At 41.8% G+C, this 144,179-nt stretch overlaps 1 protein-coding gene across 33 annotated transcripts; it reads right to left on the reverse strand.

The window, feature by feature from the left end:
* Positions 1–18,956: 18,956 nt before the first annotated feature.
* Positions 18,957–99,988, reverse strand: VRK1 (VRK serine/threonine kinase 1). Of its 33 annotated transcripts, none has more exons than XM_086363032.1 (16): positions 99,923–99,988; positions 96,358–96,481; positions 93,122–93,225; positions 72,893–72,999; positions 65,705–65,869; positions 60,959–61,014; positions 52,904–52,973; positions 51,932–52,019; positions 47,808–47,916; positions 47,596–47,688; positions 45,114–45,246; positions 44,205–44,325; positions 43,849–43,907; positions 40,028–40,206; positions 23,813–23,900; positions 18,957–19,176 (listed from the first exon to the last, which is right to left on the reverse strand). In XM_086363032.1, exons 5-16 carry the CDS (start codon positions 65,862–65,864, stop codon positions 19,145–19,147), a joined length of 1,188 nt encoding a protein of 395 aa, XP_086219158.1. In that variant the 5' UTR covers positions 65,865–65,869; positions 72,893–72,999; positions 93,122–93,225; positions 96,358–96,481; positions 99,923–99,988; the 3' UTR covers positions 18,957–19,144. The 33 variants fall into 33 exon arrangements, with proteins under 33 accessions (XP_086219158.1, XP_086219141.1, XP_086219154.1 ...); XM_086363015.1 differs by having other exon boundaries at positions 23,813–23,903; XM_086363028.1 differs by lacking the exon at positions 72,893–72,999 and adding an exon at positions 92,078–92,150.
* Between the last annotated feature and the right edge of the window lie 44,191 nt (positions 99,989–144,179).

Below are 144,179 nucleotides of genomic sequence, written 5' to 3' on the forward strand. Positions count from 1 at the left end.
TCTTTACCATTCAAACACAGTCTCTTCTGCAGCAATACCATTCTGTTTTTTTTAAAAAAACTTCCTAATTCAATTATCCCACCCAAAATCATTTATTAAATGTCTCTTATGTTGTAGACCTTGGGCATTGCTCCCGTATTTCTGTGAACTTTTTGGGAAAAAACCACATAGCAGATATGTAATTATAAAACTAGCTGTTCATAAATGTAAAACAGGGAGCAAATAGGAGATTGATGGGATCTAAGCCAGGATGATGGGATCAGGGAGGGTTTCCTGGAGGAAGTGAAGCCAGACCTTTAAAGAATTAGTAAGAATTAGTTCATTGCAAAAGAGAAGAAAGGGCTTTGGGGGCAGCGAGAGTGTCCTGAGCAAAGACACGGAGGCTGACAGAGCAGCTCATTTGAATAACTGCCAGCCATTTAAGATGCATGACACTGTCAAGAATTGTGAGTGGCAAACCCTTTATTTCCAATTAGTTTTTCTGTGCAGTAAATAGAGCTCCTTCTTGAGTCTTCCTTCTTCTTCCCTTCAGGGTATGATGGTGACATCAGTGTTAAAGTCGATACCATTTTTTCTAGGAAACAGCCACTATTAGAATACAGAAGCCAGGATAACAGAGATTTCTAGCGAGATGGACAGGAGTTGGAAGAAAGAGCAAACAGCGAAGCTTTTGGAAGAACCAGTGAGGGGCTTCTCTGGTGGTCCAATGGTTAGGAGTCTGTCTTCCAATGTGAGGGACACAGGTTCGATCCCTGGTCAGGGAACTGGGATCCCATATGCTCTGGGCAGCTAAGCCTGCATGCTGCAACTAAGACCCTCAGATCAGATCAGATCAGATCAGTTGCTCAGTCGTGTCCGACTCTTTGCGATCCCATGAATCGCAGCACGCCAGGCCTCCCTGTCCATCACCAACTCCCGGAGTTCACTCAGACTCACATCCATCGAGTCAGTGATGCCATCCAGACATCTCAGCCTCTGTCGTCCCCTTCTCCCCTTGCCCCCAATCCCTCCCAGCATCAGAGTCTTTTCTAATGGGTCAACTCTTCGCATGAGGAGGCCAAAGTACTAGAGTTTCAGCTTTAGCATCATTCCTTCCAAAGAAATCCCAGGGCTGATCTCCTTCAGAATGGACTGGTTGGATCTCCTTGCAGTCCAAGGGACTCTCAAGAGTCTTCTCCAACACCACACTTCAAAAGCATCAATTCTTTGGCACTCAGCCTTCTTCACAGTCCAACTCTCACATCCATACATGACCACAGGAAAAATCATAGCCTTGACTAGACGAACCTTTGTTGGCAAATGTCTCTGCTTTTGAATATGCTATCTAGGTTGGTCATAACTTTCCTTCCAAGGAGTAAGCATCTTTTAATTTCATGGCTGCAATCACCATCTGCAGTGACTTTGGAGCCCCCCAAAATAAAGTCTGACACTGTTTCCCCATCTATTTCCCATGAAGTGATGGGACCGGATGCCATGATCTTCGTTTTCTGAGTGTTGAGCTTGAAGCCAACTTTTTCACTCTCCTCTTTCACTTTCATCAAGAGGCTTTTTAGTTCCTCTTCCCTTTCTGCCATAAGGGTGGTGTCATCTGCATTATCTGAGGTTATTGATATGTCTCCTGGCAATCTTGATTCCAGCTTGTGCTTCTTCCAGTCCAGCATTTCTCATGATGTACTCTGCATACAAGTCAAATAAACAGGGTGACAATATACAGCCTTGACGTACTCCTTTTCCTATTTGGAACCAGTCTGTTGTTCCATGTCCAGTTCCAACTGTTGCTTCCTGACCTGCATACAAATTTCTCAAGAGGCAGATCAGGTGTTCTGGGATTCCCATCTCTTTCAGAATTTTCCACAGTTTATTGTGATCCACACAGTCAAAGGCTTTGGCATAGTCAATAAAGCAGAAATAGATGTTTTTCTGGAACTCTCTTGCTTTTTTGATGATCCAGCGGATGTTGGCAATTTGATCTCTGGTTCCTCTGCCTTTTCTAAAACCAGCTTGCACATCAGGAAGTTCACGGTTCACATATTGCTGAAGCCTGGCTTGGAGAATTTTGAGCATTACTTTACTAGCATGTGAGATGAGTGCAATTGTGCAGTAGTTTGAGCATTCTTTGGCATTGCCTTTCTTTGGGATTGGAATGAAAACTGACATTTTCCAGTCCTGTGGCCACTGCTGAGTTTTCCAAATTTGCTGGCATATTGAGTGCAGCACTTTCACAGCATCATCTTTCAGGATTTGGAATAGCTCAACTGGAATTCTATCACCTCCACCAGCTTTGTTCATAGTGATGCTTTCAGTGGCCGACTTGACTTCACATTTCCAGGATGTCTGGCTCTAGGTCAGTGGTCACACCATCGTGATTATCTGGGTCGTGAAGATCTTTTTTGTACAGTTCTTCTGTGTATTCTTGCCATCTCTTCTTAATATCTTCTGCTTCTGTTAGGTCCATACCATTTCTGTCCTTTATCGAGCCCATCTTTGCAAAAAATGTTCCTTTGGTATCTCTGATTTTCTTGAAGAGATCTCTAGTCTTTCCCATTCTGTTGTTTTCCTCTATTTCTTTGTATTGATCGCTGAAGAAGGCTTTCTTATCTCCTTCTTGCTATTCTTTGGAACTCTGCATTCAGATGTTTATATCTTTCCTTTTCTCCTTTGCTTTTCACTTCTCTTCTTTTCACAGCTATTTGTAAGGCCTCCCCAGACAGCCATTTTGCTTTTTTGCATTTCTTTTCCATGGGGATTGTCTTGATCTCTGTCTCCTGTACAATGTCACGAACCTCATTCCATAGTTCATCAGGCACTCTATCTATCCTAGATGGCCAAATAATTTTTTTTTTTTTAAAGAAGGGCTGATGAAACAATCCAGGGGCCATGGGAAGCAACTCTCTGACCATCACAGGAGAAATGGCAGGTGCTAGTTTCTGCAATTCCATTCCCATTTCCGCATGTGTGAACACACACACCTAAGGGTCATCTGGGGTGACTCTTGGGTCATTTAGGTGAAGGGTTGAATAGATTCATACAATAGATGAAGAGAAGGTCCCTCATGTCAGACAAGGAACAAGACATGGCTCAAAGCTCCTTCCTCTGTAGTTAGCAGGACACACAGTCAGAGTAGATTCTTCTTGGGGAGTCCTGCCCTGGACCAGCTGTCCTCTGTGGACGGGGCACATAGGAGCAGGATAAAATATCTGAGGAAGGAGTTCATGATCTTGATATTTCTAAGACTCTTCAGATAGCTACTTTCCATTAGTGATGTAGCATGGTGTAGTGGTAAAGAATCCACCTGCTGGTGCAGGGGACACAAGAGATGTGGGTTTGATCCCTGAGTCAGGGAGATCCCTTGGAGGAAGAAATGGCAACCCACTCCAGTATTCTTGCCTGGAGAATCCCATGGACAGAGGAGCCTGGCGGCCTGCAGTCCGTGGGGTTGCAAAGAGTTGGACACAACTGAGCGTACACACATATTAATGATGCGCATTGGGCAGCTGATACTTCCTGTCTTTCTAAAGTGGATCTTTCTAAAGGACTAAATTAATTTAAAAACTGAAAGAAAAAAAATGCAGCCAAGAGCCTGAAATGTGAGCTGGACTGGGGCTGTGGTCCCCAGACCTTTACTGAACACACATTCCATTACTGGTTCATCCACCGCTTCATGGTCTGATGTTTGTCAAGCACCTTCTAGATGCCAAGAGTCATGGGAGACGCAAGGGCGAACCAAGAAGTGCTTCCTGCCGGTGAGGAGCAGACAGTGAGAAGACATGACCACGCTGTAGGAAGGGGGCTTGGGAGGGCCGCACCCCCACGCTGTGGAAGCAGAGGGAAGGCAGCCCCCGTCCAAAGACAGGGTGATCCAGGGAAGGGCACACAGGGGAGCACAAAGGTTTGGGCCCCCTCCTCCTGGGGGAGGAGCCGGGGCCTGCCTGTGACCACAGCGTGGTCTAACCTCGCCCTCTGTCTCATCTGGCTTTTCCTTCACTTCCCACGGGTGCTGACATACGACCCTGGGCACCTCTTCCCAAGTCTGCCTCCTGTCACATCAGCAGCTAGAAATCAGCCATGGGGGGACTTTTACCCCAGGGAAACTGTCAAACTATAGATCAAGACTCCTCCCCGCCAGGAAGTGGTTGTTAAAGCAATACCTACATGCATGCCCCACTGTCGGTCTCGACACTCAGCGAGCTTCCTGCCTCAAGACCCTGTCCCTGCTCAGGGTCCCTTTCCTGGAGATCCGGTTAAAGACACCAGGTGACTCAGGTAGGTACACACTAGCCCCACCTTGACACGGGGACTTTGGCCACTTCACCTGATCACAGTGAGCCTTCTGTTTCTCAAATGCTTTCTGGGTTGTGTTACATGGAATGTGGGATGCCCAGGGCATCTGCAAGGTGGTGGAGAGGACACCTCATCCATGTGCAGCCTGGGACCTAAGCCCCAGGGTCCCCATCTAGTAAATGGGGATGTGTCCCTCAGGTTCTTATAAGGAATGGAGACCAGTCCCAGCCCAGTGCATCTCTCTGTATGAGTGAAAGGCTCTCAGACAGTGGTCCCTGAGAACGGGATTCTTTACTCCCCCAGAACCCAGTGGCTCAAAAACATGCCAAGTGATTAGACAGAGTAGACCACAGCAAAGAAAGAAACAGGTAACCAGCCAATCCAAACACAAGACTTTCACTCCCATTTTTTTGTTGCCACCGTAAACAGAAGACAGAGAATTCTAGGAGAAGTATTCAGTGGCCACAGAGTTCAAATCAACCAACCACCTCTTTAGGACCGCTCCGCTTTGCTTCCACTGTCAGACTACCGGCTGGTAGGTGGAAAGGTCTGCCTTGGCTTTCGGCATCACGCTCTTGTCGCAGAGAGCGGATTAGATTTACCCTCGCCTATCTGCATCCAGCTACAGTTGAGGGTTAACTGTTACCCCGGAGTGGGCACACAGCTGTAGGTCTCTCCTTGTGGAGCCTAATCAAGAGGATTCCTAGTAACCCAAGATCGGTATCAGGCCTTTCTTGGAAGCAGATGAAAGCCATTTGTCTTTAGCATTCCATCGTGCACCTCACTGATCCCCAAATGATGTGTTCGGGAAGACAGTCTGAGACACTGCTTCCGCATGGCTGTTTGGCAGGGTGCTTTCCCAAGCTCTGTCTCACATCATTTGAAAATTAGCAGCAGGTACAGTTCAGGCGGGGTTTAGCAAGTAGAAACACAGGACACCCAGTTACATGGGTGTAACTTCAAATAAATAATGAATCGTTGTTTTTAGAAAAAGTATGTCCCAGGCAATACTGGGGAGACATTTATACGAAAAAGTTACATGTTCATCTGAAATTCAAAAATAACTAGGTATCCTATATTTGGGGGCTTCCCTGGTAGCTCAGCTGGTAAAGAATCCAACTGCAACGCAGGAGACCTGGGTTCGATCCCTGGGTTAGGAAGATCCCCTGGAGGAGGGCATGGCAACCCACTCCAGTATTCTTGTCTGAAGAATCCCCATGGACAGAGAAGCCTGGCCGGCTGCAGTCCACGGGGGTCACAGAGTCGGACTCAACTCAGTGACAAACACTTTCTTAGCCACCTGGAACGTCTTCTAAGTGATCTCAGCTACTGCCCCGTGACAAGTCCTGCCGCTTTGTCCATCATGTCCATGTTCTTCTGGAAACAGAGGGGAGCTTTGAGTTAAGAACCTCTGCCTTTTCTAAGTTGGTTTATTTCTGGTTTGGTGCTTGATTTCCAAACAGGGGAGAGTACCACATTCTATCTGAAAAGTTGGTGGAGGGTGGGGAGAGGAGAGAGTAGAGGGTAGAGGAGACTGAGAGCCAGAGCTAGAAAGACACAGAGAGACAGGGAGAGATATCTGAAACTGTGTGTAGCACAGGGCTTGCCCTCAGCCAGAGAAAATGCTTGGATTCTCACCTGCATTCCTGGACCAAATAAAATAAAGAGGTGGGGTGGGGGCGGGGGCAGGAGTCTAAAAGCTTCTGCACTTCCATTGACTACATGATCAGTGCTATCATGGCTCACCTTTGGCCACCAAGACTTGCACTCAAGGGAGTTAACGACTGAGGCTGTCCTCGCAGTCTATTGGTAATTATAAAACAAGATTGTCTTCCATAAGCTACAAGGAAACTCAGCTCTCATTACTTAATACTGCTACATCATGATCTGATTCAAGTAACTTGTTATTTCAACCCCTTCCTGCTTAGGAATGAACTCCACTCAAGTTGCTGGCCAAGTATTCCCAGTTCTTCTTCCCCGGGCAGGCTGGGTCGTGGAGTCTCCAAGGACTCATATTGTTCGTTCACAAGACAGATTTTCAGCTCTTTGCCGACACTGACTTTCTCCACCACACTCCCTGAGACCACTTCTGTCCTCTTCTCCAAACGAAATTATCCATTTTTTCCACTGTTTCCTGGTGTAGCATGGTTTCTTAACCATCCTCTATCCTTCCCACCCTCTTTGGAAGCACGTCCCTTCGTCTGGGTCCATGCGAATGGGGCACCAAGATGTGGTCTGTTGGCTGCAGAGCATATCAGTCAAGCAGCCTCTGGCTGGTCACCACCCTTCCACTGACCTGGCCCAGGGGACGGTCAGCAGCTTACGTCTCCTTCCCTTTCCTATGATTTGCTGCTGGGCCATGCCTTCTTCATCCCGCTCTTGGTAAGTAAATGTTAGTCCCTCAGTCGTGTCCGACTCTTTGTGACTCCAGAGGTAGCCCGCCAGGCTCCTCTGTCCATGGGATTCTCCAGGCAAGAATACTGGAGTGGGTTGCCATTTCCTTCTCCAGAGGATCTTCCCAACCCAGGGACTGAACCAAGGTCTCCTGCATCACAGGCAGATTCTTTTCCACTAGCGCCACCCGGGAGGCTGATACTCTTGGGTAACCAAAACTTTTTCCCTGAACATTAATGCTTGGCAGATTAATTTCATTTCCCAGTTTTCCTCAACTTCCAGCCAGTCATTCATTCATTCAGCAAATAGTTATCCCCCGTCAATGATGTGCCAGATGCTGTGCTGAGAACCGAGGCTACAAAGACCAAGACAAGAGGCTCAAGGACTGCTGAGGGAGAAGAACTGATAATCAGAAAGACTGTCCAGACTCTTCTGACTCCTGATATCATCCAAAGTATAAGCTGCTGTTGCTAGTAACTTTTTCATCTGTAGACATGACGTTTTTTGGGGCTCCAAAAAAAAAAAAAAAAAGTGTCATGTCTACAGAAAAATGACAGCAAGGAGATCAAACCAATCCATCCTAAAGGAAATCAACCCTGAATTTTCATTAGGACTGATACTGAAGGTGAAGCTCTAGTACTTTGACCACCTGATGCAAAGCGCCAACTCACTGGATAAGACTCTGATGCTGGGAAAGACTTAGGGCAAAATGAGAAGGGGGTGGCAGAGAATGAGATGCTTGGATGGCATGACCAACTTAATTGGTATGAGTTTGCACAAACTCTGAGAGATAGTGAAGGACAGGGAAGCCTGGTGTGCTGCAGTTCATGGGGTCACAAAGTCTGACACGACTGAGCTACTCAACACCAGCATGACACGCAGGTTCTTATGTCTTTACGGAAAAGACAAAGGAAATGTGGGGAGGACTGAGCGTGACAGCAGGACAGTGAGGCCTTGTCTGGGGGAGCTCTGCCCTCCAGCTACGACTCCACCTGACGATACGATGCCCATATTTCTGCACTGTTCCCAGGACCCTTTGTTTTGCTGAAATAAAGTTTCACTCTTTTTATTCCTCATAACTAGTGGCAAAGGAAATACACAAGAGAGGAAGGGAGGAAGGGGGAAGGAAGGAAAAAGGGAAGGGAGAGAGGGAGGGCGGGAGGAAAGAGGAAGGCTTAAAATGAAAAAGATTTACATCAGCATCATGTTTAAATAAATCCAGAATATGATGTGATGATGACATTTGAAGATTTTCCCATTCTGTTATTTTTTCACTTTTTTCGGGGTTACTCAAAAATCACCAACCGTGTTTCAATCATCACATACCAGCATGTCCTGGCTGTCCCCTAGGGTGCAGGAGGTCAGTGCTTGGACAGCTTGGTTCACACGACGTGTAGTCCTGACTCCACTTCTCTTGAGCTTTGAGCATCCCTTAGAGAAATATTTTCCTTTGACATATCAGCATATCACTGCTCGCCCTTTCATCTGCCAACATTTACACAGCACCTGGCAGACAATGGGCACCCTCTGATGTAGCAGCACAGAAGCAGCCCCTGGAGGGCTCCCCTGGGCAGCACAGGACCCCAGGTTTCCCAGGGAGCTGGGGAGAGATGCAGGGCTGGAAAGGAGGCAGCTCACTCGGACCCTAGTCTTCCTTCCCCACTCATTGTGGCCTTAAACATTTAACATTGTCTCTAAAAATGTTTAAGGATAAACTGAAGGAAACCTCCCCAAAACTGGGATGAAAAAAATTAGAGAAAAAACAAGAAAGAGGTCCAAAAAGTAACTGCTAAGACATAAAACAGAGGAATTGGAAAGAAGGACATAAAGACTAGAATAACACTTCTCAGAACTGAGAAACAAAGTCTCCTCTGGTCAGAAAGGCCGTGGATTCCAAGCCACATCATGTAAGTCTGAGACGGCCTCCGCAGGGGTCACTGCCAGCGTCTACTCCGGGTCCTCTGCGTCCTGTTCTCCCAGAGTGCCTCAGGTGGTCTTTTAAAGGGGTAAGCAGCGCCTACCACTCCTCTCGTGTCTGTGTGTAATGTTCCAAGGACTTTCCATTTCAAGGAGACTAAAACCCAGACTCACTCCTACAGCCCTGCGTGGTGTGGCATCGGCTGAGCTGCCCAACCTCATTTCTGCCAGTCTTTCGTCCACCCCTCCCCCCACTCTATTCCCTGCCCATCAAAAACGCTCGGCTCAGGACCTTCACTCTTCCTTTTGCCTCCAATAGAGAACCCTCCTCTCCAGATTGCTTCCTCCTCCTCCTCACTCCCCAGGTCTCCGCTCTGACATCATCTCATCAAAGGGAGAGGGGTCTTCGCTGACGCTGTCCCACAGACGTCCTCCAAATCCATTTTTCTATGTTCTTCACTGTCCTGTCACTATGTGAAATTATTATAGCTATCTGTGTATTTCTTAGTTTCCCCTACCCGATTATAAGCTCTATTGAGAGTGAAAACCTCATCTGTTTTATTCACACATCATCTCCAGTGTTCTGAACAGTGCCTGGGACAAAGTAAATTCTCAGTAACTGACAAATAATTGATTTCCTAATACAGCAAATGACAAGATGCCTCGCTGAGTCATGAACTATTATAACAGCAAAGTTAAAGAGAAGATCCTAAGCGTTTCAGAGAGAAAAGGTAACCAATGCATTGGACGTCCCTTTGGCAACATTAAATGCCAGAAGGCAGTGGTGCAAAATTCTACAAAATCTGAACGAAAAGACTTTTCAACCTAGGCTTCTATACCTAGCTAAATATCTACTACATATAAAGACAGATTAAAGATACAGTTTTTCAGACATGAAAAGATTTTTAAAAAATTAATAACAACCTCCCACACGTTTTTAAAGCAGCTTCAGGAGGATTACTAGTGCAAAGTGAGAGTAAGGATCAGAGAGGAACTGTAGAAACCAGAAGAGGAGATACACTACAGCGAGTGACATGGAGTTCAGTATTACAACCAGGAGATGCCCTGGGTGCAGAGCTCTGTGGGAACCCAGGGACTAACTGGCATTCAACAGAGCAAGAAGGCAGGCTCCAGCTAATTTTTAGCATATACATGTAATATACTATAGGTTCCCAAATGTTATATGGTATGCTATTTTAAAATTTCTGCCAATCACTTTTTTCCATCATCCTCTCTATACAGTTTTTTTAAAGTATAGTAGACATACAATATTAGTTGTTACAGAAGGTGCTATATAATTACTACTTTTATTCCTACTGATTTTAGTATCATGTACCATTACACGTACTACCTATTCAAAATGAGTATTTCCTAAAGGTTAGTTCAAAATGATGTATGGGTAAGGTAAGTCTAACATATATTGCAGACATCCACTTAAATAGCCCACAAAGGCCATCCATCAACAGCTAGAGGGTCCCCTGAAAAACCACAGGAGGGCTGTTTCTGCCTTCAGTTGCCACAGGAGAAACCATCAAGCCCTGACCTCTAAAGAGTTTGACCTGATTTTCAAAGCCAGTTCTATTTTTATCAAAGGCCAATTAGTTACATACACATTTTTAATAGTATATTAATTAGACAGACTTAAGAGTTGAACCATAAAGGACGCTGAGTGCTGAAGAATGGATGCTTTTGAATTGTGGCACTGGAGAAGACTCTTGAGAATCCCTTGGACAGCAACAAGATCAAACCAGTCAATCCTAAAGGAAGTCAACCCTATTTTGGACGGACTGATGTTGAAGCTGAAGCTCCAGTTCTTTGGCTACCTAATGTGAAGAGCTGACTCATTAGAAAAGACCCTGATGCTGGGAAAGATTAAGGGCAAAAGGAGAAGGGGGCAACAGAGGCTGAAATGGTTGGATGGCATCACCGACTCAACAGACATCAGTTTGCACAAACCCTGTGAGACAGTGAAGGACAGGGGAGCCTGGTGTGCTGCAGTCCATGGGTTGAAGTTGTACATGACTGAGTGACTCAACAATACAATTTGCACATAATCTAACACGGGATAAAATGACCTTGCCCTCTTCTGTCAGATTCTAGCAGAGGACAGAAACCACCAGAGAGGCCCTCCAGCATTTCTGGTCCTCTGCTAAGACAGGTGAAGCTCTTCACCCTTGTCAAGGAGGACCACTCTCTCACTGATGGCAACCCAGTCATCTAGCCAAAGGCTACAGGAGCAAATCCCGATGAAAGATCGTGTGTGAATGTGGACTACTGAACACACGTACAGTTGAAACGTAACTATAATGAAAGCTTGGGTTTCACTAGAATTTGTCTGCCAGGTGGCCTGCGGTAGGGAGGATAGCACCAGCAAAGCTACAGCTTCACAGTTCTGAGACTGAACGCTAATCCAAGGAACAGCCAGACACTGGGGAGTGGAAAATATTCAAACATGCTTACTGCTTTAAAATTTAAGATTAAACTACAATTCCTAATATCTTCTGAATGGGGAAATTAAAAAAGCCACCATTTGGAGTAAAAAAAACACAAATAAACCTGTACGTTTTTGATGGGGATCAACTATTCATTTCAAAACAGGGCATGGGCAAGAGGGGCAGCCAGAGGTGGGGATGAGCTTCGGACGCACTCGTCTGAGTCAGGGCGACAGGACCTATTTGCCGGCTAGTTTTTCCCCACATCTTCATTCCCAGGGTCCCGACAACTCAGAGAGGAAATGTCAACTGAACATGCCCGTGCTAGTCTAATTTCTTTTGACAGCCTGTTTCACAAATTAAAAAAAAATTCTGAAATTAAGGATCTTTGAAAATGGAAAACAGACGAACTGTCCCAGGATGGAGGGAGGGGGCACGCCATGGATAAAGTAAAACTGCGGCAAACCAATTCGCAAAGGGTTGGGGGTGTCAGTGTTAGAAATGGTCTGAATTAAAAAACACGAACAATAGAGACTATCAATTAAGCATGAGGGCTCTGAGCCTATGTGCTGGCTCGTCTACAATTTTTTTTTTTTTTTTTTAATGTCTGGCAGAATGTTTTACAAACTAAAACCCAGCAAGACTACAATTCTACCAGAAGGTGCCTCAGATGGTTTTGCTAATAATTTTGATCAGCTGAAATGGAGAAAAGCATCATTTCAATTATTCACTTTTCAAAACCTGTCAATTTTAAGTTGGAATATTAAATGCCCCTTTTCTTTCTCCACCACCAACCAAATAAAACCAAATCCCAAAAGAACACTCACAGAAAGGAAAAGGGGGTCGACAGTGACATTTTCTAGTATGTTAACATACTAAAAATCTGGATGTTGATTTCTTGCCACTCAGAAGGAAGTGGGAGTCCAGCTTACGTGTAACTTTGAGGGACAGAAAGTTCCTTGAGAGCGAGCGAGCTAGGGAGGAGGCTGGCATTGCTCCTGACGCAGAGATACAAGTGCGAACCACCATATATTGGCTTTTGTTTTAATAGCCTTTTAACCAACTTTGTTAATGGACTGAATGCAATTTAGATATGGAACTTGGCTAAAACGTAGCTTCAATTGGCTATTAAAATTTAAGAGCCAACTAAGATAGCTAATTACAAAAAAAAAAAAAAAAAAGCTCCAGTGATAATGCTAAGCAGAATTAGTAATAGCAAATGACAGTCTGTCTGGTCTTATTCCCATAGGGAAAGCAACTCTTAACTGAAGTCAACCAGAGACTGTGCAGCCAACCTAATTGCATTACTGGGATTATGGCACACCAACCTGGCAGCTTGCTGGGACACAACAGAAAAGGCAGTCTATCCAACCCGAGGCAGAAAGTAACTGACCCTCTTCTCCATACCAGTTACAACAGGTTCCGGGAAATTTTATTTTTATTCGGTTGATGGGGAGGTGGTCTTTCCTGAGGAATCTCCCGGTAAAACCCTGTGAGGAGTGAGAATGAAAGCAGAGAAGACTCCAGAAAGCAGTTCAAAAGGAAAAGAGCCTTCATGACACGGAATGAGATTCTCCTGTTAGATATTTAGGTCTGAAAGAGACAACAATAAATATCTGACAGCTAAAAGTTGAGCTTGGGGCGTGGGGGGTGGGGGGCGCGTGGGGCTGGGGCGGGGGCGGGGACAGTGGTGGTGGTGGTGAATGTTCCACTTCTTTGCTTCATTACAGAACCCTCATTATGGCATCGGGGAAGTGCAGACTAGCTCTCCTGTGAAGATTTATCGTGTGTGGTGGCCACTTTGAATCGGAGGTGCCGGAGTCTTTAACATTCCCTAGTCAAGTGTCTCCCTGCTGCGTCTGTAAATGTCAGTCCAGTTTTTTCACGGCTGTGCGCACAGATTAGAAACAGCAGGAGAGCCGGGGAGTATGACTACAATACCAGTCAGGACACTTGTCTTCGTGACACTGCTCAAGTGATTCTTGGAATGCAGGACCCCGCTGTTTTCTAATATTTACACACAACTGGAGTCATCAAGAGCAGTAAATGCAGTCTAAAGGCAGTCTGCTTCTTTTGTTAGGGACTTTACATTCAAATAGGGACATCAACAATAACACCAGGAAAAAAAACAAAACCAAACACCACAACCACCATTTTAAAAAGTTTCATATTCCACTCCACCTCCAACTCCCCTCCAACTCCCCCCCACCCCCGATTTTGCTGCTAAAAGACCAACCAGGTATTATCGGGACTGTTCCCTTAGCGCAACCCTCTCTTCCGAACATCTTCTGTGAGCATCACACAGTTCATTGGGAACAGCAGGGGTTCTGGATTCTTGACCCTGAATTGTGATTCTGCAGGCTGCAGTTCCTCTGACCTCCACACGAATAGACGGGGCCTTGGAAACCATTTTGATGTAATTTCAGCCACCTTTGCTTGCTGAACACTTTGCATGACATATCAAAGACTTATTTGGGGCCTTGTAGCACCTGGAATAGACTTCTTTTTCAAAAGCATGGTTAGGAGCTTTAAGAAAGGGCGGTGTGTGTGTGTGTGTGCGTGTGTGTGTGTGGGGAGCCCACTGTAACTGTGTGTGTATCTTAAGAAATGTCTAAACGATCCTATTTTAAATGATAAATTATAGGGTAAGTTATGTATTTGATCTTAAGTTTTTAAACATCTGCCAAGAATTTCTGGAAGAGAAACCTGAGAGGTGCTTTTCACCTTATGAAACCTACACAGTGTTTGTCAATTATTTCTCAGTGAAACTGGGACAAAAAACAAAACAACTTCCGTGGCTGGTAGAAGGTGATGGAGTGCTTACATATGGACCACACATCACACACTTGGTAACAAGTGCTAAACAGGTAAGGACGTGCATAGCACCCCTCCAGGTAGCCTGACTCATGGGTCAGCACCAAAATATTCTACAAGAGGTAAAAAAACATGAAGATTTAAAAAAAAAAAAAAAAAAAAGCTCTTTTTTTTTTTCCAAGGGCAGTGTGGTGCGGAATCTAAAGTGCCTAGAACATGAATGTCTTCTTAAGGATCTTAAAGGCACAGGTCTCTCCCTTGAAAAGTTCAGGAAATAAACCACTTCTCTCTCGGCCAGGCAATCCAACAGAACAATATGTACTTCCAGTTGTAATCTTCCGAGATATACAGCCCTAGAACGTCACAGTGTTCAGGGTTAGCAGACCCTTCAGTTGCTTCACTATGAATTTTAAGTACATATCCAACCCGTATGAGGAAAGCTTGAGACATCTCTCACATCTGAGAATACCGAGAAGGTGCGCCATGAACTTCTGTATTATGATTTTTGTGTTAAGGTTAGAAAAAATGTAAAATGCAGCAATTTTTTAGTTATTAAACAAACTGAGGCCCAAGTGTTATAACGTGCTCATTTACATAACTGCAATCACATCTCTAAATCGTGACCACTTGCTTGTAAGACACCAGAAGCAGAAAAACCTACAGAAACATGGAAAGATTTCAGACTACTGTCCCACCTCCTCCCCGCCCCCACCCAAGGCTGGATTCGAGCCTTTAAAATTCCTTCCTGCCTCTGTACTCCAACCACAAAGATTATCTATTTCCACTGATAACTCAGACCCCTGACAAATGGTGGACCTAACCAAGACAACAAGAGGGTTTTTCTAAAGAGGCTTTTGCAATTCACAAATAAATGTGTACTTTGCTCAATGGAGAAATTTTACAGGTAATTTCATGACAAGTCAAGACTACAGAAATTCAGGACTACTACTCATCAGCTGCAAAATGCTACTGCTATAATAAGAAACAGCTCACCAATATATGAATAACACAGCCTTAGTACAGTGGAAACAATATTTTATTTGTAAAATAACAACCAAGTGGTATGAGTTGCCTAAACCATCTGGGCAACAATATATTACACAGAATCGCTAATACAGTGAGTGTGGCTGTATTTACCTAAAGAACCCCTTTCCAATGTTAATTCTTCAGTGTGTCTTGCATTTTTTATATCTGTAGAGCTTAATGAGTGATGGGTATATAGAATAAACTGTGGAACTTTAGAAGACACATATGCAAAACTTTAACAGTGCAACTAGTACAACTGGAAAAATTACATGAAACAGAAAAATAATACAACCAAAGGATAAGAGTTAGATTGTTGTGGCAGTGGTGAGATCATAAATGAATTTTTTTCTCATTTTGATTTCTGTTAATGTGGTTTGGGCAGTAAATAAGAATTAATAAGTAAAACGGCACTAATTAAATCAGTGTGGTGCTGGCATAAGAACAGACAAGACAGATCAATGAAATTGAACTGACAGTCAGATCCTGGTATAAGAACTTAACATGTAATAAAACAGGCAAAACAGACCAGAGTGGGAAGCGGGTGGGGAAGAGAATTTAACAAATGGTAGTGAAACTACTGGTTAGCTATTTGGAAAAAAATCCATTGTGATCCTTATCTCACGGTATACATAGCAAAATGAAAGTGAAGTCGCTCAGTCGTGTCCGACTCTGCGACCCCATGGACTGTAGCCTACCAGGCTCCTCCATCCATGGGATTTTCCAGGCAAGAATACTGGAGTGGATTGCCATTTCCTTCTCCCAGGGTATACATATACCACACTAAATTTCATATGGATTAAAAATTCTGAAGCATTAAAAAAAAAAAAGCCCTGGTAAACATTTGATATCAGGATGTGAAATATTTTAAAACAGTGGCAGAAATTACGATGAAAAAGATCAATAGATAAAAGCCACAAAAATTAAGTCTTCAAAAAAAAAAGGGAAGAGTCAGCAACAAACACGACAAAAGATCATTACTATACAAACAGTGCAAACACACACATTCAAAAAGTAAATAGAGTGATTAGTTTACAAATAAAAAATTGCTCAGGTTCACTAGCAATTAAAAAAAATCACCTTAAAGTGTAAAAATTAGTAGTAAAGTATAAAAAATTAGTATTAGGATGACAAAAATGTTAAGCTGAGCACTGATTTATTGGGTACAGTGTTAACTGGTGTCCTTTTGCAAAGCAAGTTGATAACATGCACCAATAACCTTCCATTTTCATAGTCTTTTACCCAAAAGTTCCCTTTTGAAAATCTAAGGAAATACTTGCAAACCAGCCAGAGTCTGAAATGTGTGTTAGTACTTCAGGGCTTCCCTGGTGGCTCAACTGGGAAAGAATCTGCCTGCAGTGCAGGAGACCCAACTTCAGTTCCTGGGTGGGGAAGATCCCCTGGAGAAGGTAATGGCAACCCACTCCAGTATTCTTGCCAGGAGAATCCCCTGGATAGAGAAGCCTGGTGGGCTACAGTCCGTGGGGTCACAAGAGTCAGACACGACTTAGCAACTAAACCACCACCACCACCACAGAAACACTTGTACATGTGGACAAAGACTTCTGCCCAATTTTATCCAAGAATATTGTTTATAATATCCTAATATTGAAAACAACGTCCAATATGAGGGAAATGGTTATAACAAATTCATAAGAAAAAAGTATTATTGAAGCACAAAAACTATATTTACAAAGTATCTGTAATAACATTAACTATTTAATGTTCACTTTACAAAGCAGAATATAAAGACATGTAAAGTATGATGTTTAAAGATAAAAATGCATAGAAAAGATGTCAAAATATTAACAGCGGGTTGCCTGTGTGTGGTAGTAATATGGCTAGACAGTTTTCTGTATATTCTACATTTTCTACAGTGATCATGTATTACTAACGCACTATGATGATGAGAAGAAAATAGAGCACTAAAAATAGAATTTTAAAGGATAAATAAGCATACCACACACAAATACAATGAGGTGTTTATATTTCCACCAATTATTTACTGCTATGCAACTTAAGCTCTTGATATGCACATTTAAGTTAGAAATTAAAGAAGTAACTGGGGCGGGGGAGGGGGTGGGGCGGGGCTAGGGGGGAGTTGCTGCCCTGGCCTATTAGCGTTTGATTTGTCTTAAAGATCATTATTGAAGAACACCTAGGAGCTACTTTACACCAGGGCTTCGATGGTTATCTAAGATTTATCAGTTGTTTTCTAGAAAATACAGAGCACCTGTAGCTCCTATTGTCTGAAGGCAAGTGCCTGGCACAGGTGTGGGTCCTCAACAGAGCTGCAACCCTTGCTCATCACTAAGGACCAAAGAACACAGAGCGGAAGGCAGGTCACGGTGGGGACAGGAACGTCCCACGTGGACGCTGCATGGTAAAGGGAGAAGGAAGAAAGGCAAACCCACTGGATGCAGGGACTGGAAAGCAACACAAGACTGAAAACAACAAGTATGGAATTGAAAAAGTCAAGGATCAAAAGCCTAACTCCGAATGACAAGGAGGTTATTTGACCACTTTTTAGAAAAATATATGGGGTAAGAAAATTCAGAGAGAGGTAGGGAACAGAAGAACAGCAGAACGAGGGGATGCAGCTGAGGAATCAAACTGGCTACTGCGGCTACTGGGTTTTCATTTCTGCAGCCCTGCCAATAGAGTAACATTCGAGAAAATGCCAGCACTTGTTAAAAACAATATGTGAGGAAATATTTGTTTTCTTAATATTTAACCAACAGGTTTTTGCTATGTTTTTGTGTTTTGAAAAATAAAAAGGCTAAGGCATATACACAAAAACACGCCACACACATTTTATCCTATTTTAAGCGTCAATGTGTTTGAAACAGAACTCGAGAGTCGATTTTAGGTGTTACAAATAAACTTGAGTCCATAGCACTGATGAGTACTAAAATCCAGCAATCTACAGAAAACTGGAGGAGGTTCTGCCCCAAATCTAGTTCTCTATTCTGTAAAGACACAGAGCCCAAGAACTTCAGGAGGCGTTTAAAAGATTAACCTTCAAAAGAAAGTTGCAGATCTGCTTTGCATATTTCAATATCCAACCACCACAGTGATAAATGCTTTGTGTGACAACTAAATACCCACACTGGAGAGCAAAGGGTAAAGTCTGTGTGTTGGTTCGGAGTGGCTCAAACCTGGTACAACCCTGACAATTTCTGGTATGTCTACATCCACCTGTACTATTATTTAGTTAATATTTTCTTCAAATCAACTTGCTTTTTGAAAAAACTCTAATACCTACTTTAGCCTTGTCCTAAGCAAGAGAAATTGCCAGTTTAATGCTATTTATATTCTGAATACATATTAAATAAATGCTTAAATATTTAAATAAAAGACCATCTAAAAACACTGTATAGGTTACAAGTTGTGAGGCATACCACCCTTAGAAAATCCAATCTGATTCCAATTTCTCTAATGAAGCAAATCTTGAAATTGTTTAAATTCCAAGCTTTATTCCTAATGCAACTACAAAAAGTCCTCATTTTAAAATTTCTAATCACTTACACTCTGAAGTGTTTGGTTTTCTGTACAAGTATATGCTATAAAAAATAAAAAACTTGTAAGAAAAATAATCTCCTGTAAATGAACAATAAGTCACATGTATATATTTGACAGTATTTCCTTAAAGGAAGCCAGTCTATAAAATCTTTGATCATGCCACCTTGTGATAACTGTTTTATCATACAGCTTGCACACTTAACTAATTCTCATGTAATCTTTCAAATACATATTTCATTTCTCACGGATATACTTACTATTCTATGTTTTCTTCCATAATCCTTTCCCTTCTTTTTGTACCTCTCATTTCATACAGCAGGTGATTAATAAATGCTTGTGAAACTGAACAAAATCAATACAAACTAAAATCTTATGGTCACAACAAATTGTGTATTTGTATCACGCAAAAAAGGACCTTTATTTTAAGTTGTGTACTTCCTTAAAAGTAAGGCTTTTGTCAGACATTTATACTCTGGAAAACATACAACAATTAAAAAGTGCAAACACACTGTGTGGGACAGCTTAAAGGGTATATAACCTTAAAGTTGGTACATTTTATAAATTAGGCTTTGATAAATTGTATAAAGTATTTATTTAATTTAAAAAAGTCTGCTTTTCAAACACATAGGTACTTCATTGTTACCCCCACTTCCACAAGACTCACATGAAAATAAAACACTTAATACAGAAAAGGAGGAAAAGGTCAACTGGAAAGGAGGAAAGCCAAATGAAAGGAAGAAAAGAAAACCAGTTCACAATATTTACTTCTGCACTCTCTTTCTGGTTTTTGAACCTTGAAGAGAAAACAAAGAGATTTAAATCATTAATCATTACTTTACAAAAGCAAAATAACAGATACATAAGCTTTTCCATATACAGTTACTAATATTCAAAATCTAACTGCGATTTTGTGGAGTAGTCAGTGGAGATGAAATTCAGACACCAATTTATAACTGTTAATACCCTGAAAATCTTAGGAAATTGTGTCATTTTTTTTAGTGTGTCAAAAGACATGCTAACAAAGTCTACCTTCTACTTGGAGGTTATATGAGAATGCATCCACTGGTAAAATATACCCCATTTACACTGGTCATGAACTATTTCTCCCCTAAATTTTTATTGTGCAATTTAAAACATTAACTTCTAATATAAATCATAGCCAACGAGGTAGGTGTTCCTTGGGGGAAAGCACTGAGTTACGCTATTATGAAAAGCCAGGAATTGTGCCTAGAAGCGTTGCTTTTTAAAGCCTGCTCCCTCTACTCTTCAGGCAGGAGAGCAGTGGGCTATTCCGAAATGCTAAGTCTTGTCCACTAGGAATTAAGTAGATCCCAACCAAGTTGCCTTCTAGAAAAGCGTCACATCTGACATTGGCCTACGTGTCTTCGGACAGCTCCTGGGCTGGGAGAAACCAGCGCTTCTTTATCTGGGGCACGCGGATCCGCCTCCCCAAGGAGACTCTGTCCCCCCACACCCCAGGCCACCTCCACCTCGAGCATAGCAGAGGCAGAAGGACGAGCCCGGCCCAATCACAGCCGCCTGTGCTGGCAAGTGGAATGTGCCTTCCAGGCCTCGGGCTTCCTTCCGCCAGGAGAGAGCAGCGGAACCAGGGTGAGGGCAGCGAGGAGCCCGCAAGTGATCAATGAGCGCACTGAACAACAAAGAGATCAATACTTCTTTTCTGAAGTGAACAAAACATCCTTTGAATCTAGGACAAAATATCTACCACACATGTCTAATCACACACAGTTTCTAAAGGCTTTCTGATTATAGGTTTATTTAGGTACTTAATCGGAAGATCAGTGTTTTGTTTTTTTTATTTCTCCAGGTTCTAGTTTCTATTCAGGTGCCATACATTTCAATTCATGCAAACTTTAATCTTATATAAATGCCTTTTTTTCACCACCACTCATAGTGCTCAGCCTAATACTATGGTGGGCTTAAGAGTTTTTCTTCAATTTTTGTGATATGGCCTTCTTTTAAAAATACCCCATAGCAGACTTTTAGGTTTTTACTATAATAACTTTGAAATTAATTTTGCATAGAAAACTGAGACCGCTGTGATGGTCTGAAACTGGCATAAGAGAATAACACAAAATCAAAGTCAAAGGGAATACATCTCCCTTTCAATAAAATCTGAATCTACTACCACGTTACCACGTTACAAAGGACACTAAAGTTAACAGTTATAACTACTTTCTCATTAATGTCCTAATTTGACATTCTACTCTTAGATTAAATACCACACTGCTACTTATCCCCATTCAATCTAGATTTAAAGTTTTCCACTGCAACTAAAAATGCCATCCCCACCTAGAATTTATTATATTCTAAGTATTATGCAACGTAGACACCTTGTTACAGGTATCAATTCAAAATGGCTTCTAATAATCAATTCTGACTGTTTCAAGAAAAAACCTATTTCTCCTCCAATCCCTTTAAAATATATACTCATTTTCTTAATATTTTACTATGGGTAAAAGGCCCAATCATAAGACTAATGTGTAAAATTTAATATTTGAAAACTAAAATATACAAGATTGGGATATTCTTCTATGATGCAGAAGGAAAAAAAAAAAAGTGGGAAATTTCTTTGCAGGGTGCCTTAGAAATATCTCTTCCTTTACTAGACCATAGGTCTTCAAGGGGTAAACATGTCATGCTTTCCTCAAAGAACCCTCAGGAATAGTCCAAAATCCAAGGTACTTCAAAAATACCATCACCAAGAGTAGGCTGTTGAGTACTGTCTATTGTATGAACAGCAGGGACAAAGTACACTAGCCATAAATATCATGGCTATATTAACTAATTTTTAGTGCAATTCTGAAATATTGGCACGGTTTTGAAATGCCAGAATACATGTGGTTTTTTTTTAAAGGTTTATCATTTTGTGGGGGGAAAAAATTACTTGCAGCAAATTACCAAATTTCCTCAATTGGTAAAAATTATGCCTTGCATAAAAATAAAAGGATTAGAGGCCTCTCTTCTTCCTGAAAACCACCCTGTCACCCCCTCTCTTTCTTCAAGAAAACCTACACAATACACATTTTGAAAGCTTTCAGAAAGTGTTCTTACACAATAGACCCCCAGCTAGTCAAAATGAGTTTAGGTGTATCAAGAAAATTATACACATTTTTTAAATGGTCTAAATAGATATTAAAGGGAAGTTGCTCCCATTTTGCTAGGCACAGCATTCTGAAAGATCACACAGTGAGAAAAATCTCTTACCATATTGTAAACCATAAATTGTGTTTGAAAATAAAATTGTTAATGAAGAAACTGACATTTCTAAAGCAGCTGTTAGAGGTAACCATTCTTGAAACATGTTTCTGACACAAAATCTTAAAGCTCTAGAAACACAGAATTCACTGAATCGTATTATGCATTTCTTTAAAAAATTCAAATGTAATAATGTGCCTTCTCCTTCAAGTTACTTTAAATTGATGAATACAAATACATACATTTTCATGAACCCCTGGATGGTTTTTTTCTTTGCAAGAAGCAGTAACATTTTACTATCTCAGGTAAAATTTCTGTCATTTATGAATATTTAGATAGCAAAATACCTTAACCAGCCTTATATTTTAATGGAGAAAAAGAATTACAATGGGAAAATAACAGCATTTAATTAAAGCAATTCAGAGTTTATATGAATAAAAGAGAATCTATTATCTTCATTTTTTTAACATCAAAAAAATCTGGATTGTTAAATTAGTGATGGAGTCTATTCTCTTCTTTTGTCATTAATAAATAAAACAAAGGTACTAATATATTTTCTTACAGTAAAAAACCATCAGTATAAGGATCTTAAATTAAAATTTTAGGCATAAAAAACACTTTTCATAATTATAGTCAAACTGAAAATCAGCACCAAAACAAATATCTCAGATGCTCATTAAGCAAAGTTCAGGGAACAAACGACCCTCAGGCATGAAGGGAGGCAGGAGGCTTCCCCAGGCACAGCTGGGAACTGGCTTCGGTCTACATGGGTATCAACCTTACTATAACAACGTAGGCCCTCTCCTAAACTAAAATTGCATGTTTTAAATGTAAGGGGTTTCTTTAGGTAAAAATATTGTTCGACCATTATAAATACTCCTTAATTTGGCTCCCAGTCACCATCATAGCTGTTGCCACTAGCCTCTGGCTGAGACATACTTCCATGTATTGCTCCCCGGGACTCCTCACTTTCTAATGACAAAATGAACAAGACAGGGGAGGAGGTGCAGGGGAAACAAAAACAGGAGGGAATGGAAGGTGGCAGCAGAAAAGTGAGAGGCACTGTTTCAAAGCCTTTAGCTTCCAGAGTGATGTTATACACTCCCTCTTCAGATGTCCCAAGGATTCTCTTGGGTAAATTCAGATAAACCTAAGGACGAACTATCCATAATATACAATGAAGGAAATGATCGTAAAATCAGGGTGAAGGTGATTCTCTCTCAAAAGTCAATTTTTGCTTTCCAAAAACATGCACCAGTGCTGCTTGTCAAAGGGAAGGAAAAATACAGCACGGGCCTGGTCTACAGGGCACTGACAGTGTGATGAAATTTTTCCCCCAAATTAGCCTTTTCTTTCAGAAATCAGAAACATTTCAGGGCCAACAAACTAATAAATAAAAGGCAGACAGAGAGGAGAGAGATTTGGGTGGGGGGCGGGGGGGGTTGGGGGGTGAATAATGGTACTGTAGCCAGCTCTGAATCTCTCCTCACCGAGGCAAGTAAGCCATCTCTCATGAACCCTGGAACACTCCGCCCATTTTCTAAGCCCCACAGGTGTGCCTACACACCACAGGCTGGCCATTCACTAACCAGACCAAAGTCCAACCTCGTCTTGCCCTTTGCAGGTGCTGCCTTGCTAAGGTCACTTCTGGAAGCCACGCTTGAAGTGTTCTCAGAACCAGTGTAGGAGTCACTGAAGAAATGACTTTATACTTTGCTTCCTGTTTCAAGAGCTTGGGAAAGTGATGATTCGAGGCTTTAATTTCTTGCAGCCCAACTTGTTGACAGAAGAGTAGGCAGACCCTGTGGTAGGCCATGTACTAACCACCTGACCTGACATGCTCCTTCAAGCCCAGAGTTCTGTGGCTAAGTGTGGGAAGTTGGCCAGAGAGCAGCCAGAGAAGTGTGTATTCTGGTCTGCACATCTAACCCTTTCACAACATTCTGTCATGTAAATGCTCTGTGTCTTGGGTTCCATATCTGCAAAAAGAGACCAACTCCTGGTCCCAACTTCAGATTCCTGGAAACATGATGAGAGTATGTAACACAATGCGTGAACAAGAACAACGTGATGGATGGTGTCTAAGACATTCTCTTACTTTTTTAATTACACAATGAGAATGTTACGACCCAAACAGTTAACCCTTAATTCACTGGGAAGAAATGAAATTTGTGTTTATTATATAAGAACCAATAGACCATTCAACTTACGGGTTTGTGTGGCCTCTTCTGTCTGTTTATCCGAGCATTCCATGTCTTCAACACTAGATTCTACGCTTTCCTCAGCTTCTTTCTTTCTCTTCTTACATATAAAAATTAAAAGAAAGAAAAAGAAATGTGGCACGATGGTTGAGTAAATATACAAGCTTACCAGATATTAGCACGAATCTATCTATACAGGATTGAGTGTGTCAAAACATACAGAATACACACAGCTTCAAGGTTGGGAGTCACCTAAGGAAGGGGTCAGGGATGAGAGAAAATCCGGTTAAGAGAAACTCTACCTATATAGTTAGCCTAGCAGTGGGTACATTTGCTATATCCACCTTTTTATGCTTCATATAATTTATCATTGAAAGTCATGTTTTAGCACCCGGACTGACTATACAGAAACCCTTTTTGAAAGCAAAGTGTTTTACAAATTTAACACCACGGCTTGCTCAAGCCAGTGATACTTACTTTTGCCATTTACACAACGTGGGAGGGGTGGTAGTAAATCCATTTAATAGGAAAATATATACCTGGCCCATGCATTGCGTCAATGGTTATACCCTAAGTTGGTTGGAAAATTGCATTCATTAATCAGCAATGGCAAACTTCCAATAAATGGGTTTGTTTGTTTTTTTTTTTTAAGTTTAAGAAGGCCATAAACCTTACTGTAAAGGAAGAGTCTTAAAAGTATACAGTGCTCCTAAAATCTCAGAAACAGAATGGATTTTCTAATACTCTCTCAGGCCTTTCCTGTTTTCTATGTACTTTTCTAGTCAAGTGTTATTAATACTTAGGAGCTAATGCCTACATTCTATCACAACCAATTCTTTCCAAATGTTCATATAACTTATTTTTCTTACTTTCTATCACAACTATAGTTTCTAACTAGTTCAATACTGTGTAAAACATTTTAAAATTCTTTTTTTCTTGTTACTTTCTTAATTTTATTTTTTATTGAAATACAGTTAAGTTACAATATTGTGTTAGTTTCAAGTATACAGAAAGTGATTCGGTTATTTTTTTTTAATGGAGGAAAATTACAATGTTGTGGTCTCTGTTGTACATCAACACGAATCAGTCATAATTATATACATTTGTTATTATTTAGTCGCGAAGTTGTGTCTGACTCTTTTGTGACTTCAGGAACTGTAGCCCACAGGCTCCTCTGCCCATGGGATTTTCCAGGCAAGAATACTGGGGTGGGTTGTCATTTCCTTCTCCAATCTCCTTCTACATATATATATATGTGTGTTTGTGTGTGTGTGTGTATATATATATATATATATATATATATATATCTCCTCCCTAAAATTCGTAACATCTCTCTATGTGGGTATACCTATAGAAGGACATTAGTAATGAACCGAAAACTGTGTATTTTTCATACAGCTTTATCCCATGTAGTCTCAAATTTAAATGCGTTGAAATCCACATCAGAACTCAGAGCTTCTCTCGGCTTCCTAAAGTAAGTTTGTAGCATTTAGGAAATCATCTGATACCTCCCAAATCTCAGAGATTACAGTACATCAGAAGGTCCTTGTTTATATTTTCCTAACAATTAGTTTTAAGTTAAACTTTGTTGAAAAAATAATTTTCCCAGCTTCAGACCGTACTGTGTACAGCTATGAAAGAGTATAAGAATGCCTGCTGACAGGACACGGTTCTTTTTCCTAATGGCAAGCATGGGTTCTGTTCCATAGACAACTACAGGGAAAGCACAACTCTATTCAAATGACATCATCTTAAAACCACCAAGTGGTCAGAACTGGTGTTATCTATATACCACAATTAATCCCACTGTTCCAAAACACGCTGAGGGTGGCTATGGAAAGATGAGAACTCAGACATACACACCATGGTCCTGAAGAAAATGCACTGCAAATATAAAAATAATATCCTGACTAAACCTTATGAAACTTTCAAAGGCATTCATTTAGCAGATTTGTATATGGAGGTATTGCTTCTCAAAAATAGCTGAAGAGTGGCTGTAACTTCATGTAAGTGATGAGAGAAGGGGATAGTGCCTCACATCTTTCTTTTCCAAAGTGTTGCTTCATGATTACCATCTAAACCCTGCTGGGCTGAACAGATTGGTTCGATAATTACATACAATAACTGCAGTGGGCAGGTAACCCTCAGCTGGCACAGGGCAGCTCCCCTGTGAGAACTTCCATATGCAAACTGCACTGATGGAGCGCATTAGGTGCCTCTCTCCTGCCGGTGCACAGGCCTGATTAACGCCAGCCAAGACTCCAAGGTTAGCATGTCAGCAGATTTGTGATGCATTAGGCAGGAATAAACACAGACACTTTTGTTCGTTCGGACCAAAATTAAGGAGGAATACTTCAGTACTACGTTGCTTTCCATACGGGAGAGAATGCATTTTCCAGTTTTAGGACAGCAGATTTTTAACTGCTCATTATAAAGGGAGCTATCCAATACGTTCTACCCAAGAACCCAATGCATTCATCTTGTTTTCAGGCTTATTTAATAAGTAGGAGCTTTCTTTATCCCCATGCAGGTAAATTACAGAGGAATGAAAATCAGACAGTATTCAACCAACAAAAGAAGCACCTGTGTTTGAGCAGGCCGCACCGAGGAAAGCACTGGATCTCCGGAGCCCATGCTCCAGGCGGGCGTCTCTCGCCCGACTCTTCTGACAATGCCTACAGTAAGGATGCAAAGGACCAAAGGTCTACAGACTAAGACCAACGAACAACAACAACCACCTTCCTGTTAAAGAATATCATTTTACAAGGCAATGAGTAAACTTCCTAACCATGTGCTGCCAGCTTCTTTCTCCTGGTATCACCAAATGCTTCACTTTGTTACCTGACGGCATCCTGGGCTTCAGACAGTACATTATTTTGGTTATCTGTGAACAGAAAACAACTTCACAAAGTGTGCTGAGCTCTGACTCTGACATATTCCATATCAGGTCTCACAAGTCTCTTTCTTTACATTTATAAACAAAACCAAAATATTACAGGACATACAAGAGTAATTCATAAGCTTAGGATAAGGCTTTCTTTTAATTCAGCATGGCTAAAATATCTTTTAAAAATTAGGTTTACTTCAAAGGGCATGAGTGCATACATTACACATTATATTTCTGAAGTGCCTAGATATGCTAGGCTACAACTTCTCACCTCTAATTTAAAAACAGGAAGACAAATCAGCTAGATGCATTGAACTGATAACTTACTAAAAGTCTAACTGAATGGAGGCCAGTTATAGACTTAAAGCTGTTTTAAGGGAAAAGAGAAGAAAAGTCTTCAGAGACAAAAACCAAGGACCAATTCTTTGCACCCCAACTCAAACATCCAAAGATAACCTCTAAATGCTTTCAGCAGCATCTAAGAGAAGCCAATTAAATTCATGGTTACAGCAAAGGAGACACATGCTCAAGGACTGCTGTTGGGTTTTTCCCCCCTTATTACAAAAGTCATAAATGTTTATTATATGGGACTTCCCTGGTGGTACAGTGGCTAAGAATCCACCTGCCAATGCAGGGGACACAGGTTTGATCCCTGGTTGGGGAAGATCCCACATGCTGCAGAGCAACTAAGCCCCTGTGCCACAACTGCCGAGTCCGTGCTCTAGGGCCCACAGGCCACAACTGCCGAGTCCGTGCTCTAGGGCCCACAGGCCACAACTGCCGAGTCCGTGCTCTAGGGCCCACAGGCCACAACTGCCGAGTCCGTGCTCTAGGGCCCACAGGCCACAACTGCCGAGTCCGTGCTCTAGGGCCCACAGGCCACAACTGCCGAGTCCGTGCTCTAGGGCCCACAGGCCACAACTGCCGAGTCCGTGCTCTAGGGCCCACAGGCCACAACTGCCGAGTCCGTGCTCTAGGGCCCACAGGCCACAACTGCCGAGTCCGTGCTCTAGGGCCCACAGGCCACAACTGCCGAGTCCGTGCTCTAGGGCCCACAGGCCACAACTGCCGAGTCCGTGCTCTAGGGCCCACAGGCCACAACTGCCGAGTCCGTGCTCTAGGGCCCACAGGCCACAACTGCCGAGTCCGTGCTCTAGGGCCCACAGGCCACAACTGCCGAGTCCGTGCTCTAGGGCCCACAGGCCACAACTGCCGAGTCCGTGCTCTAGGGCCCACAGGCCACAACTGCCGAGTCCGTGCTCTAGGGCCCACAGGCCACAACTGCCGAGTCCGTGCTCTAGGGCCCACAGGCCACAACTGCCGAGTCCGTGCTCTAGGGCCCACAGGCCACAACTGCCGAGTCCGTGCTCTAGGGCCCACAGGCCACAACTGCCGAGTCCGTGCTCTAGGGCCCACAGGCCACAACTGCTGAGTCCGTGCTCTAGGGCCCACAGGCCACAACTGCTGAGTCCGTCCGCTGCAACCACTAAAGCCCGCGTGCCTACAGCCTGTGCTCTGCAACGAGCAGCCATGACCATGAGAAGCCAGTGCATGACAACTACAGATAGCCCTGCTCGCTGCAACTGGAAAAGGTCCATGCACCGCAATGAAGGCACAGTGCAATCAAATATAAACAATTTTTAAAAAATTACTGTTCCCTCTCTTCTGTTCCCTCCCTTCCTCATAGGAAACCATATTTCAAAAAAGTATTTATTATAGAAACTTAGAATGCACCGCTTAAAAAGTTTAAATGTTTGGTACTGCACATGCGTCAAACAAAGAACTGTACACACAAACATGACACTGCAACACACGGTTAATCTTACTGAACTTCTTTGATTAAGGCCACTGAAATCATCAGGCAAATGTCGACACTTACAAATTACTATTATATTCCTTAATAGTAGCCAGAAATAGAGTATTTGTTACTAGTGGTAACTAAAAGGAAAAAGACAGAATGTATCTTCTATGACCCTAAAGAAACCTATGTGCTACACCACAATATTTATAAAACCAGAGGATCTTAGTTAAATTTCACTATCTAGGCAGAAAAAACTGAGGCTGGGACAGAAGAAAAGCTGGGAGAACCCGTTCAGTATTTCAATCTGGTGGGGGTGAGGCCAAGAGGACTCAGAGCTCGTGGTTCTTCTCAGAACTTCCTTCCACAGGACCATACTTCCTCCCACAAGACTTTTCAGAGTGACATGGTGGTTACCAATAGCAGTGCTTTCACTGTAACAGACCCCTTCCTGGAGAGCCAGTGAGCACTTACATTCATGTGTTCCTGGCCAGCCACTGCCCACGCCCTCGTTACCTGCCCTCCCACCCTGGACCCTCCTGGGGGCAAGGGCACCTGCCACTATGCATGTTACACACGCACACATATCTGGGGTCTGCACCTGTTGAGCAAGGAGTCCACTACTACAGTAAAAACAGAGAGCTACGAGGCAAGCCCCTCAAAAACCATGTAAATGGACGAGTGATTATAGAAATGTTTTGAGAAAAAGTAGGAAAAGATCAGACATAACGGAAAAGAGATGAGATGAAAAGATGGGAGGTGGGTTAGGAAATGAGTCAGTGACCTAAGTGAAGGGCAGATGAATTTAAAGAATGGTCTAAATGTTACCATACATCAAAGTGATTTATTATTTTAAATGAGTTTGTGTGATAAAGGTTGTGATAAGAGTAACACATGCTGTAATTTCCTACCACAGTAACCTTGATTCTACTGGAAAAGAGGCAGGAACCCCATCGTGTATTTTCTAAGCACCTACTGCTTCCCTGGTAGCTGACCTGCTAAGAATCCGCCTACAATGCAAGAGATCCCGGTCTGATTCCTGGGTTGGGAAGACCCCCTGGAGAAGGGACAGGTTACCCATTCCAGTACTCTTGGGCTTCCCTGATGGCTCAGATGGTAAAGAATCTGCCTGCAATGTGAGAGACCTGGGTTTGATCTCTGGGTTGGGAAGATCCCCGGGAGGAGGGCATGGCAACCCATTCCAGTATTCTTGCCTAGAGAATCCCCAGACAGAGGAGCCTGCGGGCTGCAGTTCATAGGGTCACAAAGAGTCAGACACAACTAAGCGACTAACACTATCACTGATAAGAAGTCATTCAGAGTTCCATAAATGAGTCCAATGTAATCCCACATATATAGAATTTCACTCTGTGAAGTATTAATTCATTTGTAAAGTGACACAGGCAACACGACATGGTCAAACCCTGATTTTCCTTACATGGCTGACAAAATGTGGAATATCTACGTCCTTCACCAGTTCAAGCTACCACACTCTTATGCCATGAAGAATGAAGCACTGCCTGTAATTAGATGAAAATGGTGCAGCAAAGATCATTGCTAACTCATGAGTGAGCAAATAAAACCAATGCATCTGTAAACTGTCAGAATAAACAAACAAGTGGAAACATTGCAACTAGGTGGCAAGCACACGTGATTGCCTGCTCTATGGGCAACACATTTTTTAGCAAAAATTGCTTTCACCAAGTAGGCATAAACGTCCACTTGCTTATCTGGAGTAAACGTGTGTTACTTCTGAGGACCTAGAAACGAGCTGCTTTAGGCACCTACTGTCACCCACACTCCTAGAAAAATACAGCCACTGAGCAGATAAGGAGCTGAAAAACAAGCTGGATCTGGGCACGTGACCTTCAGGAATACTACATGACTGAGAACTTATTCTCATCAAGTAATAAGGGCAATCAAAGCCTGGCAAGATCTCCCAATATAAGCACTTCGGGAAACAGTAAATCCATCCTCCACAGTGTTGGCAACAATGGCTTTTTGAGACTATCATCACTCACATCACAAGCACCACAAATATGATCAAACTCGTGATCACTGAACAACTGAGAGCTGTATCCAGACATTCACATTCAACAAGCAAATGTCTAAAGACGCACACATGACAGTACTCTCTTCTGTGCTGGAATTAATATGACCTGAGGCTTCCATCACCTGTACCATTAATGTCAAAACTCCAGCAAAGTCACAGTGCTTCAAGGGCAACTTACAGGGAGAGGCAAATGCATAGCTAGTGATGCTTTAATTGTCTTTAATATTTTATATCTAAAACCACTAGGAGATTTTCAAGTGCCTTGAGTTCCTATGAAGGAAAAAACTATATAAATGCATAATAATAATTATTAATGGTTGTATGGCCCTGAACAATTCATCTAACTTCTGATTTTCACTTTCATCATTTGTAAGCAGATATATCTCATATTAGTGCTGTAAAGTATATGCAAAATAACGTAAAAGTACTGACAGACCGCAGAGTACTACATACATGCTCAAAGGAGACCGAAGGCTGATATAACCAGCGCTGAGCACTATCAAGTCCCCTGGGTAAACTTCAAACTAAGAATTAAAAGCACAAGACTCTGAAGCTGTAATGCTGCAAACTAAAGAGGCCAGTATTTATAAAAATACATATTTCAATGAAAACCAAACCCTCTGTATGTACTGGTGGGGAATTAAACGCTCTACAGGCATTCATGAACAAGTTTCTTAAAACTAAACCAGGCTGCATTAGCGTTCCTATTAAAAACAGACTGTCTGACCTCCCCCCACAATGTATCTATGCCACAACATTTCTAATCCTTAAACAACATGGGTGAATGGTGAACGCAGAATCCTCTGGCATCAGAAGTCCTCTGCTTTACATCAACTGCCTAGGTCCCTTAGTATCAATCAACAGCTTGAGGGAAGAAAGTTAACTTCAAACTCATTAATTTAACCATTTTTAATATGAGTGAGTTATGGAGCTCTATTTTGTAACCTTTATTTCACAGCAATTATCATCTTGTTTTTGTTGCAAAATCAACTTTTACCCATTCCCCATCATTTACTCTTCCAAACCATCAACTTGAACACACACACTCACCAAGTCAATGTAAGCAAGTCTTCATTCACATCCGCCCGATATACTTCATCGCATAAACTGAACTTTAATAATATATGATCTTAGTTGAAGGTGTTGAAAGATTCAAATAAAAATTATTTCATTTGAATCTTTATTTTCCTGACATCAAGACACCAGAAAGACTTGAGAAAATGTACTCAGTGAAACAACAGCATTCATGTTGCAGTTAACATTTACTGATTAATTTATCATGTGTTCAGCACTGGTCTAAGTACTTTCTAAATCTCATTTAATCCACACAACAATCTTACGAGCAAGATAGGCAATATTATTATTTCCACGGAAAGATAACTTTTAAAAAACTCATTATTAAAAATAAATTCACACAAATGTTTAATATAATTCCTAAAAACTAGTCATGATATCACAGAAAAATGGAATCTTGGTCTAATACTGTCTTTTGAGATCCAAGTTTTGAACATATCTTATAAGCATATCTGTTTATTATGTCCAAAAATAAATCTCCCTACATACCGTTCAAAGCACTTATATGATGCCAAATTTCCTTTTCTATCTCTTCCAATAAAAATTAAAACACGGCATGTATGAATAACTGTCTATGAATACAAACTGGTCATGAGGCTGATAAGTGCTATTATTTAAAGTCTTTTAGACTTAAATGCCCAATATCTGCTTTGTCTATTTGCAAAAGGAATGCTTTCCACATGGAAGCTAGAATTCTAAGATACTCAAATTTTGGTTGGCAGTGGTTCTCAGCTATGCCTGCACAACATAATCACCTCAAAATCCTGAGGCCTAGGTCTACTCCCATAGCTTTTGGTTTAATTGGTCTAGGGTGTAAGCCAGGCAATGGAATTTTTAAAAAGCTCCCAGGCGATTTTAATATGCAGTCAAAGAGGCCACCCCCTGCCTTTCATTTGCACCAGAATCATCTGAGGCACCTGTGGTATGGTGCCCTCCCAGATCATAGCATGCAATACACAGCTGGAGACCCCACTGTGAAAGAAAACGCAGTCCTCCCCTCAAAAAGAAAACTTATAAAGTAAACTTGAGGCTTAAAAAAAGTTTTTAACGATTAAAGAAATGAGAATTTTTAAAAAAGAAATAACAAGGCAACCAGATAGCTAATAAGCAGAAAAATAATCATTATAGAATTTGTAACTATACTAGAAATTTCAAAAACCACAGACAGAGCTGACAACTAAATGACATGAAGGAAAGGTCTGGGATGATTACAGATGAGGCAAAAGAAACAGACCAAGAATTAAGTAAGCAGTTAGACATGGAAGATGTGTATATTCTCTACATAGTCAGATGCAACCACAAACATCACTGAGGTAAGTGGAAGAATACCTAAATAAATAAAGAGGTATACCATATTCATGGAACAGAAAAGAATATTGTGAAAATATCAGTTTCCCAAAAGTCAATGCAATCAAAATCCCAGAAGTATTTTTGTGGAAATTAGTAAAATTTATAGGTACAAAGGGCCAAAAACAGAAAGAATCTCATAGAAGAACAAAGCTGGAGAACTCAACTATCAAATATTACCACAAAGAAGTAGTTCAAGCAGTGTGGCACTGATACAAACACAGAAGAGCAGGCCGACGGCAGAGAACAGGGCATCTGGAAACACATTCAAGCACGGGTGGCCACCTGAAAACCAGCTTCCTGCTCTAGGGACACCATGATCTTTTCAGTAAATGGTTCAGATCAGCTAGATAACCAGAGGGTAAACAAACACCAATTCACACCATTCACAAAATCAAATTATGTTAAATTACAGACCTAACTGAAAAAGACAAAATAAAATTTCTTGACACAAGAATGATTGTGAACAAAATCTTTCTAGACTAGAATACACAAAGCACTAGCCCTTAACAAACACACACACACCAAAAACCCCTGATTAATTAGGCTTCATTAAAGTTAAGAACTTCTCTTCATCAAAGATGTCATATTAAGAGTGAAAAGAAAAACCAGACTGTATATAAAAAATGTGCAACACATATATTGTGTATATACAAAGTACTTAACTCAGCCAATCAAAGAAAAGCAGACAACTCAGACATATTTTAATGGACCTGAAATGCACTTCACAAAAAAAAGGTTATCAAGACTGATGTGCACATGAAAAGGTGTTCAAAATCAATATTCCCAGGGTATGAAACTAAAACCATCCAGAAATACTAGTGAGCACCTACCGAAGTAGGTAGAATTAACATAATGCAATAAGTAGTGTCAAGAGCAACTGAGACTCTCCTAAGCTGCTGGTCAAAGAGCAGAGCGGACAGAGCCTTGGCAGGATCTGCTGAAGCTATTAAGCATACTACGCCCTGCTAACTCTACTATATACACACCCAACTTGAATTAATTATATGTGTTTCCTAAAAGAATTTATAAGCGTGTTTTTAACAGTGTAATTGCAATCACCGAAAACTGGAAACAGTGCATATATCCATGAACAGCAGAAGAAACAAACGAATCATGATACAGTCATACAGCAGAGTACTGCATGCGTGCTCAGTCACTTCAGTCGTGTCCGACTCCGCGACCCCATCGACCGTGGTCTGCCAGGCGCCTCCGTCCATGGCATTCTCCAGGCAAGGGTTCTGGAGTGGCTTGCCACTGCCTTCTCCATAACAGAGTACTATACAGGAACAAAAACCAAAAAGACTTCTGCTACTTGCAACAGCACAGAAATTCGAAATACAAATGAATCAAAGACTCAAAAGTATACAAAACACACGGTGGTACTGCTAAGTTTTTTAGAACAGCAAAATGAACTCACGATGTTAGAAGTCATACTGTTGGTTATTCTTAATGAAGGGTAATGGCCGAGAGAGGTTTCAATGAATGATCCACATCTTGATTTAGGAGACATTTAAATGCATGTGTTCACTTCTGTGAAGTTCAAATTTCTCACTTATTTGTGCACTGTGCTGCACAGGTAGAGCTTCCCTTGTGGCTCAGCTATAAAAGAATCCACCCGCAATGCGGGAGACAAACCTGGGTTCGATCCCTGAGTTGCAAAGCTCCCCTGAAGAAGGGAAAGGCTACCCACTCCAGTATTCTGGTCTGGAGAATTCCATGGACTGTATAGTCCATGAGGTCACAAAGAGTCAGATACAACTAACTGACTTTCACTGCACAGATATCATAATTTCACTTATTTTAATGGACTTTAAAAAATTAGGGGCAAAAGATACTTGACAAAATCCAAATAAGACAATATTCAAAGTAAAGAAATCAATAATGGGATTTATTGATATAATGGGATTTATTGATTTATTAAGGACAGAAATGGTATGGATCTAAGAGAAGCAAAAGATATTAAGAAGAGGTGGCAAGAATACACAGAAGAACTATACAAAAAAGATCTTAATGACCCAGATAACCATGACAGTGTGATCACTCACCTAGAGCCAGAGAGACATCTTGGAGTGCAGAGTCAAGTGGGCCTTAGGAAACATCACTATGAACAAAGCTAGGGGAGGTGATAGAATTCCAGCTGAGCTATTTCAAATTCTAAAAGATGATGCTGTGAAAGTGCTGCACACAAAATCCCAGCAAATTTGGACAACTCAGCAGGGGCCACAGGACTGGAAAAGGTCAGTTTTCATTTCAATCCCAAAGAAGGGCAATACCAATAAATGTTCAAACTACTGCACAAATGCACTCATTTCACATGCCAGCAAAGTAATGCTCAAAATTCTCCAAGCTAGGCTTCAACAGTACATGAACTGAGAACTTTCAGATGTGAAAGCTAGATTTAGAAAAGGCAGAGGAAACAGAGATCAAACTGCCAACATCCGTTGGATCATCGAAAAAGCAAGAGAATTCCAGCAGAATATCTACTTCTGCTTCACTGACTATGCTAAAGCCTTTGACTGTGTGGATCACAAGAAACTATGGAAAATTCTTAAAGAGATGGGAATACCAGACTACCTGACCTGCCTCCTGAGAAATCTGTATGCAGGTCAAGAAACAACAGTTAGAACTGGACATGGAACAACAGACTGGTTCCAAATCAGGAAAGGAGTACGTCAAGGCTGTATACTGTCACCCTGTTTATTTAACTTATATGCAGAGCACATCATGAGAAATGCTGGACTGGATGAAGCACAAGCTGGAATCAAGACTGCCAGAAGAAATATCAATAACCACAGATACGCAGATGATACCACTCTTATGGCAGAAAGTGAAGAAGAACTAAGGAGCCTCTTGATGAAAATGAAAGAGAAGAGTGAAAAAGTTGGCTTAAAACCCAACATTTAGAAAACTAAGATCATGGCATCCAGTCCCACCACTTCATGGCAAATAGATGGGGAAACAATGCAAACAGTGAAAGACTTTATTTTCTTGGGCTCCCAAATCACGGCAGATGGTGACTGCAGCCATGAAAAGAAAAGACACTTGCTCCTTGGAAGAAAAGCTATCAGAACAAACCTAGACAGCATATTAAAAAGCAGAGACATTACTTTGCTGACAAAGGTCCATCTAGTCAAGGCTATGGTTTTTCCAGTAGTCACGTATGGATGTGAGAGTTGGACTATAAAGAAAGCTAAGCGTGCAAGAATTGATGCTTTTGAACTGTGGTGTTGGAGATGAAATCAGTCAATCCTAAAGGAATCAGTCCTGAATATTCATTGGAAGGACTGATGCTAAAGGTGAAGCTCCAATATTTTGGCCACCTGATGTGAAGAACTGACTCCTTAGAAAAGACCCTGATGCTGGAAAAGACTGAAGACATGAGGAGAAGGGGACAACAGAGGATAAGATGGTTGGATGGCATCACTAATGGACTTGAGTTTGAGCAAGCTCCGGGAGTTGGTGATGGACAGGGAAGTCTGGCGTGCTGCCATCCATGGGGTTGCAAAGAGTTGGACATGACTGAGCGACTGAACTGAATTGAATGGGATTTATAGGGAAAGAAATTCTTAGTAAACACCAAATCCACTTAGATATAGATTTAAAAGCAAACTACCATTAAAAAACAAAGAAATGTATCAACTGCAACAATCTAAACTTATATAATTAATATACAGTTTCTGCTATTCTATCATACAAAAACAGCCAGACAGACCTTCACCAAATTTAGATGGTATATTGGAGCAATCTGATTTCAATTATAGGCTACATGGTATAAATTTAATGATGCTGAGGTGTGATTACATCAAAGAGACAGAAGTTGTCCACCAGAGCAGCTGCAGGCCACTGATGGGAGCTGGAAGACCTTTCTTTGCTCTTGTTCAGTCCTCTGTACCATGTTCCAGGCTGAGCACCAGCAGGAATTTATTTATTATTTATTTAACAATGGTTAATGATTTTTCAGAGGAACTATGGAAAGGTCGACTAGCATCACATAACTTAGAAAAACAAAAAATTGGAAATAGAAAAAAAGGGTACTTGGACATCACTTATAGGGAGCAACAATATATACTGCTTGAAAATAAAAAACTGCAGGCCCATGCTCTAGACCTAGTCAGCAGATCTCCAGGGATGAGACCCAAGAGATTCTAATGAACAGCTCTTTTTGTTGGCTTGGGCAAGCAACTTAATCAAAACCTTATAAAAAAATAGCTAATGGAGGTATTAATGTCTTTTAACTTGCTGAGTTCTTTCCAGTAAATTAAGCTGTTCTTAACCCAGATGGGACAGGGAGAAATTCTTTAAGGACAGAACTACATGTTATTGATCCCTGTAGCCCCGGGGACCTAGCCTAGATCAGGTACATAAATTAGACCTCACACATAATTGCTGAAAGGTGAGTTAAGAGTACACAGTGAATCCAGTAACTGTTGCAGCTATACCTACAGATTCTAAGTGCCAGTTCTAATCAACAGTTGAAATTTTTGGCTGCAGTATTTTTTAAGGGGAAACTAATACTTAGTATCTTTCTACTTCAGCTTTATGTCAAACCAAAATTCTGTGCTTTAAATAATACCCTTAGGTTACCGAGACCAAAAACAGTTACAAGTGGATACATTCATATTTCACTACACTTTCCAAATTTACTGTACCACAATCAAGCATGGCTGTAAAATACTAGATAGAAGCCTTGCTTCATTTTACTGCTGACCAATTCTTATAGGTTTAAAAAAACAAACAACTCTTATCTCTTAGGAATATAAAGAGAAATATACATTGAATTGATTAAACTCATCTCTTTCAGAGATTTGCTGCTGCTGCTGCTAAGTCGCTTCAGTCACATCCAACTCTGTGCAACCCCATAGATGGCAGCCCACCAGGCTCCTCTGTCCCTGGGATTCTCCAGGCAAGAACACTGGAGTGGGCTGCCACTGCCTTCTCTGTCAGAGATTTGAGTGTCGTAAATACAAAGAATGTACACTTTAAGTTTTTTAAAAAATTATGACAAAGGAAAAGAATAAAGAATAAATATGCAATTATAAGGATTAATACAGCTTCTATGACGAAGCATTATACTCAGCTCTGAAATTCTGAAAACCAGAGCAAAAAAAAAAAGAGGAATTTCAACACATGTTCCTAAAAAAGAGATGGAATATACTAATTTCTCAGAAAAGAAAGCTTTCTCTTGTTGGAAGTCCTCAGACTCAAAAGTTGGATGAAGCTCTGCTTTTATCTGTTTTAGATGTGGTATATTTACAATTTATTTGAAGAAAGTGTTCTGATGCTTAAAAACAAAAACTCTTTCACTTTACAAATAAAAAACAAAAGGCTAACAAAATCAACAATTAATCTACAGTTAAATGCCAAACAAGCAGCTTCAGGATCTTACCTAATCTTAACTTTGATTAATTTCTTTTCAATACAAAAACAGTCTTGTGCCAGTTTTGAGATGGGAAAAAAAAGGGCAGCAAACCAATGAAGGAAACCTAACAGTTCAGCTTTTTATTCATGTTCTTCCCCTAAATGAAGCTTTATACATGTAGGGGATGATCTAACAAGAAATTTCCAGCTTTCTGAACTATCCAAGGACACAAGAGAATTATAAGGTCACAGATGTTAGCTCTGCAGCAGACTGACCTATTCAGCTGTGAAGTCAGCCAACCTGGGGAAACAAAATTTTCTCTAGCATGTAGTTACAAACAACAGTGATTTGCACAGGGAAGGGAGATGGCACTGGACAAGTTCTCAGGACTACAGAGATCTTTATTTTTCAATCAGCAAAATTTTAGAGCAAAACACTACAAAAGCCAGCTATAAATATTAATGCACAAAAATCTGTCCTGAGCAGGATGTGAGCTATATGTTTATACATATATGCAAATTCTAAGTTTACCACCTTCCTGAAGAATTCTACTCAGCCTTCAATTTATCCTCTTCACATAAAACTGGATATGTTTTTCCTCATGGTTGTTGACCACAAAAATGGAATAAGGTACAATTAAGACAAAACTTATGAAAGCAAGAAGATGTATATATAGATGCATATGTATAATTCCAAATTCTGTGATGAAATTATAAAGAAATCTACTATTAGCCAAAAAAGTCAAATTAATGATCCAATTTCAAAATTCCTATCTCCTCTGAAATTAAAAAAATTATGAAAAACCTTTAATATGCTGTTTATTCTAAAGGGAGAAAATCTGTTTTTAACTCTTTATCTCATAGTTTGGAATATGAGACTTTCAAAAAGTCTACTGGAATTTTACAGAGTTAATGACAATTAAAAGTCAGTAATGTAAAAACATATTTTTCTTCTAAAAGTAGTCTTCCTTTTTCATATAAAAGCAACACAATTTCAGATTAAAAAAGGAAAAAGTTAACCAGTAATTATTAAAAATAACCAGTAAGATAATGTATACCTTAAAATCTGAATTTTAAAGTGATACCAGGGGTTATGTACAAGTCTGTACAATACTTCTACCATAGGTTTATTATTTAACATTTCTTTCCAAAAAATTAATCTTCTTATATACAGATATACAACTTTATGAAGTGACATTTCTGTAAAGAGCAAAATAATGTTTAAATGGGAAATATACCACACCAACAAATAAGGAAACTTTCAAATGCAATTTTCAAATGATAATTTTTCAAAACCAATTTTCAAATGGCAAATACGTGGGACCACACCAATGAACAAGGAAAAAGTGAAACACAGGATCAACCGAAAGGGGTGACATGGGAGAAAAGGACACACAGAATGTGGACACACAGAATGTGAACTGAGCGCCCCACCCAAATTGCTCTGCCAGATACTAGTATCCCAAGTTAGACTTGTTCAGGGAATTTCTTAACTTGCTACCGGACATAAGAAACACATACTCATTTTTCTAAAATCCTCTATGTATTTTTCCATATCACAAAGGTTTGCTTTTACGTAATGATGATAAATATTTGACTGCAGAGCAATCTGCTATTTTCTTTACTGAGCTACTGATTTACTTGCCTATATTTGTTGCAAACAGTCACAGGAAACCCAAAGGAAAATTCAATAACAAAACTCACTTTTGCCACTGGTTTTGCTTTCAAACTTCCATTCTCCACAACAGTGAGGTCCAGCTTGCCATCATCCTTACTTCCTATAGCTTTCAGTCCTTGCAAAAGAATATCTCGTAACTTTTGATAAAGAGGTTTTTCGACATAATCCAGTAATTTCACTGTTTCCATGTACTTAGCAATTTCATCTAAAAGAATAACACAATTATTTTGTAGTTTTTATAATAAATACAACATATTTACCTCTTCTAAGAAAATGATCCACAATTATAGTAACATTAGAATGCAAATATATAGCTTGTTAAATATGTCTTTCTATCACGTCTTCATTGGAAGTATGCTTCTGAATTCAGGAATTGTCAGATAAGTCAAATAAAAAAATGTATTTTTAGATACAATGCAAAAAACGTCTTTTAATTCTGACAGTAAGAAAGAAGACAAGCTTAACATTTAAATATATATAAAAACAATTACTAATATAATTTTAAAGCTACTTTTTAAAAGGACCTAAAATAAATGTTATGAAGTAAAATGTGCTTAAGTACAATAAATATCATAGCCAGAATTTTTTTTTTTTTGCCACAGAAGCCATTAGTTCTAGAGAAGACAGCTGCATTTTTTGGGTAAATGAAAAATAAAACATGAAAATCAGGTTGAAAAAAGAAACACAAGGAAGCCCTGATTGTCCCATAAAAGAGAAAAACCAACTTGTGAATGATAAAAGGTCTACTGGACACTGAGGCAGAACCAAATCCATAAAAAGAAATCTTACTAGTCAAGATCAGCACCTCTCAACACCCATCTAAAAATCCATCTTGGGGTTAATGACTCATACATGTATATGCCCAGTTCAGCCTTTCCACTGACCTCCAGACTTGTATACCCACTGACTTCCACTGACTCATATACTGGCTGCGTAACTGGCATCTCACATGCCAACCAAATCCAAAATCCTGACCAACCCCTAAAACCTGCTCACCCTGCGTTTTTTCTGTCTGAATTATAGAAAATCCCATTCTCCCAGTTCTTCAAATCCTCCTCCCACATTCAATAAATCAAGACATTATGTCAGTGCTACACACGCATTCATTCATTCATTCATTCAAACATTTTAAGTACCTACCACATGTCAAGCATGATTCTAAATACTTAGGTACGTGAGAAAAAAGAAACAAAAATCCTTCCTTTCAACTTTCTTAATCTGATAAAGGGATCTACAGAAAACCAAAAGCAAACGTCACCAAGTGTGATAAAACACTGGACTTCCCTTCTGAGAGAAGAAAACAGCAAGGAAGCGCATCTGTACCATTTCCATGCTGCCTGAAAGTCCTGCAGTTTTTAGCCAGTGCAGTAAGGCAAGAAAAGAAACAGACAGCACTGAGTGGAATGGAAGATGCAAAACGGTTTATTCACAACATGAGTGCACGTAGAAAAGCCTAAGAAATCTATTAAAAAACTTCTAACCAATATGTAAAGTTAACAAGATCATAGGATATAAAGTATTTAAAAATCTTTCTATACACTAGCAACAAGCATTTAGAAAAATAATAAAAACATACCATATACAATAGTATCAAAAAGCATCAAATACCTACAAACAAATATAATGAAAGATGGGCAAGATTTTTTCCAAATGGAAACTATAAAACACAGGTCAGAGAAACTGACACCAAATTAAATGAAAGCCATAAAGTATCAATTATATAAAGATGCCAATGCTCCCCAATTAGTCCACAGAGTCCCTGCGATTCCACTCAAAATTTCAGCATGTTACAGAGGGAGAGGACATGTGTGGAACTGACAAGGTGATTCTAAAATGTACAAATATACAAAGGATCATGCAAAACAGCAAAGTCAAGTTTAAAGAAGAAAAAGTGCCAGAGGACTTAAACTATCAGAGAAAGCTATAGTAATTAAGACAGTGTGCCCCAAGAACAGAAAAAAAAAAACAACTACTATGAAAGAGCCCAGAAACAGACTCACAGATTCACACATGATTGAACACAAAGGTGCCATCACAGAGCAAGGCTGGTCTTTTCAAGAAAGGCCGCTGTTAACAGTGTGAACTATGCGAGGTGATAGCGGTGCTAAATCATGCTCATCGTTCTCCAGTCTACATGTACCGGCAGATCTCAGACGACACCTCGGGTTAGCTCCAGACCGCCACAATAAAGCAAGTATCACAATAAAGCAAGTCACCTGTTCTGGTTTCCCGGTGCATTGAAAAGTGATGTCTAATACTGTAGTCTATTATGTGTGAAATAACACAATGTCTAAAAAAACGTGCATACCTTAACTAAAAAAACACTTTATTGCTAAAAAGTGCCCACCATTATCTGAGCTTTCAGTGAGTCATAATTGTTTGCAATAATAATATCATTGATCACAAATCACCATAAGAAGTATAATAATAATGAAAAAGCTTAAAATATTGTGGGAGTTACCACAATGTTTGACACAGACAGGAAGTGAGCAAATGCTGTTGGAAAAATCAGCACCAACGGATTTACTCGACATAGGCTGCCACAAACCTTCAATTAGTAGGAAAAGCAACACATCTGCAAAGTGCAATAAAGTGAATCACTATAAAATGAGGTATGCCTACATAGCAAATCATCACATTATAGAATTATATTTGTCAATTATTCCTCAATAAAGTTAAAAAATAAATAAAAACATTTAAAAAATGTTAACAATGGGAATGAATTTCATACATGCAGTATTGAATGAAAGAAAAAGAACGCCACCAGAAACTAGAACGTTAAAAATCCCTGCCCTTGTGAAATTATCTGTTTAGTTCACTCTATGATTCCATTTCCATGTAGTTCAAAGAGAAATCCTTGATGTTGGAAGTTGTGCTAGTGATTCATTAGGCCAGAGGGAAAGGCTGGTGACTGGGAGAAGGCAACAGGGAGCAAATCTGAAAAAGCAGTAACACTCCATTTCCAGATGTGGTTGACAGGTTGCAAATTTAAGGAGCTTAAGCTCACACAGTAGACCTCCCTGGAGACAACTGAGCAAAGGCTTGAAAAGATCTAAATATATCCAGACTGACCACTGCTCACACCTGCACTGCTACTTCCCTTGCTCAGATTATGGCAGGAGGCTTCTAACTAGCTCCTGTTTGTACCTGGCCTTGCCTCCTTAGCAGTCGATCTTCAAGACAGGAGCTGGAGAGACTTCCCTTAAAGACAGACAGTTCACATCCCTCCTTTCCTCCACACTTCATGCACTCTTGCTCAAAGTAAAAGCCAAAGCCCATGATGGCCTAGATGCAGGCATCAGCAGGCACTCAGGTCCTTCCGCATGGACACGTTCCTCCCCAGAGCTCACTCCATCTCCTTCCCACAGCTGCTCAAATGGCACCTCCACAGGAGGACCGTCCCAGGCCACCCTAGTTACAGTAACAACCCACCCATCTCTTCAATTCCATTTCCTGTGTTTGTTGTTTTTGCCACAGTACTAACCATGCAATAAACTGTGCAATTTACTCCTTTACTGTCTACCTTTCCCAACTAGAGCTTCACAAGGACAGGAGTTTTTATTTATTTTGATCCCTAGTGCCTAGGAGAGTCTGAGGCACAAAATAGAACCTCAACTAAGAAAACAGCTGCATTACTGAATGAAATTTGGTTCCTTGACTGAAAGCGCTGAATAACAAGTGAGTAAGGCCCACCTGTGGAAAGGCCAACGCGAGCAGGCCCCAGTGAGACGCTTACACTTAACAATACCGAAGCTCTTACATTAAGCGTTGTTAGTCTATGGACCTCAGGAGCTTTCTCCTCTCAGAAAATAAAATCCTTATGAACACTGAAGAAGTCTTTTCTTACCCGGCTTGTTTTTCTCAGGAAAACACTTGTCCATCAAACTCGCAATATTTTCTCTGTATCTGTTAAAAATTAAAAGAATGAGTCATTGTTTGATGCTTGATGCCATGGAAAGTTATTAATACTTAGTAACAGTAAATAGCACATTAAGCAGCACTGTGCTACATCCTAAATACACTTACGAACATTCTTCTCAAATAAATTCAACAAAAAGAAACCCAAGGAATCTTACTGTTAAACAAGCCCTTTCTTATTTCTACATTAGTGTCCGTTAAAGCAATAGTCCTCGTAAAGAAGTTCTGACCGAACATCTGCCTCATCATTTTGCCCGAAATAATTTACTGTAAGTTTTCCTTTACCTAATTTTGGAATCTCTAACGTAGTTAGGATCTTTCAAATTATCTTCCCACGGCAGATGGCCACTAAGCCACTGGATCATGCAATAACCAAGGATTTCCAAGTCACCGCGTCTTGATGGTGCTGTGAAACAAAAGAAGCAGATTCAGCACAGTGAAATGATGTTTAAGGCAGAATTTCAGGTATATCTAAAGCAATAAGGTAAAAAGAGTCAACCCTATGGTCTTCTTTTTCATCATACAATCTTGACTCCATTTTGAAAAAAAAACACCAAATACTGGGCAGTATCAAAGAACTCATTTACCTCCAACTAATAATTTACTTTATAACCCAAACTGGCAAAACTCTACAGTTTCAAACTGAGACTACTAGTCTACAAAATAAATTATAAAGCAATGACACATTTAACAGTGCCCTTGGAAAATGTGAAGATATTAAAAATGCTGCAAGGTATTAAGAGGCCCAGAGAACAGGGGGTTTTAGCTCCTCCACAGTGTTGGACACAGAAAAAAAAGAAACGATGGCTGAGGAAACAGGCCAGCTGAATGGGTGACAAAGTAAGTCTACTGGTTACAAAGTTGTAGCTGCATAAGAAAACACAAACCTTTATGGAGGAAAGCCCCCAGCATTCCAATTAAGCTAAAGAAAAGCAAAAGAGGCCTCATTGCAGCTGACTGCACTACTTCGCCACCGACCCGTCACGACCTCGGAAGGGTGAGAGGAAGATGGAGAGAACAGAGGTGCCCTGTCCCTCAAATGCAGGAGCTTAAGCTCTCTCTCCTTCCCCCGCCCTATCCTGCCTCTTCAGTTCTGATCCGTCTGCTTATCTACTGGTGCAGGATGAAGAGCCGCGCAGGGGTTCAATGGAAAGCACTGGTGCTGCAGCTCTAGTTCAGGTGCCTCAGACGTACCCACGCCATTGTGCGCGTCGATGCTGGTGAATTCAACTGTGCCATCATGACATCTTTTGGGGTCTTCTTTGTATTCCTTATGAGTCCCTTCTGGGCAGTATCGATAAGCAAGGCCATAGTCTACCAAGTACACCTATAAATGTCCAAGCACCAAGATAAATTAAAGCCTGTAAAGCTCAGAAACAGAATACTGTCACTGGAGGGCAGATTCACCCACAAAGCCACACTATGACACCCCACGTTTGATCCAACACGCGAACAACATCAAGTACTTAATTGTGAAATACCTTTTATTTAAAGAAAAACATGAAATGACCTACGTAGCTACAGTGCAGGTAATACCACCTGACTTCCTTACGCAAGTATGTGCTTTACTTGTAATAATCTTGTCTCCTCAATTTGAGCAAGGATCATAAATCATACACTTTTTCTTATGGCATCGAAAACAAAACTGAACAGAGTAAACCATCAATACTTGTTGCGATACAACTGCCACACGCTGAGTGCAAGTGCTAACTCAGCTGGCACATGGCGTGTTAGCTTTTCCTCTCTTTACTTATAGAATAACCAAGTATCGATTCACTTCATAAAAATATTTTCAAGATTATAATGATGACCTGAAGATCTTTTAGATGAGGCTCTTGGGTACATTTAAATAGTATATGTTAAAGTCAAGTCTTCATAATTAAAACTAAATTTTAATATAATGTATACACATATCTATGGGAATATACATGTACATCTGATTAGCATACAAAGCTAATAAATTTGGCTTTCCTCTGTCCCAGAGCCACATATTACATCTCCAACTCCGGGTAACTGTCTCGCAGATGTATGCATCTGGTCACAGGAGGGAAGTGAAGTAAAAATATGGGTCTGGATTGAGCACATACATCTAATACTAAAAAAATTATCCCATCCAAAGCATATGCCCAAAGGATAGCCAAGCTGCAAAAATATTTCCACCTGAACAAAAGGCAGCATGTTTTAGTCAACTGTAAAAAGAAATTATATTTGTATTTATTACATAAGTCTGGTCTACTTCAATTAACGGAATCCTTACCATTCAGGTTCTTAGCTGTGTATTGTTTGCTTGCTTATTTTTAACCTAAATGCAAATAAAGTAAGCTGCCTGGAAATTCTGTGGCTGCCTTTAGGACTTCTCCATTAGCCTGCTCTAACCAGCAACTTCCTTCTGTGGTACCTACATAGCTCCTTACAGCCACCATAACAGAGAGAGGGAAGGGGAGGACAGGAAAAGAAAGGGGAGCCAAAGGAGAAAGGGAAAGCTAAGCAAGAGGAAGTCAAAGTCAGGCCTAAGACAAAGAAGAAAAAAGTACAGTATACTGACTCAACACACCTAAAGTGCCCAAGTGTCCCTTTCTTATACAAGCTCAAGTTAAGAAGTGAGAATACACATAAAACGGATTAAACACAGAGGCCCAACTATGTGCTGGAGAAGACTTCAACTTCAACTTCAACTAAACCTGTGCTGGAGAAGACTCTTGAGAGTCCCTTGCAGTGCAAGGAGACCCAACCAGTCCATCCTAAAGGACATCAGTCCTGGGTGTTCATTGGAAGGACTGATGCTAAAGCTGAAACTCCAATACTTTGACCACCTCATGTGAAGAGCTGACTCACTAGAAAAGACCCTGATACTGGGAGTGATTGGGGGCAGGAGGAGAAGGGGACGACAGAGGATGAGATGGTTGGATGGCATCACCAACTCTATGGACATGGGTTTGGGTGGACTCCAGGAGCTGGTGATGGACAGGGAGGCCTGGTGTGCTGCGGGTTATGGGGTCGCAAAGAGTCGGACACGACTGAGCGACTGAACTGAACTGAAACCTGACTTTTACCAAAATCATGGAGTCAGCTTCAGGAAAATTATAAACCCCTCTAACTCCAACTAAATTGACCCAAATAAAGGTATAATAACATCAGCCTTTCTATTTTCCTTAAAAAGTAAAAATTATAAAGTGAATGTAATAAGCTTAAAAAAATGCATATTTCAATTCCAAACCCTATACAAATTTAGACAGCTAAGATATTTCTGTAAACCAATTGATTTCAATAATCAACATGTTAAAGACCAAATTTTCCAAGTAACAGAACACTTACATTTGATGGATTTCTTGAACAAAGGAAATAAAAAAAACGACAAAGCAGACAGGCAAACATAATTCATTGGTGCACTATGTAATTTTAAGCTTCCACCCCCAAATAGCTATTTGAAATTCATTTTGTATCACAAGTACTTCTTCTGAATATTATTTAGGGCAAAATAGCCAACTTGATAAAGTGCCAACAAATCGCATCAAAAATGTAGAATGTTAACTAGATAAAAGTGTCAAGAAGAAATATTATTATTACCATATCTACTTCAAAAAGTAAAACTTCTGCATGGGTTCAAAAGTTCACAGCAACTGTATTTGTTTTCAAACAACAGGTTAAACAGTAGAAATTAAAGTTATAAAACTACCTGGTCAGGATTCTTGTAGCTGAGAAGAAGATTTGAGGCCTTGATATCTCCGTGTACATACTCATGCTCATGAATATATTCCAGAATATCCAGCTATGAAAGCATCATATACAATAAATTAATGCAGTACCTGACACCAACCAGCAGAGGACCAAGCGTCAACACAACTAGCCTTTACTGGATTAAAAACGAGAAGAATGTAGCTCACATACAATTCTTAAGCTTAGCTGCAAGACAGTTTTCCGAGAAAATCTTTTGGCATTTGCTTCATATATTTTCTGAAGGTCACTCCCAAAGCGATCTATTATCATAAATCTGTAACTAAAGACAAACAAGAAAAGTCAATGAACAGAATGTAACTCAGGAAAACCTACTTTGCCATGATTACTCTCCTTTCAAAGTAATTTTTTTCAAGGCAATGTTTATTAAGAAAGTAAAAAGTGAAAGGAAAGAAAGACATCTGAAATTAGTTCTTCCAATGAAAAATCTCAAGAGCTGCAAGGGCTATACTGGTTTTGCCTTTTATCTTAGGGGCCTCCTGGTCTCAACAAGTTACGTGAGACAGCATTCATTGCAAGGAAAAAACACCCACAGAGAGAAGACAACAGACACTTTACAGTAAAGATAATAAAATAATCTGAGTATGGCTGATATCACTGATTTTTGTCATAGTTAAAGTTAATTTATACTTCTGGATATCAGCTTCCTGTCTGTGACTGTTCTCTATTTTTAAGGGACATTTTAGCAGTATTAACATTCTGTTAAAATCAAGACTGTCAAGAGATGCTGTAACAAAAGCTAAATGCAATAAAACTGCTTAAATGGTATAAAAGAATTGTATACTAAGTACTCGACAGACAAGATTTGGGGAATAGTAAATGTACCAGAAAAACACAGAGATTTTCAGTTTTGCCACAAAACCAACTCTGTCACCTTGGCCAAGTCACATTTCTTGGTTGGGCCCCAATCTGCATAGGTGTCGAACAAGCCAGTAGGGCCTCACGCTTTCTAAGGTCTTTTCCAGCACCCAAACTCCACGACTCAATAACCATACATATGTTTCTGTACGCTGTGCATACAGCATACTTCAGGGCACTGAAAAGCATCACCTAGTCGCAGTGACATGGTTCATCTTTTGCTCTGTGAACCACTTTTATCTTTATAGTTTTCCAAATCCTGAGCTGTCTAGTTAAACCACTCGATAAATCAATAAAAAACCAAGATGTATCAAACACTCAAAATGAAGCTATTTTCTAATGGGAAAAAGATTAATAATCACTGTAACAACAACAGCTGGCATTTACTGAAATAGGAGAATGGCCCTATTCTAAGCACTTTAGATGTATTAATGTCAGTGCATTTAAACCTCCCATCACCCTGATGAGGTAGGCACCCCCAGGAGCCCCATTTTACAGCAGAAGAAAACTAATCATTGGTCATTTGTTCTCTAGGAAGTGGTGAATTCACATTTTTGACCATCACACTAAATATATCAAAATAAATAAACATAAGTAGGACACAAAAATCTTACATATTTTAGGTTTCTAAGATAAAAATACAGTATGACAATTCTATAGGAAAAAGGAAGAGCTAACAGTTAAAAGGCAATATGCCAAATAAAAAATCCAAGATTCTACCTATTCTTGAACTGGAAAAGAATTAGAGATCCTTCTAAACATCTTTTAATAAAAGAATTAACATTTATAGAGGCAAAGTTATTTGTCCAAAGTCATGTAATTAGTCAGTGGCAAAATGTCTTAATTTTTCTAAGACCTTCAGTACCCCGACCTCAAACATAATAAAGAGGGAACACTGATGCTGACCTCCTGATTTCCTCTGTACAATAGGTTTTGAGAGGTTGAGGGAGGAAACCAAGGACTCACGGATGTGTTTGTTTTTACAAATGAGTGATATGATTGTGTAATTATTATAAAATAACATGTAGGTAACGAAAAAATACAGCCTCTGCTGACACTCTGAAAGGGAGCTGAAGCACACGGAGTTTAATTCTATTGGAGATCTATTAACACATCACAGGACGTGGAGCTCTGTCTTTATTCACAGATCACCCCACCACTACTCTCAACAATTCCTCCCTCTTCTCACCATGTCTGAACTACCCACATCAAATGAAGCAAGATTCTGTCTACTGCACAGAAATCTACCACGTTCTTCCACAAAATTATTTCTACCACTGAGCACTAAAAGAAAAGCTACTTCCAAGTAACTTCTCTAAAGTAAAACCACTGGTGTATACTTTCCTAGGGACTTGAATACAACAATGCAAATAATGGGAATCTATAAAGCAGCATAAATGATTTAATAATGAAAGCAGCCAACATTTTTACGAGCCTAACACTGTGCTAAGCACTATATTCACATCACTTCAGATGAGTTACAGGAGGAAGTAAGGATTTCTGGCAGGGGAGGAGGGCGGGAAGGAGTCTTACTTTTTTTTTTTACTTTTGTAAGAACGAAAATGATTATTTCTTAAGAGCTTCAACCTAAAAAGTAAATCATTACCTTACGGGTGATGTACCTTCCCATTCAGAAGATATCTGCAGCCAACTCTACGTCACAAAAGACACGGGCTCAGTGGTAAGGTCACCAGGAGTCAATGGGGGGTCAGCTGTACGTCAAACGTGTCTGTTCCTTGCGTAAGCACCTGCAGTAGCTTCCAGCCACCTACCGCACACAGGCTCCAAACAGCCCTTTCTCCCGTGTCTTCATTACCTGCCTCAGCCTCTTTCTCCAAGTCATTTCCTTCTCTTTCTCCTGTGTGTGCAATCACCCTTTCTTTGTTAAAGACAGATGGCCACGAGGCCACCCCGAAGGCCAGAAGCCTACTCTGCCCGTGTTCAGGTCACTCCCCGCTTGAGATGCTATTCCTTGTCTACAGTGCTTTTCTAAACCAGCAGTTCTTAATATTTAAGGGATTAAAGACCCCCTTGAGAGTAAAGCTAACACGTACACATTCTAACAGCTTTACATTTAATACTCTTTATTATGTGGGTAGGTGTTACTCTGCTTCACAGATGTGGTAACGGAGACAAGGAGTAACGTACCCAGTCACACACATTTTAAGGGGCAAAGCACAGATTTGAAACCAAGTGTCTGTGTCTAGTCTGCTCTATACTATTTCTCTAAAAAATTTCATGAAAACTACAGAAACTTGTCCCAAAAAAACTATAACAAAATACTATCTGGCCATTCCCCGGAGTTGCTGGGCTCCCTGGGTTCCAGGATCAGAACTTCCCAGTGCAGAGCGCTGGCCGCCCACCAGCAGCTCCTCTAATCTCCATCTTGTCCGGCGGAGCCCCGCTCGGGTTCAGGCTCTCTGTCCTCTCCCCTGTCTCATCGCTGTGACCACTCTGCCCTTGCCAGTGGCTGGTTTAAGAATGAGCACTGATAAAACTCCAACAAAGAAAACATGGAGGAATGCCGGGCACAAGACCCCTGGGAATGGTTTCCCTGCCAGGAAACTGAAACTCATGCGAAGCAACCGTATTTTCTGCTGTGGGGGACTGTCTGCATGTGAAGTCTAGAAATGGGCAGTCACCGTGAGACTGCACAATGGAGAATTAACAGAGAACAAAGCCAGATAAAGGAACCGGGGCACCTGATGGTGACTTAAAGAGAGCTGAGTCAGTTTTATCTTTACCTGCAGCTGAGAGCATCCTAACCAGTACATCCCAGTTCCAACCAAAACGACTCTCCGAATCTCAGCTACCAGCACTGCTGAATGACACTCTATTCATTCAATCAAATATTTTTTAAAGTGTCAATTATGCATCAAAAGCATTGGAGGTTTCCTCCAACTCAACTCTGCCAACAATGTCCTCTCCTCTCTGAATTCCTAAGACACACACGAGGCAAAATCCCACAATTTGGCACTTAAACTGGTCTCTGATTGTTTCAAACAACTTTGCTTTTCTCATCAGCTAGACTGAAACCTCATCAAGGCGGGCAGATTATGCTGATGTCTCTAACAGGAAATGCCATGTTGAAGCCCGAGGGCTCCCTTTGACATAAGCAACATGAGGTTTTCTCTTTGCTTATTCATTATTAAGGGGAAAAAACAAAAAACAAAAACACAGGCACTTTTGGCTTTGTGTTCCTACTCGTCAGCTGGGTTCCAGGCAGCTGCTACCACTTGGGACAAGCCCCCCAGATGAGAGAGAACACTGTGCTCATCTCGGCAGGAGACACTCCACACAACCCAGGTGAAGGCTGAGCAGTACTGCAGGTAGGTGCTCAGTACATAACTCTTGACTAATCAAACTGAACAACAAATGCTCAAAATGGGAGGAGAAAAACAAAACACACATGTTTTTACCTTTTTCCATTTTTGTCATGTAGACCAGACCCCCAATACTTAGGGACACCCAGGTACTTCAGTTTATGGGTACGGATCCATTTTTGAACTACAAGTTAAAACACATGCTTGTGATTTCAGTTTTGTTATACATAAGCAGGTTTTTATATCTTCAAGAACAGAATGCGTAAGATTCCACCTTAATTCACAAAAAATAAGTGAACAGTACATAATAACCAATAAATGAAAAGTACTTTACAACTGAAACATTTTTATCAACCTACAAAATTGTGCTATCCTGCCCTAAATGTTGTCTTAAAATGAAAAATCTGCAAAAGACATTTTTTTTTAAAGTCAAACCACAGTACTGCCATTAAGATTAATATCTCCAATTACCTAAGTGTTTACTTGTTTCCACAGAGTCTTACTTTTTGCCTCATTCTAAAGGTCCTCAGCCAGGAAATCAAGCTCGAGGAGAGACAGAGCCTCTAGAAAGATTCCCAAACCCAATACCAGCCTACCAGGAGACTCCCTGGATCTGAGAGGGTATGGGACAGGGGAAGGGGACAGGAGGACAGGCAGGATCGGGGCAGTGGGAAGAGACCTTGCCCTCTCCCTTGGCGGTCTGTTCTAGTTCCTCGTGACGGCAACCCTGCAAGTCATGGTCTCCAGAACTTAGGAAAACACTCAAAAGAAGGTTTGGAGATCCCTGAGCCATTCTCATGGGTTAGGGCTAACTCTCAGTTTTTAACACTATGTCCTAAATCATATATTATTTATTAACTCTGTATTATCAACATAAGTGAAATCTTATCATAGCAAATCCATTAAGAGATCAAAATTCTTTCACACAAATCTCAATAAATACAATCTGTAAAGTAAAAAATAACAAAACCATACTGCTCTCATCTTGGCTTAAAACAAAAAACAAAGTCAGCGGTCACTTTAAAAGCGCACACACACGTGTACTGTATTGGGTACTGTGTTTCTTACTTTGTTCTGGTTTGGCAGCTCGCTGGTAGAACTTTAATTCAGTAAAAAGAGGTCCATTATCACTGGGTTCCTTAAAATAAAAGAGTTCATTAGTACACACAGTAGTTAAAATTACTGAGTAATTTTCAATGAACCTTCAAAAAACACTAATAAATCAATTTTTCTTTTCAAACTCTTTGTGACTCCATGGACTGTTCCCCCAACAGGCTCCTTTGTCCATGGAATTATCCAGACAAGAATACTAGAGTGAGCAGCCATTCCCTTCTTCAGGGGATCTTCCCAACCCAGGAACCGAACCTGGGTTTCCTGCATTGTAGGCAGATTCTTTACCATCTGAGCCACCTAGGAAGCCCTCTTCCAACAGTATGATTTTGATATTTCAGTTTATAAACTATGTTTGAGATTAAGTAAAACGCTTGAATATGTTTCAGATAGTCTCAGAAGAGTCCATAAGTCTTGTATTTCTCAGGGTTCATTTCTACATGTGGTAAACGATACAAAATCAGATATACAGCCTAATCTTTGCAGAAATTTAAGAAAACTTTTTAACCTTATTTTCACCATTATTAAACTGTCTCTTAAGCAAAGATCAGCAACCATGTTAACTGTTTCACCAAGGGGCTACAAGATTATTTCTGAGATTTAACAAAAATTTCAACACCTGATTTAACCCATTAGTGGCAAAATCCCATTCCTTTCCAACTTCTCATCACAGTTATATCCAACACCAAAACTGGCAGGAAACCAATCTTATCACAAAGACAAGTGTTCTGGAACCCCAGAGCAAGCAAGCATGTCCAGGTGACTAGATCCTTTGTCTTCATTCCTATGGTTTTGAAGGAGGGAAGCCTACAATTTATTCCCCACATGATAATTTAAAGTTCAGAAGGAAACGAGGCTCAACAAACACTGTTTTCCACCAATGTTAGTGAACTATAATACTCATTTCTTATTTTAAGGGATATGAACAGTTAAAATTATTTGTAAAGAGGCTTATATTCATAAAAAAGTACTTGAAAAATAAGAAACATCAGCCTGTTGGGAGTTTTGCCTAGCTAAATAAATCTGGGATGGTGGGAAACATAATTTTGTGAACTTTCTAAATAGTAAATTTTGTCTAATAAAACTGATCAGTATTTAATGTTTGATAGTTTATGTTGATATTATCTTAATTATTAACAGTCTAAAAAATTTTGAAAAGTATCAAATTTTCAAATAAGGAGGCTAATATTTCTAAACTAATTTTAGGGCTGTTTTCTTTTGGAGAAGTTCAGGAACAAAGTTATTTCAGTCAGAATGTCTGTGTAACTGGAGTTTCAGGGTCAGTGGAGCATTAGAAGAAGCGGTAAGAGAAGTCTACTACCTTATCAGAGAGAATTTGAAGAAATATGTAGATTTCCACAAATATGCAAATACTTAATATATGTTCACGTTTTCTTTATTCAAGATACTCTCACTGTCAGAGAAGTTAATTTTGCTCCTTAAAGTTTAAACAAAACTAGTATAAATACACAGTTTAGTATCTCAGATTTCCTGTTATTCAGAAGAATAGAAATCCCTAAAGTACTTACAGGAAGATTGATTAGACAATATGCAGAGTCAGGCAGTAGCCACTAAGAGTAAGTATTCCACAGCAAAAGAGCAACATACATAACACTGGGATCAGAACCGGAAAATAAGCTAGCCTTATTTGTTACAGGCAAGCTTTGGAAGAGACTGGTACACACGGGCTGTATACCATGTATTAAGAAGTAGAAACTGACCAGTATACTAAGGTGTGCCAAATCACTAACTTGTGGACTCACAACCGCAAGTTTTGCCATAACCTGTAGTTCTTTTCCTTGCAGCAATGGGAGCTAGACAGACACTTGTGAATGCTTAGAGCCCATGGCTGAGAACAGGCCTGCAGGAGGAGTAACAGATTCAGTGTAAGAAATGGAAATTCAGGAGAGGAATTTTGGGAAGTATCTCCCCAAAGGCTAACTTTTAGAGTAGCTCATAACTCAGGTTTGAAAGGAGTTTCCTAAGACACATTCCTGGCTTATTACCATCTGTATAAAATTCTGATTTATTCAGTTTCAACCTATGTCATATCAACTTTAATTTTCAAGCTTTCCTTCAGGCAATAATTTATTAAACTTATAATAATAAGAATCAACCTATATAAATCAAGCTATTATATTGAAAGTCCCATTACAATAAAGACTCTTTGATCTCATTTCATCCTTTTTTCTAATTCAATAAAATTCCATTATAACAAAATAAAGGACCTACTTCCTTGGCACTGCACTCCAGCCAAAGCTAGCTATTTCTGTTGAAGAAAATACCTTAACTCATAACTAAAAATTTTATTAACATACTTCAAATCTAAAATACTTTGCCAACTCTATAATAGCCAAGATTTAGAAAAGAAATTGGGACTGACATTTTAACTAGAATATCACTAAACGTTTCTTTAAGACTTCTAAGTGTCAAAATGAAGATGACAACAGAAAAAAAATTAAAATGTGATATATTTCAACGGCACCATCTAAAAGCAACTGGCTGCCATTTAAAAATGAAGCTGTATAAAGTTTCTCCTTCCTACCAAAAAATTATGATATATGAATTGAAAATTCAGGTCACTTCTCATAACATCAGTGTAGGAAATTAAACATCAGTCTTCAACTTCTTTCCAGAGAACTTCAGACTACAGATATCTATTAGTACATGCTGGCAACAGACTATAACATAAAGAACTGTTAGAATATAAGATCCCAAAGCCTGACCTCTACCCCAGTTCTGCTACTAGCTCACTGACATGACCACAAAGGGGGACTGAATGAAGTAATCCATTATACAATCTGTTAACAAGGAAACACAAAAGGAGGGACTTCCCTGGTGGTTCAGTGGTTAAGAATCCACCTTGCAGTGCAGGGGACATGGGTTCAATCCCTGGTCAGGGAACTAAGATCCCACATGCTGACAGGCAACTAAGCCCAGGCACCATGACTAGAGAGAAACTTGCCTGCCACACCAAAAGAGCGCGAGTGCCACAACTAAGACTCCATACAAATAAATAAGTATTTTTTTTTAAAAATACACAAAAAGACGTTTTTCTCCTTGCATTATCCAATTTACCATTTCTCTCTGCACGTTTACTTTCCTGAAATAAAATACAGAGAGTGCCTCTCAGGTCTCCATCACCAGTGCCCTAGCACCATGAGTCCAGGACCACTCCCGTAAGTCAGTAAGGGCGAACCAGACCCGGTCACTGAGGAGGACAGAGACTATACCTGCTGCTGCTGCTGCTGCTGAGTCACTTCAGTCGTGTCCAACTCTGTGCGACCCCACAGATGGCAGCCCACCAGGCTCCCCCATCCCTGGGATTCTCCAGGCAAGAACACTGGAGTGGGTTGCCATTGCCTTCTCCAATGCATGAAAGTGAAAAGTGAAAGTGAAGTCACTCAGTCGTGTCCGACTCTTAGTGACCCCATGGACTGTAGCCCACCAGGCTCCTCCATCCATGGGATTTACCAGGCAAGAGTACTGGAGTGGGGTGCCATCGCCTTCTCTGGAGACTATACCTAGCATATACCTAAACATCTGTCTTAAATGTGTTAGTCGTTACTTCACTTCAAGACCAAATGTAAGAAATGCGTGGATTAGTATTTGGAGCTCTTGTGCACACCCGTTAACACTGCGAGTGCAGTAATCAAATGTTCCAACCAGGCTTCCACACGGAAACCCTACCAGAAGCACAGGGTACCTGGTGCCCCCAGGGAATAAAAGGATACCAGGCAAAGATAAGCACGGGCATGAGCACAGGATCCCACTGAAGACTTCAGAACTACGGTGCTCTAGGCGCCAGACCCCACCAGCGGCTCTCAACCTTGATGTATAACAGAATTTCTTGAGGAGACTTTACTAAAAATACCGATAACCCAGCCCTGCACTTGGAGATTGTAATTATCCTGTGTAACCAGAGCTGAAACCACTGTTTGATTTGATATGGTATTAAATTATTAAGTCTAATTTCACATTAAAAATCAATTTGCCTTTATTTCTTAAATAATTTTTTTCTTTCTCTAAAGATAAAATACCAATTCACTTTAGAAAATCTGGAAATACTATATTTTCTTTCTATATATAGCTATTTTATACAATTACCTGTGTATTATAGTTTTACATCTTGCTTTTTTGGGTAATTAATTACGAAGTTTCCCCCAAAGAATAGGACTTGTTCTTTGAAAAAAATGGTATTTAATAGCTCCTGATGTTTAAAAAGCAAATGTTCATAAACAGTTCTGATCTTAATACTGGAAAGAGGTGATAGTCATTTCACATGTTTGTATTTGATGAATCATTCTGACTTCTACAAAGCTCTATGAGAATAAAAGAACTGCAGATAAGTAATGAACAGAGCTATGGCGCTGCCTATCACAAGACAAATCACAGACAGGCCTACGCTAGAAGGCACAGACAAGAAACAGAAATAGGTGCATCAGGAAGTTACAAGGTGGTAAGCAATTATGGCCAAAAAGTTTTGAAAAGAATAAAACAGGCATTTAAGGGAGGCATAAAGAAAACAAATTTTAAAACAAGGTCCTTAAAATCTAGTTGGGGAGATAAAATTAACACCTAAAAACTAAAACAAGTAGTGCCATGAGAAGGATATCACCAAGTGAAACTGTAAAACAGATGGAAATATACAGAACGGGCCTCCCGCGGTTTAACGGAGTTCAGGAAAGACAGGTATGAGGGAAGACGACCAACAGCAATCACTAAACCAGCTCTTAGAGAGGAAAAAAAAGTCAACATTATTTTGCTTATGGCATTCTTCCAGGATCACAGACAAACCAGGACATTGAAAATGTTACTGAAATATTAAATGCAAGAGAGAAATCAGCTGAATATTGATCATCGCCCTAATTATAAAGGGAAGACGTAATATGGGCGAATGGGAGTGGAACCAAATTAGGAGACAGGAGACAGAGGCCTGAACCAGGGGTGATGAGAAATGGCTTTTAACTTAGAAATGTAATTTGCTACCTTAAGCAGTGAGGATATACTTGTTTCTGCCCAGTTTCTTTCATAATTCTGTAAGCAAAAAAGACACTGACTAACAAATAAAATTCTTAGAACTACTCACAGTGAAGAATATTGTAAGCCTAAAATAAAACATACTTTAAAGAAGCTAAGGTTACACAGAAGAAAAAGAGACATGGTTACACAGCAGCCCCACCTACAAGCCATGGCTCAGGCACTTTCCTCTGAGACCTGGAGATAACCGTGCAGGTAAAGCAGCCGCCTGATGGTCAGAGGCAACCGTATTTTCTGAACCCCACTATTATGACAAGTTCATAAGGGGACTTGTTTTTTTCCCACAGTGGAAACTATTTGAAGATCCTAAGAAGAAACTCATCTTACCCATAGATTTTAATATTTTAATTTGTCGTATCAAAGACAAATGCAGATAATATTCCATGCAAATTCAATGCAAATGACCCAATTTAATAGTACAAACTTTTGTTCCTCTGACATAGCAGCAAACTAAGTATTTCAAAGGAATTTAATACATGAGAAGGAAGAAAAATCCAAAACGAAAAGGCATAAAGAAAAGTGAAATGGCAGGGGAAACAAACCAACCACACTCACTTTAAAGTTACCCACGTTGCTTCCACCCACGGGCACGACGGAATAGCTGGGATCCAATTAGCCCTCTCACAGTAAACAAATACGAACACTGGACAAAATACAGGAAAATGACTATCCTCAGACATCTGACAAAATAGGCAGTACAGGACTGTGACTTCTAAAGGACCGGAGACAAGCAAATGAGCCCCAAGACAGGACACTTGAGATGCTGTGGGGCCAGAAGGGGAGACCAAGCTCAGTACGCCAAGAAGCCTGACACCGACACCACACAAGGAGATGAGAGATGCTTTCATTGCAGGAATATTAGGAAAAATTAACAACCAATATCCCTCATGAACAAAGATGCAAAAATCCTTAATGAAATATTAGCACATCAATTCCAGCATTATGCAAAAAGCATAATACACCGTAACTAACTGGAGTGTCTGATAAGAATACAAAGTCAGTTTACCATCCAAATATCAATCAATATAAATGCCACATTAACAAAATAAAAGAAGAAAATCCTACGATTCATCTCAAAAGATGCAGAAAAAGTATTCAGAAAATAAACAGGCAAACTGCAAACTATAAGAAAAGATTTACAACACATGTATTTAAGAAAGGACTTGTATGCAGAATAACTCTTACACTGAATTATAAAAAGCAAAACTAGTTATTAACAAAAAGAGGGGGAAGGGCGGTACCAGAAGACCACAAAAGACTGAAGAGGCTCCACAAAGGAAAATATATAAATTGTCAATAATCATAATGCACAAGTGCTCACAACCAGTCAGCAAGTAAATATAAGCTAAAACTATGAAGACACTACTACATTTCTGATATCACAGTCCCAACAAACCAACAACATACCTGACAATTCCAGGTGTTAAAGGGGACACAGAGCAGCTGGAATTCTCACATGGTACTGGTGGCTGTGTAAAATAGTAACAACCACTTTCGAAATCTGGCTAGTACTTTCTTATAAATTTAAATATGTACCTTCCCTATAAACCAGTAATTCTAGGTACTGATCCAAGAAAAACAGTGACCAGAGTATTTATAGAAGGTCTACTTATAAGAGCCCAAAACTGGAAACAATCCAAACGTCTATCAACAGGAAATAGAAAACTAAGTCTAATATAGCCACCGTATAATACTACGACATAAAGACTGACCAAGCAACTGAGATGCCAACAAAATACCCGAGCCTTTAAAACACTATGCTGAGCATAAGTAGTAAGAGGCAAAACAGAATGTACTGCATAAATACCATTTATAGGACATTCTAGAAACAATCCACAGGGAGGAAGGAAACTCAGACAAGTGGTTTCCTCCACGGTGACCAGAAAATGACACCAGAATCTTTTGGGAACGATAGAAATGCTCTGTATTTTAACAGAGGTAGGATTATACAGGCATATGCACTTGTCAAAAAGGATTCAAATTGTTTATTTCATATCTATTTCCTTATAAAAACTATACGTGAATAAAAACTTGGTGAACACAATCAAAAAACAACTCAGATCCAAGAGTTATTAACTCAAACGAGATCAAATATATTCTTTTTTTAAAAAAAAGACAGTAAAATAAATCAATCAAAAAACCTTGAGGTAATTCTAATTCCAGAAATCTGTAGCCTTTAGGGAAAAAAGCAGCGCTGGAGGGACTTTGTGGTAATCTGCCCAAATAAGAGACCCTGTTACTTCTTCTATTTAACAAAAACGTGTTCTTTACACACAATGAAGAATTTTGAGAGGGGAGTTACAAATGCCGGTAAGCAAAAAGATGCATACGCATACACCTTCACTTACTAACAAATAGTAGTTAAAATGCTTGTTAGTGCCAATATATAAATTGACCTGGCTATTCAGAGTATGTCTATGTTAGACAAGATATTGTCTGCCTTTACCCATTACAAACTAATTTCAACGTCAGGGTAGCAAAAAGAAGTTTCAAAGTGACCACAAATAAATAACTGTATTTCCTAAAATGAAAGGGGAAGGAAAGATAACCGGAAATAAAAAGAAAAACTGACCAAGTATAAGTTCAGAAGCAAATGCATGACAAAATACAATAAAGCTCATTAAAGTAGTATCATCTTGTAGGATATAAAGAAGCATCTCATCTACTATGAATATAGCTGAAATAAAACGAAGGAGCTGAGTGTCCCTACCCCACGCCCACAAGCCTCCAGCCTTCACTCCTTTCCCCACAAATACTAGTGCCACTAAATGCAAGAGAGGGGAGAGAGCTTCTGAATTCAAATTATTTAGAACTATAAAGCTATGTTTGGTCTCACTTAATAATTATGAATCATTATTAAAAATGCAGTACCTTATGGTTTAATTAATTCTAGTTATTAAAAAGAATGTTTTACAAAATAAATACAACTAAATCAACAGAAAAGAAAAAAACCAGCTAGAAACATTTCCTTACCACTTTTACAACACAGGGTGCATCGTTGCCCACGGATTTTGAAGAATTCATATCAGCTGTTTGAAAAAGTGACATATATAATATCAGAACAAGAAGTAGCACTATTATAGCCTTTTACTAACCCTTTATTAATATTTAGATCTGTATATCTATAACCTTTTGGTAGAATAAATTTCAGTTCCCAAATATGTGTCTCAGGATATCATTACTGCCTACTTCCATCAATTTTAAGACTTTTTTCCCACAATTTAACATGTCCGAAATTGGAAGTCATCTTACAATTGCTGCTATTTTCAATGTGATCATCAATTAAGTATGGAAAACTGAGTTAAAGATTTCTTTAATTCAAAAGTACTCCTGGTCTTTGATATGCTAATATATGCTCTGAATTCCCAAGAGGATGATAACTAATACAATTTCTTAAATTTAACAAACTAGGGAATCCTTTTAAGAAGTAGCATTAGGTAGGAAGGTAAGAAGAGAGGGAGCTAAAGTTCTAAAAAGCACTCTTTTGGGGTAAAGGTAACTTCTCTAGAACAGTGGCTCAGGATATTGGCACTAGACCTTTGAAATGCCATCCAGAGTAATTTTAATGTGGCTGTCGTATTATTTTGTGCAAATAAGAAGCACAGTTGCCCTAAAATGCTGAATTAGGAAAATAAGGTTTGCCATGCTCATTAAACACATATTTTTTACCAGATAGCTATTACATGCCAGTTTCTAAGAAAGTGATTTAGCAATGAACAGGAGCAAACAATCTCTACTTTTATGATGCTAACATTTCAGTAGTTGGACACAGACAACGATTAAAATATAAAGTATATTTGATGGCAGTAAGTGCAAGAGAAAGAAAAATTAAGCAGGAAAGGAAGGTAGAGAGTTGCAAGTTAGTAAAAGGAAACTCAGTGATAGGGTGTCACTAGAGCAATGGTCTGGAGACAGTGAGGGACGGAGCCATGGAAATAATCTGGGAGAACATTCCAGGCAGTCCAGTGCAAAGGCCTACATGTGCCCGGAGAAGAACAAGTGAGGTGCAAAGTAACAGAGCACAGATCAGAAAAGCAGCAGAGAACAAATACAAAGACAGGCGACCTAAAGCTGTGGCTATGAATGCAACAGCGAGCCACTGGAAGCTGGAGAAGAGAAATGGTAAGCTCAGACTGATTTTCTAAAGAATTCTGCGAGTGGCTTTGTGGAGAACGGAGGGTGGACAGTAAGAGCGAGCAGAGAGTTAGTTAGGCTATCAGAATACGCTGGGTGAGGAATGGTGGCAGCGTGAACCAGAGCAGCAGCACACAAGGCGGTGATAAGTGGTCGGATTGTGGACATATTTTCAAAGAAGAGCCAACAAGATTTGCTGATGAATTAGATGCAGAGGGTAAGGCAGGGTTGAGGGGAGAGGCCAGGATGACTCCAGGTTTTTGGCCTGAGCAACCAGAAAGAGGAAGTTGCTACTTGCTATGACAGAAAACTGCAGGAGGAGCTGGTGTTTTGGGGTATCTTAAGTTTGAGATGCTTATTAAACATCCAAGTTCAGGTGTTAAACAGGCAGCTGACATACAAGTCCTGAGTTCAGAAGAGTGGTCCAAGTTGGATAAAGAAATTTGAGAGTCAACACAGAAATGCTATTCATTCAAAGTCATGAAACTGGAAGGGCCCCTAGGGAATGAGTATAGACAGAGGAAAGAAGAAGTCCTAGGACTGGGCCCTAAGGCATTCTCACATAAGAAGCTGAAGAGATGCGGAGGGACAGGCAAAGGAAACGGAGAAGACACCAATCAGCTGGAAAGCAGCAGTACTGTGAAAAGGCTGTAGCTAAAATACTTCAGACAACAGAAGGAACACCAAGCCATACAAATGGCTAAATGGGCAAAAGAGTAAGTCTGGGCTCCTTAAGGAACACTCCTGCTGGGTGACTACATCACCCAGACGCTGAATTAATAACAGAGCAAAGTTAAATTTTTTAAAATAAGGATTTAATGCACAAAGTGTTAAAATGAGGATAGTATCCCCAAAATACTGCACAATTCAAAGGGGGAAAGGGAAGTTCGATAATTCATTCAAACATATACTGAAAAATATGCCAGATACCAGGAAACAATAAGAAGAGTTGTTTCACTGCCAAGGAGGACATATTTATTTTGGGAAAAACAAAATTTCAGTGCAGTGTGAAACACACTATGAAAGGGTTAACAGAGGAGCATTGTAATCAGATACCACCTGCCCTAAGGTCAGCTTTGGAAAAATAAAGCAAAAGAAACATCACCTACAAAGATCAAGAGGCAAAGGGCAGCATGCTAGTCAAAGATAGATTCCGAGGAAATAAAAGGGATGAAGAAAAAAGTTACATAAGGACCAGACTGCATGGAAGGCCTGGGATGCCATTCTCAAAGTCTGGCACTTCATCCTAAGGTCCCTGGGGGAGCCATCGGAGAAGCATCAAAGAAACAGAGTAGGTCACTCAAGCCACAATGTGAATAACAGGATGCAAGAGGGCAGGGCTGAGCAGAGAAAATTCACTGCTATAGTGAGAATCCAGACAAGACGTGAAAATGACCTGAACCCAGGCAGAACCAGCAAAAGAGAGGGAGAAATGAATGTATCTGAGAAGTCTCATAGCTGAAGCAACAGCACCAGCTGAAATACCAGGAAGATTAGAGTAATAACACTTAAGAATGCTTTCCAGTATCTCGCTTGAGGGGTGTCATTCAATCAGATCATCCTCTCTTGATCCTGACAGAATCACAAGATGGAAGAGGATGATATACATTTTAGACATGCCTGTGGGTCATCCAGAGATCCCTTGTAGGTTACTGACTATGGGCTTGGACTCAAGGGACCAAGTAAGTCCTTGGCTACTAATAAAAGATATGGAAATCAACAAAAAGAGACAACAGAAGCCAAGAGACTCGATGAGATCACTCAAAGAGACTACACAGAAGGCAAAGTGAGCTGAGAGCACCGAGGTAGCTACAAAGATGACTGAGCACGTCAAGAGGTAGGAGGGAGACCACAGGTGAAGGTGTGTATTATGAAAGACAACGGGAGCCGTGTTTATGAGGAGGAAGGTAAACCATATCAAACGCTGCAGGAAGCATCTAAAAAAAAAAGCAGTCTTTTAGCAGAAAACCGTCAGTTAGCAGAAACTGCTGGTGATCTTGAAAATGGCTGTTTTGGGGTCAGTGGGCAGAGAGAGATAAAGTGGAGGCTGCAATACTGAAGCAAACTCCTTTTCCAGATCAATCTAGTTTTTAAAAAGTGAAAGCTTTATTACAGAAATTTGTCAAACCACTGATTATTAAAAATACTATTAGATGGCACTTTCTGATGAGAAATACCAATACAGATAAAACAGGTGGCACACATGCAAAGCAAGTTGCAAATTTGCCAAAAGCAACTTAACTAACACAAAGTGAAGAATTTACTTGCTTTAAGATAAGTTCCCATTCCTAACATAGGAAGTCTTCAGTATACACATTCTGTAGTAGAGCGAGCTTACAGAATTGTCAAAAATACAGACCTGGCTAGCTACAGCTACTAACCTTTCATGACTTAGGAAGGCTTTCAGTTTAAGTCAGATAGTCTAGGTCCCTGGGATGGGTTTGGTTCTGAATAAAACTAAAGGAACAATTTATTTCCCCTAAGACAGGTGCCACTGATCTAGAGACACAGTATTTATAAAATACAGTAAAGTGCTGGTTTTCAAACTATGTTTCATGAACATACCTCTAGAGACTGCAGCTAACCAACTACAACTCATTGGTCCTGGCTGAGTTAGACCCCTCTTGACTAAGAGCAGCTGCTCTTTGATCTATGTCAGCAGTTCTCAAACTTTCCCAGGCATCTACCTGCACCACCTGCAGGGCTTTTTCAGTCACAGGGATATACCTTCTCCCTGTAGCTGCTGATTCGTGGGTCTGGGGTGGGACTCGAGTGTGCACTTCTAACAAGTTTTCACACGATGCTAATCTAGTATTAATAGTAGTATTGTCAGGAAGATGTTGCTTGAAAGAAAAAGAAAGTTTTTAAAAACAAGATTTTATAAACCTCATACAGAAATTTAATAAATAAAGTTTAGAGGAGTAAGAATATATAATAGAAAAGTCAGAGAGAAATATCAAAAGCAATCATTAAATGCACTGTATCAATACTAATATTCTAAGAGAAACAGCTTTAGAAGCAATCAGGTAAGATGTTTTTCAAATGAACAAATTAGCTAACTTATAGTATCTCAGGGTTCCACAATGGGTCCCCTAAAATTTAAATAATGTGCTAATTAAATAGCACATTTCAGACTTAATATGCAATTTTTAGGTCATTCTCTTAAATTCCACCATGATGACTATTAAGGCTGCAGAGAAAGAAAAAGTATCCATACCTATTAAAGATATGAAAAAATCTCCAAATTACACTAAACAAACGGAATGTATCCTAATTGGGTGGAGGTGGGGAAAGAAAGATATGGCTTTTTTTGGGTCTCAAAGGAGATTAACATCATATAGAATATCTATGAAATATAAAGCCTATGCTCACTACGGGCAACACTAGAGATGTTTTATCCTCTATTTCTACTGTGATTAAATCAACCGTCTTCTCCACTCCCTCGTCAGAGAGGTATTTTTGCCTAATAATATTATGTTGACGTAGACTATTAGGAGCATCCTGGAAAATCTGCAATTAAGGAAATATTTTGATAACAAACTTGTAAATCTTTGGACTGACAATCAGAAGTAGTAGAATACTTACCAAGATATATACAACCAAAGCCACCTTGGCCAATGGGAGACCCCAGTTTCCATTCCTTTTTGTTCATATCAGTGATTATCTCCCCGGCTGCAAAATGTTCTGCAAGACGTCTCTTTGCAGGGCCCTGTCTTCCAGCCTGAGCTGCTTTTACACGAGGCATTTTCACTATAAAACAAAGCAACACTCAAAATTATAATCCTGGAAAAGTTGACAATGTTTTCACTGAGGAAAGCTTTCTATGCAAAGATGCTATTCAAATTCCTACTTACTCCAAACTTTAAATAAAGGACTCATAAGTGCTCAATTCTATTTATCTCTTAACTTGGAAGAGGAAGCAATAAGCAACATGATCCATGCAATTACTTGCTAGAAAATATTTAAAGTTCCAGTGGTATAAATCATCAATGACTAAAAATGCTATTTAATGCTAACAGTGTATGGGGGTGGTATGTAATTTCAAACTCTTAAGAATAACCTATTTTAATCTACTAATTGAAAAATATTTAAAACAAACAGTTTTCAGGATTCTATAGTTCCTTAAAACTATATTATAGATAGAGTAAAGAAAGAGATTGATAAAAGCTGTAAGGTAGTCTGCAACATCTGAAATGGCTATTCAGATAAACGATGTCTGTTAAAATTTGACAATTTACGTAAGTAGTTTTGTTTTGAGCCTGGATATTCTAAACACATACACACCACATTAGACTGGAAAATTTAAGCAAGTATCTACCCACTATCATTCTACATACACAAACTCCATTTATGCAAATGCTCTTTATTAATTTATTGGGAAATTTTTAAATTTAACTTTTCCTGACAGAGTACTGATATATATCTTCATTGTCTATATCCTAAGTTAACAAAAAAACTTCAAAATAAATGAATGTGCTTGTTATTTCTTCGTACCAATCAATTCTCTTAATGTGTCTGTAATCATTAAAAAGAGTTTCCTGAATGGAATTTCAGTGCAACCATAATAGCCCATATTCAAAACACCAAAAAAAGGTGATTTTGACAACTACAGTTAAACAGATTGAGTATAATAACTAAAACACGCAGTACTATCAAATACTAAAAGGAATGCCTTCTAAATTTTATCAACTTTATCCAACCACCAGAGTAATCTCCTATTAATTTCCTTACAGCATTCAAGACAGTCTAAATGATTTAATTAGAGAAGATTCCTGAACTTTAAAAAAAAAAAAATGTGAAACTACAAAATGAAAGATCACACCCACATACTAATCAACCCAGGATGATCAGCTCTAACATACAACCTAGTCTGGTAAAATTACTGAAATTAACAATAAAAGAAAATATTCTTTGTGCTTCCAGGCCAAAAAGAAGATATTCTGCAAGGAAAGTAAAATCACATTGTCATCACACTGACAGCAACACTTTATGCCAGGAAAAAAGGGAAGTAACATATTTAAGACTCAAGGAATGAAAATACGAACCAAAGAGTCTGTACTCAATTAAATTTCAAGTCTAAAGACTTCAAAGTGTTATCAACATAGAAATGAGGGAAAGGAGTAAGAATCTACTAGAAAGCAAGTCTCAGATACACCAAATGACTAAAGAAACATCACTGTAAGAACTGACAGTGAGCAGTAAATAGATAATTATTTGCAGAACTGAGTCTCAACAAGGGTTATAAAGGAGATGATAGAGTATATAATAGGTATATGTTCTGACAATGCAGACATAGTACAACTGCAAAAAAACAGGAAAACAAGCTGAAAAAAATCAACTTTCGCTCATATTGTGATGATCCTTGGTTTTGTTAACTAAGGATATTACAGGCAGACATGGAATAATGCAAATGAATAATTATGTGATGTTTTAATTCTACCATTGCTGTGTCCTTAAAAAACAGGATTCAAATATGGAAGGGGATGCAGATGAAAGAAGAGGCAGGATTGTATTTGAAAGTATCGTTTTTAATTCAAAAGGTAATTTTCTCTTTTACAGAAAGAATATATATATAAACACACACAGATATATACCTCTGTATTCCCAAGCCCCATTCACAAAAAGAAAAGCTGAGAAAAAGAAACAACACAGTAGCAAACAAAGAGCATTCCTAGTACACAAACTGTATTCTTGAAATACTATTTCCTGTTAAAACGGCGCCTTGAACAAATTACTGATTTCAGGTCTGGAGCTAGAAATATACAAGATAATCTTGGAAGATCTCGTCATTTCTAGATGTCAAGAACGCTATCAAAAACTACTAGAGTTATGTCAGATATGTCTAGGGAGTCAACCTGGAAGATGCTACCACTAACCAAAGATGATCCAATTTGAGTCAATAAAGATAATAACCATAATGGATTAAAACACACAAAATGGGTAAATCGAAGAGTTTATAACAGTAAGAAAACTTAAGTGGTCACCTCCAGAGGATAGCAAGAAACCACTCAATTTTGAAAACCAGTGAATAAAGGGAAACAATCAAGCATCCATCCTTCCTTTCGTATATGAATTGTACCACTAGGTAACCAAATAGAAGATGAAGAGAAATTTCTCTTTACACAGAAAAATTTCAGCTAGTAAATGAGTAAGAATGGTTTTAGCTTAATCCCACTTCCACCTCCTAATGAATTAACGGATCCAGACATTGAGCACTGATAGACACTAACATCAAAAGGAGAGAACTATTCAGACAGTATATGCTTCCTGATAAAAGAAGACGCCACTAGCCATGAAGAAATCCTGCCAAAAAAGAAATAAACAAACAGAGCCTGAATCTGATTCAGCCTATCAATTCACAGGATATGAAGGGACCAGAAGAATACGATAAACTATGACACGGGAATGCAATCAGCAGAATTCTAACTGCGGGAAGGAAACCCTTATGGTGCGTATGACCTCACTTCTTCAACAGATAAAGGAGGAAAAAAGAGATGGGGGAGAAGAAAACTACATTTTAAAAGACTTCAAAGCATATCTAACAAAATCTGGCAAATCTAAACCACAGTGTTGAGGGATACACATTTGAATGATAAAACTATAAAGAAAAGAAAGCCATTACCAAAAAAGCTGGAGGTGACTTTGGGGAAGCATAAGAAAGTTGGGATTTGGATGGGGTCCATGGTAGGCACATTTTTCTTGACATAAGTGGTGGTTATGATAAAATTCCCTCTGATTCATTATGTCTGTATGTGTGTACATAATAAGGTTTTCTGAATTGTGACATATTTTATGGTTTTTAAACTTTATTTTACTTTTTTTTTAGGATACCTTTTAATTTATTATTTTTTATTTTTTTTTACTTTACAATATTGTATTGGTTTTGCCATACAAATGACTGTTCCTATAATTAACAATCACCAAGAGATCAAAATTGGAAATCCTTTCATACTCTATGAGCTTGGTCCACTCACACATACACACACACAAAGATTCCAAAGTAAAACCTGTACTTCATTTCCTGTGAACTATTGGTGGCCTTTTGCTTTTTTATTCATGGGCACTCCTTATATATTTTATATGTATTAAAGAAATTAGTTCTTGGCGTTACAACTAATCTTCCCAGTTTATTTGTCTTTTGACATTGTTTATTTTCAGTTTTGGAGTTTTATGTCATCCTTAGAAAGACCTCTCCCAGTAAAATTGTTTGTTTGTTTGTTTGTTTTTTCAAACATCTCCCATGTTTTCCTTTAGTTATCTTATGGTTTCATAAAATTCTTTGCTAATTTTTTTGTCTGTCTACACTTATACTGGTATAAGATATGAGGTGGGAATCCAGCTTTTTTTCCCTTTTAGTCAGTCATCCATACACATTAGGGAGATGCACAAGTATTGGAGAAACCCACTCCAGTGTTCTCGCCTGGAGAATCCCATGGACAGAGGAGCCTGGTGAGCTACAGTCCATGGGGTCTCAAGAGTTAGACACGACGTAGCGACTAAACCACCACCATATATATCAAACCAACCCAAGTAAACTAACTATAGAAAACAGTTCATATAACTTGTATAATGTAGGTCCTTTGTATCACCAGTTTCTTTGGAATGGAATGGAATGGAAAGTTGGTTTCTAGTTAGTATTTGAAACTAACCTCATCCTTGGGTTAAAACTTCCCTCATACCTCCAGACTACTCCACATGAATGTGAAGAAATCACTGACATATACTCTGCTGCTCTTACAAAAAGGGGCCACTACAACACAGAATTTTCTTTAGAATAATCCTAACTTAAACTCCTTTCCTCCGGTGGCTTTTTGTGGAAAAAGATACGGCGGTCCCCATCTAGGCAGTCCTACAATCTTAGATGGGCCACAGACAACCAACAGCCATGTCAGTGCTCAGAGCTGGCTTCTGCTGGGTGGAGAGGGTGACAATGACGGTAGATTAATAAATAAGCATCTGGTCAGTAACCTCTTAAAACATTTACTTTTAATTGAAGCCTAATTGCTCTACAATGTTGTGTAGGTCTCTGCCATACATCAGCACGAGTCTGCCACAGATGTGTTCCCTCCTTCTTGAACCTCCCTCCCATCCCACCCCTCTAGGTTGTCATAGAGCCCCAGTTTGAGTTCCCTGAGTCATAGAGCAAATTTCCCCTGGCTATCTATTTTACATATGGAATAACCTATCTTTTAAAATGTGAGGACAAACAAAAGACTTAAACAAATGCAGCTGGTTATGCTCACTTCATAAAAAGACTTTAGAAGTTTGTCTTCTCTTACCACAATATAAAGAGTTTAAACAGCATTTAAATTATCTATTCCTAAAAAGTTTGAAGATCTGCACTGTGAAAGCCTGACAATACCAAGTGCTGGTAAGGATGCGGAGCAAACAGAGTTCTCACGCACGAGCCAATGTTTCAACCACACTGAAGATCTGCTGTGCAGCAGCTGCGACCCGACCCAACAGTTCCTCTCCTGTGCACATGCCCAACAGAGACGGAAACACATCCACCAAACACACGTGAGAGGGCGACAGCAGCTTTACTCAGAGTGGCCAGACACTGGAAACCCACGTGTCTGTCAACAGGAAAACAGATACAATAAAATACATGAACCTCCAGAAACATCACTTTGCCAACAAAAGTCAGTATAGTCAAAACTTTGGTCTTCTCAGTGAGAACTGGATGTGAGAGTTGGACCATAAAGAAGGCTGAGTGCTGAAGAATCGATGCTTTCGAACTGTGGTGCTGGAGAAGACTCGAGAGTCCCCTGAACTGCAAGGAAATCAAACCAGTCAATCCCAAAGGAAAGTGAAAGTCGTTCAGTCGTGTCCAACCTTTGGAGACCCCATAGACTGTAGCCTGCCAGGCTCCTCTGTTCATGGAATTCTCCAGATCAGAATACTGGAGTGGGTAGCCATTTCCTTCTCCAGGGGATCTTCCCAACCCAGGGATCGAACCCAGGTCTCCTGCACTGCAGAAGGATTCTTTACCATCTGAACCACCAGGGAAGCCCAAGAACACTGGAATGGACAGCCTACTGCTTCTCCAGGGGATCTTCCCAACCCAGAAATGAACTGGGGTCTTCTGAATTGCAGGTGGATTCCCTACCAGCTGAGCTACAGGAAAGCCCATATCCTAAAGGAAGTCAACCCTAAATATTCATTGGAAGGACTGATACTGAAGCTAAAGCTTCCAATACTTTAGCCATCTGATGCAGAGAGCCAACTCACTGGAAAAGACTCTAATCCTGGGAAATTTTGATGGTAAAAAGAGAAGCAGGCAGCAGAGGATGAGGTGGTTAGATACCATCAAACTCAATGGAGCTTGATGGAGCAAACTCCGAGAGATAGTGGAAGACGAAGGAGACTGGGGTGCCCATGGGGTCGCAGAGTCGGACATGACTTAGCGACTGAAGACCACCCACCCAAATGGTATGTTGATAGAAGAACCCAGACACAAGACGACACACTCTGTGATTCATCTCATTAATCCGTGATGTGCTAAGTCACTTCAGTCGTGTCCTACTCTTTCGACTCCATGGACTACTGGAACCCAGCAGGTTTCTCTGTCCATGGAACTCTCCAGGCAAGAATACTGGAGTGGGTTGCCATTTCCTTCTCTAGGGGATCTTCCCGATCCAGGGATCGAACTGGCATCTCTTGAGTCTCCTGCACTGGTCAGCAGGTTCTTTATCACTAGCGCCACCTGCGAAGCCCACTCCATAATAACAGAAGTCAAACAGCAGGACCACGGAGTCAGAAGGTTTCTGGGGCTCTGGTCATGTCGCATACCCCAGTCTGGGTAATATCTACATTGTATGCTCATATCATTAAAATTAATCAAGTTATACATATGACTTATTTCATCCTATTTTCAAATTTATGTAAAATTAACAGCTGATTACACAAACCTTAAGTGTTATTAACAGTCAGGATCCAATCAGGAGTTAAAATGCATAAGTAACTTAAAAAACTTATAATAAAAAATTATTAATTTGTAAAAGGTACTACTGACGATTAAAAAGGGTAAGAGAACTCTAAGGAAGAGCAAAGGCAGGGAGCAGGTACAATCTACAAGATCAAAGGAGAGAAGACAGAAAGGAATTCCTCACTGGATGGGCTGTGGCCACAGCCCACTGGGCGGCAGAGCCCTCGAGGGCGCCTGCTGTACACAGGACTCCACCTGCTGGGGTCCTGGTGGAAACAAGATAACTGCTACTGGGATGCGAAACAAAGCCATGGAGGATAAGCATGCTTTGCTCATCCACTCTTTAAAAGGGTGGCAGGGGCGGGGGGCGATGGGGGTGGGGGTGTTGGGGAGACCAAGCACACTGCAACAGCAAGAGAAGCCCCTTCCCCACGCTGCCTAGCAATGTCCCTCCCTCACCCTCTACTGACTAACCTAACGTTGTGCTGGAGAGGAAAAATGCTTACAGGGTCTAGTTCAAGCATCATCAACAGAGCAAAGAAAGATGTTTATGGAATTGAGAGGCAATAAACTGATAACCTGCATAAGTCCCACAAAGGCTGACAAATCTCTGTACATGCACACACACTTGGGTACCAACCACACTGGAACATTTTCACCCAGCAAGTGTCCCTGGGCCCTCTTCTGCTGCCACCCACTCCTGTTCTTCCAGCAAAGGCTACTGGCGGTGCCCTCGGGGTGGGCCACTTCCTTTGGAGAACCTACTCTGCCAGCTCTGCCTGAGACCTGATCAGGCCTCAGACCTGAGGGAGCCCCCTCCTGGCACCACCTGCACCCTGTCTGACCTTTGCTCCGCTTGGTCACTCCTCTTATTCTCTGGTTCAGAGTAAAAGATGTCTCCGAGCTTCAGAGAATATGAAGTCTCAGTCTCCTTGTCCTTTTAAGAGGATTTCTGAAAAGAAGAAAGGAGAAGTACTTAAAATCAGAAGTCTCTGGTCAAAAACTAGTAAATAACATGACCATAAGCATTTGCCTCAGTAAAGAACTTAAAATATTCACTGGAATTAAACAACTGCTTTAGTATATTATAGGTTTCTCTTAACAATGAAATCAATACCTACATTAAGGTTTCTATTAAAAGAATAAACCAGAGGGAACAAACATCCACCAAATTAAATCTTTCTGCATAATTTCTGCCCAGCTGGAGCAAAGCAAATCCAAGTTATGATGCCCAATCCAAGAGAGAGATTTCAAAGAAAAGAAAATTCACTGTCACTAACCATTACATAATCTGACCACTTCTTCTCCCACTGACATTAAATGAAATTCAGATTCAAGTAAAAAGCACATGAAAATGTAAATCAACACCACCCTTTACTGAAATCATTCACTGGTATATTCCATATTAGCATATTCACCAAAACTTAATTGTAAACAGAGTAATTATGGTACTAAAGTTATTAAATACACAAAGCAAGCTTGGGACTATACATATTCAAATAGAATTTCAGTGGCAGATCAACTTTTATATCTGAAACAATACCCTAATTAATAGTCAGCTCTGATAATAAAATGGTCCTCTGTTTTTCAGATAACATTCCAAAAAAAGTTCTGCTATGAATATTAAAAGAAAGTTTTGTGAAAAGATTCTTAAAATTTCAATAGCTATATTTATCACAATATGGTACTGTATTTAGACAACCGGCATTTTCCAAGTCCTGGATTCAAATTTGGAATTTTTTTTTAATCCTCTGTTGAAGAGAGGAAAAAAAAGCTTGAATGAATCCAACAATGCCGCTTACACTCAATGAGCTCTGAATTCATCATATCCAAACTGGGAAATTACAATGCTGTATAAAGCTTGTCACATATTGGATGACTAGCCATACATTTTCCCTAAAATAGGTGTGTACTTGAGTTTCTCTGAGGGGATCATATATTTTTATGAAATTTTGTTTCAAGTCGTAAGTTCTCTGATGCTTTTAAACTGCACAGAGACACGCTGATTCAAGGATAATTTTGAACAACCTGGACTATCCACCAGGCCATTAACATGGCACCAACATAGTGCTACCTCTGCTCTCTGCAGTAGAGAGCACTTTCTCGCCCCCACTCCCCATATACACTTGCTGAAGATATTTTCCATGCACAAAGATCTAGCTCTTCTGCAGTTAGACACAACCTCTCAAGTTTCAGTCCTGTTCTTACTGCTTATTGCATTTGATAAATGTTCCCTGTAAGTTTATGAGCTCCCTAACTACGAGACCTGTCTTACAATATACTGCACTTGGTAAGAATTCAATATATGTGTCAAGTTATACAGCAAAAAGGTTAATATGTTATCTTTTCTCAAGTACCTGACATCTAACTTTATGCTTAATATACATCCAAATGGAGCGGACAGTGCCACTCCTTTGAAAAGCCCAGCAATCGAAATCCACATCAAACCCTATTTAGTCTCCTCAAAACTGTAATTCTCCTTCCTAACTCATAATTCTCAACAGATGACCTCATCTCCTAGCTCAGAGAAAGAAGCCAGAAACTTCAATGGGAGTTCCTCTATCTTTCCAAGACTCAAACCCACAAACCACCTGCATCCACTTCAAGTCCAACTTTCCGTCCATCCTGTCCTCCTCCTCCATCAACACCAGCTCCTTCTTCAGCTGCATCCCACCCCCTCCTACGTCCTGACCAAAACTATTAACCCTTCTCTCAAATATTCAACATCTCCTTCAACTAGAGCCTTCCCATCAGCTTTTAAATATGCTCATGGCATGCCTAGTTAAAAAAAAGAACTTTTTAATTCCCCTCTGCTATCATCAGTACCAACCATCTTAAACTTACCTGTACTTACTAATGTACCCTTTCGCTTCATGTCACCACAACTCACTCCACCTGGACCATGAGTCCAGTCCGACCACTCTCACTCTGGGCACTAAACCCAAGTACCCTTCGAATCACCTCACTCTCCCTGCTCATTCCCCAGCAGCACTCAACACTGCTGTTCACCCTTTCTTTTGCTTTCTCTTGCTTTTCTTGCATTTTGCTTTCATTCTCTTGCTTTTGCTTTCTCAACACAACACTTCCCTGGTTCTCACTCTACTGCTTCCAGCCCTCACAGCCTAGATAATTTGGGAGACACAGCAGTGAGTAACAGCTCATTCTTTCAAGGAATTTGTTCCACTTTTTGAGTATATTTTTCCAGGATTGCACCACTCTAAAAAAGCAGACCATCTATATTTCCACAGTTTACATCACAATACAAATTTTATAAGAATAGATTACATAAAAGAAAAACATGCTGTTAAGTAAAATTAAGGCCTCTGGAGATAAAGTTAAGAGCTTTAAAAGTAAGATGGAGGCATATACAAAAAATATAACTGATTGATGTGACTTCCTTAAGCTAACAGATCTCAAGAGTTCATAGCCTTCAAGCAGTACGTGCAAACCCACGCTCCAAGCAGCACTATTCATCACCACGCAAATGTGGAAGCGACCGAGGTGCCTGTCCATGGGTGGGTGGATATACAGAATGCGGTATAAACATGATGCAGCATCTGCAGCCTCATAAGGAAGGAAATTCTAACCCAGGTTACGATAAGGAGGCACAAAGACCAGTGGTATTATTTCAAACGTTGCTCCTGTAGAAGCTAATTACACAAATCTATCCATTATCACAGCAGTAAATAAAGGTCAACTGTGAATGACGTGAACTCAGAAGGAGAGGAATGGTTTGTTCATTCACTCATTCATTCATGCACTCAGCAAGCACTCACTGATAACCTGCCACATGCCAAGCACTGCTCTAGTTCTCCTCTAGCTCTTCACTGCTCTCCAAGGAACCAGACAAAGGTCCTACCTTTGACACTTACATTCTAGAATAAAGAGAATAAAACCTACCAGAATGGGAAAACTATCTAATATTTTAGAGGATGTACAGGGTGTGTTTGAAGAGAAGAAGAGCATGGTGGCTGGGGGCGGCATGCAGTGTCAACAGAGAGGTCACTGGCAGCCCCCCTGAGAAGGGGAGACCCGAGCAAGGGCAGGAGGGACGTGGGAAAGCTGGCCATGAGCATCTGGGCAGAGGGCTGAGCAGTGCAAAGCCCCAGAGTAAGGAGTGTGCCATGCAAGCAGAGACAGCAAGGGTGTCAAGTGGCTGGTGTGGAGTGGGCAAGGGGAAAGGAGAAGTCAGAGAAGGAACACAGGAGCAACAGATCAAGGGGAGCCCCAGGGGCCACTGCAAAGGCTCTTCTGACTTTAGCAAAAGGGTAAACATGATACTAGGAACAGGTATTATTGCATCTTGATTCACAATCTTTCAAATCAGTCAGGATGAAAATCATACTCTGATTACTCAAGTCAAGAATTCTCCCACTGACCAATTTCTCACCAAAATTTTTACATTTTTTAAATATTTCTGGCTAATGTGAATTAGTTCATCCTCAAAATTTATTCCGTCTATAAGCTGAACTTGATATAAATCTAAAACCTTAAGTGCTTTAGTCATTAAAGTCACCTCAAGGTAGGATTGGTTTTATAAAGGACTGAAATTCATTTCCCGACAGCACAGACTAGGACCAGACCTTACCCTCCCTTTAACACACACATAGGTCACGTGGTAGCGCTATTACACTCAGTGGCTGCAACTCTGGGACAGGAAATACAAAACTTTACTATGCTATGCCTCCTTTAAAATTTAAAATAAAAATAATACTGAATCCTACAGAATTCTGTACTACAATATACAGTGTCTGCTTCATTAATTCATTTGCTCAACAAATATTTACCTTTGTGCCAGGAACTGCTCTAACAGATGGAAATAAAGCAGTAAACAAATCAGACAAAAATCTTGCCCTCACTGAGCTTATATATTATGTGAGGAGAGAGACAATTTTTTTAAAATTTGAAAATGTGCTATGTCCACTGGTGACAAGTACTGATGGAAAAAATAATAAAGGAGGAATAAGGGGTGGGGTGGGGGAGCTGGGGCTGAAACTGAAATGTAATCTGGTAAAGCCGCACAAGAAAGTGACATTCAAGTAAAGACTGGTGCTTCCCAGGTGTCTTGGTGGTAAAGAATCTGCCTGCAATGCGGGAAACGTGGGTTCAATCCCTGGGTCAGAAAGATCCCCTGGAGAAGGAAATGGCAACCCATTCTGGTATTCTTGCCTGGGAAATCCCACGGACGGAGGAGGCCAGCGGGCTATGGTGCATGGCATCCAAGAGTCAGAGACGACTTAGCAACTACACAACAAGAAAGCAAGGGAAGCCGGCCAGGCGGTGATGAAGACGAAAAGCATCTCACACTGAGGGAGCCACAAGCACAAAGGCCGAGGGCCAGTGCCTGCCCAGCACAGCAAGGAGGCTGGCGCAGCTGGCAGAGCACGTACTGGCTGACGCCAGACGCCTAAGAGGGCCAGGTGCGGCCATCACGTCCAGGACACAGGCCACTGTGAGGACTAACTCTGAATCTCAGTGAGGTGGGAAATCATGGCAATGTTTGGAGCAGAAGAGTGGTATGCTCTGATTGAGGTTTTCAAAGGACCACTCTGGTAGACGCGTCAAACAGACTTCGGGGGCAAGGCAGAAACCGCTACCAGGAGAGCGTGGCTACTGGAATAACCAACGCCTGCCTTCATGCTACTGACCAGTGAGAATGGCAAGCTTTTAAAAACTGATTTTAAGCCACCCAAGAGAGGGATACAGAATAACAGGAGGTTTTTCCAACCTTTTTTTTTTTTAACTTTATACAAGCTATCCACTCCCAAAAAAACAAGTCTCCAGTGCCAAGTCGAAACAATCAATATTAGTGACAGATGGTCTAGGAAACATGCTAATCATCTCTTACTCTAGATTTTCTAAGCTCTATCTCAGGGCAAGTTAATTCACCAGGAAATGAAACATGTGAACTCATTTATTCCAAAGGCCTTTATAAAACACCTCCAGTATATGCGCTGGGCAATGTGCTGGGGCTACAAATATAAACACAAATAAAATGCAACCTTTGGCTTCAAGAAGCTGCACTTAGCTTCATGCAGAAACACCATCACACAGTTAGGATTTAGTATTAGACCATCAGCTTCAAACAAGGATCAATAAAAAGCTCGCCAGGTAAAGAATGTTTCTGAATTCTTCTTAATACATACAAACCATTTATTAAAGAAAGTGAGCAGCTGCAGACATCTACAAGATCAAACTTTATTAGTTTCATGGTGGGAAAGCGCCTCTTCCAGTGATGGAAGCTTGTAAGCCATTAAGAGCTATGAAACTCCTGTGTCCCCTTTTTCACTGAGTGGCAGCAAGTTCAGAAGAAAAGTAGAAACTCGATTACGTAACTACCTATTGTGGGAGGCAGTAATTCTCAAATCCTGGCTACACATCATGATTACCGGTAGAACTGTGAAACACTAAGGGCCCTATTTCACAGAGCCCCAGTGCCTTATGTTTGAATCCTGCACAGGCAGCTGTGAAGTGCAATCTGGACCACTGGTCTATATACATCATCCCTCCGTATCGTCTGGGGATTGGTTCCTCCACCCTCTTAGAAAGCAAAACCCACTCAAGTCCCTTACATAGAATGGCACAGTATTTGCATATAGTCTATGTACATCCTCCCATATACTTTAAACCATATCTAGATTATCTATAATAATACAATGCAAATACTATGTAAACAGCTGTTAACATGGCAAATATAAGTTTCACCTTTCGGAATTTTCTGGAAACTTTTTCCAAGTATCTTTGATCCACAGTTAGTTGAATTCACAGTTGACTGAACTTGTGGATGCAGAACCAATGGATATAGAGGTCAACTGTGTTCTGGCGCATCTTCCTTTCCTCATTAAGTCAATCATTTTCAATTAAGGGCTCTATTACATACAACTCTGTTGCATCAGAAAATTTTAATAAAAGCCTCCTTCATTTTAGAAGTTGGGTAAAAAATATAAAGTAGTGAATGAATGCTTCAGAAGGACTCCCCCAGCCCCACCCCACCCAAATCACCTTTTTCCCATCCCACCCCAGGCCAAAAACCTTCATTCATATTTCAAACTTATTTGAAATTAAGAAATAATTACATATTTGGTATAAATAGCTTCCTGCCTGTCTACAATAAGTCAAAGAATAAAATCAACTAGAAGATAATCAGTCAATAAGAACTTCATCACCTCTTTTGCTAAATTGTATCAATATTTTGAAAGCAATACATCTACAGACAATTCTCTTACAAATGAGCCAGCTAATCAGAAGTTGATTAATGCATCTGATGAGTATGAAGAAATCATAGGAAAAATAAAATATAGAATCTTGAGTTTATATACCCTTCCCAACAATATACAGGGTCTCTTTCATATATTCACTTCATTTTATCCCCACAAATCCTACAGTTGAGACAGAACTGTGAGGATGACCACAGGAATGAATGCAGAGTTACTACCAATACCATTTACCATAAACTAGTGAGAAGCAGGAAGGTTTCCTCTGACTTCCTGTTAGGGACACCCAATCAATCTCCTGGGAAAAGGCAATGGCACCCCACTCCAGTACTCTTGCCTGGAAGGCTGCAGTCCATGGGGTCGCTGAGGGTCGGACACAACTGAGCGACTTCACTTTTCATTTTCATGTATTGGAGAAGGAAATGGCACCCACTCCAGTGTTATTGCCTGGAGAATCCCAGGGACGGGGAAGCCTGGTGGGCTGCCGTCTATGGGGTCGCACAGAGTCGGACACGACTGAAGTGACTTAGCAGCAGCACCAGTGAGAAGCAGGAAGGTTTCCTCTGACTTCCTGTTAGGGACACCTAATCAATCTCCTGGGCTTCCCTTGTGGCTCAGCTGGTAAAGAATCCATTTGCAAGGCGTGAGACCTGGGTTCGATCCCTGGGTTGGGAAGATCCCCTGGAGAATAGAAAAGCTACCCACTCCAGTATTGTGGCCTGGAAAATTTCATGGACATTATAGTCATGGGGTTTCCAAGAGTTGGACACGACTGAGCGACTTTCAGTTTCACGTTTCAATCAATCTTCCTAGTTTCACTTAAAGAAATGACACCATGCGTGTCAATACAAGTATGAAAACTAATCATGGCTGTTATGAATACCCTCAGCAACACTAACAAGTTAGTTAGTGTTAGTCACTCAGTCATGTCCAGCTCTTTGTGACCCCATGGACTGCAGCCCGCCAGGCTCCTCTGTCCACAGAATTCTCCAGGCAAGAATACTGGAGTGGGTTGCCATGCCCTCTTCCAGGGGATCTTCCCAACTCAGGGACTGAACAAAGGTTTCCAGCATTGCAGGCAGATTCTTCACTATCTGAGTCAAATATAACACAACAAATCATGCAAATTTAGAAGTGAACTCCCATAGATAATGATCCTATCAATTCATAGGTTTATGCCTGAAAAACATTAAGCTAAACTCAAAGAAACATTAAGCTAAACTTAGGACTGTGACACAATCTTTAGAAGCAATTGTCATACTAGTCATGTTTTCACACCTAAGCTGCGAAGAACTAGGTGAAGACTCAAACTTCTAACTTGGAAAAATAAAGTAGATTATCTTCATAGGAGAAAAATTTCCTCCTACTCAGATTTTTTAAACTTGTATTAAAAGTGATTAACATTAGATTTTTGTAAAAAGTTTTAGTACAGTGAATAAAATGTTTAAAATACAGTATCAGATGTACTTCAACTTTTATTTCCTTTAAATGACATCCAAAAGTTCTAAAAGAGGAACACTAACGGCAGAACTAAATTTAACCGAGAATATGCAGTGTGGTGCAGTCTAAAACACAAGCCCCAGACACCTCACGGCCACCACTTCCCCCCAGAAGGAACAGTTTCATGTGGTTTCTGCTGTGCACTTCTCCTTCCAACTTCTGATGTAGTGGTTAAAAGATCCAAATAGTTCTCCATGAATCAACTGTGAAGAAGACCCTACAGTAATACCTGGAAAACTCCTTGCTTTGCCCAGACGAAGGCATCAACTCAAAGAAAGGGGCAAGCTTGAAGATGCGGAATTCAAAGGGAGGTAGCACCTAGCTCCTTGATCCATAAGCTCTACAAAAAAGAGCTAAAAGGAATGCTTCTTTATGTAAAGAAAACACTAAAAATTTTCTAAAATTAGAAATTTTGAACTATATTGCTAATTTTTAAAATAACATTTAGCACACTTTGACAGTCTTGTTAAATGACAGATCTCCCATCATTTCTGCTATTGGGCGGGGGGCCGGGTGGGGGGGTGGTGGCGTGGCGGCAAAATTAACTACCAAACTTTGGGCATGGTAATTCTCCAGGTGTTCACTATTAAATCTCTACAGGATAGCGACTGAACAACATCCTTCCTTGTATATTCTTGCAGCAGGGCTCCAAGGAAGACTATTTCTAAAAGCTCTAAAGGAAATTAAGATGACCAAACAGTCACAGTAAATCAGAATAGGGCTACAGTCATTAAAAAATTCTGCATAAAACCATAATAAACTTTTCAGAATCCCAGAGAAGGGTTTTTCTATGCAACACACAAAATAAAACACACAGGCCTAAAGAAAATTGATAAATTTGACAAAATAAAAACTCTCCACAGATTAAAAACACCATAAACAAATTCAAAAGACAAATGAAAAATATCTACAGAATATGTGACAAAAGACTAATTTTCTCAGCACATATTAAGAATCCTATAGATTATAAGACAAAAACCCAACAGAAAAATGGCAAAGTGACAGAGAGAGGCAAATTCATAGAAAAGGAAATACAAATAACCTTAAGAAAAAAATTAGAGGAATTAGCAAATGCATACAAAGTAAAAAAGTGATCTAATGAACTCCTATGTACACATCACCCAGTTTCAACAATTATTCACATATCACCAGCTGGTGTACCAATTCATAGCCCCTCCCAAGAGTATTTCAAAGTACACCTCAAATATAATACTTCATATGTAAGAAGTATTTACTTCTAACAGGGACCTTCTAAAAATACAGCCACATTAACATTGTCACACCTAACAAAATAACAATTCCTTAATATCACTTAATAAATAAATGTTCAAATATCCCCAAATGTCTCCAAAAAAAAGTCTTCCTATAGTTGATTTTCTAGTCACTATAACTGGCTGATATGTCTCTGAATCTCTTAAGCAGACAAGTACCACCTCCCTTTTTTTTTCTTTCCCTTGTTGGTGCTCCACACTTTGGATTTTGCTGATTATCTTTTAATTGTCAAACTTTACCCCTGTAAATTTTGTTACTGTGATTGCTAAAACTGCTCTATCTCTGGTGTCTGCCTTTCAGCAAGAGACCACCAGAACACACCTAGTCCTGTGAGTTGGAACACACACCCACGGAACAGTGGGGCATCTCAGTAAGAGAACGTTGTAAAGAACTCCCTGGGGGTACAGTGGATAGGAATCAGCCTGCCAATGCAGGAGACATGGGATCGATCCCTGGTCCAGGAAGATGCCACATGCTGAGGGCAACTAAAGCCTGCACGCTGCAATTACTGGAGCCTGTGCTCCGCAATGAAGGGCAGCCTCCGCCCACCACTAGAGGAAAGCCTGTCCGCAGCAACAAAGACCCAGTGCAACCAAAAGTAAACTAATTAATCTAAAAAAAAAAAAAAAAGAATCTATGACAGGATTTGGGTTTTATTTGGGTAAGCCGGGGGAGGGTCTAGGAGGGAAGCTTCCCTGATAGCTCAGTTGGTAAAGAATCCACTGACAGTGGAGGAGACCCCGGTTTGATTCCTGGGTCGAGAAGGTCCCCTGGAGAAGGGAAAGGCTACCCACGCCGGTATTCTGGCTTGGGAGAATTCCACAGACTGTACAGTCCATGGGGTCACAGAGTCAACACAACTGAGTGACTTTCACTTTTCAGGGAAGAAATGGCACCCCACTCCAGTACTCTTGCCTGGAAAATCCCATGGACGGAGGAGCCTGATAGGCTGCAGTCCATGGGGTCGCTAAGAGTTGGACACGACTGAGCGACTTCACTTTCACTTTTCACTTTCATGCATTGGAGAAGGAAATGGCAGCCCACTCCACTGTTCTTGCCTGGAGAATCCCGGGGACAGGGAAGCCTGGTGGGCTGCCATCTCTGGGGTCGCGAAGAGTCGGACACGACTGAAGTGACTAAGCAGCAGAGTTTCTCTAAACTGGATGCAATTAGAAAGCAGGGGGGTTCTATGTTGGGTATCTCAATAAATCTTATTTGGGAGGAGACAAGAACAAAGTGATAATTGGTAAAGAAGCTGTGGTCACTCATTCTAGCCAAATATTCTGTGGATGGCAGCAACTCCGGCTTTGTTTGTGCTTTGTCTCGTTTTTTGTGCTCTCAGAGAAACCTGGTTTGAGGCGTTCCGTGAGGCTGGCTGCTGAGCTGGAGGACACAGGGCCACCTGTGCCCCAGGCCAGCTCCTGACGCCGGGCCAGTCCTCTCGCTTTTCTTTTGCCCTCGACAATGAAGCCCTTCCAGCTGGCCACCCTGTCCCTCTGACTCGACCCCAAGAGCGCTGGATATTTTTCTGGTCTCACAACCTGGGACAGTACGTCAACAGGGCCAAGAATAAAAAAATATGGATTTCAAGTATAGTTTTTTGTAAAAAAAAAAATGCCTCTTTTGCTAACTAACAGAAGCAGTGAGAGAGTAGAGTGCATACTGCAGAGTCATTTGCAAAATGAAAAGTTTTTAGGTGGTAAAATATTTGCTTTAATGACTAAGAATATAAACGTCATAAAAATAGTATAAAACACAAAACAGAAACGTATCCATGTTACTACAAATACACAGCCTACTGTTAAAAGAAGGATGACTTCCAAAGATCAAGAGGACAAAAGTAACAAAATGTAGAACTCGCCAGAAAAAAGCTTTTAGTTGCGGTTGACTAATACAAAACATGACAAAAATTCAGCTGGAAAAACTTGATGTGATAAACTACTGCAGAATATATGATAAAACAGTTAAGAAAATACTGTATAAAAATAGCACGAAGAGACTATCTTCTAGATTCCACTGAAAAACGCTGAAGATTCTAAAGTCAGTTTCTTCTGCAACCTCAGCATCTGGATGATGGCATTTTTGTTACCATTCCTTACTGAGTGGTCCAGATAAACTCAAGTACTCAAAAATCTACATGCAAAAGAAAAGTGAAAGTCTCAGCACTGAGTGGAGTTAAGAGCACCAGACCATACCTCCTTGCACACCTCTCACAATGCCTGTGACACTATCACCATGAGTTGCATATGTGCTGTGCTTGTTTGATGTATTTTATGAGAATATGAAGTCAGGGAGTCTATCTTACCCCAGTATCCCTTGAGTCTAACGTATCACTTGGTGAGAAACCAACAGCTATTTCCTAAAACTAGGCTGAATGAAGTCATGGTCCAGGGCCACCTGCTACGAACTGAGACAAGGCCCAACTTCTCCAGGTCCTTTTCCTTAACTAAAATGGCCTGAGTTAAAGTTTAACCCGGTGCTTTACCTACTGGCTTCTAAGGGAAGAAGCATGGTTCATTTTAGAAGTAGGATGAACTACAAAAGGATCTATTCCAATAACCAGGAGATGTATATTTTCCATTCTAAGGTATTTCACAGTTACATATTTTGCCAATGGAATCTGTTGCCAAGAGAATGCAAAAGGGCTAGAGAACCTTCTTGACCTGCCTGCTCACTTCAGGAAAAATAAATGGTCCCTGAACAAAAGGAAAGAAATATAAAGGAAGAAAAATCAAGGGAAAAATGTTTCTAGTTGCAAATACATCAAGGTGATTCAAGGTGAACATTAGAAGGTTAATGAACTCAATAAGAAAAAGGCAACCAATTTAAAAACACACAAAGGATTTAAATAGACATTTCTCCAAAACAGATAAACAACTGGCCAAGAAGCACACAAAAAGATACTTGACCTCATTAGTCATTAAGAGAAATAAAAATCAAAACTGCAATGAGATACTACTTCCCACATGCTACCACGGATATAAACAAAAAGACAAAAAACCACCAGAACTGGTGAAGATTTGGAGAGACCCGAACCCTCAAACAACTGCTAGTAAAAATGTAAAAAGATGCAGTCAGTTTGGAAAACAGTTTGGCAATTCCTAAAAAGAAGTTAAACAGAGTTTCCACGTCACCCAGCAGTTCCAAGGGTAGTATATACTCAGGAAAAATGAAAACGCGTACACATAAAAAACCTGTGCATAAATGTTCACAGCAGCATTACTCATAATAGTCCACGAGTAGAAACAACTCAAGTGTTCTTCGACGGATGAATGGATAAATGTGACATACCCATACACTGGGATCTTATTGAGCAATAAAAAGAAACAAAGCAGATTCTGCTATAACACAGATGAACTTTAAAAACATGCTAGGCCAAAGAAGATGCTCACAAAACACTACATATTGTATGACTTCAATCATGTAAAATTTCAAAACCAGGTAAATTTGTAGAGACAAAAGCAGATTAGTAGTTTCTTAGAGCTCTAGGGGGTGCTTCCCAGGTGGTTCAGTGGTAAAGAATCTGCTTGCCAATGTAGGAGATGCAGGAGACACAGGTTTCACCCCTGGGTCAGGAAGATTCCCTGGAGGAGGAAATGGCAACCCACTCCAGTGCCTAGAAAATCCCATGGACAGAGGAACCTGGTGGGTTACAATCAATGAGATCACAAAGAGTCGGACAGGACTCAGCAACCCTGAGCATGCAACACAGGATTCTGGGGAGCATGGGAGACAATGAAGACTGACTGCTTGTTAGTTGGTGGGGGAGTTCTCTTAGGGTTGATGAAAATATTCTAAAATTAGATTATGGTGATGGTTACATCCTGTGGCTATACTAACACTGAACAATACCCTTTGAGTGAGCTATATGATAATTGAACTGTATCTCAATAATGCCTTTTTTTTTTTTCTATCACAGGTGGCATTGGGGATCTTAGTTCCCCGACCAGGGATTGAACCCGTACCCCTGCTCTGGGAGCGCAGAGTCTTAACCACTGGATTGTGAGGGAAGTCCCAATAAAATTAAAAAAAAAAAAGTTAATGACAGGGAAAATGTGATATCAAGAATGACAAAGGAAGAGGAGTTATGACATTCTGCATAAAGAAACTATACTTTCTGAATGAAGGACAGAAATCACCCCAACACAGGCTACCAAGAACACTGAGGAACCAGCTAAAGGCAGATTTTGCTATGTCACCAGCGTGGTTCCTGACCGCTTCACTGAAGGGCACCAGTACAGTACACAGCTATTTGCAGGAACTGCCACATGGGAGAGAGAATCCACTGAGACCATAACTCATTTGATCACGAATGACTTCTGCTGATCCCTGAAACTCTACATTGTTATCTGTGGTTCTTAGGAGTTCAAGTAGGAAACCGAAGGAAAGGTCAAAGGAAATGAAAAGCTATGTCTATGTGAAGGACGTTCACCTGAAACTGGTGTCCTGAAACACAGCTTACCAACACAGGGCGGCGAGCTCCTGGCAAGGGACAGACTACAGCAAGATCAAGAGAACACGTGCAGGGCGAGGACCTGACACCGTGATGAAGAAAGTTGTCTTTCACCAGTAGCTTAGATGAAAAACTAGATGGCAGGCTCACCACAGCTGGCGATCACATTAAGCTGGGGGAGATCAGGGACACATTAGGTCCCGGAAACCAGATTCATGCAGATTCTTACAAGCCTAAATAAAACTGCACACTGGGCAGAATGATTCAACAAACCAGAGCCAGAAGGAAGACCAGAAACATTTCATTTAGGCCCTTCATACTGCAGCTGAAGCTGAGGCCAGACAGTTTTAATAATGTGCCCAAGTTCAGAAGGTGCGTTAAAGGTAGATGAAGGCTGAGAATCCAAGAATGCTAACTCTCAGGCTGGGGCTCACCTGACCCAGGGCTACCTGCTACCAGCTGTGGAGATAAGCAAACGGGGAGAAAAGGAAACTTGGCCCTCACCTCACCACACACCAAAAAATCAGTTCCTGGAGACTGAGACCTAAATGTGAAAGGTCAAAGGATAAAACTGCTTGAAGATAACACAAGAAAACATCTTCAAAACCACAGAGTAGCAAAACTTTGTGAACAAGACACAGAAAACACTAGTCAAAAAGGAAAAGACCTGTAAACGGAAATTGATTAAAATTTAGAATTTCAGTTCATCTAAAGACACAAGAGTGAAATGGCAAGCCACAGGATGGAAAGAGATTTTTACAATTCATATTTTCAACAAAGACTTCATATCCAGAGTACATAAAAACCCCAACATTTCAATAAGGAAAAAAAAAAAGACAAGACTATTTGTTTAAAATGGGCAAATGACACTTGAATTGGAGAAGGCAATGGCAACCCACTCCAGTCTTCTCGCCTGGAGAATCCCAGGGATGGGGGAGCCTGGTGGGCTGCCGTCGATGGGGTCGCACAGAGTGGGACACGACTGATGTGACTTAGCAGCAGCAGACACTTGAATAGGCACTTTATAAAACAAGATATTTAAAAGCCTAATAGCAAATGAAAAGGTGCTCAAGTCACCAGTTAACAAAAAAATGTCAATTAAACCACACTGAGATCTTCAACACAACCACAGAATTGTTTAAAAAAAAGAAAAATGTAATGTTTAACCGATAGTACCAAGCGCAGGTGAAGCTGAAGAGCAATGGGAACTGCGTTTTCTGGTAGAGGCATGAACTGGTACACACTGTGGAAAACCGGCAGTACCTATCAAAGCTAAAGATACACACACACCGGGACTAGCAATTCTCCTCTTAGTATACGCAACTAAAATGAATACAAACGTGAACCAGAGATAGAACAAGAATGACTTCAGCAGCATTATTCAAAACTTCTCCAAAGTAGAAACTATTCCAATATCCATCTACAATTACAACAGAATGGATAAATTAGTCTACAATTTATGGTGCTTTTTAAAAATTGTCACAGAACTTTTGACACACCTTTCTTAAGATGTGAGGTCTAAGTTCCTTCCCCTTGAATCCAGGCAGACCTGTGTCCATTTCAACCAGTAGAGTACAGTGGAAGTGACGCTGTGTGACCTCAGGATGAGTCACTCTCAGCAAGCTTCCAGTGGGACCCAGTCCACATGCTTGAAGAGCCAAAGGCCCCGTGGAGGACCTGGAGCCAGGGCACAGCCACCTTCAGAGCAACCACTATACCAGTGACCACCTCTCCGTCTCAAAGGAAATCTCTGCTTCTGGATACAGACGATGACTTTCCTCTGGTTAAAGACCATCATCGGCCCCGTTACACCCTTTCCAGCAGCAATACCTGAACACTATCCAAACGATCTACTCAAAAGTTGCAAAGAAGCAAAGCAAGTTTCAAGTAGAAGTCTTTGCCTCCATTCTAACTGTTTTAGATATACCACTGGAAAAACAAATAGCCTCTTTCAAAAAAAAACAAAATGTAAGTGCTCCAGTCAACAATCCCAGATGGTCCTGGTCTTCATGACATCCCAGCCAAAGCACCATACATGTGAGTAAGGGAACCCTGAAACAACAGGGCAAGCTGTCCTAACCAAATTCCAAATCCATGAGCATAGTAACATGGTTGCTGTTTAACTCCCACTAAGTTTGGTGTTAGGTAGTAGTCAATAACCAAAAAACTCATGTATTACACAATAACAGTTAACCAGAATTAGAGAGTACTACCAACACACACAACATACTATATGCAGCATGAATGAATCTCAGATGTGCGTGTGCTCACTCAGTCATGTCCAACTCTGTGACTATAGCCCACCAGGCTCCTCTGTCCATGGGATTTTTCATGCTAGAATACTGGAGTGGGTTGCCATGCCCTCCTCCAAGGGATCCCAACCCAGGGATCGAACCCAGGTCTCCCACACTGAAGGCAGATTCTTTACCGTCTAAGCCACCAGGGAGTGTATGAAGGTAAAATAAAGAGTAACTCTAGGTGTTCAGGCATAACTGACTAGGTAATACCATTAACTGAAGAGTTAAACCATGGGGCAAATAAAGACAGGAGCAGAAAGCAGGGACGATGTCCTGTTCATCTGGTATTCAAGGATCTACCCCAGTATTTAACACACAGTCTCTCCAGCTTCCAAGATAAACTCATTTTCACCCTACTTTTTTTGGCCCACCCCTTCCTGGTCCGTCGCCTCCTTTGTGTCCAGCTGCCTCTTAACATCAGGATTCCCAGGTTTCCACCTCCAGTTCCCCTTTCAGACACATGCACATGGACACACGCACGCACACAAACACACACCTCTCCCCCATATTTTCACTCTCAGCTGACAGCGTCATTAGCACCTACTTGCTCTTTTACGCTAAAACTTCAGAGTTGACCAAGAATTTGGATTGCAGTTAGCTAAATTAAAAAAACAAAAAATTAACAGGATAAGCAGAAGTTATCATGCTTAAACACCAAAACTAATGCATAAAAACAGGCTAAAGAAGACATGGCTTAAATACATCTAAGGGTTTTACTCAACTCTAGGTTCAACATATCATGTGGTCATTAAGAGGATACAGCTGATAATAAAGGATACAGCTGAAAGCATGTAGATGATGAAAGGTAATCTTTCCTATCCTAATACAAAAGTGTTGTATCTAAAGTAAGGGATGCAACTCAATTTTTTTTTTTAATTTATCAAGCCCTGCATGGAGTACTGCATTCAATTTTAAGCACTACCATTTAAAAAAATAAAAATAAATTAAATCAAAGGAAAGTCACTAATGTGGTGAAATGACATGAAATCAAGACTTGTAAGAAACAGTTAATGAACTAGATGATGTTTCAACTCAAAAAGACTGAGAAGACTTGATGACCATTTTCAAGTATTTGAAAGACCATAATATGAAACAGGAATTGAGCTTGTCCTACATGTCTCCAAAAGACAGAACTGAGTAGGAAAAACAAAGACTTCCACTCAACCTAAGAAAGTACCTACTAACAGTCAATACTTCATTAAGAACAGCAGAGAGCAGTGGTTCTCAAACAGGGACAATTCTGTGCCCCCTGGCCGGGGATGATGAACACCCAACAATTCAGAGAACCCCCCAACACAGCAAAGGACAACTCATCTAAAATGTCACCAATTCCATGACTGAATAACCCTTTTCTAAAGGTAGTGAGCTCCCTGTTGTTGGAGGCATTCCATTATAGACTAAACAATGTGATGATATCCAATACATGACTTTCAAGAATGGTATTAATAGGAAATGAGTGGAAAAAAGATTTCCCTGTTTCAGTAACTCTCCAGAGAAAAATGCCCTCAGGTATATTACAGCAATGATGATGATGATACACGCTTATTGAACACATACAGGGGACCAGTCATTACACCAAGCAATTCACTGTACATGTTTCACAGGCCATTCTCACAACCACCCTATGTAACAGCTATTATTTCATCTTGATGTCATGGTAAAATTAGCTTACCCTGATGTCACACAGCCATCAGTCTGTGAACTCCGGTCTACCTGACTCCAATCAATTATGTACATCACTGTCCAAACCATAAATACCTATGGCTTCAGAGCTTCTTTACACGAGAAAAAAAATGCAACAGTATATATTCTAGAAGTATTGGGACCATGTCTGAACAGTTTTGTACTCACTGCAAACCAAGTTGGCTAGGAAAAAAAGAAAAGGATTATTTCAAGTAGTCCTGGGATGAAGGAGAGGACAATTATCCTGATTGTCCCCAATTGCCTACTTCTGTAAGTGCCAAGAAGCTCTTACATACCCATGGAATCTCAGTCAGAGGCTGAGATTAATGATGACATCCCTTTATCCATAGGCGTGAACGCTCAGGATGGACAGACGTTTGAACATCCCCGACTGGGAATCCTGCCCTTAACAAATACACTAGATGCAGATACATGGTTTCTTGGCTGCCTCTACCCACGCCCATCTGTCAGGATGGCAGTGTGCCTGCTCACATGTTGGTCAAACTGTCACTAGGGCATAGGTGCCAAGCAATGATAGTTTTAAATGGGCAGCTTGCATAGCACTGTAAGAGCTTGCTCTTCCGCAGAAAAAAAAAAATTCCGTTTTAATACTGAAGGGTTGCGATCATGAGTGAAATAGTCTTGGTCAATCTAAACATTTCAGTGGGAAAAAGATCTAGACTTGTAGAAAAGAATCAGACCAAGAAAATTAAATCAAAAAGAAAAACTGCTCTGAAGGCAAATAAGTGATCGCAGGAAAGCTTCTCACACTGCCAATCTTTCATTAATACATGTCACGGTAATCTCTTATGCAGTAAAATCCTTTGCTCAACAAGTCATCACTGATGTTTTATAAAAATGGGATGATACGCTTTTCCATGTTCTAAATTAAAAAGTAGAAATGCATGGATATTTAGCAGTTTGATGTTACAAAAGTTCTATTTGTTGAGAAGCTATTTTTTTTAAATGACAGAAGTCTAATCTACATCTAAGATAATCTTTTAAAACGCACAAGAGAAGGCAGAAACCAAACGAGATTCCCAAAGGTGAACAGAAAAAGAAATATAATTTGTTCAGGGAAAGAAATCAAGAACAGGAAGTGGTTGTTAAGAAAACAGAAACTGAGTATTTCTGGTCACAAATTAATAAATTAGGACTCGGGGGCTGTCACCCGTCACATCCCCAACTATAAGAAAAATGTTCCTAGACTACGTCTAGGCTTCCTAATCCCTCTCTAAAGACCCTTCCATTACTGGCAGGAAGCATCTAATGTTCTCACTGCCTGGAAAGTCCTTCCTCAGACTAAAACCCTCATCTTGCCATCTGAGCTGTCTGTCCTTGCTCAGTCCTCGGTGACTCTGAAGAACAGCTGGTCATCACCACTCTCGGTGTAGTTCTTCAAATACAAGTATCAGGACGTTCTGATTAAATAACCCCTGAGTCTGCTCTTAGCCGTGATAAATAAAAGAGATTCCATTAACTTTTTCTCATTGGACCAATTCATCAACTCTTTTATGTTTTCATCATTTCAGTTGCTCATCTCTTGGACTCCTTTTAGGCCTGATAAGAACTGTCACCAAAGTCAACAATGAGCCAACACACACAACTTACTAAAGGAAGCGTTGATGTGAAGGAGTTAGAAGGTCCAGCGGAGTTCTCAGGAGCCATCACTAGGGAGAAAAGTCTGAAAAAGTGGCCAAAGTCTAAAATCTACCAAAACCCTTCTAAGAAATACAAAGGACTTAGTTATAAAGTAACAACACTGTCAGGGTCATGGCTGTATCCTCTTCTTCCTACTAACCTAGCACTGCCATCTGAGTGCTTGCTTAGTAACTCAGTCATGTCCAACTCTTTGTGACACCATGGACTGTAGCCCGCCAGGCTCCTCTGTCCATGGGATTCTGCAGGCAAGAATACTGAAGTGGGTTGCCATGCCCTCCTCCAGGGGATCTTCCCAACCCAGGAATTGAACCCGCGTCTCTTATGTCTCCTGCACTGGCAGGCAGGTTCTTTACCACTAGCACCACCTGGGAAGCCCCATCACTGCCATACATACCCCTAAAAAAAGTCTCTCGAAGACTATTTCCACCATATCCTTCTTCCTGCTCCAGAACCTACAGTACCTTCTAGCAGTCAATAAACTGATTAAAAACTGGCCAGCAGTTTCCTAGACACATGAATGAATTATCCTCCCCCAATGTCCCTCCCTCTCCTTCACTTCCATGACACCCCAAAACAGCCAGTTCTTATTTTCTCTAGGACCTAAATTTGCTCATGCTATTCTCTAAAATGTTTTCCCACTTCCTCTCAAATCTATACATATTTTTTTCAAGACTCAAGCCATGAGCCTTTATACCTTCAGACATCTGTATTAATTTCCATACTTAATTGCTTATTCATTTTGTTTGCAGTTTACAGCCAACTGATTTTTGATAAAGATTTAAAAAAAAAAAAAAAAGACTCAATGGAGAAAGCATAGTCTTCTCAACAAATGGTTCTGGAACAAGCAGACACCCATACACAAAAGGAAAAGAAAAGAAAAAGACCTAAAAGTCATACTCCGTGCACAAATTAACCCGAAATGGATTCATTGATCTAAACGTAAGACATAAAATTGTTAAGCACTTCGAAGAAAACTTGGAACATCTACCTGACCTATGGTTCGGTAGAGTTCTGAGACATGCATGACACCAAAAACGATCCATACGTTGGTAAGTTGGACTTCATGAAAATTAAAACCTTCTGTGCTGCAGAAGACACTGTAAGAGAATGAAAAGACAAGCCACAGACTGAGAGAATACATTTACAAATCACGTATCTGGCAAAGGACTTGTATTCAGAATATATAAAGAATGCTCTAAATTCAACAGTAAGAAAGCAAATTAGAAAACGGGAAAATGATTTGAACAAAGTAAGATATGACTATGTGGGAAAGAAAAAATATTTCCTCTACCATTCTAGGTTCTTTTGCTACTGCGTCAATTAAACTGGCCTAAGACAAATTAACAGGAGAAAAACAAATTTAATTGTACCTCCACAAAAATATGGGCCCCAAGGGCAGGGCAGGCCGTGGAGGCTTATTTGCCATCCTGAGCAGAGGAAGGGGACAGGGGGCGGGGACTTCAAAGAGCAGGAAGGTAACTCAGACATGTGATCAGATGTTTGTTATTAGATGCCACACAGTTAGGCCTTTCAGTTAAAAGTTATCTCTGGTAACAGCTCTCTCTGAACCAGGCTCCTTATCTAAACTAACTTGTCAGTTGAAGTGAAGTGAAGTCGCTCAGTCGTGCCCGACTCTTTGTGACCCCATGGACTGTAGCCTACAGGCTCCTCCGTCCATGGGATTTTCTAGGCATGAATACTGGAGTGGGGTGCCATTTCCTTCTCCAAATCTGTCAGTTGAGGGGGCAGTAAAAAGCTCCGGAATCTTATGGGTCTTCACTCTCTTTGGCTTAAAGTAATCCACTTGCCATAATGATACATTTTGTGGAGGCTTGTTCTGAACCACTTCAAAGGACAAGCGTATGGAAAGATGTTGAACATCATTAGCCATTAGGAAAATGCAAATTAAAGCCATTCTGAAGTACCAATACACACCTATTAAAATGGCTAACATAAAAAATACTGCTAACACCAAATGCTGGTAAAAATGTGGAGAAATTGATCACTCATATAGTGATGACAGGACTGTAAGATGGTACAGCTCTGGGAAAGCCTGCAGTTTCTTAGTGAATAAAGTCTATACTTACTCCTACAACCCAACATCATGGAGCATAATAGTGATCAAAATTAGGAAACTCACTGATACAGTGTTAGTAACAAAAGTACTTATTCAAACTTCAGTTTTTACCGTGTGTGTGTGTGTGTGTGTGTGTGTGTGTGTGTGTATACACCTTGTGACATTTCATCGTATGTAAAGATAATTAAAACCATCACAATAACCAAGCCACAGAACTGTTCAATCACCCCCAAAGAAACTCCCTCAGGCTACCCCGCTATAGTAACATCATACTCCCAACCCTCACTGTGGCAAAACTGAGCTCTTCTCCACTACTGTAACTATATGGTTTCGGGAACGTTATACAAAGGAATGTTAATCACACAACCTTTTCACTCAGTACTGTGCCCCTAAACTCCATCCAAACTGTTGCTCATGTCAGTAGTTTGCTCCTTTTTGTTATGATTTTGTTTCGTTTGCTCCTTTTCGTGTTCCATTATATGGCTAAACCTCATTTTATTTGACCATTTACCCACTGAAGGATGCATCGGCTGTCTCTGAGTTTTGGCTTTTATAAACGAAGCCACTAGAACATTTACATACAGGTCTTCATGTGAACATAAGCTTTTATTTTCTGAGGATAAATGCCCAGGGGTGTAACTGCTGGATCATGTGCGTGGTGTATGTTCAACTTTTTAAGAAACTGTCAAACTAAATCCCAGAGTGGCTGCACCATTTCACATGGGCTGCAACATGTGAAGTAATGCATTTGAAAGTCACAATTTCTACAATATTTTCTATGCTATGCTAAGTCACTTCAGTCATGTCCGACTCTGTGGGACCCCAAAGACGGCAGCCCACCAGGCTCCCCAGTCCCTGGGATTCTCCAGGCAAGACCACTGGAGTGGGCTGCCATTTCCTTCTCCAATGCATGAAAGTGAAAAGTGAAAGTGAAGTTGCTCAGTCCTGTCCGACTCTTAGCAACCCCATGGACTGCAGCCCACCAGGCTCCTCCATCCATGGGATTTTCCAAGCAAGAGTACTGGAGTGGGGTGCCATATAAAACCAGTAAGCAAGCCTCTTAAATGTTATAACCTGGCCTTGGGTTTTTTTTAATGCATTTCTAGAACTTTTTCCCTGATTCCCAAAAAAGACTTTTTTCCTTACTACCTCTAAAAAAGAATGCATAATTAGATATAATCTGTATGGTGATAGCTCTGCTACCATGTTAAATAGTAAATTTCAGTAACAAGTGGAACAAAAGCAACAATTCCAGCAGAAACAGCAAAAGTTTGTTCCTGACAGTCTATGAAGACTGAAGGCTTAATGGCACTTTCTAACACGCCATGTGATCACAATGCATTTATACACAGCATTATCACACAATGGCATTTGTTCGGCTGTTATTAATACTTCGTAAGACAATTTGAGGAAAGCAATTAATCTGAAATAAAGCTGTAGTTATCTTAGCTCTAGGATTTCTAACTTCATGACTTTTTTAAAACTTTTGGATCTAACTGACAGAGATAATGGAGCCTCTCTGGGATTCCTGAACAAGGAGCTAGCACTAAGACTATCTGCCCCAAACGTGAACAGCAGCAAGACCGGCGGTCTGCAAAGAGAGAGAAATGCACAGAGGGAAACTACAAAGCCATGAAAAGTAAAAGATGGTGCTGCCCTTTGCCCACTGGCTTTCCAGTTCTCATTCAGACTGGGTACTAAGCTCTGTTAAGACAACTGTGTCCAGAACATTCCCAAATCTCAAATTAACAACCCTGCAACTTAATTACATGACTTCCATCTAGTGTATCTTCCCATTTAATACATACAGCTTCCTGATCAACACTTCAGTCTATGTGTAGGTTTAATATTCACCCTAAACATTGGCAGTGCGGACAGCATCTCATTTTCAAATCGGAGATGGTTCCTTTCTCTTGGGTCAAAGACCCATGGAGAGACAGGACTAACTGCAAAGAATCATGGAAATCCATGTACCTCCATGAAGACTAAACAAACAATACAATTCAAACCAAGCTGACAAAGACACTGTGGCTAATAAAATTCTTGATAAATTTACCAATGAATGTTACTAGAAGTAGTTTCCTGTCATTAGTATTTATCAGTGAATATTAAAAATCAAACTCCAATTACAGGGGAAGGGCAGATTTCATACCTATCCACACTCTAGAGAGCTTTTCTTTCTTCAAGTGTTGTCCACATGTCATCCAGAAAAGAAGAGTAGAATGTGCTTGAGTTTGAGTTCAAAGATTTAAGATGACATTGGGAGAGATGGAGCACTGCAAGAAATTAGTTCAAAACAACAACCGTGGAATGTTAGGTACTTAAATATCACTCAGAAGCTAAGGGGGCAAGATATTAAAGGGCATGCCCTTCTTTACATCTTTTTTTTTTTAATTAATTTATTTTCATTGGAGGCTAATTACAATACTGTGGTGGTTTTCGCCATGCATCAACATGAATCTTCACATCTTTGTAAAGGCAAGTAAGAACATGTTCACAGGAATCTGGGTCAAAAGGGCCAAATGTATCACAGAGTGTGAGCACATCTAGGTCACACCACCCAGCTAATGCTGTAGCAGACTCCATCACTTTTCCGTATCATCCTTACACCTTGATTAAAAATTTCCTGTTTTCTACATTTTACCACGAACAGTATAGTTTTTCGAATGTGCCATACACACTTGACTTCTCGTGTGCTGGGTGCTAGATAACCAAAGGTCAAAACAATGACCTCTATTAGCTTAAAAGAAAAGTTGCTTCGACAAGACCCTCCAATCGCAAGAACAGATTCTGCCCCCGGCACAGCTCCTGACATACAGCAGGCACAGGACGTCTGGTGAATAAACAAGTCCATCTCTGCTCACTCTGAAAAATAAACTCGGCAAACGTGCAAAATGTACTACCAGTCTGAAAAATATTCTCCAGGCCTATTCGGTAACCCATCCATTACGAAGAACAATTTCCATGAGAGCCTCAGTCACACACACAGAGGCAGCACTTAATTTCCATTAGGTTCAATGTCTGATCTATGAAGACACTAACATTTGCATAAATTCAGGAATCATCCTTCATTTTGATATAAGGTAAATTTTCAAGCTTTGCCTCATTTCCAGTAAGTTTTATTTACCAAATAAAAATACTTTCAAAGTTTTATTTTTTAAACCAAAATTCTATTCATAGCACATCATATCTTATTAGGGATGGCTTTAAGGAAAAATATGTATATAGTTGTCAAAATAAAAATCGTATTTTTCTTCCCAAGACATCTGGGACCGTCACTTACATTATTTATTATTATTTCACATTAGTTCTCAAAAAAAAAAAAAAAAAAGAAAAAGCCTGGCCTAATTAAGAAATTTAATTTTAGGGTCTGTCAACATTTTCAATGCACTACTATTAATTTTAAAATATACAACTTGCACCCTGGAATAAAACTTAACGTAAGCTTTCCACATAACCATCTCCTGGGCACTTACTAACTTATTATATGCCAGGTTCTACAAATGTTACATTCCTTCATTTTCTCATTTAACAAATATCCTCCCACAATTCTTGCTGTGCTTAACGTAAGCCATTACACTCTAAATCTGGTTATTTGCACTAGACTGTTGTTGCTGTTTAGTCGCTAAGTCGCGTCTGACTCTGTGACCCCGTGGACTGTAGCCCGCCAGGCTCCTCTGTCTACGGGATTTCCCAGGCAAGCACACTGGAGTGGGTTGTCATTTCCTTCTTCAGGGGATGTTCCCGACCCTGGGATCAAATCTGTGCCTACTTGGCAGGAGGATTCTCTACCCACCTGGAAGCCCTTTTGCATTAGATACTAGTATAATAAATGGACAGTAATGCTTAACACAACCAGTCCATTCTCAAGGAGATCAGCCCTGGGATTTCTGTGGAAGGAATGATGCTAAAGCTGAAACTCCAGTACTTTGGCCACCTCATGCGAAGAGCTGACTCACTGGAAGACTCTGATGCTGGGAAGGATTGGGGGCAGGAGGAGAAGGGGATGACAGAGGATGAGATGGCTGGATGGCATCACTGACTCGATGGACAGGAGTGTGAGTGAACTCCGGGAGTTGGTGATGGACAGGGAGGCCTGGCGTGCTTCGATTCATGGGGTCACAAAGAGTCGGACACGACTGAGCGACTGAACTGAACTCTTAACACAAGTTTACCGTCACTAGATTCAAGCTGGGTTACTATTATCCCAGAATCTGATGAACAATGTTGACATGACACAGCACCTGTAGCAGCTTCAGCAGAGAAGTTTGTGTTAAGTGACTACTGAATTCCCTTCTACAGACAGCTGATGAACATCATCTTATCTTGGAGGAGAAAATGGCAACCCAACCCACTCCAGTATTCTCCCTGGGAAATCCCACGGACAGAAGGGCCTGGGGAGCTACAGGCTGTGGGGGTCACAAAGAGTCGGACACAACTGAGGGACAACATACATAAACAACAACATAAAGAACCCCTGCTGCCCTCTGAGACTTCTTTAAAACTGGAGATTAAATTCTTCCCCAAAAGTATCACACTCCACATGTCAAGAAAAGTAAGGTGCCTTTATTCTGAACTCTTCAAAATAAATGCTGCCCTATTTATTTTTAACTCTTGCAAAGTTCAGACTCCACAGATGGGTAACTGCAGTTAAAATAGAAAGAAATGAAAAAACAGTAATTAATGAGGCTCTTCAACAGTTCCTTAAACGCACCACCCTCCCAACAGCAAAACTGGTTATTTCCAGGTTGTTCCAAGAAAAGGAGATTGCGAAGGGAGAGGAAGAGTCAACAACAAGCAAAAAAAAAAAAAAACAAAAAAGTCGGGGGTGGGGGGGAGTGAAAAATGGGTGGCCTCAACAGGAACGTCGTGTCTGCGTCCCCTTCCTCCCTCCCTCTCTCAACCCAGAGACTCTGATGCTTTTTGTCTAATTTAAATAAATGACCTATGAGTTTTGACACCGGAGCCAAAAATTATTCGAAAAAGGAAAAACTACTTGCTGTCCTTGAACATGGCTACATCAGCAAAGGGTGCCAACCCGTAGCTACGGAGGGGCAACAAAAAACCGTCAGAAGGATGCTAAAATCCCTTGTAAAACTCTCCTACAGAGCTTCACAGCCTTGAACCTTGCGGTCAAGTGCAAGCAAGCTCTTACCCGGCCTCAGCCCGACACCGACTGGTTAGAAACGCCTGGAACGCTACCCTCTGGGGAGAAGGCTCCTTCGCCCATCTCAGGTCTCAGGACCAACGTCACCTCCTGAGATGCTCTCCGTCACCCCTACCACTCCGGCCCACCGTCGCCTATCCTATTACTAGGGAGCTTTTCGGCATCTGCAAATGGTACTATTTGCTTCTACTCCGATTCCCCTGCAGAGTATGAGCTCCGAGAGGGAGGAAAGACCCCGGCGGTCCAGGCTGGCCTTACAAGGGCCATCTCCCAGACACGGCGCGAGTCTGACCGGCCTACGTGCCGTCCAGAACGGGAAGCTGAGCCTCGGGCACCCCCCCCGGCCGGTGCAGGAAACCCAGGGCCGCAGCGGGACCTGAGGGAGCCCCGGCGGGAGAGGACGCCGGCGCCGCGCCGACCGCCGCCCTCGACACCGCCCGAGGGCACGGCCGCCCGGCCGCCCCACGCTAGCCCAGCTCCCCGGCCGCCCCCTCCACAGTCCCCGTTCGGCGCCGGCGCCCTCGGACCGCTTAGCGCGCGGCCGCCCTACCCCAAGCCGCAGACCGTCGCCTTCTGCCCAGTACGAACTTCCCGCCGCTTTCGCCGACTCGCAACTCCGCGGCGGCGCCAGCCCCGTCACACCCTGCAGTATGGGGCCTTCCCATTGGCTCAGGCGAGAGGGAGAGGCGGAGCGAGCGGGAACGCGCGGGATGGGCGGAGCCCGCGCTGGCTCCCGCCGGCCCCCGAGGAATGACGGGAGCCGCGGGCCGGCCCTCGCACTGCGTGCTGGGAAATGGAGTCTTTCACTGGCAAAGCGAGATCGTGTTGGCTCGGCCCCAGTGGGCCTCTGGGAAATGCGGTCTACAGTCTCTTGAATCCGTTCTTATGGTCAGATGCTGTATCCGTCAAAGCCCTAGGAACCGAAATAAATATCGCCCGTGTTCGCAGTAGCTTGATTTACTAAATAATGTGTTGAAAAGAGTTGGATGTAAAATATTCCCGTTTGGCCAAGTGGTGCTTCCATTTTCGCACCTTCTCGTCCACACCTGCATGCTTGTCACACAGCGGCTTGGTTCAGTATATTAGGGCCTGGCTCTGGAAGCAAACAGCTCGCGATCAAATCCCGGCTCCTCCACTCTCTAACTTTGTGAACTAAATGACTTAACCCCTATGAGTCTCAATATCTTGTTTTTGTCAGGATTAAATGAGATATCCTAGAGACAGTGCTTTGTCTGTAGTAGATGCTCAATAAAGAGCAGAGTATTATTCTCGCCACTCATAGCCACGCGTCTAAATCCTGTCTGTCAAAGCCTATATCCATGCCTACCTAATCTGTGTATTCCATCCGTAATTATCTTACGCCATAGTTTGCTTTGTAATTCTAATCAGTTGTCTAAGCCTTCGGTAATCCATATCCATGAGACAGTAACCTTATTTAGGGCAGCGGTGCTATTCTAGGTCAATGTCCCCAAAGTCATAGGCGGAGGGAGATTTACAGTGAAGCTAATGAGGCTTAAGCACATATCTCATCCAAAGCCTTCTGTTAACCATTTTAGTGGGTTTTTGTTTTGGGGGTTTTTTTTGTTTTTGGTTTTGTTTTTTTTTGCCAAGGTAAGATATTTTTGTATGATTTTCTTTAAGCAGACCCCCAAAATTGTGTGAACTTCGGACCTCACAGAACCTGGAATCCCTATCCACTGGACAGTGCAGTATTTTGCCTGTCCAGGTGCATTTGCCCCTCCAGATACCCTCCAATGCTCCAGATGCTCCTCCAGCCTGCCCTCTGCCCCCTGAGCTGTCCAAGCCACTACCAGGTTCCTGGGCTCCAGGCTCCTGGAGGATTTGGCTGGTACGGAACCCCACAGAGGAGTGGAAGGAAAGAGAGCTGTTGCTGAAAGTAAGTATTCCCCTCAATCCTGGTTGGCAAGGTCCCCTGCAGTCGGCTGGGCCCTCAGCTGAAGGCCACTGCTGCCTGGCCCTCCTCTCCAGCTTGCAGTGACAGCCCCCTCCCTCTGTGCCTCAGACCTGCAGCTGATAACCCCAGGACCACTGCTGCGCCAAGGTTACTGCTCCATCCCCATGGTTCCCACCCTCACACTTTTGCCAGTAGTCTCATTGCAAATAAACCCTCTGCAGACAAAACTCTGTTTTAAATGTGTCGTCTGCTTCTTGTGGAGACTCTGATGGAAACACATGCACAAGGCGAGCACTCAGTGAATACTTGTCAGCGAAGAGGTCTCAAGATTCACACATCTCACGGGTGTGGAATTCCCCAGCAAGAATCTGTGGCCAAAATCCACTGAGAGAAAGATAGTCTACATATGGACACACACATATGCACACACACACGTACACATGCGCAGACACACATATACACATATATACACATATGTGCACACACACATAGACACATATATACATACACATGTATACACACATACACATATTCACACACATATACACACACACATACACACTAAGGAGTCTTGGAACAGGATTTATATGTCACACCATCACCATGTTCCCCTAACCTCACCATACATGTGCAAAGGGTCCCTCCTTTCACACCGGGTTGAAAACTGGCTGGCCTTGAAACACACTTAAATCAACAGGGCCTGGAATATTCCAAGGTGATAATGGAAGGTATTTATTCTGCAGCTCATGACTCCTTCACCCTCACTCAGATGACTTGCTGTTAAACAAAGCTTAGATCCAACCGCGCACCAAGGCAACTGACAACATCTTCGACACCACCCACAGGTGCTGAGATGTCCTACCGGTGCATGGCAGGACATCAGTCCACACTGCTATCACAGAGACTGTGTGTCTGACTGTGTGTCTACTGTAGGTACAGTTACAGCCCTGGGACACAGGGGCCCTCAAAGGATGTTTATGCATTGATACCTTGGTATCAAGATCAGGGTTCTGCAGAAGATGACCCATGAGGACTTGATGGATCTGGGCTTTAGGATTTAAGAATTGAACTTGAGAGGAAAAGTTCATGAGTATAGTCCTGCCATATATTCAAAAATATGTATATCATCCAAACAAATGTTTGTTGTTGTTCAGTCACTAAGTCGTATCTGACTCTTTGCAACTCCATGAACTGCTCACGTCGGTGATGCCATCCAACCATGTTATCCTCTGTCATGCTAAAATCATCCCCTCCTGCCCTCAATCTTTCCCAGCATCAGAATTTTTTCCAGTGAGTCAGCTCTTCACACCAGGTGTGACCAGGAGTTAGACAAACCTCTGGGAACTCTGGGGTTTCCAATTTAATGATTGTTTACTGAGGTCTTACTATGTATTAGGCACTGCACTTTTTCACATGCACTATCTCTGTTCTTAAAGAGGAAAAAAAAAAAAAAAAGCTTTACGTGATTCCAGGCCGCCTGAATCTACTTCCAGCTTCCAAATTTTTTTTTTTTCCTTTTACTGCCCCTTTATGCATAGCCTCAGTACATGAGGATACTTTCTAGAAGGAAATAATTTCAATGCTGTGATAGAGATTTATGGAAGATGCTGGCTTTTAGTTGGGTAAAGAGATTCTTGGACAATGGATCATGGTAGATAAAGCAAGGTGAGTCATGAGCGGGTTCGGCCTGATGAATATATTTTTTTCCTCCTGCCTGGCAAGAGCAGACCAGCTGAAAATCTATGCATGGAATCTGTGTTGATTTGCCGCATAGTCAGGCTCTGGAGTGCCCTCCTTTATTTCCAGGCACTCTCCAACCCTGGTGACATGAGTATAAAGACACAGACGGGAACAGTAACACAGGGAACTTCGGGAAAGGGAGAGAAGATTGGTAGTAGCTAGATCATAACAGAAGCTCAGTCTGTGAAGTTCAAACAAGCATGACTGTCATTAGCAAGCAACACTGCCCTGGCAGGCTTCAGCAGATACTGGACCTGACAATGAGTCAGTTTATGAGTACTTGCCCTTGTTGTTTCCATCTATAGAATGGGCACAAGCATCCTGGACCAACCAGTTCTGCACCTCCCAAGGCCAATGAGAGGTAGACGAGGTTGTGTCTGAGAAGGGCTTTGATCTTCATGAAACAAAGCTGCTAGGGTGTCCTTGCTCAGTGTAGGCATCCTAACAACAACCCAAGAGATTATTACCTCCTGGGGTGAGGGGAAAGGGAGAGGAATGAGGAACAGAATATGTTCAGAAGTCTTCAGAGTGCCCCGGCCAGGTTCCTACTCCTCCATCCCCTTCTGATCTCATCCCGGGGGTCCAGAGCCCCTATTTCCATTTTAGCAAGGACTTTTGAGGATAAAGTTAGCACTTTTACCATGTGCCAACCACTTGATACAGTGGTTGATACAATCTACAGTATCCTTACAGATTTATAATCCAGACATATATAGACATGATTACAAATTCTAGTAACAATGATTTTTATGAGTATTTATTATATGCTGGGAAAACTATCTCATGTAACTCTGAGAGGTAAGTAATATAATCCCCAGTGTCCAGATGAGGATACAAAATCCCAGAGAAATGAAATGATTTGCTCAAGGTTGCACTGCTAGTGGCGGCCAGTAGGGCTGGCTGACTCTAAATCCATCTTGGTATCAGTCATACCTGCTGACTCTTAGAAAATGTAATGAGATAATACGGTGACTCTTAGACTCCGTGCACCGAGAATGCAGGAAGAACGCACTGTTCTGCCAGACCTCATAGTCAAGGTAACACTGACCTAGTTACTCAGCTGGACTAATCTAGCAACTCTCACAATAGAAGAGATAGGTTCTTTCAGATTTAATGATACAATAATCAATGATTACAGGCTTCCTTAGTGGCTCAGTGGGAAAGAACCTGTCTGCCAATGCAGGAGCCACGGTTCAATCCCTGAGTCAGGAAGATCCCCTGGAGAAGGAAATGGCAACCCACTCCAGTATTCTTGCCTGGAGAATCCCATGGACAGAGGAGCCTGGCGGGCTACAGTCCATGGAGTTGCAAAGAGTCAGACATGACTGAGCGACTAACACACTGAGGTCAGAAGTGGATGAAAGAGGCTTTAAAGTCCTAGGAAACTGTTTCCTTCACCTTTCCTTCATCCTGATAATGATGACATTGATGATGATAATGATAATGATGATGGCTGCATCCATTTACTAAATTTTAAGCACTTTGCAGGAATTGTGTAATAATCTACAAACATTTCAAAAAATCTTCACAATAACCCCTGAAGTTTGATATTATCCCTCCCCCGACTACAGAGATAAAGAAATTAAAGCTCAGAGAAGGTAACTGACTCAAGGTCACACAGCTAGTGAGTGATCATTTGGACTTTAAGCCAAGGTTTAGACTGATCCAGAAGACCAAACATTTAATTGCTCTCCATGCAGTGCACAGACCATTCATCATTTCGTGTGTTTGTATCTCCTGAGCGGGTTTTAAAGGTGCCATAGTTATTTGTCTTCCCCAAGATTTGAGAAATTAATGGTACAGAAAAATTTAATGTGTGAGCCTCTGAGAGTGACTGAAATGTTTCACACTCTGCTGGTGAAACTCCCTGAGCTGGGGGTGATGTGAATGGTCAGCGGATGGGTTGCTTTCTGTCCACTTGTTGGGAGGAGTGGCAGATATGGTACTGACACTCACACACATTTCTACTGCCTTCTACTGTCATTTCCTGCTGCAGAGGCTGCAAATCTAAAAGCTGTGTTTCCCAGGCATCCTAGTGCTTAGGATTCTGGATGTAAATTAGGTTCCTCCCATGAGATTCCTCAAGGAAGATTTGGAGGCAAAGTGAAGTGTCAGTACAGTCATGGAGTCTTGGGATTTTTCTGCAGCGATGTTCCAGTGCCCTGTGTATAATGCTATGTGTGTCAGAAGGCAGCTGTGCTGGTGGAAGTAGGAGCTTCCTGGTTGATGGGTGGTGGGTACAATTGTGAGTGCATTCTAAAGAATTTAACCTTGCCTAAAGACAGCTCTGGCCTTTGTCCTCAGCAAGGTGATCTCCAAGACTTTGGAATGTCAGTTAGGAGTCTCTATGTTTGCTTGGGGGCCTTGGATCACCAGACTGTCCCACAATATGACTTGGTGTGGTGGCTGGCCATGCTAGAAGGATCAATAATGCAATCTACGTGGATTCTTTGGGTCATATGGTATCAGTCAACCTCTGGAGGAACTGGAGACTGAGCTCAGCACATGGACAATGAATCACACATTTGTGATGGAGCCCTGGTAAAAGCCCTGGACACCGAGACGTAGGTGACTTGTTGGTAACACTCCATGTGCATGGTCACACGTTGATGTTGAGAAGGTAGAACTGTCCTAACTCCATAGGGAGAGGAGCTCCACATTCAGAAATCTCTTGGGCTCTGCTTTTGCCCTTACAATTTTAATCTGCATCCTTGGCCCACAATAAAATGTATCCATGAGTACAGCAGCTTCTGGTGAGTTCCATGAGTTCTTCTAGAAAATTATCAAAACTAAGGGTGGTTTGGACTATAGGACGTTTCACCCCAAAAGAATGAATTTCACCTTTTTCTCAAGGGCACACAGATCATTCTCCAGGATAGATCACATCCTGGGTCATAAATCTAGCCTTGGTAAATTTAAAAAAATTGAAATCATTTCAAGCATCTTTTCTGATCACAATGCAGTGAGATTAGGTGTCAACTACAAGCAAAAACTTCTAAAAATACAAACATATGGAGGCTAAACAACATGCTTCTGAATAACCAACAAATCACAGAATAAATCAAAAAGGAAATCAAAATATGCATAGGAACAAATGAAAATGAAAACACAACAACCCAAAACCTATGGGATTCAGTAAAAGCAGTGCTAAGGGGAAGGTTCATAGCAATGCAAGCTTACCTCAAGAAACAAGAGAAAAATCAAATAAATAACCTAACTTTACATCTAAAGCAACTAGAAAAAGAAGAAATGAAGACTCCCAGGGCTAGTAGAAGGAAACAAATCATAAAAATAAAGCAGAAATATATGAAAAAGAAATAAAGGAGACTACAGCAAAAATCAACAAAACTAAAAGCTGATTCTTTGAGAAGGTAAATAAAATAGGCAAATCATTAGCCAGACTCATCAAGAAAAAAAGGGAGAAGATTCAAATCAATAAAATTAGAAAGGAAAATGGAGAAATCACAACAGACAACACAGAAATACAAAGGATCATAAGAGACTACTATCAGCAACTATATGCCAATAAAATGGACAACTTGGAAGAAATGGACAAATTCTTAGAAAAGTATAACCTTCCAAAACTGAACCAGGAAGAAATAGAAAATCTTAACAGACCCATCACAAGTACAGAAATCAAAACTGTAATCAAAAATCTTCCAACAAACAAATGCCCAGGACCAGTTGGCTTCACAGGTGAATTCTACCAAAAATTTAGAGAAGAGCTAATACCCATCCTACTCAAATTCTTCCAGAAAATTGCAGAGGAAGGTAAACTCCCAAACTCATTCTATGAGGCCACCATCACCCTAATACCAAACCAGACAAATATGCCACAAAACAAGAAAACTACAGGCCAATATCACTGATGAACATAGATGCAAAAATCCTCAACAAAATTCTAGCAAACAGAATCCAACAACATATTGAAAAGATCATACATCATGATCAAGTGAGCTTTATCCCAGGGATGCAAGGATTCCTAAATATTGACAAATCAATCAATGCAATACAACCACATTAACAAATTGAAAGATAAAAACCATATGATTATATCAACAGATGCAGAGAAAGCCTTTGACAAAATTCAACATCCATTTATCATAAAAACTCTCCAGAAAGCAGGCATAGAAGGAACATACCTCAACATAATAAAAGCCATATATGATAAACCCACAGCAAACATTATCCTCAATGGTGAAAAATTGAAAGCATTTCCCCTAAAGTCAAGAACAAGACAAGGGTGCCCACTCTCACCACTACTATTCAACATAGTTTTTAAATTTTTAGCCATAGCAATCATAGAAGAAAAAGAAATACAGATTGGAAAAGAAGTGAAACTCTCACTCTTTGCAGATGACATGATCTTGTACATAGAAAACCCTAAAGACACCACCAGAAAATTACTAGAGCTAATCAATGAATATAGTAAAGTTGCAGCATATAAAATTAATACACATAAATCCCTTGCATTTCTATACACTAACAATGAGAAGACAGAAAGAGAAATTAAGGAAACAATCACATTCATCATTGACTTTCTTCATCTACCTAAAGAAACAAAAGACCTATATATAGAAAACTATAAAATACTGATGAAAGAAATCAAGATGACAGAAATAGATGGAGAAATATACCATGTTCATGGATTGGAAGAATCAATATAGTGAAAATAACTATACTACCCAAAGCACTCTACAGAGTCAATGTAATCCATATCAAGCTACCAACAGTATTTTTCACAGAACTAGAATGAATAACTTCACAATTTGTATGGAAATACAAAAAACTTTGACTAGCAAAAGTAATCTTGAGAAAGAAGAGTGGAACTGGAGGAATCAACCTGCCTGAAGTCAGGCAGGTTGATTCCTCCAGTTCCAGTCATCAAGACAGTATGGTACTGACACAAAGACAGAAGTGTAGATCAATGGAACAAATAGAAAGCCCAGAAATAAATCCATGCACCTATGGACATGTTATCTCTGAGAAAGGAAGCAAAAATATACAATGAAGAAAAGAACAATCTATTTAACAAGTGGTGCTGGGAAAACTGGTCAACCACTTGTAAAAGTATAAAACTAGAACACTTTCTAACACTATACACAAAAATAAACTCAAAATGGCTTAAAGATCTGAATGTAAGACCAGAAACTATAAAACTCCTAGAGGAAAACAGGCAAAACGCTCTCTGACATAAATCACAGCAAGATCCTCCATGACCCACCTCCCAGAGTAACTGAAACAAAAGCAAAAATAAAAAAATGGGACCTAAGTAAACTTAAAAGTTTTTACTCAACAAATAAAACTATAAGTAAGATGAAAAGCCTTCAGAATGGGAGAAAATAATAGTAAATGAAGCAACTGACAAAGAATTAATCTGAAAAATATACAAGCAGCTTATGCAGCTCAATATCAGAAAAATAAATGACCCAATCAAAAAATGGGCCAAAGAACTAAATAGACATTTCTCCAAAGAAGGCAAACAGATGGCTAACAAACACATGAAAAGATGCTCAACATCACTCATTATCAGAGAAATGCAAATCAAAACCACAATGAGGTACCATCTCACGAAAGTCAGAATGGCTGCTATCCAAAAGTCTACAAACAATAAATGCTGGAGAGTGTGGAGAAAAGGGAACCCTCCACACTGTTGGTGGGAATGCAAACTAGTACAGCCACTATGGAGAACAGTGTGGAGAATCCTTAAAAAACTAGAAAGAGAACTGCCATACGACCCAGCAATCCCATTTCTGGGCATACACACCAAGGAAACCAGAATTGAAAGAAACACATGTACCCCAGTGTTCATCTCAACACTGTTTATAATAGCCAGGACATGAAAGCAACCTAGATGTCCATCAGCAGATGAATAGATAAGAAAGCTGTGGTACCTATACACAATGGAATATTACTCAGCTATTTAAAAAAACACATTTGAAATAGTCCTAATGAGGTGGATGAAACTGGAGCCTTTTATACAGAGTGAAGTAAGTCAAAAAGAAAAACACCAATACAGTATATTAATGCATATATATGGAATTTAGAAAAATGGTAACGACGACCCTGTTCACAAGGCAGCAAAAGAGACACAGATATAAAGAACAGACTTTTGGACTCTGTGGAAGAAGGCAAGGGTGGGATAATTAGAGAGAATAGCATTGAAACATGTATATTATCATATGTGAAATAGATCACCAGTCCAAGTTCAATGCATGAAACAGGGCACTCAAAGCCGGTGCACTGGGACAACCCAGAGGGAGGGGATGGGGAGGGAGGAGGGAGGGGGTTCAGGATGGGGGACACATGTACACCCATGGCTGATTCATGTCAATGCATGGCAAAACCCACCACAATATTGTAAAGTAATTACCCTCCAATTAAAATAAATTAATTAATTTAAAGAAAAACTCTCCCCAAACTTGCAATTGCTGTTGGAATTGAGAGTGGTGGGCTGTGTTCTGTGCAAGTGACTAGAACTCCGGCAGAGTTCCTGAACTCTCTAGTTCCCATGGCCGCCTCCTCATTCTTCCTCTTTTTGATTGTAGCAGAGCTAGTGGCTTCCCAGGTAAAGCAGTTCTGTCGTGCTTTCACTAGCGTCCGCTAGTCTAGCCCTTCAGCAATTTTATGAGTACCTAACTCCCTATATTAAATCCCTCTGTGTTTAAAATACCTGGAATGGTCATTGCACCCTGCATTAAACTTCAGCTATTGTGGGAGAGCAACAGTTAGAACTGGACATGGAACAACACACTGGTTCCAAATAGGAAAAGGAGTATGTCAAGGCTGTGTATTGTCACCCTGCTTATTTAACTTCTATGCAGAGTACATCATGAGAAATACTGGGCTAGAAGAAACACAAGCTGGAATCAAGATTGCCAGGAGAAATATCAATAACCTCAGATATGCAGATGACACCACCCTTATGGCAGAAAGTGAAGAGGAACTAAAAAGCCTCTTGATGAAAGTGAAAGTGGAGAGTGAAAAAGTTGGCTTAAAGCTCAACATTCAGAAAACTAAGATCATGGCATCTGGTCCCATCACTTCATGGGAACTAGATGGGGAAACAGTGGAAACAATCTCAGACTTTATTTTGGGGGGCTCCAAAATCACTGCAGATGGTGACTGCAGCCATGAAATTAAAAGACGCTTACTCCTTGGAAGGAAAGTTATGACCAACCTAGATAGCATATTGAAAAGCAGAGACATTACTTTGCCAACAAAGGTCCGTCTAGTCAAGGCTATGGTTTTTCCAGTGGTCATGTATGGATGTGAGAGTTGGACTGTGAAGAAAGCTGAGCACCAAAGAATTGATGCTTTTGAACTGTGGTGTTGGAGAAGACTCTTGAGAGTCCCTTGGACTGCAAGGAGATCCAACCAGTCCATTCTGAAGGAGGTCAGCCCTGGGATTTCTTTGGAAGGAATGATGCTAAAGCTGAAACTCTAGTACTTTGGCCACCTCATGAAAAGAGTTGACTCATTGGAAAAGACTCTGATGCTGGGAGGGATTGGGGGCAGGAGGAGAAGGGGATGATAGAGGATGAGATGGCTGGATGGCATCACTGACTTGATGGACGTGAGTCTGAGTGAACTCCAGGAGTTGGTGATGGACAGGGAGGCCTGGCATGCTGCGATTCATGGGGTTGCAAAGAGTCGGACACGACTGAGCAACTGAACTGAACTGAACTGAATGTGGGAGAGGAACTGACCCTAATAAATGACATCTTGTATCAATTCTAACAAGAAAGCTTTTCACATTTTAAAATGTGAAAAGTCTTTAAAATCAGAGTGTGTCCTATAACTGATCGATGCCATTGTAACTGGTGTTGGTTTTATTTTTTCCTTATTAGTAGCACATGAAATAATGGGTTATTTTACAACTGATGGAGCCTTGTGTGTGTTAGTCACTTGGTCGCATCTGACTCTTTGCAACCCTGTGGACCACAGTTTGCAAGGCTCCTCTGTCCATGGAATTCTCCAGGCAAAGATATTCGAGTGGGTTGCCATTCTCTTCTCCAGAGGATCTTCCCAACCCTCGGACTGAACCTTGGTCTTCTGCATTGTGGGAAGATTCTTTACCATCTGAGCCACCAGGGAACCTTAGAATTTATTAAATTCTAGGTTACTTGGTGTCTGCTTCCTCAGAACTTTGCTGCAGATCATCTCTCCTCTTTGTTTCACTCCCCACGTTGCACATTGGATCTGACACTCCCGAACTCTCTCAGTGATGTGGCGCTTTCCTCCTTTCTCCCACCCCATGCTTTTTGAAAGTGAAGGCAAACATCCTTAAAGAAAGGAGGAAGCAGTGTGGTAATGTGATAGGAGTGTAGGTTTTATGAAGGAAACAGATTCTGGGACTTCTTTCTACATTTAATTGCTGCATCACCTTGGATAAATTATTGACCTCACTGAGCCTCCTCCCTTATCTGTAAATGCTAGCAGTTGTTGGGATTCAATAAAATAGCATGTGTAACATTCCTTGCTCCTGGTATGCACTCAGTAAAGTTTTTGCCTCCTCCTTCTGCTCATCCCTCTCTTATTTTCTTCCTTCAAAACATCAGGAGGTGCACTTCACTCCATCTCCAAGAGCCAAGCTACAAGCAGCTGCCATTGTGGATTGTCAGGGGTTTGCCATGGACCCAGGTCACATATACATACATGTTCACATCCAGCTGCCAAGTTGCAAACAAGGAAAGTTAGAAGAGCTTTTTCAAAAACAAAAGCAAATTGTTGCTTTTATCTTTGCAACCATCCAATTCTTGTTATGTTTTGATTTCAAGACTGCTCCAAGATTCTGAGACAAAAGGCACTATATATAAGCATTATTATGAGACTCAAAGGGTCTCTGAGCAAAACAAAATCCTTTCATGACAAAAGAATTAGAGAGATTTGATGCTAAATATAGTCACTGTGTGGAAAGTGTTTTTCCCTTTTTCCACGTATCATCACCATCACCACTTCCTGGCTTTAACTAAACCCACAGCCTATCAATTAGTCTACAGGCAAATATTTCTAAATAATAGCAACCAACATATCTCAGCATCGGACCTTCTATCACCACTGGTGATAGAAGCAAGGTCCGATGCTGTAAGAGCAAGATTGCACAGGAACCCGGAATGTCAGGTCCATGAATCAAGGCAAATTGGAAGTGGTCAAACGAGATGGCAAGAGTGAATGTCGACATTCTAAGAATCAGTGAACTAAAATGGACTGGAATGGGTGAATTTAACTCAGATGACCATTATATCTACTACTGCGGGCAGGAATCCCTCAGAAGAAATGGAGTGGCCATCATGGTCAACAAAAGAGTCCGACATGCACTACTTGGATGCAATCTCAAAAACAACAGAATGATCTCTGTTCGCTTGCAAGGCAAACCATTCAATATCACAGTAATCCAAGCCTATGCTCCAACCAGTAACTCTGAAGAAGCTGAAGTTGAACAGTTCTATGAAGACCTACAAGATCTTTTAGAACTAACACCCAAAGAAGGTGTCCTTTTCATTATAGGAGACTGGAATGCAAAAGTAGGAAGTCAAGAAACACCTGGGGTAACAGGCAAATTTGGCCTTGGAATACAGAATGAAGCAGGGCAAAGGCTAATAGAGTTTTGCCAAGAGAACGCACTGGTCATAGCAAACACCCTCTTCCAACAACACAAGAGAAGACTCTACACATGGACATCACCAGATGGTCAACACTGAAATCAGATTGACTATATTCTTTGCAGCCAAAGATAGAGAAGCTCTATACAGTCAGCAAAAACAAGACCAGGAGCTGACTGTGGCTCAGATCATGAACTCCTTATTGCCAAATTCGGACTTAAATTGAAGAAAGTAGGGAAAACCACTAGACCATTCAGGTATGACCTAAATCAAATCCCTTATGATTATACAGTAGAAGTGAGAAATAGATTTAAGGGACTATATCTGATAGATAGAGTGCCTGATGAACTATGGAATGAGGTTTGTGACATTGTACAGGAGACAGGGATCAAGACCATCCCCATGGAAAAGAAATGCAAAAAAGCAAAATGGCTGTCTGGGGAGGCCTTACAAATAGCTGTGAAAAGAAGAGAAGCGAAAAGCAAAGGAGCAAAGGAAAGATATAAGCATCTGAATGCAGAGTTCCAAAGAATAGCAAGGAGAGATAAGAAAGCCTTCCTCAGTGATCAATGCAAAGAAATAGAGGAAAACAACAGATTGGGAAAGACTAGAGATCTCTTCAAGAAAATTAGAGATTCCAAGGGAACACTTCATGCAAAAATGGGCATGATAAAGGACAGAAATGGTAAGGACTTAACAGAAGCAGAAGATATTAAGAAGAGGTGGCAAGAATACACAGAAGAACTGTACAAAAAAGATCTTTATGACCCAGATAATCACAATGGTGTAATCACTCACCTAGAGCCAGATATTCTGGAATGTGAAGTCAAGTAGGCCTTAGAAAGCATCACTACGAACAAAGCTAGTGGAGGTGACGGAATTCCATTTCAAATCCTGAAAGATGATGCTGTGAAAGTGCTGCACTCAATATGCCAGCAAATTTGGAAAACTCAGCAGTGGCCACAGGACTGGAAAAGGTCAGTTTTCATTCCAATCCCAAAGAAAGGTAATGCCAAAGAATGCTCAAACTACCGCATGATTGCACTCATCTCACACACTAGTAAAGTAACGCTCAAAATTCTCCAAGCCAGGCTTCAGCAATATGTGAACCGTGAACTTCCAGATGTTGAAGCTGGTTTTAGAAAAGGCAGAGGAACCAGAGATCAAATGGCCAACATCCGCTGGATCATGGGAAAAGCAAGAGAGTTCCAGAAAAACATCTATTTCTGCTTTATTGACTATGCCAAAGCCTTTGACTGTGTGGATCACAATAAACTGTGGAAAATTCTGAAAGAGATGGGAATCCCAGACCACCTGACCTGCCTCTTGAGAAACCTATATGCAGGTCAGGAAGCAACAGTTAGAACTGGACATGGAACAACACACTGGTTCCAAATAGGAAAAGGAGTACATCAAGGCTGTATATTGTCACCCTGCTTATTTAACTTCTATGCAGAGTACATCATGAGAAATGCTGGGCTGGAAGAAACACAAGCTGGAATCAAGATTGCAGGGAGAAATATCAATAACCTCAGATATGCAGATGACACCACCCTTATGACAGAAAGTGAAGAGGAACTAAAAGGCCTCTTGAAGAAAGTGAAAGTGGAGAGTGAAAAAGTTGGCTTAAAGCTCAACGTTCAGAAAACTAAGATCATGACATCTGGTCCCATCACTTCATGGGAACTAGATGGGGAAACAGTGGAAACAGTCTCAGACTTTATTTTGGGGGGCTCCAAAATCACTGCAGATGGTGACTGCAGCCATGAAATTAAAAGACACTTCTTGGAAGGAAAGTTATGACCAACCTAGATAGCATATTGAAAAGCAGAGACATTACTTTGCCAACAAAGGTCCGTCTAGTCAAGGCTATGGTTTTTCCAGTGGTCATGTATGGATGTGAGAGTTGGACTGTGAAGAAAGCTGAGTGCCAAAGAATTGATGCTTTTGAACTGTGGTGTTGGAGAAGACTCTTGAGAGTCCCTTGGACTGCAAGGAGATCCAACCAGTCCATCCTAAAGGAGATCAGTCCTGGGTGTTCATTGGAAGGACTGATGCTAAAGCTGAAACTCCAGTGCTTTGGCCACATCATGTGAAGAGTTGACTCATTGGAAAAGACTCTGGGAGGGATTGGGGGCAGGAGGAGAAGGGGATGATAGAGGATGAGATGGCTGGATGGCATCACAGACTCGATGGACATGAGTTTGAGTAAACTCCAGGAGTTGCTGATGGACAGGGAGGCCGGGTGTGCTGTAATTCATGGGGTCACACAGAGTCGGGCATGACTGAGCAACTGAACTGAACTGAACTGAACTGAACATATCTCAGCAGTTATCATGCACCAGACATGGTCCCAAATACTTCACATCTAGTGTCTCCTTTGGTTTTCCCAGTAGCTCTGTGAGGTAGGAACCATAATTAGCCAGTTTTACAGATGTGGAAATTAAGTCTTGGAGAACTTAGGCAGGCAATTTGCCCAAAGTCACACAACCAATAAGTGGTTGAGGCAGGATTTGAACTCAACTCTGAGATGTCAATGATTATGCTCTTCCTACCTGGACTATAGAATGTGTTCAATAAACCTTTGTTAAACAATAAATGAATAAACTTCGATTTACACGAGCAGATTCCTTGAAGGGCTCTGCTCTGTGTCCTGAATCCTCTTAAAGCTGCTTCACAGATTTTTAAACCCCCTGAGGTTTTTGTCTCTGTGCTGTAAGACCAATGATGTCAAAAGGAATGTAGAACACACGTGATCCCAGATCTTCAGAAATCTGATCACTGACATAAGTGTCAAGATCAGGTGGAGATTAACAGAATTCCTAGAAAATAGCAAAATGGGGCTGAAATGAAAAGGCATTGCACATCTGTTATGGGAAGCATTGAGAAGTGGCTGACTTACGTAATCCTTATTATCAGTCCTGAAAGGCAAGCATGATTATAATTTCCTGTTATATGAGAATAGGATCTTTAACCATGACTGTGTCTCATTGGTGACAGTGGGCTTTTATACTTGGGATTCTTTGACTCCAAAGCCATGATAAGTCCACACTCCCTACTGAAATTAGGTCAGCGGACTTTTCCCCACTCTTTTTCTGCATCTATTTCTCTGGATAATACCTTGAGAGAGAGTGAATAATCAGGCTGTTGATAAATTATATGCACATCAAGCAAACAAGTCAATTGTTGTTTTGCCTCTAACAGGTGTGCCTTGATTGCAGACCATTAGTGACCATTATAAAAGAAACCCAGGTTGCAATTTCCCAGGATTTGTATTTCTCACCAGGGAGCTGAGCTCAGACAATATTTTCAGAAGCGAACACCTGCAGCAGAGGCAGAACTCATGACCTTACAGAGGTAACATTTATCTTTGGAAATTAGAACTAATCCACAGGATAATCTGTGAACTAGATCATTGTTTCCTCTGCCGGGCATTGGTCTTACAGCACAGAGATAAAGCCTCAGGTGTTTTAAAAATCTGTGAAGCAATTTTAAGAGGATTCAGGACACAGTGCAGAGCCCTTTAAGGAATCTGCTTGTGTAAATCGAAGTTTATTCATTTATTGTTTAACAAAGGTTTATTGAACACCTACTACAGCCGGGGTGCTGTGCTAGGTTCTCAGGATAGGAGAACAAGATAAGACCACTGGCCCATGGTTGGCCCATTATCTCTCCTTAAAGCATGTTCTCCTCCTGAACATGCTCCTCCTCCTTATTATAAAGCAACAAAAAATTAATTTTAAAGAAAAGAAATGATAATGGGTCTCTATAACACTAGAGTCTGCCTTGGTTCCACTTTCCTTTTCTGAAAACTTTGCAATGCTGCCTGCTAGCACTTCTTCTTCAGCCTCAACTTCTACATCTTAAAGGCCCGCTGCTCTATCTTTATGTTCATATCTATGCAGATTTCAGAGGGTAAAAAGAAAACCTTGGGAATCATCATCACATAGTCAGCTTGTTAGAAATGGAAGTGGACAATAGAATATTACACAGCCATAAAAAAGGAACGAAATTGGGTCGTCTGTAGAGACTTGGATGACCTACAGTCTGTCATGCAGACTCTAAGTCAGAAAGGGGAAAATAAACATTGTATATTAATGCATATATGTGGAATCTATAAAAATTATATAGATGATCTCATTTGCAAAACAGAGACACAAACATAGAGAATAGTATGAACACCAAGCGGGTAAAGAAGGGAGAGCGGAGTGAACTAGGAGACTTGGATTGACATATATACACTATTTATAATTTGTGTAAAATAGAGAACTAATGAAGACCTCCTGCACAGCTAAGAGAACCCCACTCAGTGCTCTCTGAATGGGAAGGAAATCCAAAAAAGAGGGAATATGTGTACACACATGGCTGATTTACTTTACTGTACAGTAGAAACTAACACACGGAGAAGGCAACGGCACCCCACTCCAGTACTGTTGCCTGGAAAATCCCACAGACGGAGGAGCCTGGTGGGCTGCAGTCCATGGGGTCGCACAGAGTCGGACACGACTGAGCGACGTCACTTTCACTTTTCACTTTCATGCATTGGAGAAGGAAATGGCAACCCATTCCAGTGTTCTTGCCTGGAGAATCCCGGGGACGGGGGAGCCTGGTGGGCTGCCGTCTCTGGGGTCACACAGAGTCGGACACGACTGAGGCGACTTAGCAGCAGCAGCAGAAACTAACACGGCATTATAAAGCAATAAAAATTAATTTAAAAGAAAAGACATGAAAATGGCTTATCCGTGAGGATGGATGAACTAACCCAAGGAGGGAATGTAGATCCAAAAAAAAAAAAAAGTCAAAGGACTTCCCTGGTGGTGCAGTGGATAAGAATCCTCCTTCCAATGCAGGTGACATGGGTTCAACCCCTTGTCCAGGAAGATTCCACGTGCCACAACCACTGAGCCAGTGCACCTGAAGCTCATGCTCTGCAACAAGAAAAGCCAGTGCCATGAGGAGCACACGTGCCTCAGTGGAGTGGACCCCCCATCCCTGCAGCTAGAGAAAGCCCACATGCAGCAACACAGACCTAGCATAACCAAAAACGAAAACAGAGAGTTCCAGGGGCCATGGTGGACTCACTTACATCATGCTCATCTCCCACAGGACAGTAGCCAACAGCAGGCAGACTGAAGGGGATGTGACCCTTGAAACAAGGGAGCCAGTGTGTGGGAGACCCATGTTTATCAGACCTTTCCATTGAGAACACTCCACAGTCTATAGGCCACAAGGTGGCTAGAACTCAAGAAGAAAACCACAATCCTCTGAGACTGAAGAGTCAGCTGCATGAGAAAACCTCCAAGGCTGCACAAAAGGGAAGCAACAGTTGGAAGGTTGAAAGAGCAGGCAGAGCCAGCTGCTGCCCCTTGCAAAGGAGACTGAGTCCTACCCAAGTCAGAGGAGCTTGGTTATTTCAAGTTAATTTCTGGTTCATTACAGGCTACCCATTGAAAACCTAAAAGTACCAGGCCTGAAGGGCTTCCTAGGTGGTGCTGGTGGTAAAGAATCTGCCTGCCAATGCAAGAGATGCAAGAGACTTGGGTTTGATTCCTGAGTCAGGAAGATCCCCTGCAGGAGGGCATGGCAATCCACTCCAGTATTCTTGCCTGGAGAATCCCCTTGGATGGAGGAGCCTGGAGGGCTACAGTTCATGGGGTCTCAAAGAGTCAGACATGACTGAGTGACTGAAGTGAACTGAAGGATTATAGAACTGAGAAAGGGAGCCCAACAATGTCAGTAGTTTATTTTAGGTACACAGCTAACGTGTGAAAGGGCTGGGACTCAAATCCAAGGATTCTGCCTCCAGAGCCCACGCCCTCAACCACTGCATTCAACTTTACTCTCTCAGCACCCTGTATTCTTCCTTTAAAGCTCTCACCTTCAAAGTCAACATCCAGTGTCTTCGCACAGTCAGTTGCTTGTCTCCTGCATGAGAAGAAAGATTCCCTAAGAGCAGAGGGCTTGCACAGTGCCTGGTACCCAGGCCCATAAAAATCTGTTGAATGAACAAGTGAATAGTTTGAGGTGGCTGACTCACCAAAGCCTATACATGTATAATGTATTGATATGTTTCCTATTAGTAAACACATATCATTAAAAATGCAGTCCCGCCATATAATTTCACTCCCTCTTATGATCCTGGAGGGAATTAAATCACCAATAATCACTCTGGTTGTAGCTGGGTTTATTTGCACGTATCTGTTACTATGTTTAAGCACCATCAGGAATTTATAAGCGTAATATGAATGACTCAGTATTTTGATTAATCAGCTCAGTAGGGGAAATTTCCATGGGTAATCAGACTGAACATAAAGATAGGGCACATGCTGAGAATGAATCGAGGGGAGGGGCGAGAGAGAGAGAGAGAGATGAAATTACCTTGTAGTCAGAAAGGCAGTTTGAGTCAAGGCCACAGAACTTGCAAAGTTTCTGTTTTTATCGTTTATCTGTTTGGCTGTACTGGGTCTTAGTTGCAACATGTGAACTCTTCGTTGTGGCATGTGGGATCTAGTTCCCTGATCAGGGATCAAACCCGGGGCCCTTGCTTTGGGAGCTAGGAGTCTTAGCCACTGGACCACCAGGGGAGTCCCACAAAGGGCAGAGCTTATGAAAGCGAGCAGAACAGACAGTAGCTGGAAGGTTTTTGTTGTTGTTGTTTTGTTGCTAAGTTGTGTCTGACTCTGTGACCCCGTGGACTGTAGCCCGCCAGGCTCCTCTGTCCATGGGATTTCCCAGGCAAGAATACTGCAGTGGGCTGCCATTTCCTTCTCCAGGGAATCTTCCCAACCCAGAGATCAAACCTCCATCTCCTGCTTGGCAGGTGGATTCTTTACCACTGAGCCGCCTGGGAAGTCCCGAAGTTTCTGTTTTATCATAAACTTAGGTTGGTAGCTCTATTCGTTTCCTGTGGCTGCCATGACAAATTGCTACAAACAGGTGGCTTAAAAGAGTAGAAATGTATCTCTCATAGTTCTGAAGACCAGAAGTCCAAAATCAAAGTGTCAGCAGGGGGATTTCCCAGGTGGTCCAGTGGCTAATGATCCAAACTCCCAATGCAGGGGACCTAAGTTCAATCCGTGGTCAGGGAACTAGATCCCACATGCCATAACTAAGACCTGGTGCAGCCAAATAAATAAATTAAATAAATATTAAAAGAACAAATGAAAAAAACAATCCCCCCAAAGTGTCATCAGGATCAAAAACTAGGGGAGAACCTTCCCTTGACTCTTCCAGCTTCTCGTGGCTCTGGGCATGTCTCAGCACTCCTTGGCTTGTGGCAGCATCACTTCAATCTCTGCCTCTGTCTTCTCATGGCCTTCTCCTCTGTGTCCATCAAATCTCCCTCTTCTTTCTCTTTTAGGGACACCAGTCCCTGGATTTAGGACCCACCCTAAACCCAGGACGATCTCATCTCAAAATCTTTAACTTGGTTACAACTGCAATGACTATTTCCAAATATTTGCAGGTACAGGGGTTAGGACTTGAACTTGTTGGGGACATGATTCAACCCATAACACCAGAGAGGTAATGTCACTGCCATTATTCCCTTGAATGGGATACAGAGAGGGGGCTGTGCTGACAATTTCCTTCTGACTTCAGGTACTGCTGGGCATGGCCCCTGCTGCCACGTGTTCTCCCCAGATTGGATCCTGCTCTGGCACAAGCACAACCACTCTGAAGGATCCCCACTCTCCAGAGATGGAAACAGAGGCCATCTCTGGTTTTACCAGAAGTTTAAGGTTAAACCAGCTGGAGGAGTCAAAGTTTGAACCCAGGTGTGGTCTTCTCCAGAGCTGGGTATATGTCCATCCCACACGACCTGGAACACTCTCATTATAAGAAAGCCCCTGTACCCTTTAAATCCTTTGTTAAAATACAAATTCTTCCTTAGAGAAGTTAGTCAAGCCTTCATGGAAACCTCGATTGTGAACTTCTAGAATACAACACCATTTAATACATTCCTGAGATGTATTCTAATACACTCAAGAGATCCCCCTGGGAGGTCTTCTAGAACACAAGAGATCCCGGGGCTACCTGTGGGGAGAGAGCAATAAGGAGGCACTCTGATATAAGGGTAAATTTACAAATTGAGAAACTGCTGCCCAGAGAGGTTAAGTGACCTGACCAAGAGCACACAGCAAATCAGTAGCATAATCAGAAATCACATCTGAGGGTCCTAACTGTGTAAGGAAACTCAGAAGGCATCAGCCAACCTGAAATATTCAGATTTGCTGCGCCGGAGGGTTGCTGTCAGCAGAAGCTAGTATAAACAGCAAAGCTCGATCCAGACCGAGGAGAGGCTCCCCTGGGTCACCCCTTTCCAGGAGGCCTCTCTTGCTGCAGAGTTCAAAGAGGAGAGTCCAAGAGCGTGAAGCTGAGGGTAAAAGACCTGAATGCTTGTGGTAGGCCTGCTACTGAAGACTCAAATGACCTTGAGTCAGTCACTTCTCCCCTCTGAGCCTCAGTCTCTTTAACTTGAAGCAAAAACATGGGATTTAATCATCTCAAAAGTGCCTCTGGCACCGGGCATTTCTTATTCACAAGCGTCTACAGCTTGAGCAAGCCTCCGGGCCAGCTAGAGTGAGTTCAACCCCAAATTCATATCTGCTGTTTCCTCTGCCCACATCCTCTCCTCCTTCCTCTATGAGCAGCTTCCTAGGAGTCCAAAGGGAACCATCCTCTATAACTTTTACTTCACAGCTGAAAGGTGCAGACCCTACTTCCTGCTTCCACGCTGGGTGGTCACGTGACCCAGGTCTGGCCCACTAGTGTAATTGTACCCAAAAATGCTGATTGGCCCAAGGAGGGACACATGATCCAATCTGAGCAGATGAGGTTCGACTCAGGGGCTTTGGTGGGAAATACTGAGAAAAAGTTCTCTTTCTGCTCTCCTGGCCGAGAATGTGAACTTGGGGCAAAGGGAAGGAGCTTGACCGACCACAATATCAAGAGACAGAGGGGCACCAAGTCCTTGTAACATTGCTGGATACACCGTTCCCTGAACCAAAACACTCCGAGGTTTGTAGAGACATGAGCCATGATGGTCACTTTTTTTTGTTTTGTTTTGTTTTGCTTAAGACAGTTTGAGCTATCACTTGCAACTAAAAGTTTCCTGATTGATTCGAAAGCCCTCATTTTAAGAATGAGAAAATGGAAACCAAGAGTAGGAAAATGACTTTTCCATATAATCTGACAACAGGAAGCACCTCAGTGCCCATCAACCCCAATTCTTACTACTCACAGATAAAGAAACTGGTGTCCAAAATGAGATGAAACTTCTTATGCGTACACAACATACTCACACACACACAGAGTGGCGTGAATCTTCTTATTACAATGCTGAGAAACTGTTTATCATCAAACATTTCATATATCCTATTACACATGAGAGTATTATCTAGCCTGGTGCCGTGAAATGCTTTTTCCCATAATGGAATTTTACTCTGGAAGTGTATTTTGGTATTAAAAGGTTCCACTTTATAATGTCGATGGTTCAATCTGTGATCTAAAAGGCACTTAAACGCTTTGAACAAGAGGCATAAAAAGCTTTTATTGCAAAAGCCTTTCTGGATCTACCAATTTTGCCATTGATCCTTTTCCCCAGAAGGCTTCTCTGGAAGCAGCCCAGGCAAAAGCGAACCCCATGGTGGGGCTGGACCTCCAGCGAGTGAGTAAGACACATTTCAGAGGACTGCATTTTCCATACACCCATTTGCAGATATTGAAACTATTCTGGTTGGACTGCAGCAAGCTTCTTCAGGCACGTGCCTTGAGCAAAGACATCCAAGCCATCCAGAATTCAGAATCAAGCCCAAGAAGCTTGATTCTAACTCCCCTTCTTACTCCCAGTGTGTGTTTTTGGTTGGGTCACTTCGTCTGTAACATTGTTGTATAGTTGCTAAGTTGTATCTGACACTTTCCCACCCCATGAACTGCAGCATGTCAGGATTCCCTGTCCTTCACTATCTCCCAGAGTTGCTCAAACTCATGTTCATTGAATCAGTGACACCATCCAACCATCTCATCCCATCCTTTGCTGCCCTCTTCTCCTCTTGCCCTCAGTCTTTCCCAGCATCAGGATCTTTTCCAATGAGTTGGCTCTTCGCATCAGGTGGACAAAATATGCACGCTGCTTCTGTGTCCTCTCTCAGGCAAAGACAACACCCTCAGAAATATGGCTCCTGGGACTTCCCTGTTGGCCCAGTGGTTAAGACTTCACCTTCCAATGCCAGGGGTGTGGGTTCAACTCCTGCTTGGAGAGCTAAGATCCCACCTGCCTTATGACCAAAACGTGAAACAGCAGCAGTGTTGTAGCAAATTCAGTAAAGACTTAAAAAACATAAAAAGAAAGCAATATGGCTCCTGGCTGCAAGGAGCTCATTGCCTAAAAGGGAGGAAGGATGCATGAACAGATATGACAAAGTGCATGAGATAAAGGCACACCCTGAAGGGTGGGCTGGGGTGGGGCAGATGTCAGAGATGCTTTGTCTGAAAGATGAGCTGCTGCTGGAGGAAATAGTCAGAGGAGGCAGGACTGCTATGGAGGCAGCACGTGTAAAGCCCCCAGATAAAGACAGGGGGATTTCTGGAATGACAAGTGCAGTGGCCTTTGTATCTGCAGGTTCCAAGATGAATGAATTGGTGTATCTAAAACTGTGGATACAGAGGCCCATTATATAAAAGGGGCTTGAGCCCTTTTGAATTCTCACATGGGGCAAATACCATGTGAGAATTTGGTATCCACAGTGGCAGCGGGGGCTGGAACCAATTCTCCAGTGGATATGGAGGGAGTAGTGTGACTAAATTAGGATGGAGAACAGGAGATGAGGGAGAGGAGTAGAGAAGTGTGTAGAGGCTGGGCCCTGAAGAACTTCCTGAGCTGTGAACACCAAGGAACTCAGGGAGCCTTCAGGGGAGATGATGACAAAAGTTGGGACCTGGAATCCTTTGTTTGCACCTGGATACACCTGCCATCAAGCAACAAGATACAAAGAAACTGTATGGGACTGAAAATAACTGCAAGCCTGCACATTTGGCACCACTGACTCAATGGACATGAGTTTGAGCAAGCTCCAGGAGATGGTGAAGGACAGAGACACCCGGCATGCTGCAGTCCAAGGAATCGCAGAGTCAGACACAATTTAGTGACTGAATAACAGTGCACATTTGGGGCAAATGCTGGACAAAAGATACAAAGAGACCAAAAAAATTTAACTGCCACTTTTGAACAGCCTAGAGAAAAGCCAGGGGGTTGGGAGCAAAAACAGGGTACCGCACATGTCCCTTGTACACAGTACCGTCTGGTGGGGAGGGCAGACCCCCTCCACCAAGGAAGAAACTTGCCTCCCCCTCAAGAAGCAAGCAAGCAGGGGCCCCAATAAAGCCTTGCCTGAATTTCTCCTCTGGTCTCTAGTCAATTTCTACTGATTGGGGGAAGGCCAAGAACCCTGGTTGGTAACAACTGAAGAACTCTATATTTGTGAGTGTGTGTGTGCGTGCACGCGAGTGGGTGTGTGCAGGGGGCGGGAAGATGACATGGTTTGATCTGTGGTTAAGAAGGATGGTTCTGGAACCCCGTGGAGAAGGGCATGGAGAGAGCACCAGCTGGAACACTGGGTCACGGCAGATAGGCAGGATGGGCTTTAAAGCATAAAGATGGCTGCTGATTCTGGCACTCTGCTGATGGAGAGGTGGAGTTTGTTTCCCTTCCTCTGGAACCGGGACTGGCCTTAGTGACTTGCTTGGTCAGCAGAATGTGGGAGGAGGAACACTGAATTCTAAGTCTAGGTGATAAGAGCCCTTGGAGTTTTGGTTTGGCCTTGGATTACTCACTCTGGAAAGGGGCCAGCGGTCCAGTTCACCTAAGATCTCTGTGTTGGAAGGATGCCCGAGCTAGCCACTCAGAGGCGTGTACTGGGAGCAAGATGCCAAGCTGGGCCCGGCTGTTCTAGTGATCCCAGCCCAGTCATCAGACATATGAGCACAAATTCATCTTGAATAATCCAGTCCTAGCAAACACGGGGTGGAGAAGAGGCAAGGAACACAGCCTGCAGCTTTGGTGGGCTGCTTGGCCGTCTCTGATTCTATAAGACGTCCGAGCTGAGGCCAGCCTCTTGTGGAGCACAGATGTCTCCATTCCTAACCCACAGAATTGTGCCTATAATGGAACGGCTGTTGTCTTATGCCACTAAATTTTGGGGTGGTTTAGTGCCCAGTAAGAGATTCACAGAACACCAGACAAGCTCAGAGGATCAAATAGAGTAAAAAATCACCTGTGTGTACGTGCACACACACACACACACACTCTTAGGCTCGTTTCCTAGTTCCTAGTTCCCTCCCACCCTGCCTCCTGCCCCAGCGATGTCACTGCATTTAGCCACAGTTCTGAAGTCACAGGGACAGTGGCCCGCTTGAGAAAGTACACGGCATACACCTGAACAGCATCGTCAGCGGGTGGATTTCACTAATCAATGAGAATTTGATGCAGTTCCAGGAGCAAGCAGTAAACACCATGTCAGCTGGTGTTTCATTCCCATGGCAAGGTCATCTTTGCAGCAAGTTCTTATGTTCCTGAGTCAAATCCAAGACCTTGCGTCAAAGCCAGTGAAAACCTCCCTTTGGGGAAGGCATTTGCGGGGGATTTCAAGCCGTTTATCTCCTCCCAAGGCTCAGAGTCTACCTGGAAGAGCTAAGGGAGAAACTCGGCCTCGCCTTTGTCTTCAGACTAGAAATGCCGGGGCTGAGAGTCCTCGGGGAGGGGAGGCCATTCCTCAGAGGGAGAAACAGAGTCCTGGGGGCCTAGCATGAGCATCCTCGCCAGGCCACTCCTGGAGAGGCTCGGGCCCTGCTCCGGGAGGAGAGAGTGGCACACAGATCCTGGCTCTGAACCTAAGAGCCTCTGCAACGTGAGAGCTGGTTATCTGTGGCTCTCAGTCTCAGGCGGGGTGTGGGCCTCAGTGACCTTACAGATTGTCTCTTAGGTCTGGGAGAACGAGCCTTGAGACCAGCTTTCTAAGCAGTTGCTGTGAGTTGAATTATTGGGTCTCCCCAAATTTCATGTTTAAGTCCTGACTCTCAGTACCCAGAAAGATGGCCTTATTTATACACGGACTCATTGGAGATGGAATTTAAATTCAGATGAGGTCTTCTTGGAGTAAGGAAGGCCCCTGCTCCAGAGTGACTGATGTCCTTATAAAAAGGGGAAATTTGGACACAGACATACCCACGGGGAGACCATCACGTGAAGAGTGGAATTCTGTGAGCACAAGCCAAGGAGATACCAGCAGCGGGAGAGAGGGCTGGAACCCATCCTCCCCAGAGCCTCAGAGAGCACATGGACCTCTGACACCTTGACTTCAGCCCTCTGGCCTCCAGAGCCATGACACAGAGCTTTCTCTTGACATTTACCACCCAATTTGTGGTCCTCTGTTACAACAGCCATAGGAAGGTAACACAAGAGGTTGTTTGTTTAACAAAGATGCATCCGTCAAGCTCATTCTATGTCCTGAGCCTCATGCACGGAGGTGGGTAAGACATAGTCTTTCCTTTGCACTCACGAGTCCTCTTGAGAGAGATACTCACTACACAAGTTCAAAACAATGGCGGCGCCGCGGTGCAGAGAAGAGGCACCCACCCCCGTCTAGGGACTCAGGGAAGGCTCCTGAGAGGAAGTGACCTCTAAGACTTGCGTGACCCCCACCTGATGCAAAGAGCTGACTCATTGGAAAAGGCTCTGAGGCCGGGAAAGACTGAAGGCAAAAGGAGAAGGGAGCTGCAGAGGATGTGATGGTTAGAGAGCGTCACTGACTCGATGGACATGAATTTAAGCAAAACCCAGGAGATAGTGGAGGACGGAGGAGCCTGGCATGCTGCAGTCCATGGGGTCACAAAGAGTCAGGTGAGACTGAGCAACGGAACAACAGCAGCAACGGTAGGGGTGTGAGGGGCCAGTTGCCCATTGGATAAGTGCGGCTGTGTCTCACCTGAAGGGTTCTGGCACTTGACTCCTGCTCTCCTTTCTAAAAACAGAACCCAAAATGGCTGGATATGTCCAAGATATGAATCCTTTTTCCACATAAGGGTTCTCATTAGCATAAGAACAGCTAAAAGTATTGGAGAGGATCAGTGAGGCCTTCTTGTGGCTCCACAATTCCACATGAATTTGTGGGGGCAGGGAAGGGTTGGAATTTCAGAGACTCCAAACCCGGCAGGGTCCAGATCAGAGCCTGGCACCTGGTAGGTTTCCTGAAACAGTTCACTGAACAGAAAGAAGAGAGTGCTAAACCCCAGCCCAGGCCATTCCTGGGGTCACCTAGGCAGCTGTGACCACCTGCTCCTGCACATCTGGCAGGGACCTGCTCACCAAGCCCACCCATCTGCGGCCAAGGCCACGGGTAGAGGTGAGAGGGAGGGAGTTGCAGCATATACAAGGGCAGCCAGTTGGGCGTCTGATTGGACATCTGACCCAAGGTGAGCTAGTAAATCCTCCAAGGTTTTTTTTTTTTAATTAATTAATTAATTTTAATTGGAGGCTAATTACTTTACAATATTGTGGTGGTTTTTGCCATACATCGACATGGATTCTTAATCACTGGACATGACATGACATACATCAACATGAATCAGTCATGGGTGTACATGTGTCCCACCATCCTGAAACCCCTTCAACCGCCCTCCCTACCCAATCCCTCTGGGTTGTCCCAGAGCACCAGTTTTGGGTGCCCTGCTCCATGCATCGAATTTGCACTGGTCTTCTATTTTGCATATGGTAATACACACGTTTCAATGCTCATATTGTCCTGCTCTTGCCTTCTCCCACATAGTCAAAAGTCTGTTCTTTACATCTGTGTCTCTTTTGCTGTCTTGCATAGCGGGTCGTTACTGTCTTGCTAAATTCCATATATAAGCGTTAATATACTGTATTGGTGTTTCTCTTTCTGGCTTCCTCCAAGGGTTTTGAATTGAAAGATAGGGGAAAGAGATGATGAAAGAGAGACAGGTGGACACCAAGAGAGCCCAAGACAGAGAGTGAGAGAGGGTCTTCCCTGGTGGTCCAGGGATTAAGAATCCACCTGCCAATTCAGGGGGCATAGGTTTGATCCCTGGTCCGGGAAGATCCCACATGCCACGGGGCAGCTAAGCCTGTGGACCACAACTACTGAAGCCCGGGAACTCCAGAGCCCGTGCTCTGCAACAAGAGAAGCCACAGCAATAAGGACCCTGCACAACGCAGCTAGAGAGAAGCCCCGGCTTGCCGCAACTAGAAAAAAGCCTGGGCATAGCAAGAAGCATTGCAGCCAAAAATAAAAAATAAATAAAATTGTTTCAAAAAGAAAGAGAGGGAGATGGAGAGAGAATTTGAGTGGCCCCTGTCCTTGGTACTAGCCGCTGAGGCTGGCAAAGTTCACCTGTAAGGGGCAGGCTTTCTTTTTTCCTTCCCTCCAATCCCATTGGCCCTTGTAAGGAAGACTATCTACCACCAGGTGCCTTGGTGGGTTCTTTCACAACAACACAATGAAAACCGAGAGAAATCTTGGCAAACTTTGAAGAAAATACAGTTAATTGCCGCTGACAGTCTCCCTTTAGTTGCACAAGCAGGCCCTGGGTTTAATCACATGCATTACTGTAATCAGCCTGCCAATCACATTCTGAAATCTTTCATTTTTGACATAATTACAGTAGAATACCCACAACCCATCAATAATATGGATAAGGCAAGACTGATATTGTGTTTCCAATGGGACCTGACAAAGCCGTCACTGCTTTGTTCAGAGGAAGAAAGGTGGGCCGGCTAGCATCTCCCTCTCATGTCGGGCCTAGGCTGAGCGGGCCTGTCTGGCTCGTCACTCACAAGAGCCTGGAAAATCCCACTCGTCAGAACCGTGACTGGGAATTTTCCGTTATTCAAGCCTCAATGAGTGTGATCCTCATTGAGCAACAAATTCCAAATGAGTGCTCCAACCAGGGGCTTTTGTGCATAGATGGTATTGTGAAATGAAAGTCTATCGTGGATCTCTGTTTTTTGTTAATTTGCCTCGTTTTACTTGTGAGCTCCTTGCTGTAGATCAGTTTATCCTCATCTACTACTCTTAAAAAATAAAAAGTGTGAGGGACTTCCCCGGTGGTCCAGTGGCTAAGACTCTGCATTCCCAACCGAGGGGGCCTGTGCTCCATCCCTGATCAGGGAACTAGATCCCACATGCTGGAATTAAGATCTCACGTGCTGCAATTAACAGATCTCGCCTGGAGCCACTGAGATCTGGCACAGTCAAATAAATAAATAAATATAAAAAAAACACATACGTATGAGAAACTGTAAACTTTGAACTTACGAGTTTTCCCAATAATTCAGCCAAGACGGATAGTACCTCCGTTTCCTCCCCTTTGAATCTCGTCTTTTCAAGCTAGAGCTTTGTTTTTATTCTCAACAGTGAGTTTTAGAAGCTCTGGAAGCATGGGCTTCTAGAAAAAAAAAAAATTTTTTTTTGCATACAGAATTCTGTTCCTTCAGGAGAAGGAACGTGATCCATGTGGCCAAAGTACTTAGGTTGGGAGAAAAGGAGGTGGCTCAGGAGAAAGGTCTGGCTGGCTAGAGTCCATAGGATGGCAAAGAGTCAGACATGACTGAAGTGACTTAGCACATACTCACGCAGGTCTTAGGAGAGTGTTCTCACTCAGACCTTTTTTCTAGAAGCATCCCAGGTGGCTCAGATGATAAAGAATCCGTCTGTAATGCCGGAGACCTGGGTTTGATCCCTGGGTCGGGAAGATCCTCTAGAGGAGGAAACGGCAACCCACTGTAGTATTCTTGCCTGGAAAATGCCATGGAGAGAGGAGCCTCGCAGGCTACAGTCCGTGGGGTCGCAAAGATTTGGATACGATTGAGCGACTAACACACACACACACATCCCTCATTAAAGACATATGGTGGGTGCGTTTGAGCAACTGAAGGCGGCATGAAATAGCTTAAAAGCAGGTCCTGGGGAGCTAGGACAGAGGCCCAAGGGGTCAGCAGTGTGGCTCTGAAGCCACCAGACCTCAAATATCTTCGCTGACTGCCCACCCTGAAACTCAAACCCTTCTCAGTAGGCCAGGGCCCCTGCAAACCTCCCCCGGGGCCCATACCGTGCCTTCAGGCTTCGGACCTCCACAGCTGGCAGGGAAAATGCATTTCTGTTGTTTAAGCCACCCAGAATGTGCTGTTTTGTCACGGTGGCCCCAGTAGCTCCCGTACACCCAGGAACGGAGGTGCCCAAACTAAGCAGCATTTTCCGCTGTCCCTCCATTCCTGGTTAGTCAAGGCTGACCTGCTCTGGGGCTGGAGGAGGCTGTCTCCTGTTACTGAATGCAACTCCTGAGTGTGCCTCCTGGGGCCTCCCTTCCTCAGCTGTGACTATTTTAATAGCAACCTGGTGTCATATTACATGGTGTCATGTATAGAAGGACCCAGAGAAAAGAAAAAAGAAAGGAAAGGAGGGAGGAGAAAGAGTTTTTCAGGCAGATATCTGGAAAAGAGCAATCCAGGCAGAGAGAACAGCAGGTGCAAATACCCTGCCTGAAGACCATGCCTGGTGTGTTTACAGAAGAGGCCAGAACGACACTGACAAGAGGCAAAGAGAAAACAAATATATACAATGAAAACGAGAAAGCAGTACAACTAGGGAAAGAAGACTTTTAAAAAATAGAAGACATTGAAAAGGTGGTTTTTACTAATTAGATGACTTCCCTGGTGCCTGGTGCCTCAGATGGTAAAGAATCCACCTGCAATGCAGGAGACTTGGGTTCAAGTCCTGGATCAGGAAGATCCCCTGGAGAGGGGCATGGCTACCCACTCCAGTATTATTGCCTGGAGAATTCCATGGACAGAGGGGCCTGGTGGGTTACAGTCCATGGGGTTGGGAAGAGTCAGACACGACTAAGTGACTCACACTAATTAGATGTGGGGTGAGTGGTTATAGCAAGAAGCCAAAATAAGTGGCTTAAAAGAAAATCAACTTTCCACCAACTGTCCAGAGCTGGCGTGGCACTAAGAACTCAGGTTCCCTCTGCTTTATTGATCTCCATCCCAGCTCATTGCCAGCTGCCTCCTCCTTGGGTTCACTTTATAGGCAGCACATTGAAGGAAAGAAAAGAAACACTCTCACCTTTAAAGGCATGTGCCAGAAGTCATATACAAGTGTGTTTATAACCTGAATTCTGAAATCTTTCACCACCTGAACTTTGAAACTTGGTCACATGCAGCCACAAGAGAATCAAGGGAAAGTTGTCTCATTCCAGGCACTTATACCTAGCTACAAATCAAGTATTTTTTAAGTGTTTAGCTTTAAAAAAGGACAGAATAGATATTGTGGACAATTAGCAGTCTCTGCCACCCTGGCTGAAGGTGGCAGAGACTTTTTTATTTCTAAAAAATCACCATGCCAAAGGGTTTGAAGAACAAATTCTTCTAAATCACCAAAAAAAGAGTTTCACAGATATATTAACTATAATAGAGCATGGAAAACGACAGAAAATTTCCTAGTTTATCCTTTCAGGTTGGCATGGCCCTGATACTAAAAGCAAGAATAGTGCACACATTAAAAAAAACCCTATAGGCCAACATTGTTCATAAATACAGAAGCAAATCCTAAAGAAAACATTATCTAAAAACGGTACAAATGAACGTTTTCAAAACAGAGATGAAGTCATAGATGTAGAAGACAAATTTATGGTTACCAAGGGGGGAAAGGGGAGGGGAAGGATAAATTGGGAGATTGGGATGGACATATACACACTACTACATATAAAATAGATAACTAATAAGGACTATATGAAACAGACAGCACAGGGAACTCTAGTCAATACTCTGTAATGGCCTCTGAGGGGAAAGAATCCAAAAAGGATTGGATATTCTGTACGGCAGAAACTAACAATGCAAATCAACTATACTCCAATAAAAGTTATTTTAAAAAACTATCACTGGTTGATTAAAGAAAAAAATGAAACTTGATCCAGTAGAGTGGAATCCCAGATATGTACTAATTAGTTCATAGGCTAAATGGTAAAACAAAAAGACTCCAAAATACTGCGGCTTAAGTAAGACAATGCTAATTCCTCTCTTACGGGGAGTTCACAGCGATAGTCCATAGTCCGTGCCCTGGCTAATATATTCATGCGGTAGTTACCAGAAATCACCACAAATATAATTTCCAGTGATGAATCAGAGAAGCATTTTCATTAAAATCAGGAACAAGAAAAGGATAGCTGTTCTTTATTATTCAACACTTTCCTGGATGTCCCAGCCAAAGCAATTAGGTGAGAGTAAAATAATAATATTAGAAAGGAAGATTAAAATTTCCATTATGTGCAGGCATTATTATCTGCTAAAAGGACTAGAAATGATAAGAGGTTTTAAAAAGGGCTAGAAGATAGAGAGATATAAAAATAATAGGTTTTCTCTACATAATAGTGACCAATTTAAAAATACATAGGAAAATTTTTATTCGTCAAAAGCCAAATATTGACAAACAAACCAACAGATATATAGAAATAAACTTTACAAGCAATCTGCATATCCTCTTTGGAAAAAAAAAAACCCTAAGAAATCAATAGCATACTGTTTTAGATGGTGAACTCTGCTATAAAGATGTTAATACTCCCTAAGTTAACCTTTAAATGTTATGTATTTCAATAAAAATTTTATAGAACTTAGTAAGCTGATTTCAAATGCATTTGTAAAAGAAAATACAAAAGAGAGTCTAAGAAAACAAAAATATCAAACATCCTAAACATGTATGTTTAGTATCAAACATACTAAAATATTATAGTAGCTGAAGTAATATAGTATCAACACAGAAATAGACAACTGTATTAATGAAATAAGATACATGGTGCAAAAAAAAAGAACCGTTGTATATATGACAATTTGGCTTGTAGTAAAGATGGCATTTTAAATCAATGGAAATCATGGAACATTCAGTAAATGACTTTGGAATAACTGAGTCTCCATTTAGAAATAATTTTAGTACCCAATATCAAACCATATGCAATAATCAATTTAAGATAAGTCAAAAAACTGAGTGAAATTCTAAACTGTAAAAACATAGGAGTAAAACATCAGAGAACATGTTTTAGAGTGCTGAATGGGCCAAACCTCTCCAAGCAAGGTACAAAACCTAGGAGCCATCAAGAGTAGATCTCAGATCTTCAGGTATCTGGCAGCTTAAATTGTTGTGAATCCACTGGGGGTGAGGTTGATGTGGGATGATGGTTATTTAGTCGCTAGTTACATTTGACTCTTCGTGACTGCATGGACTGGAGCCCACTAGGCTCCCCTGTCCATGGGACTCTCCAGGCAAGAATACTGGAGTGGGCTGCCATGCCCTCCTCCAGGGGATCTTCCTGATGCAGGGATCAAACCCCCATCTCCTGCATTGGCAGGCGGATTCGTGACCACTGAGCAACCTGGGGACGGTAGTAACCAGGGAAATAAAAGGCGTGCATGACCACCTGAAGAGTGAAAGTGAAGTCGCTCAGTCGTGTCCAACTCTTTGTGACCCCGTGGACTGTAGACAACCAGGCTCCTCCATTCATGGGATTTTCCAGGCAAGAAAACTGGAGTCGGTTGCCATTTCCTTCTCCAGGGGATCTTCCTGACCCAGGAATCGAACCTGGATCTCCCACATTGCAGGCAGACTCTACTGTCTGAGCCACAGGGAAGTTGCATGACCCACCTAAAGGCATCCGAAAATTAAATGTTAAAGCTTTGTTCAGGCTAATAAAAAATATTCTTGGGACCCAGATACAATCCACTGGTTGTCAGTTTGTAATCCCTGTATTATCGCATAAAAGATGAACAAATTTGATACCCTCCAAAAAACTATTAAAATTCTAAAAGATAAAAAAACCATTGTAATTAATTAAGAATGCAAATAACATACTAAAGAAAAGATTTACAAGATTATAATATACCATGAATTTATGGCTGACCTACAGTGCCTATTATGGGTGGAATTGTGTCCCTTAAAAGATAGGTTGAATCCTAACTCCCAGTATCTCAAAATGTAACCTTAAGATGAGGTCATCAGGGTGGGCTCTAATCCCACATTGTCTTCCCTGGTGGCACAGACATTAAAGAATCTGCCTGCAATGCAGGAGACCCAGATTCCATCCCTGGGTCAGGAAGATGCCCTGGAGGAGGCAATAGCAACCCACTCCAATATTCTTGCCTGGAGAATCTCTTGGACAGAGAAGCCTGGCAGGCTATGGTCCACAGGGTCTCAAAGAGTCAGACATGACTGAAGTGACTTAGCACAGTAATCTAACAAGACTGGTTACCTTACTGCTGCTGCTGCTAAGTCACTTCAGTCGTGTCTGACTCTGTGCGACCCCATAGACGGAAGCCCACCAGGCTCCCCCGTCCCTGGGATTCTCCAGGCAAGAATACTGGAGTGGGTTGCCATTTCCTTCTCCAATGCATGAAAGTGAAAGTGAAAGGGAAGTCGCTCGGACATGTCTGACTCTTAGCGACCCCATGGACTGCAGCCTACCAGGCTCCTCCATCCATGGGATTTTCCAGGCAAGAGTACTGGAGTGGGGTGCCATCACCTTCTCTGGGTTACCTTACTAGACAAGGGGAAAAGGCACAGAGATCCAGAGACACATGGAAGGAAGATGGTGTTCACAGAAACACACAGGGAGAAGGGCATGAGATGATGGAAGCAGAGACTGGAGTGATGTATCTGCATGCCAAGTAATGCCCAGGACCACGGCCCCGCCAGAGTGAACAGAAAAGCTTGGAACAGAGTCTTCTCTAGAGTCGTGGGAGTGGGCAGAACCCTGATGACACCTGGATCTCAGACTTCCAGCCTGAACTGTGGAGGAATCCATCTCTGTCATTTCAAGTCTCCCGATTCGTGATGCAGTGTTACCACAGCAGTCCTAGGGAACTGGTACAATCCTTATGCACTGGGACCCCTCCCTTTCCTCCCTGGCTCCAGCCCCAAGGGTCTACCAGCTATTCTTGAATATTCCTAGGTGTTCACCTCAGGGACTTAGCACTTCCCCAGGTTTCGGTTTGAATGTTATCTTTATTGATAAGGGTTATCCCTGGTGGCTCAGTGGTAAAGAGTCCATCCACCTGCCAATGCAGGAGACATGAGACATGGGTTCAGTCCCTGGATCAGGAAGATCCCCTGGAGGAGGAAATGGCACTCCAGTATTCTTGCCTGGAAAATCCCTTGGATAGTGGAGCCTGGCAGGCTACAGTCCATGGGGTCACACAGAGGCAGACAGAGCTGAGCACGCACACCTGCATGCATTCCCGACTACTTTTTTAAAAAATAGCAACCCCATCCCCACCCCACAGTTCAGTTCCAGTTTAGTCGCTCAGTCTCATCCAACTCTTTGCAACCCCATGAACTGCAGCACGCCAGGCCTCCCTGTCCATCACCAACTCCCAGAGTCTACCCAAACCCATGTCCATTGAGTTGGTGATGCCATCCAACCATCTCATCCTCTGTCATCCTCTTCTCCTCCCGCCCTCAATCTTTCCCAGCATTAGGGTCTTTCAAATGAGTCAGCTCTTCTCATGAGGTGGCTAAAGTATTGGAGTTTCAGCTTCAACGTCAGTCCTCCCAATGAACACCCAGGACTGATTTCTTTTAAGATGGACTGGTTGGATCTCCTTGCAGTCCAAGGGACTCAAGAGTCTTCTCCAACACCACAGTTCAAAAGCACCAATTCTTCAGCTCTCAGCTTTCTTTATAGTCCAACTTTCACAACCATATATGACCACTGGAAAAACCATAGCCTTGACTAGATGGACCTTTATTGACAAAGTAATGTATCTGCTTTTTAATATGCTGTCTAGGTTGGTCATAACTTTCCTTCCAAGGAGTAAGCGTCTTTTAATTTTATGGCTGCAATCACCACAAATTTCTCTTCCTTCCCTTTTCTCTTCCTTCCCTGATTTATTTCTCTCCTAGATATTAATAACTCTAACACAATGTATCATTTGCTTATTTATCTGTACTTTGTCTGTCTCACTCGTCCTCCCATAAAATGTAATCTCCTTGAGGGCAAGTACTTTGTCTATTTACAGCTCTAACAGCCATTGACCTGTAGTAGCTACTTAAGTAATATTTGTCAAATAAATGAATACACAAAATGCTTCAGTTCAGTTCAGTCGCTCAGTCGTGTCCGACTCTTTGCGACCCCATAAATCGCAGCACGCCAAGCCTCCCTGTCCATCACCAACTCTCAGAGTTCACTCAGACTCACGTCCATTGAGTCAGTGATGCTATCCAGCCATCTCATCCTCTGTCGTCCCCTTCTCCTCCTGCCCCCAATCCCTCCCAGCATCAGAGTTTTTTCCAATGAGTCAACTCTTCGCATGAGGTGGCCAAAGTACTGGAGTTTCAGCTTTAGCATCATTCCTTCCAAAGAAATCCCAGGGCTGACCTCCTTCAGAATGGACTGGTTGGATCTCCTTGCAGTCCAAGGGACTCTCAAGAGTCTTCTCCAACACACAAAATGCTCACCACAAAATAAAGAAGAAAACCTGACAGAAAACAGAAAATGGGTGTGTATGGACATTTCATCAAAGAAATAGAAATGGTCGATAGATATATGAAAGGTGCACATTACTATTATATACTTAATAGAAGTTAAAACAACAATGAAACATCACTTTTCATCTAAAATGTGTTTTTTTTTTTTTAGTTTGGACATCTGAGCCAGAAAGACATCAGTTTAAGTCCGTGTTCCATCACTTATTAAGGCTTTCTGAGTCTCAAGTCTTTGTTTACAAAATGGGGAACATTTTTAAGATTAATTTTTGTGTGCCTTTTGTGTCGTCTCCTGTTGGCTGGAGCATCAGTGGCAAGGCTGATTGTGGACCCTGTGGACGAATCTCCCCAAAACCCTTATGAACGCAGCCTTTAAGCAGTTCCACTTCTAGGACTCCGTTCTAGAGAAATGTACACATGTGTACACAGAAACATACAGCATAAGCATGTCCACAATAGCACTAAAAACAGCCCGCTTGCTCATCTACATGGAAGGGTAAATAAATAATCATAGCTTTGTACTATTTGAAAAGTATGTACAAGTTGAAAAGATTTGCTCCCAGAGCAGATTTTCAAGAAAGATGCAAAAATGGGAACACAGAATCATACACAAATATATTTATGTTTTTAGAAACTTTAAATATTTTCATGTATATTGTATATGTTTATAAATAGTTATAAAAAGGACCAGAGAGATACATGGGGAATTGACCAGAAGGTTATCTGGAAGGGCAGTGGTATTGGGAAGGCATGGTTGGAAGTTTGGAAATTGTACTTACTGTTTAGTTCAGTGGCCCCAGGCAAATACTATGCTTGGGTGTGATAACACAGCTAAACCACGTGGAACACAAGACAAAAATTTGGGCCCCTTGGTTCTTAGTCCAGGGAGTTTTCCCTGTTCCACAATGCCTCCCCAGAATAGCACTGTGAACAACAGTGTTAATGAAAAGCCTAGGTGAGACATCATACCTCTCCCCACAAACCTAAAATAGGGTAGGTCAGAAGCATCCAATAACAAACATAACCAGTGTTATATTTTTTTGTACACCAAATGAATCCCCTGAAATAACTTTTGGGTGTCTTCAAGGCAGTCCTTGCAACATTCCTGAAGCTGACATTCTAAACATGCAGCTTCATCTGCAGCTATTTATTTCACTGGAGGCCATGTTTCAGTGGACAGATTTGGACATCTGAGCCAGAGAGACAGCAGTTTAAGTCTCTGTTCTACTACTTATTAAGCCTTTTTGAGCCCCAGTTCCTTGTTTACAAAAGGAGGATAATAGTTCCTCATGGGATTGTCATGAAGATGAAACGAGAAAATGATTGGAGAACGCCTAGCAGGACGCCTGGAGTAGAGTTGGTGCTGTCGCTCCAGTCGTGCCCACCTCTTTGCAACCCTACGGACTGTCGCCTGCCAGGTTCTTTTTTCCATGGGGTTCTCCAGGCAGGAACACTAGAGTGGGTTGCCATTCTCTTCTCCAGGGGATCTTCCTGACCTAAAGCTCAAACCTACGTCTCTTACATCTCCTTCATTGGCAGGTGGGTTCTTTACCACTAACGTAGTTCATTCAGTAAATACATTCCTTCCTTTCTGTCTCATTCAGATATAATTGGGAGCCTCGCACTATCTACTACAAAAGAAAGAACGATTTCTTTCCCAGAGCACTGAAAGTAAAATAAGTCTCCATTGCTTTTCTGTGCTGATGCATTATATTCTGTACAAGAATATATGAAGTAAGGGGCTCTCTGCTTGGAAGAAATCTAATAGATGCATTTGTCCAACAACCTATCTATATCCTGAAGCCTCTCTACAACCTGTGCTTGAAGGCTGCAAATGCCAAATAAAGCATTATCTTCTAGGAGGATATGCCCCTTCAATCCATCCATCCCCTACCCAGCTTATCCATCCATCCATTCACCCATCCATTCATCCATCCACCCATCTACACTCCCCACCCAGCCATCCATCCACCCACCTCATCCATCTATCCATCCATCCATATATCTATCTACCCATCATCCACCTCATCCATCCATCCATCCATATATCTATCCATCCATCCATTCATCTACCCACCTCATCCATCCACCCACTTCATCCATCCATCCATACATACATCTATCCATGCATCCACCCACCCACCCACCTCATCCATGCACCCATCCATCCATCTACCAATCCCACCCATCCATCCATTCATACACCCTTCAACCTCATCCATCCATACATACATACATACAAACATACATGTACCCACCTCATCCATCTATCCATCCATCCACCCACAGCCATATTCCACACTTACTGAGCGTGTATCATGGGTGAGGCATGGTGGTCGGCACTGGACCTTCTATATTGAACATGTCACAGTTGCACCGTAGTGTGTGTAAACAAATAACAATAATACACTGTGACAAGTGCTATCATAGACGCCTCCTTAAATTACTGTGGGAGGATGGAAATAATAACTTCTGGGGGTGTCAGAGAAAGTTCCCAGCAGGGATGGTATTTTAGCCAGAATGTCTAAGAGATATTCCCTAGGCAAAGAAGAGAGGAAGCACATTACAGGCAGAGGGAACAGAAGGCTGATTACAGAAAGGTACGCACACAATACACTCAGAAAAATGCACATAGTAGGGCGGGGTGAGGGTGCACGGGAGGGAGAAGAGTGGGGCAGGAGGGGGAGAGCCAGTGGGCTGTGAAAGGTGATGGGAGGTGACACTCTGAAAACCTTTGCAATCCCCACTGAAGTTAAAGTTCGGGTGAGTAGAATAGTTATTCTCTAGAAATCTCCTTAAGAAAATATGCAAAGAATCCCCATGATGTTCTTACATTAATCTGTGCTGCCGGCTTGGCTTTAGATGCAGCTCCGCAGAAGATATTTTTTAAAGTTTCATTATGCCACTGTACATCAAAATAGGCCAATATAAATTATAATACGGTCATGCCAATAGGACTTGCAAACACAATATTTTAAGTTTATATTGCATTCCAAGACCCATAAAAATTATTCCGAATGGCTGTTTGCTTTTTGAAGCCAAATGAAAAGGTATTTGCAATTTGATTATTAACAAATCAAATCACTGATATGATATTGGATTCGGTACATCTCAAACTGACTTAGAGCGAAAAAATCCTCAGTGGTCAATTACGTAGCATGGCTGGTTTATAGTTTCCTGTGTGTCATCAAGAATAAGCACCAGAGCCAGCTCCGACTTTATTTTGATTTATTTTAACCGTTTCCCTGCTCTGAGAATTTCTCTCTAGGCTTCAAGTGTGCACTGGAGGTTTTCTCTGACTGAGGCTGGTGTGGGTATGACCAGATGGATGGCTGACCGACTAAATACAACAATGGGTGGATAAGCAGGTGAATGAATGAACGAATGAATGAATGCACCACCATGTGGCTTAATGCATGTGTACCACTTTAATCCACACCAGGCTTTTAAAAGTATTATATATTTATATGTCTTTATTGAAGTATAGTTGATTTACAGTGTTGTGCTATTCCACTGTACACCAAGGTGATTCAGTTATATGTATATATATATATATATATATCAGTTCAGATCAGTCACTCAGTCGTGTCCGACTCTTCGCGACCCCATGAATCGCAGCACGCCAGGCCTCCCTGTCCATCACCAACTCCCGGAGTTCACTCAGACTAACGTCCATCGAGTCAGTGACGCCATCCAGCCATCTCATCCTCTGTCGTCCCCTTCTCCTCCTGCCCCCAGTCCCTCCCAGCATCAGGGTCTTTTCCAATGAATCAACTCTTCCCATGAGGTGGCCAAAGTATTGGAGTTTCAGCTTTAGCATCATTCCTTCCAAAGAAATCCCAGGGCTGATCTCCTTTAGGATGGACTGGTTGGATCTCCTTGCAGTCCAAGGGACTCTCAAGAGTCTTCTCCAACACCACAGTTCAAAAGCATCAATTCTTTGGCGCTCAGCTTTCTTCACAGTCCAACTCTCACATGCATCCATGACCACTGGAAAAACCATAGCCTTGACTAGACGAACCTTTGTTGGCAAAGTAATGTCTTTGCTTTTCAATATGCTATCTAGGTTGGTCATGACTTTTCTTCCAAGGAGTAAGCATCTTTATATGTACATATACATATACACACATATAATATATATTATTATATGTATATAATTGTATTATGTATATATACATACAATATATATGATGATACAGATATGTGTGTGTGTGTATATATATGTATATATATACACACATTCTTTTTTACATTCTTTTCCACTATGGCTTATCATCAGATATTGAATCTAGCTTCCTGTGCCATACAGCAGGAACTGTTGTTTATCCATTCTATATATAAAGCAGTTTGCATCCGCTAACCCCAAACTCCCATGCCAGCCCTCCCCCGCCCTCCCTTCCCCCTGGCAGCCGCAAGCTCGTGCTCTGTGTCTGTGAGTCTGCTTCTGTTTTGTAGATAAGTTCACTCGTGTCGTATTTTAGACTCCACCTGTAAGCGATACCCTATGGCGTTTGTCTTTGTCCGACTTGCTTCACTTAGTGTGATCACCTCTAGGTCCACCCACGTCGCTGCGGGCAGCACTGTTTCGTTGCTTTTACGGCTGAGTAACACTCCGTTGTGTACGGGCACCACACCTTCTGTATCTCTTCCTCTTGTGGATGGACATTTAGGTTGTTCCCATGTCTTGACTATCGTGAACAGTGTGGCCATGAAACCTGGAGTGCATGTCTCTTTTTGAATCGTGCTTTTGTCCAGATCCATGCCCAGGGATGGGGTCGCTGACATATGGCAACTCTATTTTTAGTGTTTTGAGGAACCTCCGTACTGTTTTCCATAGTGGCTGCACCAGCTTACGTTCCCACCAACAGTGTAGGAGGGTTCCCTTTTCTATACACACCCTCTCCAGCATTTGTTGTTTGTAGACTTTTTAACCATGGCCATTCTGACTGCACACCAGACTTCTAAGAATTAGAAGCTCAAGACCTGAGTTGCTTTTGTTGTGGAAAGAGCACTGATACTCTCACTTCCATGGTTTCATCTTTTTAAAAAAATATTGTAAAATATAATTAAAATATAAAAGTACCCTTTCTTTATGTATGTTGATGCTTTTGAACTGCGGTGCTGGAGGAGACTCTTGAGAGTCCTGAGGACAGCAAGGAGATTCAACCAGTCAATCCTAAAGGAAATCAACTCTGAATATTCATTGGAAGAGCTGATGCCGAAGTTGAAGCTACACTACTTTGGCCACCTGATGCGAAGAGCTGACTCATTGGAAAAGACCCTGATACTGGGATTGAGGGAAGGAGAAGAAGGGAGTGGCAGAGGATAAGATGGTTGGATGGCATCACTGACTCAATGCACACAAATTTGGGCAAACTCTGGGAGATAATGAAGGACAGGAAAGCCTGATGTGCTGCAGTTCATGGGGTCCCAAAGAGCTGGACATGAACAACAACAAAAGGGTGGGATTCATCTGAAGGCATCTTAGAGACCAGCTACCAGGAAAGGTTAGAGTGATGCACCCTGAGATGACGAGCCCCACACCCGCAATCCCCAAAGTGGGTTTAAGCAGAACCTGGATTAGGATGCAGGCCTACTCCTGCCAAATCAAACATGCTTCTGGCTGTGCCCCTCCTCCAGCTCCTACCCCTCTCCAGTTCCTCCTCCCCAGTCAGAAGTAATCACCTCCTCTGGGTGGGTTAAACCTCACTGTTGGAAATCAGCAGGAGAAACCAGACGCAGCCTGAGACACCACTGAGGCTCAGTCCCCTGCTTAAGCAGCTCCAGAAATTGAGGCCCAGAGAGGTCATGCTGCTGCTGCTAAGTCACTTCAGTCATGTCCAACTCTGTGCGACCCCAGAGACAGCAGCCCACCAGGCTCCTCCGTCCATGGGATTTTCCAGGCAAGAGTACTGGAGTGGGGTGCCACTGCCTCATGAGAAGCTACTGAAGTTGCCCCGCAAGTTAGGGGACTGATTAGGGAAGTGTTTGGAGCCCAGGCTTGTAGAATGGATGCCGTGTAGGCATCTTGCTCTCTCTACTGGATGGCAGACGCCTTATAAGCAGAGACCACCTCTTCTGTTTCCATCTCCTCATGGTTCGTTGAACAGGTCTTGAACAGGGAGGACTTTCAATGTTTAAACAAGTGTTGTTTAAAATGTACTGAGGCAGGACTTTCCTGGTGGCCCAGTGGTTAAGGATCTGCCTGCCAGTGCAGGGGCCATGGGTTCGATTCCTGATCCTGGAACTCAGATCCCACGTGCCGCAGGGCAACTATGTCCATAAGCCTCAACTATTGGAGCCTGAGAAATCTAAAGCCCTTGCTCTGCAAGAAGAGAAGTCACCGCAATGAGAAACCCACTCACTGCAACTAGGGAGGAGCCCCCACTTGCCACAGTTAGAGACAAGCTATGAAGACCCAGCGCAGCCAAAAATAAAATAATATTGAATTTACTGAGGCAACTTTCACACTGAGAATGTCTCTGCCCTACTCTGCTTTATGCTGCTGACTGGTGCCTGGGGAGTCACCCCTCTGCTCCCCCTACCCTTCCCTAGGAAAGGAAGACAAGGAGGGACAGAAGACAGCTTGGGAAAGTAAAAGGCAACCCTTGGGCTTGGCATCCCAGGACTGGGTTCTAACAGAGGCTCTGCCAACCGTCTGGCGAACCTCCATTTTCTTATCTGTAAAATGGGCTGTAATGACCACATACCCCCAGTCTCATGGCTGCTGGATGCAATACCATGTACAAAGGGTTTTTGAAAACTCTAACAAGCTACACAAAAGCAAGGGATTGAAGGCACCATTAATAGATTGGATCACACGGACTTTGTTGTGCCGGCGGATCAGGGCAGGGGGTGAGGACCCAAGGGGGCCCCTGATCCTCCCAAGAGCTGGAAGCCTCCCCCTCATCTGCCCCGCAGCCCTCCCCAGGCCCAAAGGATGAACACTGCCCCCAAAGCTGTTGTTCACAGCCCAGGCTGAAAGGAGAGACTGAGTCCATCCGGCTTCCTCCCCTCCCTTGGGGCTTCCTCCCCTCCCCTCACCCATTATTAGCCCCAAGTGGGGACAGAGACATGAGTGATTGTGCCCACAGTTGCCTCCTGGCATGGACAATTAGCCACCTGCATCTAATTCTGAGGGACCCAGAGGCTAATCGCATCTGCCAGACTCCACGGGCTGTGTGTGTGTGCATGTGTGTGTGCATGCACGCGCGCTCAGATGTGTGTCTCCTTGAGTTGTCAGTGGGCACCGGAGCAGGGGCTGCCAAAGTAAGTGGGTATCATTGCATTTGACATCTGCTGAGAGCCTGCTGGCCCCTGAGCACAGCACCAAGGCCCAGATCAGGACATGGTCCTTCCCCAAACAGGGGGAACAAAGGAGACTTTCCCTGGAAAATGAGAAAAGCAGAGTCCTGGGGCTGGGGGCACCCTGGGGTGATCCTGGGGCAGTGGGAGGGGTCCCTTCAGAGCTTCCCTGGATCAGAATCCCCTGCCTCAGGGTTCTGGCGAGATACCCTCTGGACCCTCTGTTACACCATCTCCTCCCCGTCAGAGCAGCAGGCACACTCTGCTTTGACACAGAGCCTCCAGGCTGGGATGGAAGCATCTCCAAGGCCTCTAGAGCCCATGTGTGTCTCAGGCTCTCCCCGGGGTCAGGGCCAGGCAGGGGTATTGAGGAAAGGCGTGCAGAATGAATAAATGAGTGAGCAAGTGAACGAATGACACCCACTGCCCCGGAAATGCTTCTCAGGCTTCAATCCCATGCTGTTAGGACACCTCACACCCTCTCGCCTCACCCGCCCTCAGGGGCAGCGAGCAGAGACCACCCGTGGCCCTGGTTTCCATACTCAGCCCCGGGGTCTCACGACCCCCTCCCACCCGGATCCAGACCGAGCCCCTAACCTCTGCTCTCAGTCCTACAGCAACAGCTCTGCCCTCCCTTCTGAGGACGCCGGACCCCATCAAAGGGCTTCGGGCTGGGACTCCCATCCTTCTCTGTCG

Source organism: Bos grunniens, chromosome 21 (assembly GCF_055505025.1).
Source record: "Bos grunniens cultivar Pamir isolate PY7600 chromosome 21, Bosgru_T2T1.0, whole genome shotgun sequence".
Taxonomy (NCBI): domain Eukaryota; kingdom Metazoa; phylum Chordata; class Mammalia; order Artiodactyla; family Bovidae; genus Bos; species Bos grunniens.

Bases quoted from the DNA above. Each gene is read 5' to 3' on its own strand.
- VRK1 (XM_086363000.1), bottom strand. From the start codon at position 93,171: ATGGATCGTTTTTGGTGTCATGCATGTCTCAGAACTCTACCGAACCAT. The intron at 61,015-65,704 runs GTAAGTATTCTA...TTTTTCAAACAG, and splicing joins CTTTGGTTGTATATATCTTG to CTGATATGAATTCTTCAAAA. The intron at 47,689-47,807 runs GTATGTGAGCTA...ATGCTTTCATAG, and splicing joins TGCAGCTAAGCTTAAGAATT to CTGGATATTCTGGAATATAT.